This window comes from Cryptomeria japonica, chromosome 4 (genome assembly GCF_030272615.1).
Source record: "Cryptomeria japonica chromosome 4, Sugi_1.0, whole genome shotgun sequence".
In the NCBI taxonomy this organism is placed as follows: Eukaryota; Viridiplantae; Streptophyta; class Pinopsida; order Cupressales; family Cupressaceae; genus Cryptomeria; species Cryptomeria japonica.
The window spans coordinates 218,135,668-218,279,846 of record NC_081408.1 but is presented as its reverse complement, the minus strand read 5'-3'; the positions used below and the strand labels follow the sequence as shown (position 1 = coordinate 218,279,846).

Genomic DNA, 144,179 nt, shown 5'->3' with positions numbered 1-144,179 from the left:
TAGCTCATCCATTTCATAGAAAGAGGTACCTTCGGCATAATGAGATGTCAGTCAAGAAGTTTGAAATGAGTTGGGTGAGAGAGTCTGCGACAACGAGGGCAAGAGCCACGGATGTAGGGAAGGCCAAAGGAGGTGGAGATGATGCAGACAAGGATGATGAACTTGGAGTTGCTCTTCCTTGCCAATGTTGGTGCTATGTATGGTGTGTTTGGCCTAAGGGAGATGGAGTTCAGGGCTTCTTAGGTGGCCTGCAACATATTCAAGGCATTTTCTCACCTGTATTCGTTGCGAGCAGGGTGTTTGGGAGTTGTGAGAGATTTGTCTTGCATGATCTTTTGGTGGGTGTTTCTTTGTGTGCTGCTACTCGGATTCAACTTTGTATCGCAGCCTTTGGCATAGTCTGGCTAGCTATGTTTGTAGAGGTGATGGGGAGCAGTCTATGATCAAATAACCTATGGCTCTCCTCAGTGATATGGGTGGTTTTGGGTTTCTTGTTTTTGTGCCACCCCATCTGTGCCAGGGCGGTTTCATCCTTTTCCTCATCTATGGGTATTCTCATGTTATATCTTTATGGGTTTTGATGAGGGGAAGGACAATTTGTTTTGGGGATCCCAAGTCTTCTTGGGGTTTGCACATGTCCTATCATGCCTATCTTGAGTTGTGCGTGTTGTGTTGTTTCTAAGGTCTTTTTCATCTGTCCCTATCTTTCGTTGCCCTGTTATTGGTTTTCTGCTATTTGCCTCATTGATGTGTGCCCTCTCACTTTTATTTTAGTATCGTAGGTGTAATGGTGGGAAAATGATGAGTGACAGATCAAGAGAAAAACTACTCTTTCCCTCAAAGAGAGATGAGAGTTTCACTATTGATTATCCTTCAAGCACTTTTCATCATTACATTAGGAAGAAGGGGATGAGATAATTCACTACATTCAATCTCTCCACACAAAGATGGTAGATTGAATTCTGAATGAACTGAGAATGTTGGGATGATCCCCCTTTTCCTTGTTTGATTTAGAAAGGAAATTGATTGAATTATGTAGTTCAAAAGTGACCAAGAATCGATTATAATTTGAGATCGGAATATGGGATGAAACTATGCGCCTAGATCTAGTAGTGAAATGTTGAGATGCAGTCGCCCTGCAAATTTGAGGAAAAGTCACCCAGATCATGGTGGGAATGTACACGGTCCTCTGAAAAAACCACAAAATGTAAAGGGCTTTTCCACCTCTACAAATAGAGCCTGAATATGAAAGTACAACTGCTCACCTGCAACCTACACACATAAAAGAGAGGAAAATGGATTGGGATTGGAGGTTTGCCTCTAGGTCAAACCCCAGTTTTGGAATTAACCAAGTAATGAAAGAAAGTACTTGTAAGAATATGTAAATGAAAGACTTAATTGTAAATCACCTCAAGGGAGATTGTAGTAGAAATGTTGATAGAAGTGCTTGTGTGGAATTGAATGTTGAAATCAATCTCCTCCTCAATGGTTGAATCCTTGACTTGAATGAAACACCTAGCCTTGAAGGGAGACTTGAGAATGCTCAATGCTAGAAAAGAATGCTTGAATGCTCTTGAATTCTCCTGAATGCTTGATAGCTTGTGCATAATCCAATATTATCCAACTTCAACTTATGCAAATGAGAGGACGTATGCCCCCTTAAATACATGTTTGGTGGATTTGAATTTTATCACGGGTCGACATCACAGAGGTTTCCCATCCGAGGCACAACCTACAAGGAATGCTCTAGGAAGGGTCCTTCCCTAAAATAGTGTAGGGACAGGGGCGCCATGACCCTGTCCTAGGAGGAAAAGGGTGCCATGCCCCTATCCAAGGGGGAATAGTGGCACCACGCTCCTGTCCTATCCCTTTCTCTAAGGCAGAATGCAAATGGACTAATGTAGAGGCAAAGGAAGAAGATATTTTCCCAAGCTAAGCAATCTTCGATCTTTGATCAGGCTAGAGGATTCGAGTTTGCATGTGTGAGGACCCTAATGTAGTCAAAAATTGCTAGGGTGATAATTTTATGACACAACATTTAGCCCCCACTTTAGTGGGAGTATAATTGTATGCCAATACTTCTGGTAAAGTATAAGAAAACAAGATTGAAAAGAATTTTACCACATCAAGGAGGCAAGATGCACCAAGCTTCCAGTGGACATAGGATGTTACAACTTTGATTGACAAAGTAAAAGGGAAGAATAAGAAGGGGACAACCATGATTGGACACACAAGATGCAGACCGATTACCAAAGCAATGCAAACAGTGTGTGTAGGAGAAATAACTAAAGAATTAATACATCACACACATGAAGATGCAACACATAACACTAGATATACGAGGAAAACCCAATATGGGAAAAACCTCAGTGAGAATAGCTATTCGAGATCTTCTTCTACAATCTAGCCTCGCAATGAAAAGATCTGATTATAAATTTTAGGGCACCAACCCAAAGAGCACCAACCCCTGATTTATGAGCATCAACTCAAAGGAGCACCAACCCTTACACAATTTATAGGCTACAACCCTTGCACTCAACAATATTAAAAGCTCAGATAAATAATTTGGATCCTTGCTGCAAATGAAGTTTTGCAACCTTTCAAAACTTTGCACTGTTGGTTTCTATCTTACTAGTTTATATCAACTCAACACACACTACAACTTAGCCTTCCTGCTGGTTCTAAATCTCCTTAAACTTCTCTCCCTCTAATATGCTGAATTCAAATTGCACTTGGTCACTCTCTATCAGGTGCTTCTTCTTTTAGTTTGTCATCTCTACATTTTATGCTCACTCTGTTGGTTTGCTCGTTACACCGGTTTACCCTGCTTCTCCTTACTGGTACAATCTTCATTCACAAACACTTCAAGTTTTTTTCTCTTCGGCTCTTAGACAACAATTTCACTCTCTTCCTTTTCCCTTTAGGAATAACAACTCTATCTATCTTAGGTCTCCATCTTTAAACTAAAGATTTCCCAGCAAAAACTAATTCAAATAGAGGGTCACTATGGTTTCCTTCTTCTAACCAAATCTACATCCAATTTGATATGATCCACCTTGGATCACACACTTGCATTGGAGGAATAAGCCATCATGCATTATCCATCTTTCCAAAATATGTTTACCAAAAATAACAAACCCGACCATGATTTCTAGCCTTGAAATTTGTCGACTCATTTATGACCCAGCTATTTCCTTCTCGAGGTCCTATTGCAATCCAATTTTCTTGCTTCGATCCAGGTGCCAAGAACTCCTTGATCTTTCTCTTTCATTCATTCTTCCTCGAGCCGCATAAATTTGTTATCAACCCATGATTTGTGGTTGTTTCATTTAATGTCGACTAACAGCTCCAACAACCATGTCGATGGGAACTTCATCGACCTCTGCATGCTCACCACCTTAGCTCCATGTGGCATCACATTGACATACACTCAGCTCACTAAAACATGTTTGGTTTAAACTTGATCATTCATCAAACTCATACTAGCACAAGCCCTTACCAATGAGACCTTCTCCTGCTGCTAATCAGTAGTGTACACAACACTGGTAGCACAACTTCACCTCTGGTGGTTTGTGATCTTTTTGTCACTCTGCCTCTTTATCAAAATAATTATCACAAGCAAACAACCAACCTTTATACCAGTTGACAAGCCTTCATGTTAATCTTCCTTATGCCTAATCAATCTTCTTCATACTGGGTTGATATAACTCTACTGGTATCCTGCAATACCGGTTGACATCAATGACAACTCAATGCCAACAACTTATATGTCTCAATAGCTAATCAAGACACAAAGACCAATGCCATCACATAAACACAAGGGATCACATAAAAAAGCAAATCTGACATCATCCATGAACCATCAATAGTAAAACTATGAGTTCATGAGAGGAAGAAGACAGAGAACATAAATACATACTTTGGTGATCCATGAGAAGAAAGGCAAAGAAGAAAGAAACCACGAACGTCTCACCCCTAAAACTAGGTGATCCATGGAGACAAGGACATGGAAATCTAGCCCCTAGAGCATGTCTGGGTGATCCATGTAAGGGAGGAGATTAAGAACACCTTTAGTTCCCCCCAACCTCAAGCATGTGTATGTGCAAGTGACGTTCAAAGTGCCTCATAGGAGTCTATGCTTGAGTACACTAAAACCTATAGATAATGTATAGTACAAGTGTCATGAAGGGTGTGACATCCCGCTCTAAGAGTCTCTGCTCTGGATTTGAGAATAATCACCCTGCATAAAAGAAAAAGTGGCATCATCTCGCTCTAAGAGTCTATGTTCTGGTTTTGAGAATGAACCATTTTACAAGAAAAGAAGAAGTGAAGACATCTCAGTCTAAGAGTTTGTGCTCTGGTTCCGAGAATGACCCACTGTACAAGAGAAAAGTGACGACATCTTTCTCTAAGAGGCTTCCCTCTAGTTCCAAGAATGTCCCACTGCACAAGAAAAGTGATGATACCTTGCTATAAGAGGCCATCCTCTAGTTCCAAGAATGTCTCATTGTATAATGCATGAGAGAAGTATAGTACAAAAGAGCAGTGTGGGTGCCCCCCCTTAAGATGTCAACATAGGGTAATGTTGATATCTTAAGGAAATAAGAACAAGGATACCTACCTTCATCACAAAGAAGATATCCGTTATGGAAAAATATCATAAATCCAAGCAAGAGAGGGGATACTTTTCAAGAAAGGATAAGATAGTGGAAACGAGATATCTTGTTGTAATTGTAAAGGTGATCCTTGGAGGATAAGAGATCTTTTTTCAAAAGACATCCACCCCCAAGAGGAGTTGTCTTAGACAAATATAACATCTTCTAGAGCAAATTAAAGGAGAGGACAAGAATGCAATCCTTCCTCCTATTCCTAGGTGAAAGGGATTCCTCATGAGGGATGACTCACTTTTAGCCCCCACATGGATGGGTGAATTTATTGAAGATGTACATTACCAAGTGTAAAAGAGGTCATAGTCAAGGACTAACACGTCTTGTATAAGAGAGAATCCTTGAGCCAATAACCAACAACTGTGTACAAGGAATGACATCAAGTAATATAGCTCACCCCATCCACTTAATAGAGAAAAGTGGATCCCTAGAGAAAGAGAGAGAGAGAATGATCATTTCCCCCCAAGCTAAGGGACAATGAGAAGAGCTTACATGATTTACTATAGAGATATCAGACATAAGCAAATGTACAATGAATATGGTTTGTGGTATCCTAAGGATGATAACTTTACTTTATGTGCATATATAGATGTTGATTGGGCTGGAGATGTTGATGATCGGAAAAGAACTTCTGGTGGAGCTTTCTTTCTTGGAAAGAAGTTGGTTTCATGTATCAGCAAGAAACAATCATGTACTTCCTTATCTACTACTGAACCTGACTATGTTGTTGCTGCTACTAATTGTATACAAGTTTTATGGATGAAGCAAATTTTGAAGGATATAAAGGTGGATTGTGATGCACCGGTAGTTATTCATTGTGATAACTCTGCTACTATTGATATATCAAACAATCCGATATTTCATTCTAAGAAAAAGCACATATCTATCAAGTATATCTTTTTGAAGGAGAAGGTGGAGGCACATGAAGTTAGACTAGTTAATGTGAACACTAAAGAGAAAACTATAGATATTTTCACTAAACCTTTATCCAAGGAATCATTTGAGTAACTGAGAGACAGATTGGGAGTTTCTGCCCCTCCAGTAGAGACTTGATTGATGTAGATTGGCATCAATCCAACATGTATTATTTGAGATACTATTCATTTTGGTATTGATGTGGGATGCTACTTCTCAAAGGGAGTAGTCAGCTTTGAGATTCTGAGGCTTATGTTTTTGCTTTGATATTTCTGTTAGATTTCTAGCATTGATGTTATAGGGGGAGAGATATTGATGTGAAAAAAAGGAAAGAAAATGATAAATGTCAAAGGTGGAGAGATATGAAAAGGGAGAAATATTCAAAGCTATATGCGGGTGATTGTTGGCCCTCTTCCACAGGGGGAGACTTGTTTGGCATTTCTTGGTACTTAGATGTTTTTCACACCTAGTGTTGCCATAAATTCCAAAGAGGGGATTGTTGGCCATTTGGTGGAATTGATTATGTGTTGCATTGATGTTTTTACATTGATGTCAACACTAGTTGTTTGGATACTTTATTGACACCCTTCTAGTCCCAATATGTTGAGTGGTTTATGGTTAACTTGGATACAACATGATCCAGTAGGCTCCAGTATAATCTGGTAATGGAATTGGCTTGTTCATGATACTTATACTCATACTTGGCCAATTGGTTTTAGTCTAGAGATTGGATGCTATCTTGCTTGCTTAGAAGATTGGTTTTTGGTTCTAGCGAGGGTTTCCTTGACAAAGCTTTTGATGATCTTTGATGAAATGCATAAGTGGTGTTGGTCTAGCTTCTAGTGGAGTTTCAGGATGCTATTGGTGATCATGTTTGAGACTTGGCATTTGGAGATCATTGTTGAAATGTGTGGACCTATGCTTGGTCCCAGTTGATCTAGGTTATGGATCAGCTTTAATGTAACGTGTCGATAGGACTTATTGATGTATTTTCACAATGTCTTATCTTTTCATATTACTTGTTTGGTCTAAGGCCAACATGGTTTGTAGTTATGTAATGAGTTTATTGTCTGGTGGCTGGCCTGATTGTTTATGGTCTAGGGTTTGTATATATAGATGTAAGATCTCATTGTAGATCATCATGGTTATATGTAAGAGGTCATGGTCAAGGAATTTAATGTGAGAATAATATAATATCATTCAGGCAAAGGATTTGGTAAGATCATTGGAGATCAAATTGGGTTTATGTAAGAGGATTTATTCCTCTGGTATTGAGCTTAATTAGAATTGTACTCTAGCATAGGAGATGCTATCTTTTGCAATTCAATATTTCTCTAGATTGTAGTCTAGATTTATATGTAGTCAGTGAGGCTCCTTTTATGATGAGCAGTGTTCTATAGTGTATTGCCTTTCCTACAAGTGCATGCCTCTTCATTTTAATTCACATACATACTATAGAAGTATTATCTGACTGTGGGTAGGCTTCCCACCGTGGTTTTTCCCTCTATCAGGTTTTCGACATCCAAATATTGGTGTTGTGTGGATGGCTTTTATTCTATCATTATTATTTATGCTTAATTGATTAAATGCTATTCTAATATTATTGTTTTGGGTTTCGGTATTAAAGTTTAATTTGCTAATGCTTCTGGTAATCTGTGACAACTGATTCTCCCCCCCCCTCTCAATTGTCTTCAGGTTATCTGAACTATCTAACATCTGCATCTTCAAGTCTATCAACATCTATCTTTACCAGCAGATAAAATTCTTCATGTTTTCTCAAAATATCTAGTTGCACTCCATCTCGATCCATTAGTTTTTCCTTCAAACTCATATGGTGATCAATGCTAGGGAAGGTGTGCTTATAGGTAGACTAGAATGGGATCGTTTGTGCATCCATAGTGTCAATTATATGATTGATCACCCCTATCACTAATGAGTGTACAAATGTCTCTTTCTAAGCCTCCACCTTTTCAATTTTTTTTCATAATTATCTGCTTCGTACTTCCAATAGATTTCATCCTATGAGGCATGAACAATTTTGTGTTCTTCATCAAGATCAACTTCTCTCTAAGGGGTTGATTCCTTCTATAGCTGCAGGGCTATTTCCTTCCATTTTTCACATTTTTCTCGCTCCTTATCGTACCAATACTTAAAGTGTTCCATTGACCACTTGACATAATCCATTTGGTCAATGTTGAGTCTAGTCACATTCAAGTTTAACATGGTTGTTTCCATGGGATCATTCTTGCCTACTTGTTGCACTGAAAGAGTATCATACATTTCATCTAGGTCCAAAATGAGAGGTATTTTATCCCTAGGATAAATTGCCCACTAGAGTATGTCCTTTCCTCCAGGATCATACCCCTAACCAGTGTTGACTGATTCTATGTTATCTAGTAATCTCATTTGCTCTCTCCCTATCGCTTTTGCAAAGGTGTAAAAAACTAATGCCTCCTTCATTTTCCACCCTTGGCATATGATATCACCTGATTCCTTTAGCATATGTCCCCCTCTTATTGGGGTCATCATCTTCATCTCCTCCTTGATTATACTTTATAATTCATCGAAGAGTGCATTCCTGTCTACATTTTTTCTCTTCTCTCTCAATTCCTTTGCTTTGTGTTCATACAAGAATGATCGAAACTCTTTAGTTTGGATAAAATCATTGTCTGATATTATAGCGTCCTAAAATTGTGACACTTGCAATTTTGACTGCATTTTGGTCTTCATGATGGTGACGCAACACGAAACCTGAATGGAGACCCCGAAACTTGTCCACGACACCAAAAACTTCATTTTCTTGCACCCTGGCTTGAACCTCCTTTGCACCCTACTGTCCCGGGAGGTGGGACCAGAGCGCCCAGCGCGCTGGTCCCCTAGGACCATGGCGCCTAGCGCCCTAGTCCCTGGCCCTATTTTGGGCCCGGTCTCCTATGGGACTTTGGGTCTTTTTGTTTGCAATTTGGAAAATAACATTTCCTAGTCGGCCTAAGGTCGGGAAAATCAGTCTATCAACCCTAATTGGCAAGTATATAAACTACATTTTTCCTCTCCCATTTGGGTAAGAAGGACATATGTGTACAAGTGTGGAAACGATATTCAAACATTCAAGCATTCAAGCATTCAAACATTCCTTCAAGCAATTGATCATTCCAATTCTCCATTCAAGGCTAAGTGTTGCATTCAAGACAAGGATTCAACCATTGAAGAGGAGATCACTTACTACATACTACCACAACATACAACATACAACAACATCTATACCTTCGCACATAAGGATACAAACATCCTTACAACAAGGTAGTAGTACTTGTTTTACATTACAATCATTTACATTTACAGCATTTCTCATTTCTTGGTTAATTCCAAAACCGGAGTTTGACCTAAAGGAAAACCCCTAATCCCTAACCCCCCAATCGTCTTCGCTTTTCTGTGTGTACGTTGCAAGTATGCGGCTGAAATTGAAGATCCTTGAATCCTTGTGCAGAGACGAACAGATCCCCCTTCGTTTCGCGAATTTTTCGGAGGATCATGTGCACGCCGGGCGCCATCGTCCCATCAAATTATGCTCAAATTTGCAGGACAGCACCGTATCGACATTTTACTGCTAATTCTAGGTCCGCAGCTTCATACTATATCCCTATCTTAGTTTATAAGTGAATCTTTCTCACTTTCTATGCATTCCTAGCCTAATCATTCTATCTACATTCTTTACCAAAGAGGGTAGCCTTGCTGTCTTAACCCTTGAACCACATTTAGAATCCAATCTTGCATTGCGTGGGATTGGATCTTGTGGGTTTCAACCCCTCTTTTGAATGTAAAGTCTCTCCTAAGTGAAAACCATCAACCCTAGCCACCTCCCTTCTCTCTCCTTGGAGTTGGAAGAGGGGAGAGCAACTAGGGTTTGATTTTTTCGCTTTACATTTTGGTGAACCCGACGTGAACATCCTTTCTGATTATTCATGGTTAGATTTGAAAATTGGATTCCTTGATTACATTTCCATGTTTGATCTTTTGCAAAATTTTAGAGGTTGATTGCATAAAAACCCTAAAATTTTCTTTTTGGGTAATTGAACTTGTGAAATGTTTAATTGTTAATGCTTATTTCAGATCTGCCCTTCTATTACAAATTATCAATTCATATCTGTGCTTTATTTTTGAAAATTAAGTGGTTAAGTGTCAAAACCCTAATTTTTGAAACCCTCTTGATTCAACCTTTGTCCTACAATTTCACTGATCAAAACATTTCCAAATCAGCTGTAACTTTGGATTCCGCAATAAAATCACAATATCTTTCATCCCTGAAAATTTGGAAAAAAGTTGCAAGGACCATGTGCACTCCGAGCGCCATCGTCCCCGACATTTTTTCCAAAATTTTGGGAGCTAGATCTTACTGTATTTTCCTACTAAAATCCAGAATTTTAGCTGATTTTATCAATTCTAACACTTTCAAAATTACAGTCAAAGTTGGTCTTGTGATTGCTTGGTTTAGGGCTTCTAATCATTCAAAAATTGTTGAAATTGAAATTTTGTGTCAAAATTGTGTTCTTACTGCCCTAAATCTGAAAAGTGTGTTTGCTTTCATTCGAAATTTCAGTGCTTTATTCAAATTCTTGCAATTTGTGACTTTTGAAATTAAGTGCTTAATTACAACAACTTTGATTTCCGCTTTCAAAATTGAATTTTGTGTGAAATTGAGTCAACTTTTAAATTTCAAAACTTGCATTGCTTTTGGTATTCCCTCTAAAATCATAAAATTCAAAATTTCAGTTTCCCTCTCTTTTTCAAAATTCAAATTTTGCATTTTTTGACAATCTGGGTAGGGTTCAATTTTGAGATTGCAACTTTAATTTGGCCTATCTACAGATCGTAAAATCACTCAATTTTTTCAGATTAGCTTTAAAATCATCATAACTTTCATCCCTGCAAATTTTGAAAAAAGTTGCAAGGACCGTGTGCACTCCGAGCACCACGGTCCTGGACATCTTTTCCGAAATTTCAGGAGACTGTCGTGATTGCATTTAACAGCTTAAATCTAGAAGATTGGCTGATTTTACTGAAAATTGCTACCTTTAAATTCAAAATCTTCTCTCTCTAGTGCATGAGTTTTACAACAATAAGCCCTACTTACACTATTCCCATTAGACGAAGCCGTAGAATTAAGTCTTTCCGAGGTTTAATTACTGAGGAGATGGAACCTAATTTGAGTAGTCTTTTTAACGAGGACAGGGGTAATTCCTCTAATCCTCCTAATGATGAAGAAGCTCTCCATGAGGTTTATGTAGAACAACTTTCGAAATTGGATAATCAATTTGACGATTTTCGACAATGGATGTCTCAAGAATACCCCGATAGTCAAGCTCTTCCTTTAATTGAGGGTCTAAAATGCATGCTTCAAAGTGATAAGAATGGAATTGATATTTTGCGTGGTATTGCACACATTGTGGATTCGAATGTGATGCCTATGAAGAGTTGTGCTGAAACTTTAGGTTATACACAACCTCCTACACAAGTCAATCATTCTATTCCTTTGACAACTCCTATTGCTAGCATACCTACCTTTACATCAAACATAATGGCTACTTCTATACAAGACATTCCTCCTATGATTACCAGTCATGGGGGCAATCCTTCTTCTTCAATTAACCCTCTTCCTTCATTTAATCCGACTTCTTCATTCATTCCTTCAATGAGTGTTCCTATTACATCTCCGCAAATGAACACGATGCAAGGGGGCAATTCGTTCAACCATTCCATTCCTCCTTGTAGTGTTCTTCTTGTCCAATCCTCTCCTATGACTAATTATCATGATGTCCCACAACCTTACTCTTTACCTTCTTTCAATAACATAACACCTCCATCTCAATCTAACACATCTAATATGAACTCTTCGACTGAAGCGACCATTAACAATCTTGCACAAACCGTCTCTTCTTTACAGCAACAAATTGCCTCTATGAATCAATCTAAGTTTAGTGTGCCCACATTTGATGTTGCGAGCCCACTTTCTCTTGACATTGTTCGAGCTATCCCTCCTAAACATGTTGAAATCCCGCATTTGGAGCTTTATAATGGTAAAGGTGATCCTCTAACACATGTTAAGACTTTTCAAACAATATGTACCGATTTCGCTTATGACCAAAGGTTGCTTGCAAAATTGTTTACTAGAACATTAAGAGACAAAGCCCTACAATGGTATTGCTCGTTGCCTTCTTATTCTATTACTTCTTTCGAACAACTTGCAAATGCTTTCATTCAACAATTTCAAAACAATATAAGTCCTAAAGTTACTTTGATTGATTTAATGCATTGTAAACAAGGTGTTAAAGAAAAAGTGACTGATTTCATTGGTAGATATAAGCATTTGTATGCTCAAATTTCTTTTCCAGTGCCTGACAATGATATTCAAAGAATCTTTATTTCTAATTTACAAAAAGATATTCGAGACAAACTTCTATTTTCTGAGTTTACTTCTTTCCAACAGTTGTGTGCAACTCTTCACAATTATCAACTGACTGTGAGTCAAATGGAACAATCACATCCTATGGCTCCGAGTGATAAGGGTGATAGTAGTCAACAACCATTTGGAAAGTTTAAACCGAACAGAGATTCCATCAAATTCAATGAAAACATCATCAACAACAATGTGAATGTAGCATCAGGTGTGCCTCCTACTTCTAAGTTTTTTAAGAAAGAAAGAAAGTATACTCCTTTGAATGAATCATTGCATAGTATTATGAATAAGTTATTGGAACAAAATGTGCTTACTCTTCCTCCTGTAAGACAAATTGATCCTACAAATATTACTTCACCTTATTTTGATAACAAAGCTTTTTGTCAATTTCATCGTCAACCTGGGCATGATACTGAAAAATGTTTTTCTTTAAAGGGTAAAATTCAAGATTTGATTGATAATAATACCATTTCTGTCTCTGGAGTGAATGATAAAGGCAATACATCTGTAGCTCCTTCTAACCAAAATCTTTAGATTTTTATTGATCCATTACCCTCTCATACCTCTAATGCGATTGAGACTAATGATTCCTCTCTCTCATCTGATGGTCTTGTGTCTATGACTCCGAATGTGATTAAATTTGTTGAGTAGCAAGAAAACCCTAAATAACCTTCCATCACATTTGATTCTAGTGAAACTATTAGGGCACCCGATGGTCCTTTATACATAGTTGCAAAAGTTAAGGATACACCTTGCTGTGGAGTGCTTATTGATCCTTCGTGCATGGTTAATGTTATTACTGAAGAATTTATTTTTACTTTGCAATTGAATCAAGTGATCTATGACAAAACAGATGTGATTGTGAAATTATTTGATGCATTTTCTTCTCCTGCAATTGGTTCTATTACATTACCTATTGAATTTCATAACAAATCCCTTGATGTGAACTTTGCTATTATTCCTTCATCCGAACAATTTCGTGTGAAGCTTGGCTATCCTTGGCTATCTTCCATGAAAGCTATTGCTTCTCCTATTCATAAGTGTTTGAAATTTCCCCATAATGGTGAAGTTGTTACTGTTAATCATAGTCTCTTTAAACCAGCAGAAAGAACCTCTAGCATTCCTATTGATTAATTTTGGCCTAAACAATTCCAATCTCTTCCTCCGCGAAGTGATCATCTTTTCAAATCTTATCAAAAGTGGAAAACAGATATGATCCTATCTCTAAGTGAACCTAGAACACCTAAACTTGATATTCCTATCATTCTTGAGAAGGAAGTTCTTCCTTTGAAAGATAAAACTAATGTCTTTCCTCAAGAAGATTCCCAACCCATCCCTATGGATGTGACTATGTCTATGTCTAATAAACCTTCTAAAAGTAGACCTATACCTCCTCGTCATGATGGACTTGGTCTTCTTCCTAAACCAAAAATTCCTCCTTTATATGGAGCAGTTCCTCCTCCTTTCTTTTATAGAGAGAAGAGACCTTCTTCTTCTCCTATTTTCCAGCCTAAGAGACCACAACCTAAACACCCAAGTGATAAGGATGAGAACATTCCTCCTCCTCAATCTTCTCAACTTACTACTAAGACTAGACGAAATCGTTCTGCACGTGAACGCCGACGAAAGCGTCATCTTAGAGCTCAAGCAGCTGCTTCTCAAACTTTACAATCTCCAAAAACACCTTCAACAAGCATTATTCCATTTTCTCCAAAATCTCCTAAACATAAGATGCATGATGGTTTTGATCCTGTGCGAGTTAAAGATCCTATTTTTATAAATCTTGATGATGATATAGATGAAAATGTTATTCATGATGAAAATGTTACTCCTCTTGCTTCTGATAGTGAATATGAACTTGTTGATATTGATAACCATTTATCTAACGAATTTTCTAAAGCACTTATCCTAGCTCCTAGACAAGAACAATGTGGCTTGGAACATGAACATAGCCCTTGTTTCGATCTTGTGATAGCTCCATCTGCTGTGTTGGATGTTCCTCCTCTAGCGTGTTCCCTGCCTTCCCGAAACATTGATCAGCAAGATCGGGGGGTAGATGACATGCTAGACTAGTTTTATTAGCATAGCAGATTCTCTCCTCCTCTCTTTTGTTACTTCTTCTATATGTTATTCTCATTCTTCTATTTGTTGTCCTTGGTGTTGTCTACTTGAGGACGATGCAAAGCATTGAGATCTCTTTTTGTCTCTCTCATGTTGACTCAAAAGACACATGTGTTCCCTTCTTCTAGGTGACCTTCCTTGATTGGGGAATGAAGAACAATTATGCATACATACATATGATATATACATGAATTATCATATAGCATACTGACCCCGAGGAAAGCGAAGTCACCTCGTGCTTTGTGTTTTGTGTCTATTATCCTTGGGTTTATCTCACACTTGGGGGATAAATCTTTGTGATAACGTGCTCCTTTCCCTTCTAATTTCTTATGTGTATCACTACGTTAAAACAATCACCCCCATTGAGGCGTGTGCGATCGCTTTAACGTAGGGGGGCATACACCCTGTCTATCCTTTCAAGATACTTGAAAATTTCTTGGCGAACTTAGCTTTGCCTTGAAAATTTTTGGTATTTCTCTTGCATGACTCATAGTGAGGGAACCTTACTACTGATAGTCATGGTTCTCCCTCATGATCTTCCCTTTTAATTTGTCAATCAAAGTCGTAAGATCCTTAGTCCACTGGGGGCTTGGTGTGTCTTGCCTCCTTGACGTGGTGAAAGTCTTTCAATGTTGTTTCCTTGTACTTTACCGGAAGTATGAGTATACATACTCCCGCTAAAGTGGGGGCTAAATGTAGCGTACTAAAATTGCAACACTCGCAATTTCGACTGCATTTCAGTCTTCACGATGGCGATGCAACATGGAACCTGAATGGAGACCCCGAAACTTGTCCATGACACCAAAAACTTCATTTTCTTGCACCCTGGCCTGAACCTCCTTTGCACCCTGCTATCCCGGGAGGTGGAACCAGAGCGCCCAGCGCCCTGGTCCCCCAGGACCATGGCACCCAGCGCCCTGGTCCCTGGCCCTATTTTGGGCCCGGTCTCCTATGGGACTTCGGGTCTTTTTGTTTGCAATTTGGAAAATAACATTTCCTGGTCGGCCTAAGGTCGGGAAAATCAGTCTATCAACCCTAATTGGCAAGTATATAAACTACATTTTTCCTCTCCCATTTGGGTAAGAAGGACATATGTGTACAAGCGTGGAAACGATATTCAAATATTCAAGCATTCAAGCATTCAAACATTCCTTCAAGCAATTGATCATTCCAAGTCTCCATTCAAGGCTAAGTGTTGCATTCAAGACAAGGATTCAACCATTGAAGAGGAGATCACTTACTACATACTACCACAACATACAACATACAACAACATCTATACCTTTGCACATAAGGATACAAACATCCTTACAACAAGGTATTAGTACTTGTTTTACATTACAATCATTTACATTTACAGCATTTCTCATTTCTTGGTTAATTCCAAAACCGAGGTTTGACCTAAAGGCAAACCCCTAATCCCTAACCCCCCAATCGTCTTCACTTTTCTGTGTGTAGGTTGCAGGTACACGACTAAAATTGAAGATCTGGAATCGTTGTGCAGAGACGAACAAATCCCCCTTCGTTTCGCGGATTTTTCGGAGGACCGTGTGCACGCCGAGCGCCATCGTCCCATCAACTTTTGCTCAAATTTGCAGGACAGTGCCATATCGACATTTTATTGTTAATTCCAGGTCCCCAGCTTCATACTATATCCCTATCTCAGTTTATAAGCGAATCTTTCTCACTTTCTATGCATTCCTAGCCTAATAATTCTATCTACATTCTTTACAAAAGAGGGTAGCCTTGTTGTCTTAACCCTTGAAACACATTTAGAATCCAATCTTGCATTGCATGGGATTGGATCTTGTGGGTTTCAACCCCTCTTTTGAATGTAAAGTCTCTCCTAAGTGAAAACCATCAACCCTAGCCACCTCCCTTCTCTCTCCTTGGAGTTGGAAGAGGGGAGAGCAACTAGGGTTCGATTTTTCCGCTTTACAGATATGAAAGTTGCATAGTCATCTATTCTCTCATAGATAATTTCTTTCTCCGCAGAGTCCTCCTCAATAATATTTTCATCACCCCCCTTAGAAGGCTCTATAGGCATATTATCATTCCTCTTTTATTCTCTAGAGTCAAGGGACATGTGTTCAAGTGAGAATTCCTCAATTGGTGCCTCAAGTTCTGCCTCCACTATCTCTCTAGGTACATCACCAAGGATTTCTTCAGCATGTTGAATTAATGCCATTGCCTTATCTATTGGCTTCACTATGCTTTCTATATTAGGCAAGTTTATTTTTTGCTATTCCATCTTCCAAGTGTATGCATTGGCAACCTTATTGTATAACTCCTTTCTTCTAACTGATTCCTCCCTCTCCAAGTTTCTGATGATGTCTGCATTCACCAATGGGATATGCTCTATTTTTGTCTAATCCTTGTGAATTTTGAGCTTTCTAAATATACCCCTCAGGATCAAAATTTTCTCTTGGTGTACCATGGGACAATTGATAATAACCTATCTTTCCCTAAAGGAGTGCATAGCTTATTGTGCTTCTAATAAAAATCTCCAAATGATAAACATCCATGTAAGAAAGACTATTTCCTACTTGCCTTAGATGGACTTGTGATGATCCATTCATTTGTCTGAAGATTTCCAAATAGGCCAACCAATTAGGGACAGTCATAGGAAAGATATTATGGATCCCTTCAAATCTAGAAACTTTGATCAAAGTATGGTTTTCATGTGAAAACCAGTCTCCCCAGTTATGATCAATTCCTAGCTCTTCATTGAATTGCAACAGTCTAAGAAATTTCTTAATTTTAGGGGATAAGGAGAAATCCTTATCATATCCTAGTAGAAACATCATAGGATTTACAAACTTGTCCTCAAAATAGTTGTATTGACAATTTGCATACCTTGAATCCTATATGGATAGCCACAGTTCAACAGGATTCTTCTCACCATGCTTATCAAACACATTTCCTAGCAAATCCTTGCCCCATATTGAATTCATATCCCCAACAAATAACAACATATGCATTAACAGAGAATAATAAGGGAACACTATATGTCTAGAATCCCCTTTCATCTTCTCCAAAGAGTGATTTATCTGATTTGCAATATAGGTTGCATAATAAAAAATCTATGGGATCCTTTGATTGGATATCTACATCCAAAACCATTAGTGCAATGTCCATTAGGGGAGGTGCCTCAACTCCCAAGACTTGTCCCACAACATAATAAGTGTATTTGATGTGTGTTTAACAAGATTCACATCAAACTGAGCTAATTCTTTACTTCCAAATACTACTAGTTTTTTCCCTACTTCCCTCCTTTTGAGATAAGGCAACATCCAGTTTTTGTATTTACTTTATAGGGCAACATACTCTTGTTTTAATTTTGCCACATCAATCTGTGCCTTCATTTCCAAAATCCAAATTGAATACTGTCTCAATGAAGTCCTTCTTGATTGTGACTAATGACTTGTTGTCTTTGTCATAAATAGCTATCTATGAGAGCTTTTATTAGTTTAGGACTAATAAATACATTTGGAAGTTCTACTAGTCTCCCTATATTCAACCTCCATGGATTACTTACAGGCTCACGACTCATTCTCCTCTTCTAGTGAAACATGAATAAATCATATCATTTGATCTCGGTCCATATATCTCCTAGAAATTCTTGATTATCCTTTAGGCCATCCTCTTCAGACTTCACTCTACGGGATTTCATGCTAGACGCTGGGAATTGGTCCAATAAGTCTTGGTTCAATGCTCTCCCTTTCTTTTTCTATCATTTTCTTTTAGCTACCTCACTAGTATTAGTAGGTGAGAGATTCTTGGGCTTCCTACTCTTAGTTGGTTTAGATGAAGAGGACTTTATGAATTCATAGAGAAAAAGAAATATAACAACTTACTCATTTTCGACTGTGTGTTCCTTTTACTGTATCTCCAAGTTGCAATTCACCTCTCCATCAATTGTAAGATTTTTCTCTTCAGCAATGGCTCTATCCTTTCTTTTATGTTTTAATCTAAATACAACATTCCTTGTGTTTAATTTGGAACACCTTTTGAATTTAATTTTGTTAAATCTCACTCGTGCATGTATTCAATTTTCGCTTTGATAAAAGTATTACCATTATTACTAGTCACATCAAGAGTGATCGATGAGTTTAACACATAGATAATCCCCCTTTTTCTCTTATTGAAAAGCAATGTGTCATCAATGTGTATTCTTGACAATCGATAAAACAATGTCCTTGTACCAAACCACTTTTTGGATCATCAAAACCCTTACTTTCATCAATGAGTTATATCGATGAAACCATAGCCTTCAATAACAAGAAAATCCCTTTCTTTGAGTAGCTTTGTTTCTTTGCAATCACTTTGATGATACCTCCTCTTTCGATAATCGTTATTTCCCTTTATCGATCCCTATCATATCATCAAAATTCTTGTCTTCGATAAGATGCGGTGCTTTGATGAGAACATTTTTTTGTTTCTTCGTTGCATTTCTTTTATCGACCTCGATAACATTTACTCCATGATGATACTCCTCCACTTTATTGGTGTTGTCACTTTCATCAAATTTCACCTTTCGATAACTTTCAATCCCTCGATCATATGAATTCTCATATCATCAATAGTATAAGACCCATCGAAGTGTTCTATAGTAGCTAACCCTTATTTCGATGATCTCTTTTATGACTTCATCTATCTTACTTGTCTCATCTAAAGGCTTTCTTTTTCTATAATACACACTATGGTGATAATAGAAAATAAGATTTTATCGAAAGTACATGTTTCATCGATGTTACTATGTGGGTCCTAATCTCGGTGTTCCTTCTTCAATAAAACTTGTTCTGTCAATGATACTATCTTCACATTTCACTAAAACCTTTCTTTGATCAAAGCTCCTTTTTTGATTAATTTATTGGTGTTTCTCACTTTAGTAGGATCTGATAGGATATTTTTTTGCTCGAATCCCCAATTAGAATATAGAGCCTATTGTCCTATAGTATTTTCTTGATGATATCACTCTCACCCATATGACAAAAACTGAAAGACTGCAACTAGACACAATGGTCCTTTATGGTATTTTAATCATAAAGTTTATTCAATACTACAAATATGCAAGGCTTTAAAGAGTTTATTTAAGGTATTAGGACTTCATATCTAGGCTCATTCACATAAATTAAACACATGGTTTTTTAGGCTCCATCACATTAATTAAAAAATAAAATCTCCGCATTCTTTACAAAGATGTTAAAAGTACACAAATTTCTTATAAGATTTTACAAGGATGTAAGAAACTCTATAAGAAATTCAGTAACGAGTTTATAAGAAATTATTCATAATATTAAGTTTCATGATTTATTTCTTGGATGAATGGAACCCATCTTCCATCGAATATATAGCCTGTAATGATTGATCTTTTGTCTTTATACTCCTGTAGTTGTAATAATCTTCAAGATTTGCAATATAATATTTTAAGAACTAAGCCCTTTCTCATTAGTCTCAATGATAGTTTAATAGGACACTACCTCATATTCTTGACTATGAACTATGTTTGCCTTTCTATACCTCCAAATGCCTATTTTGTCTCATTTTATCTTCATGAGGTCCTTTAATACTTTCCACAGACTTGTAGCTCTATCATTATGTCTCTAATATCAGTGACTATACATCTTCATTATTGTGATGGCTACTGTGTTTTTAAAGTTTGGACTGTATTTTGAGTTAAGAATTGTGAGCACTTATATTTTGACAACACTGTTTACTTCTCAAGAGTGTGTTCTTGGTAGGGATGCTTTAGTGAAAGGTTTCTTTGAATCAATTCTCATTTATTGATTGCTTTTTTAATGTAATGATCATCATATTTCCATAAATCCCTACCACCTATGTATTAAGATAGAGGATGAGGGTAGAGGTCTTGAAATCTTTTGTTGTTACTATTTTGAAGCCTTCTTTATATTCGTTCAACATGACCATGCTCATGATATATCATTTATGATTGAGATCTTTGAGTCCTTAACTTTCATGACACTCTCATCATAAAAAAATATCATTGCATCTATCTTTCATCTTGTCATAAACTGACCCCTAAGGACTGCTTTGTGACAATCTCTGCTAGATCCTCTATATGTCTTTTAGTACTAACTCTATTTTAGAGCCTTCTTCCCTATGACTATATTCTCTGCACTAACTGATGCTCATGGGTGTTTGCACTATTTATGGCCACTTTAAATGTGGATTTCCCTATTCCCATGACTTTGACCCTATGATGGTTAGGTCACTGTCACCTTTGGCTGTAACTAATCCCCTTTTTTTAATGAGGGCTCATAAATATGCCTTTCCATGCTCACTATGCCTAATGATTGCTATATAGTCAAAATTTCTTTGCTCCAAACCCTATGCCCTTGGTTGCTGCCCTAGGGTCTTTTCTTTTTTAAATTTATCTCTATCACGAGTCTATGCTTTAAGTGTACTTCTTATTGGACTGTATATTGTAGCCTTCATGAATATTTATAGTTATGAATGACTATTCTTTCATCCTCACTATGCTTTGGTAGCTCTCCAACTGAATATTATCTATTCTAATAGAGATTTGTAACATTATCCCTTGCCGCTCTCTATTATTTTGATAGTTGATGATCCATAGGGTTTTCTTCATGGCATATGAGGGGCTCTTGAATCTCTATTTTAATGAATTCATGTTCTGTCAAAGAAAGTTGCAACTTATCATGGATACCCCACTTAAAGCTCACTGTCTTAAGGAAGAAGGCTATCCTTGACTACAAAAGTCTTTTGATATTGCTATTGTCTTCAAAATTAAGACCTCCATAGACTTTCTACCTCTGTTTGGTACTATTGTTGTGATTGCAATATTTACTATGACAACAATAGTGATACCCTCTTTTAGGTTGTATCCATTGTGTCTAAGTCAACAAACATCTGTAATATCTTCTTCATCTCTTTCACTATCACACTCTTTTGTGCTTGGATAGTCTTAAAAGGTCTATCATCGTATATGCAATAGTCTTATAGATGCCATTTCATCACAGGCTTATTGTTCTTTTAGGATTAACTTATGATCACTCCCCTTTGAAACTTTGTGACTATGAAACCTTGGTGTCCTTTCCTCATTCAAGATATGAAGATTCCTTTTGATAAATAGGTTTCTCAAATATTGTTGCTTGATTGTCCTTAATTGTATCTTCAAGGCCATTTATGATAAGTTTATTTTTTTCTTTGTCTTTGCCTTCTCTCAAGATCATGACTACCTTGCTGAAGCTGTGAACTGCATCTTTGTGTTTGAACTCTGCCCTTTGTATAAAGCTTTGCACATCTATTATGCATACTCTTTCATTTTAGGTGATTTGGTTAGCAAATTGATTCTCACCATTCTTACTGCATATATCTAGATTGGACTTATCACCAGGATCTAAGGCTTAGTTGCAACCTTCATTATTGTGAGTATTGTCATAAATGTAGAGTCCTGGATAGCTCTCCTTCTTGAAGAGAGGACTTCCATTGCACTCCTCTTTTACTGTCTTAACTACTCTTTATGCACTTAAGATAACTACCAATTGTTTTGAGGTTCTTTCTCTACCATTCATAATTGAGATTTTGTGTTTAGAGTGTGAGTTGCCATGACCTTTATGTATTTATTGTATTGTGCTACTAAACTCTAAAAGATGTTACTATTAACTATGAAAGGGCTGCACTTTTGATGTAAAATATTTCTATTGTAGTCTTCCACACCATCATGAGGGTCTTCTATGATATCATCTTTGCAACATTGGGACTATTCTCTATCCCTCTTTTGGGCTATCACAAGTTGATTTTTGTCGCTTTGTGTTCTCCCAGTTGTCATAGGTTTGAACTAAGGCTATGATCTTGTGTAGAAGCTTCCTTCAATGTGACTAGGATTCTTTATTTTTGCTCTTGGTTGTGGCTACTAAAGCTTAAGATCATGGCTATCCCAAGTCATGTCTCTTATTTGCAATTTTTGAGACTCATTACTGACATTGCAATATTTCTTATAATTGTATGACTACTACAGCGAATTCATAACTTTGGTCTGCTAGATGTCTTTTCTTCAGCTCTAGAACCATTGCAATTTTTTTGAAATATTTTTTTTGTAGTTATTTTAACACATGTACTATTAAATTAATGGCTATTTTATTATGCAAATAAGGGTAATCATTACATATGTATTAATATAATGTCTTTTTATTTTTTATTTTTTACTTTTGTAGAAACGTACTGATAAATTCAATGAAGGTGATTAAATTAGGTTGTTGGATCCATTTGATAGTGTTGTTGTTGGCATTGGGAGGATTCACTCCCTATCTATTCTACTTGGAGTAAAATTAAAAGGAACAGACAACACAAATGTGAATATTTTAATGGTCAAAAGTAACATACCTCTTCCTTATGAAGACAAAATAGATGGAGTCATTCATCTGAAAGAGAAAGAGGAAACCGCCACAAGGTGGCAATTAAAATATTTGTAGAAAGTGACATAGTTGAATATGTTTATCATGTTTCTTATTGTTTTATGTAGTATTTTGAATATTTTGAAAGAGTTGGAAACTCTTAGACAACTTTGACATTTTTTATTATATTTACATTTATACCCTTAGACAAATTTGACATCTTATAACTTGATTTATATATACATATTTGCATTACCTTGTTTGTCATGATGTTCAATCAATATTTTAATTATAACATGTAGCTTGGTCATATATGTAATATTTTTATTTACTTTTATGATCCAGTTTGAGTTTAATGTTATATTATTTTTGTATTATAAAATGATTAAATATAATACCAATAAATAAAAATTATTAAATATACTACCAATGGATGTAAATATATGACTAAAATAATGACTATGATGATTAAATCACTAATATGACTAAATAAATGACCAGATAACAACAATCAATGACTAAATTATTGATTAAATATATGACTAAATTAGTGACTATCATGACTAAATAAATGACCAGATAACAACAATCAATGACTAAATTAGTGACTAGATTAGTGACTAAATCAATGACTAAATCAATGACCAAATTGATGACCAAATTGATCAATCAAAACAACCAATAAATGACTAAAATAGTTTAGTCATAAATTTGGTCGCATGATTAATGACTGGCAATAAACTACTAATGGTCACATGATCAAATTTAGTCATTTATATGCAATTTTTGGTAGTGTTTTTAGTCATATATTGTTGTTTTTGTACTAGTGAATGTTGTATTTGTGCTGATGGTCCACATTGGTCATTGTGCGCATTATGGATGAAATTCTTCATTCAGTGGTGTTCTTCATGTTCTTGGCTGACATTTTGATTCTAGTGTATTGCGGATGGTTGAGGCATAATTCTTGGAGGTGTTTAATATTCAAAGTATTTATTTAGGACCATACTATGTCTTAGCTGACATTGCTTCAGTCCACATGTAATATTGTAGCATGTATGGTGATATTTTATAATCAGGTAACATGTGTTGAGTCGATCAATACTTCAAAAGTTTAGGATATGTACATAAATAAATGTAATAATCATTGTGTGAGGTATGCTATGAGAGAATATTGTAATGATCATTTAGTAGAAAAGTTGAAGTGTAAAGAAGTGTGAAAAATTAGATAGTGTGTTTAACTGAAACTATACCCAAGCATGAGAAGATTCTACTTTGTTAGTTCATGATCATTTGGATGTAATCCGAGTGTTTTTTTAAGATAGTGAGTCTTCCTAAGGGTTGTAGCCCTCCTTGTTTTGTGATTTGACCAGTGAGATCTAGGTAGTGTGCTTGAATGCATGTACATTCCCCATTGTATTATTTCATATGCTTCTAACAGGATATCATCTCATTGTGGGTGTGTTACCACTATGGTTTTTCCCTTAACTGGGTTTTCCATGTCAAAAATCTTGGTGTTGTGTGTGTTTTTGATGTGGTGTTGATTTATGTTTTCATTGCTAATTATCAGATTTGAATTTGTAGCTAGGTTTACTTAAGATTTGGAGAAAAAAGATTCACCTCCATCCCCTCTCAGTTTTTTGCATTGTTACCAACAACATGAATAGGCTTACTCAATAGATGTTTATCCTACACCTCCAATATATTCTCATCTACCTCCTACCCCATGGACATGATCCATATTGTCCTAGGCACGACTGCTTCTATTAAGAATTGATGAATTATCTCAACCATAGAGGAAATTGTATCCTGGTATTTCTCCACAATAGATTTAGGAATCCTTTCCCTAGCCTGCATCATGCCCTAAAAGTTCTTGAAGTACCCCCAAAGTGCAGTTCTTTGGGTCTTTCTATCTGCAATTCTATACAAAAGATCTTTGGTTTGTACTAGCACCAACATCTCACTTTCCCATTGCGCATTACTAATACTCAGAATCTCATTCATAAAATAGAAGAATAAGCATAAGATCAAAGTACCAGATTTAAATGTATTCTTCTTGTCCTTCTTGATTGAAGTGAGATTCTCCATGAGCTAGCTTCAAAGTATCTCACATAGATCATACTCCTTGTTCCCCTTCACCATCTGATATGCAACATATATAGCACTATCGGATATTGAGTTCTCCCCACTAGAGTGATAAACCTTGTATCTGATAACCATTGAAGAAAATTTCACATATGACTCAATAATAGCATTGATCATCATATCCCTTTTGTCAAATTTGGAACCCGTTTCATCAGTAACCATTTGATTCTTTATAGACCAGAGCAAAAGAAAACCACCAGATGAGCTTAGACCTCTTACAATTATGGTTACATCCTTAGTGATTTTGAATGGCTTATTCAACCACATGAATTCATCATGAATTCATCTCAGAACATACTAGACTCACTCATTCTCATCGAACACTAGAAACCTAACAACCCGCATGATGTTCTTCTCCTTCAAAGCATTGATTTCGGTCTGGATCTTGAAATCCTCTCCTCATATATGATTGGTGTACTAATTCCATAACTGGGATCCTTGTATCTCCTCAATATTTGATTGAATGTATGCCCTAATGTATTTGACATGAAGAACATCATACAGAATGGATGAAAATGTACCTAGTGGATCACCTTTTTCAGATTTGAAAGGGTGCTTCTTGAATTTTGGGTGGGATCTCTCATTAATATCAACTACCAAAGGTGTATCCATTTGTAGAGATTTCAAATTTACAATCTTTTCAAAAAACTAGCTTACTTTATTGGAGTTGGGTTTCACGTAGAAATCTTCTTCACACTTCAATCACAAAGAAGTCTTCTTGGAGAGGTCACTTATCCTCTTCTCTTTGCATGCAATGTGAAAAATGAAAGGATTAATTTTCCTTTTATCACTTGCATATCTAACCTATTGGTCCAATAAATGTGCTTGTCCTAAACCTTCTGAATACCCTTCTTTCATAGACTACTCCAAAGATTCTTCTGTGGATCTTTAAAATCACTCAATATCTTTCGAAGATCCTTCCCAAACATCTTCTATGCCAATATACAACTACTAACAATCTTCTTATGTTTCGTCATGAACTAAAAATTTGCAAGGGAGAATAAGATTTTCTTGAAAATTCCCCCTAGGCCAAAGGCCTTAAACTAATTCTCAAAGGAATTCCTAGCACCGGATTAAGGTGAGAATCCATTTCCTACAATAGAATCACTCTTATTCATCCATGTCTTCTTCATTTGATTCTTGATATCACCCAATTTCACTTTACCCTTATCATCTGACTATACATTCTTGATGTTGTTTACCCGACCATTCTCGCTTCTATAGAATCTTGCAATGTGATCAGATTTTTTGTAGTTACAGCACACAACATTTGCTTATCTAGGCATGTAATTTCCTTCATCTCCTCTTGATCTACATTTGTTAGCAATGTGTCCAAATCTATTGCATGCATAACATCTAGCATTCCTTATATTTGGAAAGTTACTTGACATACTTATGCATTCTCTTGGTTTATGCCCATACTTGTTGCAATTGAAACACTGGCCAAAGAAGGATGGACCATTATGACTCATTCTATTTCTGCATTGACTAGCCTATGACCAAATTTATCCCAAATAAAGCAATTTTAATTGGACTTTTGAGCAATAGGTTGTCTTACTAGAGACCTATTAGCTTTGATATTTTGATATTTTGACAGGATTACTTTGACCAGATTCAAAGCTTTCACCTTTCTCAAATCAAAGACCTCGCTTGTCATCTGCATCCTTTTGTCATCCAAGCATCCCATCAAGTTTAGCTAAGCTAAACTTGAACTTCTCCTTGAACTCATTTGCAATTACAAGTTCATCCTTAAGAGAGACAATCTGCCTTTCAATCTCTTCCTTGTTTTTGGATTGTTGCAGTTCAAGTTTTAGCTGATCATTCTCATAATTAAGTCTGCAACATTTGTCAGATCTATCTTTCAGGGATTGATTAATATTTTCTTCATTCTTCTTCCTTCCCTTAATCTCCTTCTTCAATCTCGTCACAATGGATTCCATCTCATTCTTTAGGGTTGCATTTTCTCTTGCAAACTTCTCGCATTATTCTATCTTCTCTAAGTGATCATCATCTATGCTTTGGCTTTCTTTTTGCTTTAGCTAATCACGGAGTTCCTTTCTCTTTTCCCTAGACTTGTTTAGTTTCTCTTTTAATGACTAAATGAATTCTCAGCATCCTTAAGATTCAATTTCAATTTTTGAACTTTATCTTGGGACTAATCAAGATCATTAAGTGCAACCAAAAGCTATTGTTGAAGACCAATAGAATCCATTGAGTCACCTTCTAGGATCCTCCTCAAGTTGTTAGACTTCCTCTAAGGAACTATGATCCGATACCAATTGTTGGAATCAAGGAACACTAAGAGGGTGGGTGAATCAGTGTTCTACAAATTTTAGCTTTGTTAATTTTTTCCTTCAACCACTTAATACATTGAGCCAAAAGAAAGATACAAGATCATAAAGCAATCAGCCACAACACCATAACACAAAGATTTTATACATGGAAAAATTAGTAAAGGGAAAAACCATGGTGGCGCTGACACCCACAAGATGAGTATACTCAAATATAAATTTGTACAATGAGAATACAAATGCATTCAAGCACACTGCCTAGAGCTCACTGTTCAAGAAAGAGAGGTTCATTGCATATAACTTTATTACAACAAATGACTGAAGTATATGAACTAAATAATAGCATCTATATAAATGCCTGAATATAGTTCTAGTTAAGACCATCTTACGAACTTTTCACACTCTTCCTTATACTGCTCTGTTCCACTACTCTACAATAATCCAAAGCATAAATCTCTAACCTACGCATGTGAAAATGAACACAATCGATCAGTGACACCTTTCACATACACACTGATATCCAAAATGATCATAACAATTAATCTTATATATCCACAACATGAAATTATAACCATTGCTATTTGGCTCATCAAGACAACACATTTTCCAAATGTGTACACTCCATCGGCAAAACCCGATTTGAAATACTTATGCAGACCAAAAATAATTGTCCACATGATTCCCTAATGCCAGCTAAACATCATCGATCAAAAAGACAAACACCAAAACTATTCCATCAATTCTACACAATGATCAACTACACAAGTCGGCCATGTATTGCATTGTTAAACTCAAAAAATCGATACACTGGATCTTCTAACTTGCACAAAATCATCATCAAATGCTAATATTTTGGAATAAGGTACTCCATACATCCAACTAACTTCCCTTAGCTTCGCAACACAAAATATATAACAAAAATTAAATGCTGACCAAAATATTGAACTTTGTCAGATGCTCTAATCTAACTTCTAGACTTGAACCAATCTCCAATCCAACTTTCAATAGAATCAAATCACATAGTGCAGATCGGATAACTAACTTGGGTTGTCATCAATGAAAATATCGGAAGACCTATGTAGTGTCTCTTGCCAACAAATTGATCAGTATTGCAAGTCACCAGATAGAAGGATAACTCGGTCACCAAAAACTTCTCCTCCAAATATTTGAAGATTTTGAAGACATATCTCAATCCAAAAATAATTTTAAAAAGTCTCTTTAAATCATAGCTCCTTAAATTGATGTCATTCATGTGTAGCGATAATACAATGGAGGGTGATCCCATAATAGTGCATTACAATTTTTGGTACGTCATGTTTTTTGTTGAATTCCAACATTTAAAAAAAAGATATAATGATTTAAGATTTAAGAGGTCCCATTTGAAGTAACTAATTGAGGAGAGTTAGATAGAAGACACTTAGATCAAAATTTCTAGGATAGAACCTCTCTACTTTTAAATCACACGTACAATGGAGTCTCCTTTGCACCTACCAAAATGCTGATAAAAAACTACTTTTACATTAGCTTTTGGGATGTCAAATGAATTCATTAGAAGTTTTGTTTTTTTAAGTATTTAATACTTATGATAAGATTTTCATATAATGTAATTTTTAATATATTTATGTTTTATTTTTTATGAATGTAGGTTTTTCATCGAACATTGAGGATTGTGTTCACACATGTGGAAAATTTAAAAAACAGAGAAAAAAACTATATTAAATATATTTTTCCTAGGTATTGATATCCTCATTTGAACACAAAAAGAATAATTTAATTCAAATTCATACTAAAAGATTTACGCATTACAGAATAGACCTCTATCCAAATTACAATTGCCCTATCTTCAAAAATTAACTAAAAAAAATATATGTAACAAAAAATGATGGAAAGCTATCCATTCACTTGATATTTGTGTGACAATTCTATATTTCTAAAATTAGAATTTCCTTATGGCTATAAAAAATATTATACATTACCAAATAAACATAACTTCTAAAAAATGTTGATTAATGTAAATATTGAGTTATTAAAAGTTACCTAACAATAAAAATAATTAATTTATAATTATTTAAACCTAAATAAATTTAGAATCTACATGAAAAATCTAACAAATTAGTAGTTTACTTCATCTTCAAATTCTTAATGGTTTAATTGCTATAGGTCTTAGAAAAGTAAAGATCTAATGCAAAATGTTGATTCCAGTGTCAAAGTTGGCCAAAAAGTGTAACCCATTATTATGGGAACACCTTCGAGGAATAATAATGCTCCACAACAATGATCACTACAAACAATACTCAAGCTTAATAACATATATCACTAGCCACTAATAAAAACATGTGCTTCCAATTAGTTCCTTGACTAAAAAATATATCAAAAATAATGAATATTTCTAGTAGGAAAAATTGAAATCAATCACTCATCTAGTCACTATAGGCATGAACACCATCAAGAGATGGAAAGAGGAAAATGTGGCCATAGTCAAGAACAATAGAGTGATGCAACTTCTTAAAAGTCTAAGATTTTTTATTGTTGAACGGATATCAACTCTACAAACTGATCTGTAGGAAGATAAATAACAAATCTCTTATCAACTATTCAATTCTCTGATTGAGAAGGTAATTTGGTTGGATGAAGCTTTAATACCATGTTGGAAAAATTATGAGCCCAAGAAGCTACACAACTTCACGGGCTCATAATTTCTTTAACACTATCTTCTCCTTAGTAGAAGAAACTTTCTTAATGACAACACATTATATTTTCTATTTATCTAACTTAGGGACATGATTTCCCAATTATTCTAGCCACTTATCAAATTTACTAGCTAAGGCCAATAGTTTTCAATGAGGATTTTTTTGGATAATTCCTTCATATTCACTTAAAGGGAAGCACACAATATTATAGATCTCTTGTTCAAAGCGATGCTACTTAGAGTTAGTGGGAGACATATTTTTATTATCTTATTTTCAAGGATATCAAAGCTATTAGCAATGCTGTTTTATTTGTTAGTGAGTCCATTGGCCACTTTTGAAGGAGTTGGACATAGACTTATCAATTATCATAACTATTAATAATTTTCATAATTTTTTTTGAGTTTCCCTACACAAAATATTGAGTCTATTTTCGAAAAATAGAGACTAAAGTACTTGAAGTTGGCAAAATTTTTAAAATATCCACATTACTATAGGACCCCACAAATACCAGCCTATATTTTTTCATTAGTCACCTTCATCACTGTTATGAAATGATCAAAGGAGTTTTCAATAGAGTCTAAAACTCTCCTCATCATAAATTAAAGTGGGAGGCCTATAATGTAATCAGTAGATAGGGTTTATTTTGATGAGATCCACTTTAGGGTCAAAATCTAGTTTCAATAGATATAGAGAATGTCAACATAAATCTATGGAAAACTTGTCAAGACCTAAAAGAGAGCTTTTTACAAGGTAAACATGAAGAGGAACCTAACCATGAAATAGTGCTAACAACACTACCCCTAGGTTTTGACCTATTAGAAGCCCATTTCCTAACAATATCAATGTTGGGATGAAAAACAAAGAGCTTAATCACAAGTGCGTTATTCATGGATGTAACAATATAGTTTACTTATGGGTTTGGTAGCTTTTTATCTATTCCTTAGTGATTGATAGCTTAGGAAAAATATCAAAGAAGGTAGTGACATGGTACTCACAATCTCTATCTAAAATAATCTTTGTCTATTTCTTTAAACCATACAACTATGTAGAGTAAAAATATCAAAGGTATACCTAAGGTGCTACCAACAATTACAAGGATTGGAGGTGGGGTGAAATTTCCCCCACACCCCCACAAATCTATCCTGCCCCATTCCAACACAAAACCAAATTTGAAAAAGAAAGTTACAAAAGATGAAGTAGAGAGTGTATAGAATTGAGATAATCTATTGAACATAGCATGGATTTCAAAGGGACAATTTTTTTCAAACATGTACAAATGCTAATGAAGGAATGTAATAGTGTTGATTTATTTTCCCAACATACATACATGTGATGAGTGTTTAGTAAGTTAATGTAATAAAGTCCATATTGAAATTTTTTCCTTGCAAAATACCAATCAAGTGAAGTTTGTGTCTCTTAGGAAAGAAGACAAATCAAAAGATAATAGAGTCTTGGTCTATGATGGATGGATCAAAAGAATATAACAGTGCTAATTTATCTCTTCAACATAGAACCATGTGAGGTCTAACTTCATAGAGAAATTGAAAATTCATTATATATCAAATACCAATTAAATGAAATTTACATATCTTAATACAGAAATCAATCCAAAGACAGAAAAGTCTTGATCGTGACCAAAAAAAATCCAAGAAAATCTTCATCAATCAACAAACAAAAAAAAGTCATGGTCATGCAGGGATCTAATTTCTTCAGTTTGTTGGACATAAACATTTGAGTGACACTCTTGTCCCAATGTGTATGCCGTCTGTTTGATGGAGTTTCAACGTCGTAAAGCAAGGAAAACCACCATTTTACTTGGTCTGCATGAAAAAGAAAAAGGTAGTAAAACACCCAGCAAATTGCAATTGTAATCCATTGTTCATACGTTGTAATTACGGAATCCAGACCACAATATCTCTTCTGTAACTACGGAATCAAGACCAGAATATCTCTTCTGTAGCGGAGGCGACAGATCTGCGCAAAGTCATGTTTTCTTTCCGTTTGATTCAACAATTATTACGTATACAGAATGGATTACAGTTGTAAATTGCTTTGTATTGTGTTGCTTTTCCACGCTAGGTCCCATTTTTTTTGTTTGTTGGAATTTCAAAATCTTAGGAAAAGGACAAAACATTTTCCTCGCTCTGCACGGAAATTACAACTGTAAGCCATTCTTCAAAGTTAGTGATTGTGGAATTTGACCCAGAACATGGTACTCAATCAATTAAAAAGAAGACTTGACATCTTGCAGTGTTTCGGAGATTCGGCCCACCTACTATCTCCGTCCACCTAGCGAAAATTGTGTGGCATCTTTCAAATTGCATGGATGTTCGTTGTTAAACAGTTAATTCAAAATGTAAGATTTTGAGAAAAATCCGATTCTTTAGTCATTTGCAGTTTTCCTTATATTAATTATTATTTTAATAAAATTATTCAATATTTAAATTCAGGTTTGTAACTAAAATTCAAAAGATGTGAAATTATGCATATACATACATACACATATATATATATTCATGCATATACATACACATATACATATATACATATATACATATACATATATATATATATATATTCATGCATATACATACACACATACATATATGTATGTATATATATGTATATGCATACATATATATATACATATATACATATATACATATACATATATACATATATATATATATACATATATACATATATATATATATACATATATACATGTATATATGTATATATATATATGTATATATGTATATGTATATATGTATATATATATGTATATATGTATATATATATGTATGTATATATATATGTATATATGTATATATATATATATGTATATATATATATATATATATATATATAGATTACAATATCTTGACATATTAAAAGAGTTGTTAAAAGTTGGGAAAATTTAATCTAGAAAGCTTGGAGTTGGAGTGTATTCCATTCACAATAATTCTTAATAGAAATTGGTACAATTTATTCAATTTGTTAATAAAATCATCAAATACATAATATTAATAATCGTTAACTAATGAGAGTTTTAATTGGAATTGGAGGATCAACCTTTGCCAAATAATAGCCATTGTTATGATGTATCAAATTTCTTTTTTTTTTTTTGGTTCAATTGACAATTAAGTAGGTATGGATCTTCCATAATTAATTTTAAAATAAAGCTAGATTATGAGAAAAATTTGGGACTAAAAATAATCTCTTAGACTATTAATGATTGGGAAAAAGCTATATGATGTTTTATGGTGATTTAGTTAGGTAAATTGATCTATATTGTATGGGTACTCGTTCATAAAATCTATTTTTATTAAGAATCAATGGTCCATTTAAGACTTATTATATCTAAGTGATGGTTCCCATAGGGGTGATGCGTCATATTTTCCTATGAGATCTCATGAGTAAAATGGGCTCTTGCTTTCTTGATTCATTTTCTTGTCACATGTGTATCTTACAAACTATATCAAAATACACAACTCCATTTAATGTATGCAAATAATCTGATAATTGTTTAAGATCAATTCAAGAATGAAATTAATCATATATTACATATTTATAAATATAAACAATGGTGTGAAAGTGGCATCCAATCATTTGGTATCATGCTACCCCATGCTAAGAGATGGTTACATAGGATAACAAAGATACTTACAACAAACGAGAGAGAATAACTCATACACATGCCAAGAAATATGAATAATCATCATAACATATATTTTTAAAGTTAGAAACTTAAATAATTATATCCTATTATTTCCACTTTCAATTATGACAAGTTTATATATATATATATATGACCAAGTTTCTAAATTAAACTAAGAAAATATATACTATTGAAAATTTATATTAAAATATTATAAAAAATAGAAATAATTATATCCTATGATTTCATAATATATAAACTGGGATTTTTATATCAATATTATGAATTATAATACTATATAATATATGTTATTTAGTATAGTATTTTATGGTTTATTGATAATATGAAGTGTCATATATAAGGTTTTATTAAAAAAAAGAATATCAACACATAAGATCCAATAATTTTTTCAGCTGTCATATACGATCTAAAAATGAAAAAACAGTCATTTTGCCATGCCTGCTTGGGATGCTTTCTGCCATTTGTATTTTTAAGAATAAAAAAAATGAATGCTAACCTTCTTGGAAGAAATTGAAGTAATATTTGGTGCACTTTTCTTTCCTTCTTTTTTGTGCTCGAATAAACACGAAAATGAGCAATTTTATCAGAGCTCTCCTAATTTTCCTCCCATTTTCTCTCATAATTGTTTGATTTCATCGCACAATGCTCACAGTCGGCCACTATAGACTTTTTATAGTTTCTTTTCGTAAGTGGTCGGTAAAAGCAAAGACTTTTGATTCAACACCGATTTTTTTGCAATTACTTTAACTTTTACCATTTTCTTTTAAAAAATCATATTATTTGCTTAAAACTGAAATTCTATTGTAACATGAAAATATGTTCTCTATTCAACATGAGGGATATAAAAAATACTAAATGAGAGAATTCAAAAGTTTAAGAAAAAGAGATGAAATTTTTTTAAATTTTCATCACATTAAAATGTCAAGTTTCTATAACAATTTTATTTTTCAGAAGCAAATTTATGAGTAATCTAAGTGATGCAACTACAAAAGGGCACAAGGCACAAACACAAGTTCAAACGTTAATAGATTAGTTGCAACCATAACCAAACACAAATGAACTCAAAAACCTTAAGATGCATACCAGAGAGATATAAAGCAAAAAATGAGAAGCACACACAAATGAAAGAGAGAAATAAGACTCCCTAATATGCTCCCAAAGATACTCATAGATGTTCCTCCCTTGCTCTTCTCCTCTCCAAGATCCAAATGGGTGATTGTAACTAGCTCTCAACCTTTAGCACAAAACCATGGATGTCATGCAGATTTGAAAGTGGTTGAAAGATGATCTAAAATCTACTGCTTATGCAAATGTCTACAATAAGATTACTATGAGAAAGCTCTATCAACATACAAATATAATAACAATGCAAAAGTTCTTCCTCCTTTGGTTGAGAAATGAAGTCCTTTTATAGGGGAAAATGTTGATTGAATGGCCAAGATTGAGTGAGCTTGTGAAGGACTATGATTTATGGGTTTGTGATCCATGTTATGGCTTTCAACCCAATACCATGATGACAAGTGTCAACATGAGATGGATTCAGAGGAGAGCGAATGAGCATTTAATACCTAAGAAGATATGAGGGTTACCCTAGGAGGGTTTGGTTAGGCTTGAGTTAGTGGATAAAGCTTTTATCCAAGGTTAATGCTTTTATCCAATGGATAAACTCTTGTACAAGAGTTAATGGAGATAACCATGGTCAAAGCAATGAATGCTTGAAGAGACCCATGAGTTAAATGAGGATTGAGTTAGAGGGAAAGTCTCTAACCATATGGGTAAGTTGAGTGAACCATTAATGGTTATGTAAGAGCCATAAAGGCTTTGAAAGACTTTGGGGGTTAACTTGTTGAAGAATAAAAGCCTTTAATGCATTTCAAAGACTTTGAGGCATTTTTGAGAAGTGACCTTTGTTTGGGAATGTACAAATGATTAGAGAGGAGGATTAGGCTAATTAGAGAGGGGTTAGAAGAATTTAGAAGGAAGTTAATGGGCAATTAGGTTTGGTGGGTGAGATAAAATAGAATTTTATTTAGAAATAAAATCTATTTATTTGTGCAACTTGTATTTGTAGGGAAATGCAAGTGGAATAGGATTTTTAAATAAATTTTGATTATTTAAAAAGGGAATTTGATATGTGTTTTTAAATAAATGTTGATTTATTTAAATGAGACAAATGAGGGAAATTAAATAAATTAGAGTTATTTAATCACTGGGTTATAGATAGGGATTTTAATTTAAATAAATTTATGTGATTTATTTAATTAAAATAGGAGCATGGGGGTTGAATGAATTAATTAAATATGAATTTAATTAATAGAGGAATATTAGTGTATCAAGTAAATATTAAATATTTATTTAATCTAGTGGACATATTTATGTGTTTACATTTGCCCCTCTTTGAGATGGTGTGGTTTATCATGTTGTTTCAAATAAAGAAAGATAGGTATGAGAAATATGCCCCAGAAATACTAATTTAGTGGGTGGTATGGCCCCTTGAGAGATGGACCAAAATTTATTGAAAAATCGAGCAATCTCTCGAAAAAGAGGAAGAAGTTGGGGGGAGGTAGAATAGAAGAAATTAGAAATAATGGCAAAAGAATGGGAAAATAAATAGTGAATACAGAGAAATGAGAGGCTTTCTAAGTTCACAGGGACCATGACAGTGAGTGGGGTGAAGTAGGGTTAGGGCTGGGGGTGTTTAATTGGAGGGGAAGGGGTAAAACTGTCTCATTTGCACCTATCTTTGATAGTGACCTTGGGTGAAGGAGTGAGAAACAATCATCATGGTCATGCCAATAGAAAACCACCGAATAGAGCAAATTCATCGATACCTGCGACCAGAGGACTATAAACCATCGGTACGCAAATGTTTAATTTTTCTTTTGATGGATTTTTAGCATGTTTTCCCAAGTGTCAAAGTCCAAAGAAGGCAATAGCGCTGGACATATGGTTTAGTACTTTTGTCCCCGAAAGTAGCGCTATTGTGCTGCAATGACACTTTTGTATAGTTGGTTTAGCGCTTTTGTTAGTGTAGCATAGTTACATCATAGGTATAGCACTTTTGTGTGGTTGTTGTGGTGTGTTTGTTATTAAATATTACAATTGTATAGTTTTGGTAGCGCCATTATTTTTTTAGCACATTTGTGCATCATTTGTAGCGCTATTGTCAGCAAAGTGGCATGATTGTGATAGATGCCCTAGTGTTAAAGAAAATATCACTTGATGCATCTATTGAGTGATTGATTTGTTGTTCTGGTGAATCATAGCAGCCCCCTTGAGACTAGGTCATTGTGATAAATGTATGTTGTAGTCTAGGATTTCCATAATTGATTACCTATTGAGACCTGAAGATAGTTAATATAAAAGTGTCTTTTGATAGTCTAGGTTGAAACTTAAGAAAGTTTGTACCAAAACAACTGATATTTATTTATATATGTGGGAGGATCTACCCATCTCGCAGATGTGAGAGCGGCATCCAGCGACACAGCAGCTGTGTGAGAAGTTGTTTGATTGGAGATTGATTGTGTTAGTGTGACTAGATTATATTGGATGATGTATGTGCCCGTGATTCGAATGAATCATGCATTGCTAATAGCACTAGCTGAGTGGTGGCATAGCGAGACATGCTCATTTCATCTAGTGATGGGAGAGATGTTGGTTACCTTGGAGGATGTGTGGTAGATACTACAGATTCCGATCAGAGGGGAGCTCATGACATATGATTGCCACCTAGGGACAATAGCCTTATCGAGGATATTTGTTGGGGATGTATATATTGAGGATGGCTCCATGGCTTCGGATGACATAGCAGTGTTCTATGAACCACTACCATCAGTGCTAGCTGGTATTATCGGGGGTTTTCTTTTCCCCAATTGATGTTCTCATGGATTGGTCGTTGGGTGGGGCTAGGTGCTAAAGCAGATGGTTACAAAGGGGACCCGTTATGCATGGGGTCCATGTGTGTTGGCCGACCTCTAAAGGGACTTGCACGAGGCAGTATATCAGGAGAGTAGCTCATTGGGTGTACGGATCACATTGTTACACATCTAGGGTTCAGAGCACCTGCCAGTCACACAGCTGTTGTGTAGGAGGTTGAGGGAAATAGATCAACCCTATGTATTTATGTATGGAGGTTTGATGACCCAGCCCCATTTGAGGAAGTTGGAGTTTTGGCATCGTGCATTAGATGACTTCGAAAGGCTCATATGGAGGCCTTATACTAATTGTGAGCCATGTGAGAATGATGGAGAAGCCTTACCGTATGTATATGTGGCTCAATTTTTTATTGGTCGCACATCCCATATTATGGAGAGACATTTGCCAGGGAGAGTGATGAGATAGTTTGGGCAGAGGTAGAATATGCCAAGGGGTTCAGGGGAGTATCCACAGGTAGTGTGGGAGAGATTTCAACGATGGCTAATTTTTCCCTATGATCAGGCCCGTGCAGAGTTTCGAACATTATAGGCGAGACCATGGCAGATGAGGCTAGAGATTGCAGATGTGGGGGTTACAAAGGAGTATACACAGTATCACACCACTCATCCAATTCCATGGATCTTAGATCCCGCAGAGCCCATGCCACCGTTTGAGGATGACAAAGCACCACCACAAGGAAGGAGGAGGAGATTAGGCAGGGGTGGCAAAGGTGCAGGAGGTGGATTTGGAGGTGGAGCAGGTGGGGGAGCTTTTGGAGGAGGAGGAGGTGGTGGGGATGGAGGAGGTGGATTTGGAGGAGGATGGTTACAGAGGAGAGGCAGAGGTGGGTAGCCGTTACGACTGTCACAAGATCCACTAATGTAGGGAGTAGCAAGGGCGAGAGGGAGATGATGAGATGATGGAGATGGGACAGGGAGTCGTAGGTGGTGGAGATGAGTTGATGGAAATGGGACAGGGAGTCATAGGTGGGGGAGAGGGAGACCTACAAGATGTGGTGATATTATAGTTGCAGACTCGCATGATAGTAGCCGATGCGCACATCTAATTTTTAGAGGCATAGATGGAGGACAAAGATTCAAAGATTGCAGCCAAGGATGCCCATCTTTTTGCATGGAGGGTCAAGTTGACTGCAGTTGTGTGAGAGAGAGATGATGTAGTAGATAGAGTGAGAGAGCTGCAGGATAGAGTGTGAGTTTTGGTGGGAGTACAGAGACAAAGTTCGACTAGGGAGATGCTTAGGGAGACACAACGGGCTCAGGAGGAGATAGATTACTAGTGGGGATTATATGGTTAGGTGATATTTAGTAGTCAGCAAGCGATGAGCTTTTCTCGGATGCGGCGAGCGAGATCAAAGCGGTATCAAAGCAGTCAGAGTAGTGTTGTGTTATGGGGCCTCCTCAATGAGATGGTGAGGGTGGTGGGGGAGCGACATCTGGCCAGAGTGCCATTTGAGGTGCTTCTATGCATTTTACATTATGACTAGAGTGATACTTGGATGGATCTTGGTAGCCGATATTTTGGACATTATTGTATTATGATACATGTGTTCTTTTTGATGCGATATATGATGAGATCTCAGTTTTGTGGTCATGATATGATATGTATCCATGTGATGATATTTTTTCTTTATGCAAGATGATGATATGATTTATGTCTAGATACATGATATGGAGATGTTTACTTTCTAGATGTACATGTTGATGATATGGTTTCTTTATATATGACATGAATGATTTTCTAACATGTGGATGCAGGTTAATAGATGTATGATATTTTTTTATAATGATATTAATGTGATGAAATGATGATGATTTGTGCTAAATGATGAGATTAGATAATGAATAATGATATTTGATAGATAATACTATATATGTTGAAATGATGAGATAATGACATGAGTAAACTATGCATTTTTAAGATGTACTTAATGAATCTAAATGAATGAAATGATTATAAAAATGTCATGTATGTTTGTAAATAAATTCACTAAATGGATAAATGAATGCACTTATGATGAATAAACAAATGCACTTAAATGAATAAAATGAATGCACTTAAATGAGTAAATGAATGCACTTATTGATTTTGAAATACAACTAAATGAAGGAATGAATGCACTTGATCAATCTAGATGAATGAAATGATTTGAAATGCATCTAAATGAAGTAATGAATTCACTTAATGAATCTAAATGAATGAAATGATTTGAAATGCATCTAAATGAAGGAATGAATGCACTTAATGAATCTAAATGCAACTAAATGAATGACTAAATGCACTTAACTGAGTAAATAAATGTAACTAAATGATAATGAATGCACTTAATAAATCTAAATGATAATGAATACACTTAATGAATAAATGAAAGCAACTAAATGATAATTCCATTCCTACATGATATATAAAAGTCAAGTCGGTTGGAAAATGCAGATATGGAATGGAGATGTCAGATGATGTCTCAGAGAACTCTGTCGTGATTGTACCCAAGACAAATTTAATATGCTTATCTTTCCCATAGAAACCTAAATTAATTGCATGCGAACAATAGATATGAACAATGAATGAACAAATGAATTGGTGATATGCAATGGAATGCAATATAAACAAACATATGAGATTAAATGGCGATTCATGGCTTATTCACAGTGCTTAATTTTCAGCATTGAGCATGGTAGTATCAATCTTGGTTGAGGTATTAGAAACCAAAGTCGAGTGTTTCACCTATAAACAAACATTACAGACACGAAAAGTTTCCCTCCATTCTGGTTCATGTACAAATAGTTGAGGTATACATTGTAATTAGTAAGCCATAGTGACACCATTATTATATGCCCCATAACTTCATTAGAACAATCCATAGACAACAAACAAAGAAAAAAAGATATCAAGAACCATCCTGGCTACTCTAACCACTTGTGGATATCCTGTAGTAGCATAGGAACCTGATATAAATAAATAAATAAAAAATTCACCAAGTGCTTATCATCCAAACAAAATTTTCTTGTCAAAGAAAGATCTTACCATGTCTTGTTTGTGATGAAGGATGCATCATTGTGAAGAGAGTTGTGTGCAGATGTGTGATTGGTTGGTTGATTTGATAGGTGGTCATCGTTTGAGTAGCTCAAAATGTTGTTTTGTGTCTTTTGCGATGTGTATGTACAAGGAATAATATACTTTGCAATGTTTTTTGATGAATTTTGATGTCTTTGCCATGTTTTTGGATTTTTTAAATGTTGTGGTTGTTTTTGGTATTATCTTTAGGACATTTTACAAATGCTTTTAGGATTTTCTGAGATTTTATGAATGTTTTTGGTATTATTTCAAGACGTTTTTGAATAAGCAACTCAATGAATCAAAAGTGTGGAGAATCCACTCCCATCCATAGGCTTAAGAACATTGCCCCTGGAGTTAGATGTTGGTATGAAAGTGTGACACGGGGCAAAAAAGTAATAACCATGATTCCAAATCAATAACAAGCCATGGTATAAATGATGGATGAGTGGATGCAATGAATGTGATCACAACAAGCCTGAAAGAAAATGGAGCCATAACCTTTACGAATGGTGCCTTTTTACCAAGTTTTCACCACTGTACTTACCCAAGGCACCATCGAAGTGGTTTTTACCATTTGGATGAATGATTTTTCTTTACTATTTTCTTGATTTTTTTATTTTTTGTTCTTTGTTTAGGACTATTTTCTGAAGTTTTTTGGTATTTTCTGATATTGGATGAGCCTGATACTCTACATAGCTTATGTATGAAACTTTTTGAGATGCATGTTGTTGACCAGATCTGCTATTTGTTCTCCTTCTGAAGTTGCTAACTGATATGACCCAGACCCGAAGACGATAATGATGACATATGGACTTAGCTAATTGGATTCAAATTTTCCCTAATGTTCTTTGTTCGGTTGACTGTGAGGATTCTCCCTGAGAACAAGATCTTCTACATCAAATATGTGAGGTTTGACCCTATGATTGTAGCTTTAGCACATGCATTGTTGATAGGGTTTTAGGTGATTGTATGAATCTTGTCACTTTTCATCAAGTAGTTCCAAGTCCTGAAGACATGAGACTTGGTATTCTCCATCATTTATTAGATTGTGCAAGGAGACCCGTAGAGTGGTAATTCAACCTCAATAGGTAGGATGGCTTCTGCTCCATAGACCAGTGCGTAGGGGGTTGCGTCTGTAGGGATTCAAATTCTAGTTCGATATGCCCATAGTGCTAGATTTAAATGACTATGCCAGTCATAGCCAACATTTTTTACTATATTTTTGAGGATCCTCAATATATTCTTATTGGATGCTTATGCTTGACCATTGTCTTGTGGGTAATATGGGGTGGAAAAATGGTGTTGGATATGAAACTTATCACAAAGTTCAAGGACATCTTGATTTTTGAAAGGGAGCCCATTATCTATGATGATGGACATGGATATACCATAGCACCAGATGATGGACATGGGTATACCATATCGACAGATGATGTAATTGAGGATGAATGAGGGGATCTTCTTGCCAGTGACTTGGGTGAGTGAAATGACTTTGACCCACTTGGTGAATTACTCTGTGGCGATAATGATAAATTTATGACCATTGGATGAAGATGGATGGAATTTACCTACAAGGTCAAGTCCCCATTGACAAAAGGGCCATGCTGTTGTGATAGGTTTCAATTCCTATACTAAGGTATGTATCAAATTTTCATGAACTTGGCACTTTTTGCACTTTCTGACAAAGTAGTAGGAGTCCTTCTCCATGGAGGGCCAACAGTACCCGGCTCGCATGATTTTCTTTCCTAGTGAAGGACCGCTTGAGTGAGCCCCAAAAATTCCTTCATGTACCTCTTCCAAGGCTTTTGTTATCTCATTCTTGTTCCAAACATCGAAGGAGAGTACCATCAAGACTTCATCTGTATAAAGTCATTTTCTACCATTTTCCATTGGCTACTCTATTCCTAACTCCTTTCGGCTGGACAAGTTACCTCATTGAACTTTGCATTGGTTAGAAATACCAAGATTTTCATAAATGAATGCAACAAGTATAGAAAAATTTTGAACAAAGATGCAATAATAAAAGGAATAAATAAATCAAATAGCTAAAAATAGGAGTACTGATAATTTTAATTTCATAATATCTTGGAAAAGTTCAAAATTATATCCTTACAATTAAGGATTTTACTCTGCAGTCAATAAACCAAACATGTGCATGTGCACGTCACTGTAGTTGAAATAATCCTACATGCAACAAATTAAGAAATGTAAAACTCTACTTAACGTAAAAGATTAAGAAATGTAAAACTCTCCATCCATTTGAGTGCCCAATGGGTACATTAAGCTACAAAATATTACAATACTTAAAGAGAGTTCGAAAACAATGCATGGATTTTATAATATATCTTTTAAAATTAATGAGATAAGAGTATAAATAATTCATGAACCTTGAGATAAATTGTTTTAATATATGATTTAATAATTTGTTTATTTTGAAAAAATTAAATGTTAATGTATGATTGAAGAATTTGTTAATTTATTATAACCTTTTTTAATTAAACATTCAATATATTTACTATTAATAAATCAATGTCAATTTTTTATAGTTAAATTTATTGAAGTTAAATTTATTAATGTTAAATTGTTACATATATTTATTAAAATTGAATTATTAAAGTTATATTTATTATAATTATGTAAAGAAAAGTTAAATTATTAAAATTATATTTATTATGAGGTACTTTGAACCTTCTCAATAATTACCTCTTAGGATAAAATTTTAATTAGGTGAAGGGTTCAATTAGCTTTAGGATTCAATAAAGATTCAATGGAACACTATACTTGAACACTAACCCTATACCAAATCCAAGAAAAACACTAAACTGAATGAAGTATAAACCTAAACCTAATTGAAAAATAAATCAACTAAACCATGACTTAACACTATACTAAATAGAACCCTAACTCTAGGCCTAACTAAACATTAAACCAGATTGAACCTAACAATAAACTTGAATATAAAACTAAATTTAACCCCAATCCTATATTCACTAAATTAAATTGAACCCAAAATCTGAACCTAATTGAATATAACCATTCTCTTAAATCAAATTGAATCATAACTCTAACATTAAAAAAAATTGAACCATGATTATAAACCTAATTGAACATCAAGGATAACACTAAATCAAGTCTAATTGAACATTAACCATAACACTAAATCAAAATGAATATTTACTCTAAACTAAACATTAAACCAAATTGAAACTTAAGACTAAGACTAATTAAACATTAAACAAAATTGAAGCCCAATACCATGTTTACTAAACCAGATCAAGGACCCAGAATCAAATATCAATTTGAACAATAATGTTAGATGGAAATAAACCCTAAAACTAATGCTAAAAAATATTGAACAACGATAATAAACCTAATTGAACCCTAACCGTAACACTAAACTAAATTGAAACCCAGCCATACACCTTATTGAATAATAAACCAAGTTGAACACTAACTCTAACACTAAGTGAAATTTAACCCTAACACTAACCCTAATTTAATAGTAACCCTACCACTAACCTTAACTCTAAAATTAATTGACAAATAAACTACGTTGAACCCTAACCCTAACACTAAACAAAATTGAACCCGATCCCTAAGACTAAATTATATTTAAAAGCATATTGAACCATGATTGTAAATGTAATTGAGCCTTGACTCTAACACTAAAGAAAATGAACCCTACCACTAAAAAAATTGAAAACAAAAATTAACCCTACCACTAAAACAAGTTGAAAACTAACCCCAAAACTAATTTAAAAATAAACCAAGTTAAACCCTAACACTAAAAAAACTAAACCCGACCCTAAAACTAAACTTAATAAAACCCTACCCCTAGACCTAATTGAACCCTAACCCTAAAAAGAAACAAAATTGAACCCTAATGATAACATTAAATTAAATTGAATTATAACCCTATACCTAACTAAACGCTAAACCAAATTGAACTCTAAATCTAAAACAAATTTAACACTAAAACTAAACTCCAACCCTAAAACTAAGCTTAAGTGAACCCTAGCCCTAGACATAATTGAACCTTAACTGTAACAATAAATTAAATTGAATCCTAATGATAACACTAAATAAAGCTTAACTATAACCCTATGCCTAATTGAACGGGGTGAATTCACAATACTGGTTCCCACTTTTTGACCAACTTTGACACTTAGATGAATATTTTGAAAATAACCTTTACTTTCTGAAACCTATAACTTTTAAACCGTTAAGAATTTGAAGATGATATAAACTAGTAATTTTTAGCATCTTGTTTGCAGATTCTAAATATGTTTTTTTCAAATTTGTTTGAATAAAATTTTATTGATTTTTCCATCTCCTACAAAAAGTTTTTTTTTTATAGCAAACAACATTTTTTAAGAGTGATGTGTATCCCAAAATGCATAATTTTTTTTCTATAAATGATAAAAACTTAATTATTTTGAATTTTGGTTTGTAACATCAATACCCAGGGCATGCAGTTGGTTTGATAGTGATATGTTGAATATTTTTCATTTTATTAAGTTTTGAAGTTTGACTAATTATAATTCAGATATAGGTGTACGTTTGAACACATAACTTGTTCTATATATATCAAAATTCAATTTTATTTTTTTTTAGAAAGAAAACACCAATACCTAGTGCATTGATATTTTTCAAAAATTTTTTGAATTAGTTTACTATTTTTCCCAATGCATTAAACAAAGAAGTTCATGTTTGGTGAAAAACCTACATTCATAAGAAATAAAATAAAAATATATTAATGAAATTAAATATATTAAAAGTTATACTATTTGAAAACCTTATAATAAGGACTAAATACCTAAAAAAATAAAAATTAAATGAATTAATTTGATCCCCCAAAAGCTAATGTAAGATTGGTTTTTTATCAACATTTGATAGATGCAAAGGAGACTCCATTGCAAGTATGATTTAGAAGTAGGGAGGTTCTATCCAAGAAATTTTGATATAAGAGCCTTTGATTTAACTCTCTTCAATTAATTGCTTCAAATGGGACCTCTTAAAGCTTAAATCAATATATTTTCTAAAAAATGTACGATTTCAGCAAAAATCAAGATGTACCAAAAAGTGGGAACCAGCTTTGTGAGTTCACCCAATGGTAAACCAAATAGAACTCTAAATTTAAAAAAAATTGAACACTAACCCTATGTTCACCAAACCAAAATTGAACCCTAACTTTAAACTTTATTGAACTAATAAATAAAATTGAACCATAACCCTTAGTTAACCTACTTAAACACTCAAAAAGATTGAACACCAACTCGAACACTAAATTATATTGAAAAGTAGATTGAACCATGATTGTAATTGTAATTGAACCTTAATTCTAACACTAAACAAAAATTAACCCTACCACTAAAACAAATTGAAAACTAACCCCAAAAGTAATTGAAAACTAACGCCAAAAGTAATTGAAAAATAAACCAAGTTAAACCCTAACACTAAAAAAAATTGAACCCCGACCCTAAAACTATACCTCATTGAACCCTACACCTAGGTCGAATTGAACCCTAACCCTAAAAATAAAAAAAATTGAACCCTAATTATAACACTAAATGAAATTGAATTATAACCCTATACCTAACTGAATGTTAAACTAAATTGAACTCTAAATCTAAAATGAATTTAACTCTAAAACTAAGCTTAATTGAACCCTACCCCTAGACCTAATTGAACCTTAACCCTAACAATAAATGAAATTGAACCCTAGTGATAACACAAAATAAAATTGAACTATAAACCTATATCTAATTCAATGGTAAACCAAATTGAACTCTAAATGTAAAAAAAATTGAACAATGACCCTATGTTCACCATACAAAAATTGAACCCTAACTTTCAACATAATTGAACTAATAAATCAAATTGAACCATAACCCTTAACCTACTTAAACACTCAGAAATATTCAACCCCAACTCAAACACTAAATTATATTGAAAAGTAGATTGAACCAAAACTCTAATACTAAACAAAAACTAACCTTACGCCTAAAACAAATTGAAAACTAACCACAAAACTAATTGAAAAATAAACCAAGTTAAACCCTAACACTAAAAAATTGAAACTTGACCCAAAAACTAAACTTAATTGAACCCTACCCCTAGACCTAATTGAACCCTAATGATAACACTAAATGAAATTGAACTATACCCCTATACCTAACTGAATGTTAAACCAAATTGAACTCTAAATCTAAAACAAATTTAACACTGAGACTAAATGCCAACCCTAAAACTAAGCTTAATTGAATCTTAGCCCTAGAGATAATTGAACCCTAACCCTAACAATAAATGAAATTGAACCCTAATTATAACACTCAATAAAATTGAACTATAACTCCATACTTAATTGAACGTTAAACCAAATTGAACAATGACCCTATCTTCACCAAGCCAAAATTGAAAGATAACTTTAAACCTAATTAAACTAGTAAATCAAATTGAACCATAACCCTTAACCTACTTAAACACTCAGAATTATTGAAGCCCAACTCGAACCCTAAACCAAATTGAAACTTAATCCTAACATTAAACCATATTCAACGCTAATTACTAACCTAATTAAATCCTAAACTTTAACATAATTAAATAATAAACCAAATTTCACCCTAATACTATGCAATATTGAAGTAAACCATTAAGCCAAATTGAATCCTAACCCTTAACCTAATTGAACAATAAATAAAATTTAACCCAAATCTTAACACTAAACCAAATTTATCCCTGACCTTAGGTCTAACTAAACTTTAAACCAAATTAAAACTTAAGATTAAGCTTGATTAGACATTAAACAAAATTGAATCCTAATACCATGTTTACTAAACCAAATCAAGGATCCAAACTCAAAAGCTAATTGAATAGTAAATCAATTTGAACAATAATGTTAGAGAAAATTGAGACCTAACACTAATACTAAAGAAGATTGAACCATGAAAATAAACCTTATTGAACCCTAACCCTAACACTAAACTAAACTTAAACCCAACCATACATCTTATTGAACAATAAACCAAGTTTAACCCTAACTCTAACACTAAATGATATTGAAACCTAACACTAACCCTAATTGAATATTAACCCTAACACTAACCCTAACTCTATAACTATTTGACAAATAAATCAAGTTGGACCCTAACCCTAACATTAGAGAAAATTGAACCCCAACCCTAACACTAAACTATATTGAAAAGAATATTGAATGACGATTGTAAACCTAATTGAACCTTAACTCTAACACTAAATAAAAATTAACATTAACACTAAAAAAATCAAAAACTAACCCCAACACTAATTTAAAAATAAGCCAAATTTAACGCTAACACTAAAAAACTAAACCCCAACCCTAAAAATAAACTTAATTGAACCTTAACCTAACAATAAAAGAAATTGTGGGAAGCATCATCTCCTTAGTGGTGTCTTTGGAGTTTATTGTAGAGGTCATGGGGCTGAAAAATGAAGGTGAAAGAGTAGAGAGGCAAAGAAATGGCGGTTACAAAGCATACATGAAGAAGTTCTTCGAAAAGGGTGAAAAGTTTGTCGCAGTACAAAATAGGTATGGGTGCTCTCCTCTCCCTAAACCCTACCCAATAGTTAGATTTTTTGTTATGAAATACTTCACCCTTTAGGTGCCCCTAATCATATGGATGATGATGAGATGGTCCCCTGGTCACAAGAAAATCTATTAGATAAACTGGAAAAACAATTTTGTGGAGGACATGTTAAAGGTACACAAAAAGTGTTTTCTCAACTTGGAAAAGAAGAATGAAGATTATAAACAGAAGTTCACAAAATTTTGTGAGTATTTTAGTTCTCTCTGTAAAATTACTGATGGTGTTATGAATAAGGTGGTCATGGGAGGGGTCTCTGGAGATGGAAAAATAAAAAAGAAAACTAGAAAATTAGCAAAGCAAGGGAAGAAATTGGAGGGCGCCAAATACATGGAAGACAAGAAGAAGGACACTTGGATAACTCTGATCGACAAGCTTTAGCACAACTAGAACTTGATCAATAGTGATTAGACAATTCTTGCTCCAAGGTGTGCCTTTTGTTTTCTAGTTATATGAATCATTAATTGTAGATGATTTATAGTCCAAGACAAACAATGAGCAAATCAAATTCCATTTAATAAAAAATAAATATAGACAATAGATGTTTCTTTTAAATTTTTTAATTTGTAATATGAATAGTTAAACTAATGAAATAATTAAATGCAATGGATGCAATTATTATCAAATTCATATAACAATTCAATTTTCAATAACCAAACTTATTAATAATCCATGCATGTGTTCCATGCTCTAGTTCTTTCAATCAAATTCATCCAAATTCATAATTAAAAAGATGTTGAGAGGGTGATTAGTAACTACAATGACAACCATTCCTATATTCTAGGATAATATCCAAGAAACTAAAATAATTCAATTTACTGTGAAATATTTAAAAAGAAATGTTTCAAATTTATTAACTATCAACATGACATACACATTCATAATTCAAAAGAGGTTTGAGAGACTCATTAGCTCCTGCCATGGCACTACATTTTTAACTAGCAACTAACTAGTGATTAATAATTTTATTTGAACTAATTTTCAACAATGACAACCATTCTGTATTTTAGGAGAATATCCAAGAAACTAAAGTAATTCATTTCAATTTTTTTTTAAAAAAAAATTTATAAACTATTGACATACATATATATATTAAATTTATTAATGTATAATTATTAAACAAACATTAAACTTAGAAAAATAATAGAACATCAAAAATTAATAAAAAAATTATTTTTATGTTTAATAATCAAATTTAAATGAAACACATAAGAATTAATAAGTAGAGTTTTTTGGTTTGAATATGTAAAATTAATTTGATTAAAGTATGCTATTTGAAATTGCACAATTAATTTTAAATGAGATAAAATGTTAAAAGAAATAATAATAATATTTTTTTCAATAATTAAACTTAAATTTAATTTTAACTATTCCATAAACTTTAAATTCTTATTAAAAAAAAAAAAATTATTAAAATCGTAAACATAATTTATTTTCACCTCCACTTACTTTCAATTATATTTATTAACCATGTTTGATAAAAATCATCAATTTAAGTATGATTATTTAAATTCAGTTAAACCTAAACAATAAAAAGTTAAAATCACTAATAATAATATAATTTTTTTCAATAATCAAATTTAAAATGAATTTTAGGAAAAATATTTCACTGACATCTAGACACTTTGTCAAAATTTATCTTGATTGGGGGGAGCTCTCTAACTAGGGCATGAACCTTAGAGGTGCTGCTAGTTGCAGAACGCCACCATGTGCGAGGGCTCCCTGGATTTGCTGGGCAGCCCTCAAAGCATTCATTATGCGACTTGCATTAAATGGAACCAAATAAAGGAGATCTAGGTAACCTAAAACCACCCATTCCTTCCTCCGCGAATGGATGAGTGTGATGGAAAACCTTCAGCCAGACACGAGAGGGCAAGCAGTTTTCATTCCTTGAAGATGCAAAACATGAAGCCGCTCTCCACCATAAAGATAAATCCAATCTCGCAAGAGCATAAGGTGAGGTCTCTCCACCCAAACACATCACCATTAAACCTAATGATTCAATGCTTTCTACCATTTCTTCTAAGATTTCAACACTTAGGGATTCAACCTTTTTTTTTGCCGCCTTTGATGTAAATAACTTTCCATCTCATCAATACATGAACAAATCGCTGCAAGATATGTTGGTCAATAAACTAGGGTTTCACTTTTTGTTTTGTAGAATGATTTGAAAGGGTTTATTTTTAATTTTTTTGATAGTAAAGAAAGCCAAAGCAAAATTGTAAATAAGCAGTTCTGGTCGGTAGGGAATTCGTCTTTTAGGGCTATTCATTGGGACGTCGCGGCTTGTAATGATGGAATTCTCGCCCTATCCTACTCGAAATGGATAACCATTAAGAATGTCCCGCCCTTCCTCTAGTCCTATATTGAAAAAATTGCGGAACCTTTGGGGAAAATTGTAAAAATTGAGTCTTCCCCCTCGGTGCTCTCTCATCTTGATGCTATACTTCTCATTACCCTTAAACTAGGTATGGTGTACCCTGCTGAAATTGATATTTGCCTTGATAATAAAACTTACTATTGTTCAATTGAGTATATGGGTGGAATTGATGACTGTCACTATTGTAAGGTTAGTGGCCATTTTAGAAGTAAATGCCCTTTATTGTCAAAAAAGTCTTCAAAGACTAAGACTCACTCTTCTGGTCCCCCCCTTGTAACTAGGCCCTCACCCTCTGAAGCTACCTCGTCTTCCCCCCCCATGTCCCTTCCTCACCCCCCCCTTACCTTTTCCCCTTCCCCTCTTACCTCTTCGCTCCCCCACAACCTTTCCCCATCCTCCTTGGCCCCCTCGATGGCTAATTCCATCCTAGACTACAACAATACTATCAAGGAAGCCCTCTCTGCTTCCCATCCTCCTCCATTTAGCCCCTCTGAATCTTTTGATACCCCTACTCTTCTCTCAACCCTGAGAACCCAGAATGCACAATAGTTAGTGATGGAAAATTTGAGAAAAGAAGCTGAAGCTAGAAAAATTCTTGAGAATAACCTTATTAATCAGAAATTGGAAATTGAAGCCTCTAGGTGGCAAGTACCTGACCTTGAGGACATGGATAGGGGTGCTCCAATTATAATAGACACCTTTAGCGGGGCCTCGGTCTAGGACCCTGAACTACCCGCATGTAAGGAACTTACTGGACTCAATATTGATGAAGCGCCTACCCCGCAAGGGGAAATGGGAGGACCTACTATCGAGGAGGTCCCAACAAACCCTCTAAATGCTTCCTGTATCTTAGAGGGCTCGGAGACCTTGCTAGTAGTAGCTCTTGTACTTCTAGCACCCCTATTGTTGCCCCGAAGGCAGAGCTAACTGCCACTCAAGGTGTGGAGATCAGAATAGACCCCTTCACCCCTGTGAACACCAACTTTAAACAAGGGCTGGCAGATACTTAGGATGGATTTACTATGGTCAAAAATAAGAAACCTAGGAGGAAGAGATCTCCTAAGAATAGTAAAGATAGTGCTACCAAGAAGGAATCCCTAGGACTTGAACAAATATCCGAGGCAAGGAAAAAGAGAGGTAGACCCTCCTCTTCTATTGCATTTGATACTACCAATATTATGAATAAATAGGATTGGCCCAAATGTTTTGAGGGATTGAAATCCTAAATTGATCCTTCCTAGCCAAGTGAATCATGTTGAAAATAATTTCTTGCAACATCAGGGGCCTTGAGGCCCCTGATTAGAAATACATCATAAAGAGATTTCTTAATGCACATAAGAATATGGATTGCCTCTTCCAAGAGCTAAAATTTGTGGGCTTTACCCTACAAATCGGTCCCAAATGTATCTGGAGGGAGGCTACCTCATTTTACACTAACCATACCAAAGGAAAAGGAGGTACAGCCATACTCCTTAGTCCTAAATGGGCCAACAAAGTGGCTAACTAGGGGCAATCCCCCTGTGCTAGGACTACATGGGTCTCTATTCAAATGGGGAACCAGAAGTTTGGAATTTGCTCTATTTATGCCCCGAATGACTACAGGGAAAGGGGAGAACTGTGGAACTAGCTAGCAGGGTTAGAAGATACTCCTTGGATTATTGGGGGGACTTCAATATGGTTGAATCAGCCAATGACAAAAAAGGTGGCAACAAATTTGAATGGAAGGGAATGGAAAGGCTAAAATGGGATAGAATGATTAATAAATTACACCTTTTTGACCCTATTGCTAGAAGAAAAGACCATTTGAACACTATATGGTACACCTGGTGTAACAACCAATAGTTGAATAAAAGGATCTACTACAAACTAGATAGACTTTACTTCAATAAATGCCACTTTGAGATTGACAAAGTCCTTAATGGAGATCATTATCTTGTCTCCCCATTTACCCTATTAGACCACCACCTAGTAATAATGGGAATTGACCTCTCTCCAGATGGTCTCCCCATCTCCTCTAGGCCCCCTTCCTTCATCCTCAATACTAGACTCCTAGAGGATGAGGACCTTCACTCTGCTCTAGCCTTTATCAAACTGTTTAACAAGAAGAACCTAAACCAGCTCTCTAAAATAGATGGATGGAATACAAACATTATAACTTGGACCACCCTTTGTCAAACAGTGGGGAAAAAGAAGGCCAAGGATGCCAGGAGGTTAGAAAGACTACTTCAGGAGGATCTATGTATTGCTGAAATGAATCTTTAGAATTCCCCTAATGATGAAAATCTTACTAGCACTCTAATGTCAATCAAAGATCACCTCAGGAAGATTTAGAACCAAAAAATTAGAGTGCTAAAAACCAGGTCCAAACTAAATTGGTTGGACTCGGGAGACAAGGGGTCCAAATTCTTCTTCCATATGCTCAAAGTTAAGGAGGCAAAAGAGAACATCAATGCTATATGGGATAAAAATTCTCATATCACAGACTCCCAAGGGATCCTAGACTACATCTCCCATTACTACCAAAAAATTTTCACTTCAGATGAAGTAAATGATGACTATAGGCCTGCTAGGGAGCTCATTAAGAAATTGACCCTAACCAAACGTAATGTTGAGGACTTTAAGTTTCTAGGGTGCCCTATCTCAAGAGAGGAAATTGCAATGGCCATCTCCTCAATGGGCAATGATAGATCCCCTGGACCAAATGGATTCCCAATGGAATTCTATAAGAAAAACATTGAATGGATTGTAGGTGACCTCCATGACCTATATCTGGAGGCTATTACCAGAGGAACCTTGGGCAAAGAGATCAATCAAGGGCTTATCAAACTCATACCTAAGGAGGGAGACAAGATTTTGATTAAGATCAATCAAGGGCCTATCACATTACTAAATGTATCTTATAAAATATTGGCCAAAGTGGTAGCCAACAGGTTGAATAGAATTATGCCAAAAATAATCAGCCCCACCCAAACAAGCTTTGTCAAAGGTAGGTATATCCTTGAGAACTTGGTGACTTGCTGGGAATCACTTGAGTGGGAAAAGGTCTCTTGTCAGAATGGGGCAATGCTCTTAATAGACTTTGAGAAGGGATATGATAGGATAAAATGGGGATTCATAAGTTAGATTCTAGTTAGTCTAGGCTTCCCAGAGTCCTTCTGTAAGATTGTTCACACACTACTTTGTGATGCCAATGTTGTTGTTGATGTAGATGGATTAAGATTTGGCAACATCATTCTCTCCAGATCAATTAGACAGGGTTGTCCACTTGCCCTTTCCCTATTTGTCTTGGTTGTTGATGCTATGCACTATGTCTTAAAGGATTACAGTTTATCCCCTAGGGTCAAAGGAATTTCCCTCCCTAATAAAGAAGAAATCATCAATGTTCATTTTGCAGATGACATCGCTATTTTGTTCACCCTGGATGAGGAGAACTTATCCTCTCTTCTTCACAACATTGAAATCGTATGTAAAGCCATAGGTAGTAGAATTGCTCTCCATAAATCTACCTTGCTAGGTTGGATAGACTCCCCTCCTATCTGGTTGTCTAAATTTGATCTGAAGTGGGGAGGACCGAATACTATCAGCAGATACCTGGGTATTCCCTTCTCTATTTCCTTGAATTTGAAAGAAATGTGGGAGTGGTTTAGAAATAAGGTGGATAAAAAGCTCACTAAATGGAATCAAAACTTTCTCTCCCTGGGTGAACTCACAATATTGGTTCCCACTTTTTGACCAACTTTGACACTTATGTGAATATTTTGAAAAAAATCTTCACTTTTTGACACCTATAACTTTTAAACTGTTAAGAATTTGAAGATGATACAAACTAGTGATTTTTAACATCTTGTTTGTAGATTCTAAATATATTTTTTTCAAATTTGTTTGAATAAAATTTTATTGATTTTTCCATCTCCCTCAAAAAGAAGTTTTTTACAGCAAACAACATTTTTTAAGAGTGATGTGTATCCCGAAACACATAATTTTTTTTCTATAAATCATAAAAACTTAATTCTTTTGAATTTTGGTTTGTAACATCAATACCCAGGGCATGCAGTAGGTTTGATAGTGATATGTTGAATATTTTTCATTTTATTAAGTTTTGAAGTTCAACTAATTATAATTTAGATATAGGTGTACGTTTGAACACATAAATTGTTCTATATATATCAAAATTCAATTTTCTTTTTTTTGTTAGATAGAAAACATCAATACCTAGTGCATAGATATTTTTCGGAATTTTTTTGAATTAGTTCACTATTATTCCCAATGCATTGAACAAATAAGTTCATGTTCGGCGAAAAACCTACATTCATAAGAAATAAAATAAAAATATATTAATGAAATTAAATATATTAAAATTTATACTATTTGGAAATCTTATAATAAGGACTAAATACTTTAAAAAAAAAACTTTTAAATGAATTAATTTGACCCCCCAAAAGCTAATGTAAAATTGGCTTTTTATTAGCATTTGATAGATGCAAAGGAGACTCCATTGCAAGTATGATTTAGAAGTAGAGAGGTTCTATCCAAGAAATTTTGATCTAAGAGCCTTTGATTTAACTCTCTTCAATTAATTGCTTAAAATAGGAGCTCTTAAAGCTTAAATCATTATATTTTTCTAAAAATGTATGATTTCAGCAAAAATCAGGATGTACCAAAAAGTGGGAACCAGCTTTGTGAGTTCACCCCCCTAGTAGGCCATTTCCAGGTCTGTCAGAAAATATTATCCTCATAGAACATATACTACTCTTCAGCTTGGCTATTTAGCAACTACCAGTTCAACTATATACAAAAATAAATCAGGAACTTCCTTTGGTCAGATGGGAAGGGCAACAAGAAACAACATGTTTTCAAATGGGATTGGTGTGTCAGATCTAAGATGTAGGGAGGTATGGGCCTAAAAGATCTCAAATTCCAAGGAATTGCATTGGCTTCCAAATAGATTTGTAAAGCCCTTGATGGACATGAACCTTGGAAAGTACTTGTTAGATACAATATTCAATGCTCCACCCCAAAAATGGGAAAAAATGGAAGAACCTACCCATGGGAGACTTGATTGCTGGAAACTTTGAGGTCTCCCCTACGAGATCAGAAGTCTTCAAGTCTATATGGAAGCCTTGGAACCATGTTAGACAATTCATCAACAATAGGAGCATTATAGATAAGAAGGGTTCTCTCAATTTGGGAAGGTCTATATGGTGGAATGCTCTGCACAATGGGAAACAGTTGGCCTATCTTCAAGGATGCTCTGCCCTGAAATGCCACAATCAAGGACTGGTCACATTTGAACATTTTCTAAAAGATGATATCTTGATCTCCTGGGAGGCTCTGAGCTCCAAATTTAACCTCCCCCTCTCCCAAGCCAGAACCTACAATGTCCTTAAATCTCTACTTGCTCCCATCCTCTACTCTCCTACCCCCTCCTCACCCTCCCCAATAGCCTCCCTCTACTGGATAGATGGCTCCCCCCTCCTACTAACTAAGGCCAAAATGATCTACTCTACCCTTACTAACTCTATGGATATTCTTACCCACCTTAACAACACCTGGAACCTCTCCTAGGATCCAAAAAAATGGTATGCTAGCCCCTCGAGATTCTGGTATGCTAGCCGAAAAAGAATTTTTTTTCTTGGAGATTCCTGCTTCATAAACTGCAACTTAAAGATAACAATAGTGACCCCCTACTGTGTAAACTATGTTGTGTCCCTGAATCTATACATCATATTTTCTTTGAATGTCATTTTGCTAAAGAAGTTTGGAATCCATTTGGTATCTCAATTAATAACAATTGTTTTTCTATTGAAGAGATGGTACTTGGTTACGTTAGAGGTGGCAAGAAATATGCTAATCTTTTTTGGTCTACTCTCTCCTTGGAAATTTCTTGGATCATTGGGAAATCTAGGAATGATGATGTGTTTAATGGAAAGGGTAGAAACCTCACTGAGTCTCTTAGGAGACTCATCCACTACCTTGTTACTATGCAGGTCATAGTGGTTCTACGATTGGAGGAAGACAAATTTGACAGGTGGCTGAAGAATGGAAGAACTTTGGTATTCATTCGAGAGCTCTCACATGGCTTCACTTGGGATCGTATGGGAAGAAACAAGACACACTTTGAGTAGGGGTTGATGAGATTTATGCAGGAGATGGAAGCAAGGCAATAGAGAGAGGACTTTATTGAGCAAGAGGTAGAAGGACTACCTTCTAACCCCTTCAGAGATCAGTTTGCCGAAGGAAATGTGTTGGTCTAGTGTGAGGGAGAGCTAGGTTGGACTGCATGCCTCCCCCTCGTGGGCAACAACAAGGATCCTGACTCCTCCTTTGTGTTTAGCTAGTTGTATAACCTATGTTTCATTTTCCTATGGCTCTCATTTTGTGTAATTTTGTAATTCAGTTCCATCCAATGTATATGGTCTTATATCATGGCTCGTGATCCTGCCTGACAGGTTCTATTTGCACTCTATGTTTTTACTCTTTAGCTAGCTGTGAGTTCTCCAGCCAAGTCCCTTTAATTTTTGTAACTGATGATTTTATGATGCTTAATACAAAAATCTAATCAAATTTAAAATTTATTTTAATTTTTTTTAGAAATAAAATACTAAAATTAATATGCATGTACAATAATACTCTTATTTCTTTGTAATAAAATGGATTCACATGGTTGAACTATTTCACCTCTAGCTTTAATTAATATTTTATATTAGTGACATTTATTCAAACTAAATAACTAAATACATTTGCGTTCTTTAATATTAAAATATAAATGATATTATTAATTTTTTTATAATATCATTTATATGTTTCATTTATTTATTTTCAAATTGCTTGAAGCTATTATTTAGAAATCATCAATTTATTTATGATTATTTAAATTTAGTTAAACCTAAAAAATAAAAATAAAAATCACTAATAATAATATCATTTTTTCGGCTATTCTATTGCTAAGGAAATCTAGCTTATGTTTGGTATCCACGTTCCTTTTCATATTAATATATTTGATATTATCACTGGCTATATTCAAGGTTTAAAGAAATACACTAATATTTTATGGTCTATTATTTTTGCTTCTATTTTATGCGTTATCTGGAAGGTTAGGAATGAAGACAAGTATCATGGCCAAGCTAGGGCCCTTACTGAGTCTTTTCACACTCATCTTCTACAAAATCATTTTTTTGCGCAACTCTCTATTAATTTGGAGGTAGAGCAAAGTAAATTGATTAGGTTTCTCAATGATAGGGCTTCTACTATGTTTGTCTATGAGATGAAAGGTGGCTACGAGTGGCTTAGAACTATGGACAACCTCTCGGCCTTTGAAAAAGCTCTCGACAAGCTAATCATGGAGATTTAAAATAATAGGGATCCCTCTTTCAACCAACTGGAGATGCTCACTCAGATTTAGGATAATAAACAAGTCGTGTGGATGGAAGGCCCTCATGGCTGGATGAATTGGGTTAATATCCTCGATGAAATTCTCCTCTGACTGGTGCACTTATCTTCCTTCTAATCTCTTTTGTATTTTTTCTCGAATGTAAGACAACTTTTGGTATGTCTCTGTTGTTGTTGTTATTTTAGTTGAATCTTTGTATCGGGCTCCTTTTGAGAGTTGTCCTCTTGATCTGTAAAGTTTCTCTTGATACTTAATATAAAAAAAAATAGTAAAATTTTATTTTATTTTTTAATTATTGAACCGATTTTACATAATTATTATAATAGGAACTATAATTGAAAAGAAATAAATTAGTAAAATTAATATGCATGTATAATAATTGTCTTATTTTTTTATAAGAAAATGGATGCACATGGTTGAACTCTTTTACCTCTAGTTTTAATTAATATTTTACATTAGTGACATTTATTCATACTAAAATATAAATGATATTATTAATTTATATTATCATTTATTATTAATTTATTTTTTTATAATATCATTTATATGTTTGATTTATTTATTTTCAAATTGCTTGAAGCTATTATTTATTTATAAGAAAATGGATTCATATGGTTGAACTATTTTACCTCTAGCTTTAATTATTATTTTATATTAGTGACGTTTACTCAAACTAAATAACTAAATACATTTTCTCATTAATATTAAAATATAAAGGATATTATTAATTTTTTTTATAATATCATTTCTATGTTTCATTTATTTATTCTCAAATTTTATTTCACTTTTTCCTTCCTATATTCTATTTTCCCTTTCACCATAACATTTTACAAATGACCTAACTTAATTTTTCCCTCTAACGGTTAACCTTTTAACACATAATCTAGAATTTTCAAGGATAGATAATGAGTGATTTCATTTAATTTTATTTCAAACAAAAGAATTATTTTCCATTTCCAAGTTAATTAACAGTTTGCATTTTTCTCTTTCAATTTTCACCACTACTAAACATTTTAATCTTTTATTATTTCTTTTCTATCACACATATCTATCGTATTTATTTATTGATTGATTGCTTGCCACTCAACTTTTTTCCCATCTTCTTCTCCGCACCAAGCTAATACAAAACACTTTTCACTTTACATGCCATGCAATGTTTATCTTTCATTCTAAAAGCTATGACACAATCTTTAGATTCACTATCTAGAAGCTTTTTCTTTCTTTGCAAAGAGATATTGGGTTAAATTGCTCTAATCTGGAAGATTTTCTTTTCTTTTCCTATTGGAAAACCATCAGGACCAAGGGCCTTATAAGAGGGAAGTTGACTTAGTGCTATACTCACTTTTTCCAAGGAAAAACTTTGGTTGAGTTTTTGTTTTGATCCCCCGAGATTACCTTAAGGATGAACGATAACATCTTCCTTTGTTCTAAAAGATCTGAACCTTCTTCATTATTTAGCAAGTTGAAGAAAAATCTGACAATCTCATTTCTTAGGGCAACTGGGTCATGAATGGAGCCTTTACCTTGAGTATCCAACCTTGAAATTCTATTTTTGCCTCTACGAATATAAGTGACATTGTGGAAAAAATATGTGTTCCTGTCACCAACTTGAAGCAAATTTTCCTTGGATTTTTTATTCCAAAAAATCTCCTCTTTAGATAGTGTGTCCTCATATTCATCTAACAAGAACTTTTCTTGAAGAAAAAGGTCTTGAGACATACACTCCTTGATTACTCTCTCATTCAAATCCTCTAATTGGTCCTCAAGCTTCCTTTTAATAGCAAAGGTATTCTTGAAATGCAATGCATTCCATTCTAACACCTGTCTTTTTACATATTTTAGCTTGGACACAAAACCAAAAATTTTGGAGCCTTCAAAACTTACTTCATTCCACCATTTTCTAATGAGAGGTAGGAAAACAACATCCTTCATCCACATATTTTCAAATCTGAAAGGCAGTTTTGAGAGACTTGGCCCCCCCTGCAAAGAGAGAAGAAGTGGAAAGTGATCCAAACTTGAGCAAGGTAGGGGCGAGAAGTCAAGGGAAAAAGGGAAGGAGGAAAGATCCCCTAACCAAAAGAATCTATCAGTTTTTTCTAGTATGTTACTAAAGCCTTTCCTCCTATTGTTCAAAGTCAAGACATTATCGCTAGATTTTATCTCAAAAAGACCATTTCTATCAATCCAATTATTAAAATCCTATTGAGAACTGCCAATTCTAGTGATACCACCTCTTTTATCCTTGGAGCTGCTAATAGCATTTAAGTCACCTCCAATGATAAGGAAAATATCTTGGATACGAGACAACACTTCATCCAGATTTGACCACAGAGAACATCTAAGAGCAGGAGATGCAAGTCCATATACATTTAGCAATAGGAAGGATGCATTAGAGGGCAGATGGAGGAGTCTCACCAACAACCAATTTCTATTAGAAGTAACTCCTTCAATGTGAACTACTGACGGTTTCCAAATTATGAACAACCCCTCGACACACCCATATACTGCCACATGCTAACTGGGACTGAAAAGATGACCAATCCCTACTCCAAAGGATTCTACTTGAAGACAGTCTAATTTTGTTTCTTGTAGGATTAAAATTTTAGTATTGGTCAAAAGGGCTCTTCTTGTGACCAACTGCCTCTTGTTAGGGGCATTTAGGCCCCTAATATTCCACGTAGTTATTTTCATTGTTGTTCAGGAAGGGATGATCCCTTCCCTACTTTCCATAGATCAATGATTTCTTCCCTACTTTCCATATATCAATGATTTTTGCTTGACCCTCTGAGTCACCTTCCCTCAGAAGGTTCTCTATAAGGAACTTCCTACCCCTTTTAGGAGAGAGAAAAACATATTCAGGCATTGCTTTGCCATCAATCAGTTGTTTGATACCCAATTTTATCTTTTCTTTAATTTTTAAGTATAAAGCTTCTAGAGGGGTCTCCATCACTTGATCTGGATCTTCATCTTCAATCAGATAATCTTCAAGAAGATTCTGAGTATTTGTAGCTAGATTTACTCCAAGACTAGGGACTTGCATATGAGGAGAGTCCAGTAGAGGAATTGGAGATTTCGAAGAGAGGTTGATAACCTTTTTCTTCAGAGGGGATACGCATAAGGAATATACAACGGAAGCATTTTATAGGTTGTTTGGTGAAGGGATAGTCATTTCCTTGGGATCCACATAAGTGAATGGGTCATTGACTATTTCCATCTCCTGCAAAATATCTTCCTAGATTTGATAAAGTTACTTCCTTATCATTGGAAGAAATTGTCAGTGAAGAATTCTCCACCGCCAATAGCCATCTAACTCGGTTTCTTTTAATTGTAGGTTAAAACATATTTACTACTATTGTCGGGAGATTGTTTAAATTTCTAAAATTGCACAAATTGAATCTTTCATGAAAGGAAACTTTGATTTTATCCGAAAAATCTATAGATTTTTTACTGTATTAAGAAGCGCGATGCGAACAATCCATTTACTAATTTCTCTCTTCACCAAATATAGTCCAATTCATGTGTTTATGCTATTTTAAATGAGGAATTTTTTTGCCTTCTTTTTACCGGATTTGTTGTTTAGTGATCTATGCATGTTACTGTAGTCAAAATGGCTATTTTTTTTCTTAGACGTTTATATTAGAGTACTTAAAAAGCTACAAAATAATGCATCAACCTTATAATATTTTGTTGCATGAACCCTATAATATATTCTTTCAAAAAAATCAGATAAGAAGTATAAATAATTCATGAACCTTGTTATAAAATGTTTGAATGTATAAACTAAGCTTAATTGAACCCTAGCCCTAGACCTAATTGAACCTTAACCCTAACAATAAATGAAATTGAACCCTAATGATAACACTAAATAAAATTGAACTATAATCCTATATCTAATTGAATCATAAACCAAATTGAACTCTAAATATAAAAAAAATTGAACACCGCCCCTATGTTCACCAAAAAAAAATTGAACCCTAACTTTAAACATAATTGAACTAATAAATCAAATTGACCCATAACCCTTAACCTACTTAAACACTAAATTATATTGAAAAGTAGATTGAACCATGATTGTAATCCTAATTGAACCTTAACTCTAACACTAAACAAAAATTAACCTCACACCTAAAACAAATTGAAAACTAACCCCAAAACTAATTGAAAAATAAACCAAGTTAAACCCTAACACTAAAAAAATTTGAACCCCGACCCTAAAACTAAACTTAATTGAACCCTACCCCTAGACCTAATTGAACCCTAATGATAACACTAAACGAAATTGAACTATAACCCTATACCCAACTAAACGTTAAACCAAATTGAACTCTAAATCTAAAATAAATTTAACAATAAAACTAAATGCCAACCCTAAAACTAAGCTTAATTGAACCCTAGCCCTAGAGCTAATTGAACCTTATCCCTAACAATAAATTAAATTGAACCCTAATGATAACACTAAATAAAATTGAACTATAACCCTATACTTAATTGAACATTAAACCAAATTGAACATTGGCCCCATGTTCACCAAACCAAAATTGAACACTAACTTTAAACCTAATTGAACTAGTAAATAAAATTGAACCATAACCCTTAACCTACTTAAACACTCAGAATTATTGAAGCCCAACTCGAACCCTAAACCAAATTGAGACTTAATCCTAACATTAAACCATATTCAACACTAATTATTAACCTAATTAAATCCTAACATTTAATATAATTAAATAATAAACCAAATTACACTGTAATACTATGCAATATTGAAGTAAAACATTAAGCCAAATTGAATCCTAACCCTTAACCTAATTGAACAATAAAGAAAATTGAACCCTAACCTTAACACTAAACCAAATTGAACCCTAACCCTAGGTCTAACTAAACTTTAAACCAAATTAAAACTTAAGATTAAGCCTGATTAGACATTAAACAAAATTGAATCCTAATACCATGTTTACTAAACCAAATCAAGGACCCAAACTCAAAAGCTAATTGAATAGTAAATCAATTTGAACAATAATGTTAGAGAAAATTGAGACCTAACACTAATACTAAAGAATATTGAACCATGAAAATAAACCTAATTGAACCCTAACCCTAACACTAAACTAAACTGATACCCACCCATACACCTTATTGAACAATAAACCAATTTTAACCCTAACTCTAACACTAAATGATATTGAAATCTAACACTAACCTTGACTGAATATTAAGCCTAACAATAACTCTAACTCTAAAAATAATTGACAAATAAACCAAGTTGGATCCTAACCCTAACACTAAAGAAAATTGAACCCCAACCCTAACACTAAATTATATTGGAAAGTGATCAAACAAATTTTTCATGGGATTATGGAGCTAATGGATGGCGTCGTGCGCGAAGTGCGGTTGCAAGTTTTGAGCTAGGGCATCGACGCCCTAGTTTGTGGGTGGTCTCTTCTTGCTGGTGCATCGGGGGGAGGGCGTTGGGTTTTCTTGCAGGGAGGGGAGGATCTGTCTACAGGGTGGCTGGTGTTGGTGGAGGTTTGGTGGCCTGCGAGTGGTGAGTATGTGCTACGCACGACAGGGGCTCAGGTCTGCCTACTGATTCATGGATAGCTTGTGGGTTTAGGGGGGCTGTGGTCCACTCTGCCCTTTGGTGGTGCTCAGGAGGGGTGGGTGTTCAGTGACTTGCAGGAGTGTGTGGATTCCTTATTCATCTCCCTTTGGGGTGTGAGGTTACCATGAGGTGCAATGTCTAGTACTGGAGGAGAGGCCTCGAAGGCATCTCCCCACATGGGTTTCCATGCTATGGTGGGTTCAAAATCCCCATCCCAAAGTATCAAGACTTTTGATAGTAATATTTTTATCTCAGATTAGGGGATTTGTAGTGCTGGTGGCTCTCGGATTATGAAGATTAACGGCTATCTAGAGAGATGTAGTGAAAGGCCAAAATTGGTTATTCCTCTAGAGATGATAGCTGAAGATGTTGAATACTTTTCAAAACACTTGTTATATTGCAAGTTTTTGGGTATAAGGGTTTCTCTATAGTTTTTAGAGAACTGGGCTCAGAGGACCTGTGCACCGGAAGGGGAAATGGAGATTATGCTACTGGCAAACAACTACTTCATGGTCACATACAACTACATGGAGGATCGCAATATGATTTTTGAAAAAGGCCCATATTTTTATAACCAGGTCAGGTTGTTCATCAAACCTTGGCATGTGGGGTTTAACCCTTCAAAGGAGCTCCCGAATAGGGTCCCAATGTGGGTGTGTTTACCATGTTTTCTGATGGAATGTTGTTGGGAGGATGTTTTGTGGATGCTCGCTTCATTGCTTTGGAAGCCCATTGGATCTTCAATGCAAACCTTGGGAAGAATGGTAATGACTTTCACTCATATCTGTGTTGAAATTGATCTTTGTAAGCCTTTGCTAGATCCTATAGATATGTGTGCAGGCTTCTCTTCAAGAGGTCCTTGCAGGAGAGAGAGGAGGAGGATACCTTTAATAGATTTGAAGCCTTGGATGACCTTATCCGATAGGAGGTGAGCCTGGGGTTAATTCCTTTGGATCAAGGCACATAAGGGTTGGTCCCTAATAGCAAGAATTGGGACTCTACCCAGGTTCTATAGGTAGTTGGGAAGTTAGCAAATGAAGATGGATCAGCTGGTAGTGGCTCAGTTGGGACCCATTTCTGGTGCTAAAGTGAAGTTGGCTGGGGGGGATGGTTCTCCTGCAGCTCAGAAATTGGAACTTGTTGGGGTCAAAAGTAACAAGATCTCCTTACATTTGGGTCTTCATCAGAAAGACATTAAAAAAGGAGCAACAGAGAAGATTTCGATGGTTGGCAAAAAGAAGAATTTGGATAAGATCAAATTGATGGGGGAGAATTTGGTTGAGTGAAGGTTAGTAAAGAGTTTGGATTCTCATTTTTCCAATCCCTCGAAATGATTGTGCTACGATGGAATGTGAGGGGCTTGAACAATGGCCCTAGACAAAAAGTTGTTCGGGAGTTGATAAGGAGTCATTCTCTTGATGTCCTTTTTTTGCAGGAAACTAAACTTTTTGTGGAAAGTATCTTGGGTTTGGTGTCGAAGCTTTGGGGGAGAGGCGAGTGTCAGTGTATTGGGGCAGTTGGCTCCTCTGGAGGGGTGGCCTATCTTTGGAACTCCTTGAGGATTCATCCTGTTTGGTGGGTTGCTTCTAGATCATCTTTATCTGAGCTTGTCTCTAGTCTTGACACTAGGGAATACATCTTGTTTACTAACATTTATGCCCCCACTGATCTTCATGGTAAGAAAAATTTATGGTCTCATATTTCTTTTATGCGAGGGTTTTGCGTTTTTCATTCGTGGATTATGGCAGGCGATCAACGCCATCTTAGAGTTGAGTGAGAAGAAGGGTTGTGTTATGTGATTGGAACCTTCTTCTTTCCTTCTTTGTGATAGTATATCAACATTGCATCTTGTTGACATTAAGCCTTGTAATGGTCTGTTCACTTGGAACAATAGGAGGGTAGGGGAGTATTAGATTGCAGAGAGGTTGGATCACTTTTTGGTTTCTAGTTTTTGGGTTGGTGGGCATGGTCCACATGTTCTGAGATTTTATATTGGAGAGGGTCGGACCACTGGCCCATAAAGTTGGTGTCCTCTTCTACTTGGCTCGCTCGCACTCCTTCATTCAAATTCTAGCTTAGGTGGTTACGGGATCCTTCTTTGCAAGATCATGTTGCGGAGTGGTGGAGGAAAGGGACGCCAGCCTTTGGCACTACTATGTACACTTTTTCCAAACAACTGTAGTTTGTTATGTTTTAGCTTAAACGATGGAATTGCTAGTGTTTTGGGAATATTTTTCATGGTAAGATAAGTGCTCAACTAGAGTTCAATGGCATTACTAGAAAAATAAGAGAGCATGGTTTGTTTGAAGCCTTGCTTAGGGAGGAAGACAGGGCAACCAAGGCTTTAGAGAAATGGGAGCTTAGAGAGGAAATCTACTGGAAACAAAGAGCTTGTATTGATTGGCTTCAAGCGGGGGACAGGAATACTGCATTCTTTTCCAATTCAGTGAAAGTAAAAAGACATGGCAATTCCATTCCTGTTCTAGTCAATGATAGAGGTGAGCAGTGTTTATCTTTGCAGGATACTTCTAGGGAGTCTTTATAGTTCTTTTGGTCCCTCTTTAGTGAGGATACTCAGGGGGAATCGGAAGAGGAGAATCAAGTTCTTTCTTGTATTTATTATCAAGCTACTAGGGAGATGAATGAGCAGCTTATGGGTCCTATTTTGTTGGAATAACTTGAGAGGATTGTTTTTCACATGAGGAAAGGAAAAGCTCTTGGACCGGATGGGTTTCTGGTTGAGTTCTATTAAGATTTTTGGTATATTATCAAATTGGACTTATTGGAGGTGGTCCAAGAGTCCTAGAGGAATAAGAAGATGCTTCGGGTTTTGAATGCAGCTTTCATTGCACTAATCCCCAAGTCTGATGGGGCTAACTGGTTAGTCCAGTTCTACCCTATATCTCTCTGTAATGTGATTTATAAGATCATTTCTAAGTTGATAGCGGAAAGGTTGAAGAATTGGCTCGGGGATGTCATTTCTGAGGAGTAGAGTGGGTTCATGGAGGGTCTCAAATCCTAGATGGTGTGGTCATTTCTATTGAGACCATTCATTCTATGGCTGCCTCCAAGGAAAAAGCTATATTTATTAAGCTGGATATGGCTAAGGCTTATGATAGAGTTTGTTGGTCCTTTCCCCAGAAGATTCTTAGGGCTTTTGGCTTTGTTGATCAATTGATTCAATGGGTAATGAGTTGTGTTTCATCTACCTCTTTCTCTGTTCTAATTAATGGAGATCATACTACATTATTTGGTTCATCTAGGGGTCTTTGCCAGGGGGACCCTCTCTCCCCGTACTTATTCATTCTCTTGGCTGAGGATCTGGGGAGGTTGATTAAGCATAATGTGGGTCTGGGTATTATTCAAGGTTGAAGTTGGGGTAATGACCTGCATCGTCAGTCCCATTTGCAGTTTGTTGATGACACGTCCCTGATGGGATTAGCTTGGATCAGAGAAGCTACAGATCTGCTTAAAGTTTTGGATGTTTATCTTGTTGCTTCAGGAAAGTTGATCAATGAGGATAAATCTTTCATTCCCCTCTTCAACACACCTAGAACTATTCAGAGGAGGATTGCTCATATCTTGAGATTCAAGGTCAGCTCTCTTCCCTTGACTTACCTGGGTATTCCTATCTCTATTAGTAATCCTCCCAGGGGTTCGTGGTAGGGTGTCTTGGATAAATTTCATATGAAGGTTGAAAATTGGGCACACAAATGGTTATCCTTTGCTGGGTGGGTTCAATTGATCCAGTCTATGGTTCAGGCTCTTTTGATTTATTAGTTTATGCTCCAAGTGACCCCTAAGTGGTTTGTGAAGGGATTGGATTCTTAGGTAAGGCAATATTTATGGACAGGCAACCTTTCCTCCTACAAATAGTGTATTGTCAATTGAGACTTGGTGTGTAGCCCAAAATAGTCGGGTGGGCTTGGCTTAAGGAATTCTACTTTATTTGGCGAGGATTTGGTGGGCAAATTGTATTGGAGGTGGTGTGTTGAACAGGATCAAGGTTGGGATAGGGTGAGCGACTTTAAGGTTGTTTATAGATGTGGGTGATTGGAGTTGGAGTAGTGGAAGGCTCCTAATGAATGGTCGGTTGTTGGTATGGATGAAGAGTGTGTTGAGTTACATGGCATTTTGGCAAGTAGACATTGTAGTTCCCTTAAGGATAGGGATAGACTTGCTTGGTCTCTGAATCCGAAGGGCATCTTTATTGTGGCCAGTGGGTTGTCCCATAGATTGGAGGGGAGGAAGGTGTAGTGGTGGAAACATGTGTGGAATAGTTTTTCTTGGCCGAAGTGTAACTATTTCTTTGGACTTTGGCTTTTAATAAATGTCTAATATGGGACAATATTCACAAGCGGGGATTCCTTGGGCCTTCCATCTGTGTATTGTGTGGTAATGGGGAGGAATATTCCTCACACCTATTCTTTAGATGCCCTTTCTTGCTTCTAATCTAGCATTACTAGTGGGGGGTGTGGCAGAATCCTTGTGTTCACACAGATTCTTTGGTGTAGTTTTGGAGCAGTTGGAGCAAGCCTCCTATTTTGTCCTCTTTTCTCCAGACTATCTAGCACATTGGGCCCATTTTCATACTTTGACAGATCTGGCTAGAGAGAAATAGGATGATCTTTAGGGAGGTTAGACTGTTAGTTCAACAAGTGTGGAATAGAATCATTGGTATGATATGGGAGACGGTGGAAGATAAATGTGAGGTGAATTTTCCTCTAGATAAAGGAGAGGCTGATATTGTGAATAGGTTGGGTTTGCAAGAGATGTCTCCCATCTCAGCTTGTGTCAGGAGAGGTAGAGGTGCTATGAAGAAGGTTCAAAGGGTGGGAAGGTGGATGCCCTCTCAGGATGAGTCCATCAAGATTAACATCAATGACTCCTCTAGGGGTAATCTCAGCCCTGCTAGGATTGGTGGTGTTGGGTAGGGATAGTATGGGGGAGGTGGTTTTCTTTTTCTTGGTGCATAAAGGGTGGTAATCTAATAAATTTATGGAGGGATTAGCAATTTTCTATGCCCTGGGGCATGCCTTGGAGTTAGGGTGGTGGAAGGTTATCTATGAATCAGATTCACAAATTATTATTAACCTATTGATTGGCAGTTGGCAAGGATTGTTCACTAGATTCTACAAATTAGTACTATGATGGAGAAGGTGTCTTTCATCCACATTCCTCATGAATGGAATAGAGAAGTTGATTGTTTGGCTAAGTGGGCCTCAGAACATGGTGATGATTGGAAAGTTGAAGGTTGGGAGTATCTCTCCTTGGATTACTATCAGGACTTGCATAAAATCTTTGCTGAGGATATGGATAGTTATGAAGTTGGTAGATCTTTTGTTGGGCTTATGGTTCCTTTCTAGGACTTTGAGGCTCTGGTTCTCTTTTGTAATTCTTGATTTTGATTATCAATAAAGTTTTTACCCCTTTATTGAAAAAAAATTATATTGAAAAGCAGATTGAATGATGATTGTAAACCTAATTGAACCTTAACTCTAACACTAAACAAAAAATAAATTTAACACTAAAAAAATTGGAAACTAACCCCAACACTAATTTAAAAATAAGCCAAATTTAACCCTAACACTAAAAAACTAAACCCCAACCCTAAAAATAAACTTAATTGAACCTTAACCCTAACAATAAAAAAAATTGTTGTAAGCATCATCTCCTTTGTGGTGTCTTTGGAGTTTATTGCAGAGGTCACGGGGCTAAAATATGAAGGTCAAAGAGTGGAGAGGCAAAGTAATAGTGGCTACAAAGCATACATGAAGAAGTTCTTCGAAAAGGGTGAAAAGTCAGTCGCAGTCCAAAATGGGTATGGACGCTCTGCTCTCCCTAAACCCTACCGAATAGTTAGTTTTTTTTGTTATGAAATACTTCACCCTTGAGGGGCCCCTAATCATATGGATGATGACGAGATGGTCCTCTACTCACAAGAAAATCTGTTAGATAAACAAAACAACAATTATATGGAGGACCAATTAAAGATACTCAAAAAGCGTGTTCTCAACCTGGAAGAGAAGAATGAAGATTATAAATAGAATTTCAACAACTTGTGTGAGTATTTCAGTTCTCTTTGTGAAATTATTGATGGTGTTATGAATAAGGTGGTCATGGGAGTGGTGTCTGGAGAGGGAAAAATAAAAAACAAAACTAGGAAATTAGCAAAGCAAGGGAAGAAAGTGGAGGGCACCAAACATGGAAGACAAGAAGAAGGACTCTTGGACAACTCTGATTGATAGGCTTTAGCACAACTAGAATGTGATCATTAATGATTAGGCAATTCTTGTTGCAAGGTGTGCCTTTTGTTTTCTAGTTATATGAATCATTCATTTTAGATGATTTATAGTCCAAGACAAACAATGAGAAAATCAAATTCCATTTAATAAAAAATAAATATAGACAATAGAAGTTTATTTTAAATTTTTTAATTTGTAATATGAATAGTTAAGCTAATGAAATAAGTGAATGCGATGGACGCAATTATTATAAACCATCCATGCATGTGTTCCATGCTCTAATTCTCAATCCAAGCCAGGTCCAAAGTTCTTTCAATCAAATTCAACCAAATTCATAATTCAAAAGATATTGAGTGATTAGTTCCTACAATGACAACCATTCTTATATTTTAGGAGAATATCCAAGAAACAAAAATAACTCAATTCAATTTGAAAAATTTAAAATTGCTTTGTTTTAAATTTATAAACTATCAATGACATACATATATATATTAAATTTATTAAAGTATAATTATTAAAAAGAAAATATTGAACTTAGAAAAATAATAAAACATCAAAAATCAATAAAAAAATCATTTTTATGTTTAATAATCAAATTTAAATGAAATACATAAGAATTAAAAAATAGAGTATTTTGGTTTTCATAAGTAAAATTAATTTGATTAAAGTATGCTATTTGAAATTCAACAATTAATCTTAAATAAAACAATAACAATAACAATAATAATAATAATAATAATAATAATAATAATAATAATAAATTAAATTTATTTTAACTATTCAATAAATTTTAAATTATTATTATAATAAAAATAAATAAATTATTAAAATCATAAACGTAATTTATTTTCACCTCCACTTACTTTCAATTATATTTATTAACCATGTTTCAAAAATCATCAATTTAATAATGATTATTTAAATTCAATTAAACCTAGAAAATAAAAATAAAAAATCACTTATAATAATATAATTTTTTTCAATAATCAAATTTAAAATTTATTTTAATTTATTTTAGAAATAAATTACTAAAATTAATATGCATGTACAATAATACTCTTATTTCTTTATAAGAAAATAGATTCACATGGTTGAGCTAGTTTACCTCTAGGTTTAATTAATATTTTATATTAATGACATTTATTCAAACTAAATACATTTGGGTTAATTAATATTAAAATATAAATGATTTTATTAATTTATTTTCAAATTGCTTGAAGCTATTATTTCAAAATTATCAATTTAAGTATGGTTATTTAAATTCAGTTAAACCTAAAAAATAAAAAATAAAAATTACTAATAATAAAATATTTTTTTTCAATAATGATATTTAAAATTTATTTTAATTATTGAAAGATTTTAAAATAATTATTATAATAGTAACTATAATTGAAAAGAAATATTTATAGCCACGACTAGAAAACAATGTCCCACACCACACGATATTTTAATATTTATCGTTTCTTTACAGATTCATTCACAGATTTCACCAAAAATTAAATTGCCGAGTCAAGGTAAAGATGACCAGCGTAGACTTTGTTAGGCTTCCCTGCTACATAATAAGTTTCTGGAGAGCCTGCGAACAACACAGAGGCCTGGAAAGCTTTGTATTTCCCCGTGAAAATGAAGATGAAGATGGCTTTAAGTTTAGTATGTCCCCTCCTACTTTTGTTTCTCTCTGCACTGCCTTGTTATATTTCTTTGCTGCATTCTCCTTCTTATTACTCTGATCAACAAGCTCTTCTCTCTTTTAAGCATTCACTTTCTCTCGACCCTGACAATTCTTTGTCCGATTGGTCTCCCCATCATTACCTCTGCAACTGGACTGCTGTGGCCTGCTCTTCTCGTCACCAACGTGTGGTTTCCTTGAATCTCACAGGTATGTCTTTAGCAGGCCCCATCTCTCCTTTCCTTGGCAATCTCTCTTTTCTTAGAGTACTTGTTCTCCGTAATAATAGCTTTCATGGCCAAATTCCTTCTCAATTGGGGAATCTTTTTCGCCTTAGAGTACTTAGATTGTCCAAAAATAAATTGGAAGGCTCCATTCCCTCCACTCTGGCTAACTGTTATTCTTTGCAACATCTCAATCTATCCTATAACCTTTTGAGTGGAATTATACCTTCCCAGCTTGGCCTTCTCTCACATTTAGAGACGCTTAGTTTAGGAAAAAACCTTTTGAGTGGAATTATACCTTCCCAGCTTGGCCGCCTCTCACATTTAGAGAGGCTTTTTTTAGAAAAAAACCAACTAACAGGCATAATCCCGCCTTCTCTAGGAAACCTGTCATCTTTAGTTTTCTTGGTGTTGGATAACAATAGAATTCATGGCCATATTCCTGTTGAACTTGGTATGCTTACTCAACTCAGGGCGCTTTATCTTAACAGTAACAACTTGAAAGGAGTAATTCCCATTGCTCTTTCCAACTGCACTCTTCTCCAAAATCTGTCATTATCTTTTAACCAATTAACTGGACATATTCCTAATTAACTAGGTCTGCTTAATCAACTTACAGTGCTTTAACTTACAGTTCTTTACCTTGTTTTTAGAGCATTGGTTCTTCCATTCATGTCAAATGGAAGTTTAGAGAGATGGCTATGATGGTTATATCTTCATGGAGGAGATGAATGCAAATTAAATTTGGCTGACCGATTAAGAATAGCAAAGGAGATAGCACAAGGAATGAAATATCTACATCATTATTGCTTTGTTCAAGTTATTCATTGTGACCAGAAACCCAATAATATGTTATTAGGGAATGATATGACTCCACATATAGCAGACTTCGGCATTACAAAATTCTTATTTGAGAATTGAATGAATTCATTGACTTCTACAACTTCACTAAAGGGATCTATTGGCTACTTTGCATCAGGTATAAAATTTTGCATTTTTGCAATATAGATTGTCATTGATTTTATTTTATTTTATATGATTATTTCATATGGATTGAGAATCATAGTTAGTAATATTATATTGCAGAGTATGGAATTGGTGAAAATATTTCAACAAAAGGAGATGTCTACAGCTATGGAATTCTACTTTTAGAATTGTTGTCAAAGAGGAGACCAACAGATACCATGTTTGTAGAATGTATTAATCTACCAAAATGGGCAAGTATAGATTTTCCAAATAAAATTGATGAAGTGGTGGGCAACCAACTACTTAGAGATGTTAATGAGTCAAATAAAGCAATGGTGTTAACATGCCTTTATTCAATTTGTGCATTTCTGGGTATTCCAAGAGATTTTCATTTGCCAATAAATATCTTACCTTTGCTTGAGAGTACAAATGAACCAAGAAATTGTAATTCAAGGAGCCCTAAAAATTGGTCTACATCTACATCTTAGCTCTTCACTCAAGTAATAGTAAGCGTTAAGTATTCCTGCCTCATTTTGTCATTAATTATTTCTTATAAAAAACCTTCTTTAATAATTTACTATATGAGTTTAGTCTATTGTATATTATGTAAGTTTAGGGATAAAATTAGTACTATATTTTTTGACCAAAAATATTAATTTGACATGTTATATATTAGCTGAATATTTCAATTTTTTACCAAAAAAAGAGGTAAAAGGTAAATTTTCTTGTTAAATAGAAATAGTAGTGATCAATGTAGAAATAGTTAATCTCAAATCTCTAGACTGTGCATATTTAGCACAAAGAAGCCACTGATAGCTTGCTGTAGAATACTAATTAGTTAGAAATTAACTAATATTCTTGAATAATAAAAGAAATTCGTCCTTCACTTTACTTACGAGTTGCCAGTGAAGATTTCAAATATACATGTCATGCAACTAATTATAGCACAATCAGTTTTATAGAAATTAATTTAATCTACAAATATAACATTGCTGATTGCAAAGGGGAGTGGAAGGCTGAAATTATACACAAGTATAACAGTATACAAGCTGATATCTTAAATGGTTGCACACACTCAGGTTCTTGACAATCCTTATGCTCTTCTTCCAAATCATGCAGTGCAGTTTTTATGTCAAGCATATTACTTATTTCAGCATTTTTGTGTTTGTGGATGTCATTCTAACTTTATTGACATCATTTTATTTGTGGTCAGCCTTAAATCACACATATTAACCAACATATTAAGCTTAGAGAATATTAGTCAATTCTGAGTGCTTAACACTTTTAAGCTTAGAACTCAAAGCTTAATTTATGTGATTTAAGACATCACTGTATAGATATTAGACAAAAGCACATAATGCTGATAATTCCCATGCTTAAACCAGATACCCTAAACAGCCAAGGGGATGAACCATGCACCACTAATGCTTCATAACAGCAACAATGTGAAATTTCCTCATTCATCTATAAAAGTATTGCCATCCATCCTCCACTAGCCCTGTATAGCAAGAATGCAGATAAACACAAACAAGGGTAACACCATCCTACCTTGTGTTTCATCAACGAGTTGAATAACTTCTATTACATAGCCATGTATAGCATATATTACAATAATTACACTCCATGCAACTACATCCTTGGTGGGCGTCTTGTCAAACACTTACTGGTGAGCAGAACAGGGTACAGGGTTTTGCTTTAGGGCCTTATCAAACCACTCATTTTATTTCATTATGCCATCTCCTCAAAGGGCTTCAGTGCCTCTTCCACAGGACCATTCCGTGCATATCCTGCCATCAGTGTAGTCCATGTACGCATATTACTTTGAGAACTTTTCTTAAATAGTTCTAGAATTTCATTCAAATACCCATTATTCAAAAACCCAACCATCATTGCATTTCATGAAGCTGTTTCTTATTTACATGTAAATAAGATCATTACTGACATAAACACATCTAGTCATATTTATTGAGCAAGTTTACATACAACACAACATGATAAAATACAATCAACTCATTTGGCTTAAATCCTGCTTGCTGCATTTCATAAAACCGGCTCAGGGGTTCTAACTGTTTCTCAGTATTCTTCGATCATCTCCAAACCGGCTCAGGGGTTATAATGAGATAAGCTTGGTACCTTTATTAATTTCACGGGCAAATCCAGTTAGAATGATTTGGGTTTGGACTAGTTTATGTTCTGGAACAGCTTTGAACTTGAGGCAACTCTGCAAGAGATAATTTCACAATCAAAGGTGAACTCATTTGGCTTAAACCCTGCTTGCTGCATTTCATAAAACCGGCTCAAGGGTTCTAACTGTTTCTCTGCTTATAGTAAGTTACAATCAATGTAGTCCAGGAGACCACGTCATTGTATAGTCATTACCTTCAGTATTCTTCGACTATCTTCAAACTTCAACACTTAGCTACTAACGAGATAAGCTTGGTACCTATATTAATTTCAGGGGTAAATCTAGTTAGAATGATTTGGGTGTGGACTAGTTTAAATCTAGTTAGAATGATTTGGGTGTGGACTAGTTTATCTTCTGGAAGAGCTTTGAACTTGAGGCAACTCTGCAAGAGATAATTTCACAAGAAGAAATCCAAATGGTAAAAATACATAGTGTGAAGGGCTTCTTTCAATCAACCCTTCTTACAGAGTGTTTTGGCATTCTCAGTAGTGATGAATAGATAAAACTTCTAACACTAAATCATAGTTTCTTTCCACAAACTCATTACTAAGAATTTAGCAAGAGAATGTTGAGAATTTTGAATGACCCAGACATAGTATTTAGCAAGAGAATGCTGAGAATTTTTTCGTTACCAAAAACCATTGATAAAACTATTATGAACATGGTGTTTTCCACAAACTCATAATTTATAAAACTTCTAAAACTAAATCATAATTTTTTTCCACAAACTCATTACTTGTTATCAGTATGACCATCATTTTGAATCAACCAGACCTTTCCGTTACCAAAAGCCATTGATAAAAGACCTCAGGAGCAAAGTGAGCTTGTGTATGAGATCTTGGCAACCAAAAGAATGTTTTGTTATCATATTTAGGTGCTAATATTCTGTCAGACAACAAACTGAACTCTCTTTTGCTTTGGGGACTGCATAAAATTCTTGCACAAGTTTTTCTTCATGACAGTAATTTTCAGTGCACTCTTATAAAATGCACACTAAATTTATACTTATTTCATTATTGTCCTGCTACCTATAGCTGCTTCTCAATTGCTTCCATCCTCTGTTTCCTCAAATATCTTTTGGTTAACTTAAAAATTGTGCAAATTTCTACTGTGTTCAATCTAACTTTAGATTTCAGATTATGAAATCTAAACATAAATTGCAAGTAATCTATCTACAAAACTCTTTTTGCGTGTATTACATATGGAAATTCTTCCTTTCCGTTTACATTTGAAGGGCTAACACGTATTCCATGCTGAAAATGGAATTCTGTTAAAAAATGCATTCCATCCTAATCATGGAATTCTATCGAAAGACGTATTATTGAATACTGCATTCTCTGCATTCTGTTAAACTAAAATACTAATTGCTTGAATATTTGCATAGTTTTTCATATATTAATAATTGTTATTATTTTATTAAAGTTGTCAAATACTAATTGTTGATTTAATTCTAGTTATTATTATAGAGCTTTTGAATTTGATTGTGTTAGCAAGTATTTTACCATCAACATTTTGGATCACATTTTATGATCCATCATCAGTATGAAAGAGAGATAAAGGATGTGAAATTTCAAATGTAATTGTACAAATTTCAAACACAATCTGTCTAGATTAAATCTAGATAGCTTAGAGTTTGGAGGAATTGTATAGTATTTGTGCAATAATCGGAACTTCTATTTGAAATGTAAAATCAACCATTCTCAAAATACTATTTCTATTTTCCATATACTAAATCTAGTTTTTTAATTTGGTAGATCTTCAAAAAGTAAATCTAAACTAAAATTACTAAGGGATAAATTCAGATTGACTAAAATAAAGTTAAAGTTATTCATATTTAGGAAAAAGAAAATTTATATCATCTTTTATTGAGATTTCACTATGTAATTTTAAGTAAATCTTTGTTGATCTAAATTTTATGAGTAGTTTCTCCTGAAAATCTATTTTTTGTGATGTTTTTGATGGAGGTGAAGCATTAGAGTTTCTTAGGGGGTTTCATGAGAAAAATTAGCTCTTGTTTTATTAATTCATTTCTCTGTCATGTGTGTCTATGAAAGATGATATCTAAAACATCACTCCCAGTAATGCACACAAATAATCTATCAATGGTTGAAGCTCCACTTAAGGTGAATTAATCATACTATTAAATTTTTATGTTAAAAAGTGACATGAAGGTGAAAGACGTTGTAGTAAGGTATCTTGCTAGGATATATATCCTACCTACAACATAACATCAACATAAACACTTCAAATTATTTGTGTAGGAGCCACCCCCAAAACATTATATTTAAAGTGGGCAAGAGAATGAGGGACACTATAATAGTATTAATGAAATTTCATTTAGATATCAAGTCTTAAAAGATTAGATGCAAAAAGAATTAGATAGTAAACCTTCACACAAAGAAAGTACAAATTGTAGGAATATGAACAATGCATATCCAAACAATAGCTAACCTTTGAAGTTGGACAAGATCTTTATTTCCTTTTTGGTTACAATGAATGGTAATGTTTCTTAATAGGAAGTAGATGCCATTGAAAATTATTTTCAATTGCTCTTGAAGCTATCCTCTAAGAACATTTTTTTGTTGTTCAACATTACTTTCAAATCTCCTATTGATCGACTCACATATCCCTCCCTAGAAATAAGAAGAATGAAATTTGTTGTTATTGATTATTCCAATGAACCAATGGAGACATATTTCCTACATCTATTGGCTCCTTTCTATATTCAATTCCTTGATGAAGTTTTAGTTGACAATTTGAATGTAAATATCATTGACCTATGTCTATACTAAAACCATTTCCACCTCCTCCTCCCTAAGGAAATAAATTAGATTGGCTACTAAAATAGAGGCAAGATTACTAATGGGTCAATGCTAAGAAAAAACTATTATAAAAGGCTATTGAAGCTAAATTTATAAAACCATTGGAATATAAAAGTGAGACATTGTGGTAAGTAGGTATAGGAGATGGTTAGAAAATACATGGAACACTCATGGAAGGAGGTATGATGGGAGGTGCTTCTTCTGGTAAATATATTGTTTACTCAGGGTACCTTATGCTTACTAGACAACTATTTGGTGATATGGAGGTTCCTTGGTGGAAGAAAGTTTGGAATCCCTCCTCATGACCTAAGTGTAATTTCTTCCTCTGGTTGGTGGCTCACAATACGTGTCTTACTTGGGATAATCTCTTGAAGAGAGGACTCCATGGCCCTTCCATCTATGTTTTATACAGTAATGATGACAAGTTTGTTTCTCACCTCTTCTTTCAGTGCTCCTTTGTTAGACAGATCTGGTACTCTTGGTGGTCTGCATGGGGCTGCCCTTGCTGGCATGTTTCCTCTTTGTCTGAGTTATGGAATCGCTTGGGACCTTCCCTATCTAGGTCCTCTTTTCTCCAAGTTGCTTGGACTACTGGCCCTTCCTTTATTTTATGGCATGTTTAGCTTGAAAGAAATATGAGGATCTTTAAGAGTGTCAGGCTTGGGATTGTACACCTCTGAGGGAAAATTGTTCATTCTCTTCATGAAATAGTTATGGAAAATTTTGATTTGTCTGGAGGTCTGGACCCTAGAGATGTTGGTATTTGCACTTGCCTTTCTTTTCCTTTGCAAGATGGTGTTCCTTTGTTGGTCTCATGCCAACCTAGGAGGAGAGTTGGATATTGCTCGTAGCATGTTAATCATGAGGGACACTAGACACCTCCTTCACCTAGAATTCTTAAGATTAACACTAATGGATCTTCTCGGGGAAATTCTGGTCCTACAGGCATAGGGGGAGTGGGGCGCAACAACTCTCAAGAAGTTCAATTTCTATTCTCTATCTACAAAGGTTCTCATACCAATAATCTCATGGAGGCCTTGGCGATCCAGGTTGCAGTGGAGCAATGTTGCAAGTAGGAGTGGCGTAGGATCATTTGCAAGACAAACTCGCAAGTGGTTGTCAACTTATTGAATAGAAAAGAGTTTTCAGATGTTGACTGACATTTGGCTCTGGTTATCAAGCAGATCACTGAGTTATGTTAGACCCTTGACTCTGTCATTTTTTCCCATATCCCTTGGGAGTGGAATGGTGTGGCCAACTGTTTGGCTAAGTGGGCATCCGAGTATATGCAGGATTGGAATATTACGGATCAGAGGCATCTTCCCGTTGAATTATCTCACGAATTGGATCAACTTGTTGCTTAGGATAAAGCTCATTAGTGCTCTTTGTATTTTTTGTTGTCCCTTTTTATTGTATTGTTCTCTTTGTATTTCAATAAATTTTTACTCCTCTTTTAGTAAAAAAGGGGCACATGACTTTTTGCCTTCATTTTTGGTAATGAAAGATAGAAATAGAAGATTAAAACAATGAAAAATGATACCATTGCATGGTCCACTTTGGAAATTTTTTGTGGCAGATTTTAAAAATTAAATGATATGCTAGGTTAGTCAGGTTCTAGATGGTACCCAAACATGCAAGGAATTACGTAATAAATATATATAAAGTAATGCCTATTTGCTAGGTAGAAAAGTTACATTCCAATGCCTAGCCTTGTGTAGTTAATTGGCATATTTTATAAAATAAATTATCAACTGTTTGCAGGTGGAAAAAGGATGCCTATTGAGGGAAATTTAGTTTGAGTGCACTCTATTTACACTCGTAAAGTCCGTAGATTTAAAACAATATTTACTATCATTTATGAAATTAGAGAGAGGAAACACCAAGGGTAGGAAGACAAGTGTGAATGTGGTGCCTTATTTGTAAGAAGAGATTTATTTGAAGAAAATGTAAAGTTTTTGCACTCAATTAAAGAGAACAAAGATAAGCAAAGCCTAGATAAATAAAAGATAAGGTGAGTGGTACCATGTTCCTTTGTTGAAGTTTACAGATTTCCAACTAAATTTTAATCATCATTTGTAGTAAACAAGTAGAAAAAAATATTGCAAATAAAATAAAAAGAAGTAGAGGGGAATTGTGGTAGATGGAGGAGAGACTGGAGGCACATGGTTTGACCTATAGAGATGAGAGCAAAGGGATAGATACAAAGATTTGGTTGCAGATTCAAAAAGGAGAGATTGTCAGAGCAAGGCATAACAGATTGTAATAGTGAGTCCTTTTTGTAAATAAAAAACAAGAGTATGTTTTGCGTTTTCCCTGATCTTGAATATATACTAGAAACGATCTTTATAATAAAGTATGTCTAGAGTTTTGTTCGCTACAAATGAAGACAGACTCATAAGGCTCTTTGAGTTTGTGTATATCACTTTTGGATAGGCACCCAATGTTGTATTGTCTTTCCAGATGTAATAGTTATTGCAGGAATATATTTGGTTAATATTTGCATTTAACTATTTGTGCATTGAAATACTTTTATGAACACATTTCTTATTTAGTACACCTAAACTTTTTGGTGCTTGTCATGTAGTGTTGTAATTCTTTCTATTAAATTTAATATTGTCTTGTGACCATCTTTCAATTATTTTTAACAGATCATTAACACTTTCATAAATAAATATATAAGCACCATTCTATAATTCTCTATTCGAAATAAAAGAGGGGTAAAAAATTATTTAGACAAGAAGAAACAACAAGAAAAATAAAGCAGGGACATCAAACAACCAGATCAAGACCCACTAAGAGATCTAATTGTTACCACAGCCCCAGGGCTAAGTGACAAAAAAATTAACATAGAAGGAAATTAGTGACAAATATTTAGATTATTTTATGCAATTTAATATATAGTCCTTATTTTCTATATACTACAGTAATTTCAATCAATTGCCTTAAAAGATTTAAAGGGAACAACCCTCAAACCTTCTAAAGCTTGAGTATAAAGGAAATTGTATCTACTCTTAAAATTTAGCCATACTTTTATTAGAAGATTCATTTCATCATTTACCATGACATATTCCTCAAAAATAAGCTTTTATTGTAGCTACTTTAGAATCAAAATGAACAACTTGGAGCACCTATAAGACTATTCAACAAGTCACTCGAGATCAAAACGAAATTGTATCTACTCTTAAAAGTTAGCCATAATTTTATTAGAAGATTCATTTGATCATTTACCATGACATATTCCTCAAAGATAAGCTTTTATTGTAGCTACTTTAGAATCAAAATGAACAACTTGGAGCACCTATAAGACTATTCAACAAGTCACTTGAGATCAAAAGGAAATTGTATCTACTCTTAAAAGTTAGCCATAATTTTATTAGAAGATTCATTTGATCATTTACCATGACATATTCCTCAAAGATAAGCTTTTATTGTAGCTACTTTAGAATCAAAATGAACAACTTGGAGCACCTATAAGGCTATTCAACAAGTCACTGAAGATCAATAGGAAATTGTATCTACTCTTAAAAGTTAGCCATAATTTTATTAGAAGATTCATTTGATCATTTATCATGACATATTCCTTAAAGATAAGCTTTTATTGTAGCTACTTTAGAATCAAAATGAACAACTTGGAGCACCTATAAGACTATTCAACAAGTCACTCGAGATCAATAAAACCTCAAAGTTCTCACCTCTACTATTCAAAAAATTATAGAGTTTTATAAGCTTTACAATGGAATCTCTACAAGGCACACACCAATGAGTTGAAAAAAAGACAAACAATCGTGTCTATTGGATTAGATAGAGACACCTATAAATACATTAACAAAGAATCATTTCTGAATAATTTGCATAGATCTATAAGAAATATCATTCAAAAATTTTCTGTTACTTATACTACAAAGATATAACATGCTTATATTAAACAAGGCCATGTTCTACTCACTCAATAGATAATGATTGAATAGTAAGAAATCTAATAGGTTTGGTAGAATGTAGGAGATTTGAAAAGAATATGTGAAACAAATTAATAATTTAATTGTTTAACATTTTACATGGGGATTTCTTGGTCCTAGATTGAATGAAAGTGTTCTTTATTTAAAATTATTTCTTTAAAATATTATCTATGTAGTGTAAGTTACATTAGGTTTCATTTTTAATAATTTATTATATTATATTTTAGTTTTATGAAAATAGATTAATCAATCATAGATTTATTTTTTTTCAAAACCTCATTGAATGGAGACTTAAAATTGATGGTTCTCATGAGTCATAGGTTAATAAATATAATTTGAGACAAGTGGAGGTGAAAGTAAAATAAATAAATAAATTAAAATATCATTTATTGATTCATATGTATTTCATTTATTAATATTTTATCATTCATGTTAAATTTTTTTATTAATGTATATTTTAATTTTGTGAAAATAGATTATGATTGAGCAAGTCTAGTTTATTCAAAAAAAATATTCAATTTTTTTTTTTTTTTGTAATCTTCAAATTAGTTATATTCAAGAAAGCAATTGAAAAGAAAAAATAGTTAAGTTTTCGTCATTAATTCTGAACCTATCACCAAATGATAAAATCACACCTTCTCCATTGTTTCTGAACAAGAAGATATCCTTTTCGGCAGTGGAGGGTAGAGACATTTTATACAACTCCACCTCCACACAAAACAATTTCTAAGGCTTCAAAACTTATCGATATGTTATGAACGCTCTTATCCTTCCTTATGCAATGCAGAGCCGAAGAGAGAATATAGATTAAAAAAACATTTAATTGTTTGAGGACCAAGTTATCATCGCCTTCCTCTGCCACCTTTCTATGTTATCTCTTGGATTTTTCAAATTTATGTTCGTAAAGTTTGGCTTTAATCTAAAATACCACCTTTCTAAGTCAAATGCAAATGCTGGATATTCGTTTGGATCATCCTTTTCCTTAAGTGGACAAATGGATGGTAACTAATCCACCATTCCCAATCAAAGAAATGTTAATTTAAATGAATTCACATACTGATTTAAGAGGGGCAATATTTGGTTTTTTAATGATGATCTATATCTTATGCAACTTGATAATAAATTACTTTTCTCTTTTTTATTAGCTATCTCCTTTCTAAACAAATCTTGTAGAAAAATCTTTGCTAGCAAATATGTATGTCTAGTGTGGATTTCATTTTTCACATTACAATCGAACATAAAGAGCTTCTTTGACTTAACTGTAAGCAATACATATATTCTCTTCTTCCATTTCTCTTTAGGTCTTTTCCATCAACATATTTCAAATTGAATATTATTTGATTTCTAGTCCTCAATTAGGTTATTAGCATTTTCATTCTCTAAATGATATTTGGCCCTTAATTAGGCTATAAGAATCTTCATTCTCTAAATGATATTTAGTTCTTAATTAGGCAATGAGCATCTTCATTCTCTAATTGATACTTGCCCCTATATAGGTAATTCAATGGCAATTGCATATAAGACTAAATTCATCAAAAACAATGTCACCCCCCCTCCCCCCTTTTTTTTTTCTCCCAACATCTTTTGAAAAATAGCCATGCAAAATTTATCTATAAGAAAAGCCTTTATGTCTTTGTTATTAATTTGGCATATATTCAAGTTGATATTTCATTTTCTCAGCCACATATTATTTTTTTACATCTAAGAGGACTCTTTATTTCATTCAAGTTATATTCTTTTTACATCTAAGAGGTCTCTTTATTTCATTTGGGCCTTATGCTATCATGTTGTTGTCATATGTATAGATTGAGACTAGATCCTATGTCCTAGGTCATGGTACCTTGTCACAAAACTTTTTGATTCATTTCTAAGTGGACTGTGACATCTAGCACAATAATCCCTCCAAAAGGGGCCAAAATATGAAGGTGTGTGAGTGTCAATTCCTTCCATTTGTGATTTTATCCTAATATTTTCATTTGACCATTAGAAGTTGACCTAAATTGAGAAATACTTTGAGTACCCTATATAAGGAAATCATTTATCATTCACAACTTGTAATTCACATTTCATTCTATTATTTTAATTTAAGACTTCTAATCATTCAAGAGAAAAAATGAGTACAAGGAGCATCAATCTACAACAACTTATCTAAGTATATTTTCATGATGGATTTTGTTATGATTTGTGATTTTATTAACACTTGGAGGACATAAATAAAGAGCACTGCATCACCACCATTATAATTCCTAAGATATGATCTTGTCAATTTAACATATCATTTATGCTTTAGCCTCTACCCTAGTGGGGGTAAACTTGTTGGAAACTTGAGTTGTTATGTTTTGTTTTGATTTATGTCAACCTATCTTATGTTGTCATTGTTGTTACTATGTGTTGTTGATGATCTAAAAGTGAGTGTCCTGGTATTGCTGTGTGGTTTGGTGAAGATGTTGAGGTGCTTCTGGAATGTTGGGGTAGTGAAATTTTTTTGTATGTAGGAAACAATATTTATGTAGGAAAGAGTTTTTAATATCCTAATAGAAGAATGCTTTGCATTCCTCTAGTATGTGAAGATTAAGGGGTGTAGTTCTTGAAATAATTTTTATGATCTACATGTTGTACTATCAAGTTTACAAGCTCTCTATTTCTCAAATGGTAGAGTTGGTTATTGTTGTTTCTGATAGTGAGGCTATTTTTTAGAACTGGTTTGGAGAATTCTTGGTGGCTTTTAGATATCTGGATTCAAGTGTTGTGATTTAGAGATGCTCATTTAGTTTGTATAGTGAACATCTAGTTTAGTTTTCTTGTGATGGTTTGATTGTCATATGAATTTATGGTGTTGTGAGTTTAGTGTTGTCAATTGGTGTGGTTTCTAATTGACTATAGTGGTCTATCCTACTTGGACATATTCTATTTGTGTGAGTTTTCTTTCAAGAATGATTTTGGTTAGTGTTTTGGGTCTCACCATGACATTTGCAGATCTGTGATGTGTAATTTATATTGGAAGATAGTTTTGGGTTGATTGGTTAACATGCTTTAATGTTTATCTACATGTTTCATTTGATGTCAATCTTGAAGGATGTGTTAGAATGTGTGCTTCATTGGAATCATTTGGAAATAATGTGTTGTGATGTATTTGGGTCCTCTCTATCTCCTTGAGTGGAGTGGAATGAATATTTTAGGTTCAGTTGGATGGTTTTATGTAACATTTTTTATTTTATTTATGGTTGGCCTAGTCAAGGGTTTTAATGGATAGTCTTGTTTATAAAGGAGTGCGGATGTGTGAGTGAAGGCATGGGATGCATGTGAATTGACAATAAATGGATGTGAATTATTTGCAAGCAAATTTGATGTTATAGATGTGTCAAATCAGGTTGTGAAGATCTTTGATTATGATATCTTCAGTGTGACAGTGTTTTAAGATAGTGTTTGAACTCAGATGTGTTTTCCATGATATTGGTCGCTTGACATAGTGGTTCAAGGACAATTTCATGATTAGAAGATATTGTTCATTTTAATTCAACTATTCCTTTCTTTATTAAAAGATAGTGAGTCTCTTAGCAGATTTTTGTATCTTTCCTTGAGTTAGTGTGTCTCAGTTTTGCAAGTCATTTGTATCTTGACCTAAGGTTGTGCATATTAGTTTTACAAGTCATATTAGGGGAAATGTGTTCTTGAGGAAACATTGTGATAAATTATATTCATATTTTTAGTGTGATTCTCACAATGTTTTTTCCTTTCTTAGTGTTTTAAAGGTAAATTTTGTGTCCATGTGTTTGTTATGCTTCCATGATTTATTACTATTGTGATCATCTAGGTGTGGTTTGAACTTTAAAGTTGAAAAATTAAGTATTTTAATGTTTGCATTGATTCAACCCCGATGTAGTGTTGTGGTGTGTTCAAAAATTGGTATCAAAGTGAGGTTTCTCTTAAGAAGCTTAATTACTTGAGGAAGATCCAAAATGACACAAGATTTTACCTACAAATATCCAAAGTTCAATGACACAAATTATTCTTATTGGAAAGAAAGGATGGAATATCACTTAGCAACTGTGCCAATTGAAATACGTGAAAACTTTAAGAATAGCTATACTTCTCCTTAGAATGGTCCTAAAACTCCAAATGAAATCAAAACATATGAGAAAAATTCAAAGACTATAGTTGCAATTATCACTTATTTGAATGATTTAGTGTTTAGAAAAACTAGAGGTGTGAAATTAGTTGAAGAAATTCAAGAAAAGTTGAAGAGTGTATTTAAAGGTGATGAAAAAACAAAGCAAGCTAGGATTACAAATCTAAAGCACAAGTTTGGGAATGTGAGGATGTTTGATGATAAATATATTGAAGGCTATATTCATCAAGTGAATTATATTGTAAATGCACTAAGGGGTATTGGTGGAACACTAGAAGAAAGTGAAGTTGTGAAGAAGATAATGGCAACATTTACCAAAATCTATAAATATAAGAAGTGTACTATTGAGGAAAGTCATGGTATGATTAATTACACCATGGATCAACTTCTGGATTCACTATTCATCTTTGAGATTGTTGAATTGAATAACATCAAAAAGGAAAGGAAAGAAGCCACATTCAAAGTTACAAAGAAGCCTGAAGAAGAACTAGAAGAAAATGAAGAGATGGATGAGATTGCGGTAAATTTTTTGAGAAGATTGAAGAGAGGAACTATACAAAGGTAAATTAGATCTAAATTTTTTTAATTGTGTTAGAATTGGTCATTATGCTTCTATATGTATGTACAAATTAAATTATGGTAGAATACCTAATGATGATATGGAAGGAAAGGAGAACTACATAGGGAATTATAGAAATAAGAAAAGAGATGGTAGAGATAAGCAAAAGAAGAGTTTTTGTTCAACACAGATCTACTCATCTAAAGAAGAAGACAGTGATGACTCAAATGAATAATAATTTTTCTTGGCTATAGAAGAAAAGAATAATGAGTGGTTTGGAAGTCTGGAAGATGTGAAGAATATTGATAAAGTAGAGAGTGTGAAGATTTCACTACATTCAAAAGTGGAATAGAAAGCACATAGATCATTGTCTCTAGATGTCCAAATCATATGACTAGTGTTAGAGGTAAGTTTATTGACCTTGAGAAGTATGATGGTGGATCATTTAAGTTTGAAGGAGAGGAAGTTTCACCTATTTGTGGAAAAGGAAGCGTCTTTATTAAATATAAGCATAAAAATGATAATGTTTATTATGTTAAAAGTTTGACACATAATCTATTGAGTGTGAGTGAGATAAGTAGTAAAGGTTAAATTTAGAAAGGAGGGTCTGAAAGACTATTTATAGAAGGTATTAGGAATAATGGAAATGTCTACTATGTGAAGGATAATAGAGGAAGTAGTTGTTTGTTGGCATAGAGTAGTGAACGTTGGTTGTTGCACAAAAGAATGGGGCCATATCAAATTTGATAAAATGGTGAATATTAGTTCTAACCATATTGTGAGAGATTTACCAAGAATTATTAAACCTACTGATACTCTAAGTAGGGAATGTCAATTGGAAAAGAAAACAAAGAGGAGGTTCAAAAAAAAGGAGTTGCTACTTCACAATCTTTCGATTTGGTTCATACAGATCAGTGTGGACCTATAAGGACAAGAGGACTAAGAGGAGAAAAGTATTTTATGTTACTTATGGATGATTACTCTAGAATGACATGGGTTACTTTTGTGTGAGGAAGGTCTAAATCTTTAGATAGATTTAAAGTATTCAAGTCAATTATTGAGAATCAAATGGATGGTAGAATCAAATGTCTGAGGTCTGATAGAGGAGGAGATTTTGCATCAAATGAATTCAATAAATTTTGTGAAGAACATGGTATTAGGAGGTACTTTTCTACTTTGAGGACTCCTCAATAGAATGGTTTAGTTGAAAGGAATTTTTTTTTTTTTTTTTGAGATGGCTAGAACTATGTTGAAAGATGACAAGCCACTTAATGTGTATTGAAAAGAAGTTGTGCATACTACTATTTATCTTCTTAACATAGTACAAATCAGAGTAAACCTTAGAAATATGCCTTGTGAACTTTAGAATGAAATACCTCATATAGTTTTAAGTACTTCATAATATTTGGAAGCAAGTGCTACATAAGGATAGATGAAGAAGATCTAGGCAAGTTTGATGAAAGAGAAGATGAAGGAATCTTTTTGGGATATATTACAAATAACAAGGATTATCGGTGTTATAATAAGAGCCTACAGAAGATTGTGGAATGTATAAATGTGAAATTTTCTCAAGAATAGTTCTGAAACTGAGAGATCATCTGAACCTAAGACTGATATTGAAATTATACCAGTTGCTACAAAAGAGAATTTTGATGTACAGACTTGAGGAAGAGACTAATATAGAAGAAGAAGAACTTGAAAAAGATCTTAAAATATAAGCAAAGTATGTGTGAAAGAATCATTTAGAAGATCAGATCATTGGAGACAAGAGTAAAGGTGTTCAAACAATAAGAAGACTTATAGAATCTAGTGAACAACAAAAAATTATTGTTTCCTATCTTAGGATGAGCCAAAAACCTAAGTGAAAGGTAGTAAATATGAGAGTTGGATAAAATCCATGGAAGAAGAGTTAAATCAGATAGAAAAGAATAACACATGGGAATTTATACCTAGATTGGCGGACAAAAATGTGATAGGAACCAAGTGGGTATTTTTGAACAAGTTGAACAAAGATGGAAGAAGATAGAAACAAGGCAAGGCTGGTATAAAAAGGTTATTCACAAGTTAAACACATATATTATGAGGAGACATTTTCTCTAATAGCAAGGATGGAAGCTATAAGGATGTTACTTGCATTTGTAGCTCATAACGACTTTAAGGTATATTAGATGGATGCCAAGTCAGTATTCTTGAATAGAGAACTTGAAGAAGAAGTATACATTGAACAACTGGATGGGTTCAAGCTATCAAAATATCTGAATATGGTTTTGAAATTGAGGATAAGAAATAATTGTATGGTGTTAAGAAAGCTCCTAGAGCTTTGTATGCAAGGATGGATAGGTATTTGTTGATAAATATATGTAGCAATCTTTATTTCAAAATTGAAGGTGATATATTATTGATTGGTGTTGTGTATGTTGATGATATCATATTTGTAGGAAATGATAGTTTATGTAGGAAGTTTGTAGAGGAGATGCAAAAGAAATTTGAGATGTTTATGATAGGTGAGTTGTCATCTTTTCTTGGTCTTCAAGTTCCCGAATTAGAAAAAGTCATTTTTACTTCTCAAACGAAGTGTATCAAAGAAATTTTAAAGAAGTTTGAGATGGATGATTGCCACCCCTATGGATGTATTGGTTGTAATTTAAGCAAGGATGATGGATCTCCATATATTTATCAAAGAAGGTATAAATCTATGATTGGTGGATTATTGTATCTGACTGCTTCAAGGCCAGATATTATGCAAGCTATTTATTTGGTGGCTAGATATTAGGCTAGTCCTAAGAAATCATATAATCAAGAAGTGAAGAGGATATTCATATTTTTGAAAGGGAATTTACATTATGGGTCATAGTATAAGAATGATGGTGATTTCATAATAAAATTATATACAAATATTGATTGGGATGGATGTGTTGATGAGAGAAGAAGTACAAGTGATGATGTATTTTTCTTGGGAGACAGATTGGTCTCTTGGTTGAGTAAGAGACAAGATTTAGTATCATTATCTACTGTAGAGGTAAATACATTGCAACAACATCTTGTTGCACTTAGGTCATGTGGATGAAACAAACTCTAAAACATATCACTTGGTAGTGTATGGGGAAGTAATTCTTATTTTGTGTGATAATACAAGTGTTATTAACATTTGAAGGAATCTGGTAATGAATTCAAAGACTAAAGATATTGCAATTCAGTATCATTTCTTAATAGAGATGGTTGTAGAGAAGAAGTCATATTGGAATATGTACCTACTAAAGAACAAATTGTAGATATATTTACTAAGGAGTTGGAAAAGGATGCCTTTGAGTATCTCTGGCAGAAATTGGGTGTCATTTCTCCTCCATTTTTAACCTGGATGGATTAAGATGGTGAAATTGTGTAGGGGGGTTCTAAATTTAATCTTTTTCTCTTGGACTGATGTGGTGGGTTCTCTTATGGGGAGTAGTGAATGTCACAACTATCAAAGTCTTATCAGTAAGGGGGAGAGAGAGTTTAGAAGAGTTTCGCTTTCCTTGATGTCAAAGAGGGAGAGATATACATATTGGGAGATGACAAGGGGGAAATTATTGGAAACTTTAGTTTAGTGGCCTTTGTTGTTTGTGATGTTGTCATCAATGACAAAGGATCAAATTATTTGAAACTTGAGTTATTGTGTTGTGTTGCCATTGATGTCAACTTGTCTTATGTTGTCATTGATGTTACTATGTGTTGTAGATGGTCTGGAAGTGAGATTCCTAGTAATGTTGTGTGATCTGGTAAAGATGTTGAGGTAGTTTTGAAAGGTTAGTATAGTGGAAATTTTAGTATGTAGGAAACAATATTTTTATGGGAAAGAGTTTTTAATTTCTTAGTGAAAAAGTTCTTTGTATTCCTTCAATATGTGAATAGTATCGAGTGCTGTTATAGATATAAGTTTTATTATTTGTGTATGTTGCACTATCAAGTTTATAGGTCCTCTATTGCTCAAATGGTAGAGTTGGTTATTATTGTTTCTAATAGTGAGGTTGTTTATTAGAATTGGTCTGAAGAATTCTTGGTGGTTTTTGGATATGTGGATTCAAGTGACAGGTTTTGGAGGACATGTTCAATTGGTTTGTGTAGTGTTCCATCTCATTTTTCTTGTGATGGTTTGAATGGCATGTGAAGTTATGGAGTTCTAAGTTTAGTGTTATTAGCTGGTATAGTTTTTGGTTGACTATCATGGTGTATCCTACTTGGACCATATTCTTTTAGTATGGGTTTTCTTTATAGAATGAGTTTGGTTAGCATTTTGGATCACACCATGATGTTTGGAGATCCATGTTGTGTAATTTGCATTGGAGGATAGTTTTGGGATAACTAGTAACTAACATGCTTTAATATTTATCTACATGTTTCATTTGATGCCAAATTTGGAGGACATGTTAGCGCATTTAGTTTTTTGGAATGATTTGAAAAGGATTTGTGGTGATGTATTTGGGTCCTCTCTATCTCCTAAAGTGGACCAAAATAGATATTGTAGGTTTACATGGCCGATTTTATGTGTTACATTAGTTTTTTTGTTTGTGGCCAACCTAGTCAAAGGTTTTAATGGATAATCTTATATATAAAGGAGTGTGGATGTGTGAGTAAAGATATGGGATGGGTGTAAATTGAAAATTAGTGGATTTGAGTGATTTTTAAGTAGATTTGATGTTTTAGATGTGTGAAATCTAGTTGTGAAGATCTTTGATGACAACATGTTCAGTGTGATAGTATTATGAGATAGTGTTTGAAGTTAGAGGTGTTTTCCATGATATTGGTCACTTGACATAGTGGTTTAGGGATAATTTTATGATTAAAGATATCTTGTCCATTTCAATTCATCTATTCATTTCTCTGTCAGAGGATAGGGAGTCTCTTGGAAGATTTCTATATCTTTCCTTGAGATAGTGTATCTCAGTTTTGCAAATTATTTGTATCTTTCCCTAAGGTTGTGTACCTTAGTTTTACAAGTCCTCTTAGGAGTAGTGTGGTCTGGAGGTAGCATTGTCATATATTATATTCATATTGTGAGTGTGATTTTCACAACAAATTTTTCTTGCTTAGGGTTTTCCATGTAAATATGATGTTAATGTGTTTGTTGTGCTTTATTCTTTCCTAATTTATTACTACTATTATTATATAGTTGTGGATTAAATTTTGAAGATCAGAAATTAAGTATGTTAAGGTCCAGGTTAATTCACCCCCCTATCAGTCCTATGGTGTGTTTAATGCTAAGAGATCAATTTCACGTCATGAATCTTGTTGTGGAGGTGAAAATTCCAACACAGGTATTGAATTAGGCAATCCCTTGTATAAATGACATTTTCCCCTCTTCTATGAGTGTAGGTGATAGATTTGCATAAAGTAGAGTGAGAAAAATAATCCCAGACTTTGAACTGGCAAAAACCCCTAAACTATGCCATTTAGCTCAACTATCCAAATATTTTAAGTTGAGTTTTGAGGAAATTATCTTTAGAGAATCCTGATCTCAAATTTGAAGCCACAGATGATGAAGATATTTCTCCACGACTAGGGTGCCTAGTTACATAGTCCATGATTTTTAGTACTAGATTCCAAATACAGTATCCTCTCTATAGCCCATTTCTATATTTGTACTTCTATGTTGGTTTTAAGTTTTGTTTATGTATGTTTATGGTGAAAATTACTAATTTCCCATTTTTTTTTCTAGATCTTGCATCTTCATATCAAACTCATATTAGTTCAAAAAGGAAACAATTAGTTATAGTGTTAAATTCTCCTTTTGGAGTAAAGTTGATCCTTGTTGGTTTATCCCTAATGAAGGATGCATAAATAGTGAATAAGACCTTACTTTCCATTCCTAAATTAAGGATCCTCTTTCCAAGATAACATTTTTAGTGAGCCCAAGATGTTGTATGCTTGCTCTACATCTAATTTTCACTTTCAAATTTTATTTTGCATTAAATTTTTAATATATATGCATTCATTTATGAAATATATGCATTAGTTAATTAATAACATTTCTTTATCAAAATTATTTAATAATATAGTTAATCGTATAATTGTTAATTTCATAAGTTTCTTTGAAAATGTCATTGTGTGCTTAACTAGTTGGCTAAGTTATTTTCGCAATGAATACATTTCATGGATTTGATAGTTTCTTAGCTATTTTGATGACTCTCCATCTCTCTCCTAAACATCCTCCTATCCATAAGGATATTTTGAGGCAAGAGGATGATAACACTAGCATCTTTCTCAATGCTTTCACTTTAAAGGAAGAAGCATTGATGAAATGTTCTTGTTCCTCTCTCAAAATTTCTCCTACCCATGGGAATATATTTTAGTCCAATAGGATGATACCAGTAAGACTTCTTGTCAATAAAATTTACCTCCTATTTACTTTAATGATATCCCTTGTAGAGATGAAGTTTTGATGAATCTTTGCTTGTCTCTCTCCTAAAATTAATCTTATTCATGATAATATTTTGGTGCTAGAGGAGGATATTAATAGGAATGTTTCTAATGATATTTCTTCTAAAGATGAAGCTTTAGTGAATAGAGAGCCCAATCAAAGTCACTTCATTGCAATTCACATTTCTAGTCATACAAATGAATATGAGAAGCCTAAAATTATTCTTTATCTTCATCAAGATGCCCCTTAACCTCAAAAAAGACTTACTAATGTTTTAAAGGTTTTAAGAATCCAACTAGACCTCCTCATTAATATCTAAACTTGACAAAAGAACTCACTCAAAGTAATAGGCTTGATAAAAAATATCATGATTATCATGAAGCTACTCACACATGTATCACTCAAAACAAAAAATAAGATTCAAATGTTCTTCCTACTTCTCAACCTTTTCTCCCTAGACCTCTTCATCTATCAAAGCATGTTGGTATGGAGTACGATCTTCTTGAGTAGCTCCATGCTACTCTAGGTAAGATCTCCTTTTGGGATTTTACTCAAACTTTACCTACATACAATGGATTGCTAAAAAAAACCTTAGAGAAGGTAGTTATCTCACCTTATATTGGACCAAATGATGTAATATCCTTACTTTATTGAATGGAAACAACAAATATGGATATTATGTTCTCACAACATTAGCTACCACCTTATAAAATTCAAAAAATCAATATGATCCCCTTATGGTTATTGTGATCATTAATAAAAATAGTATAACACATGCCTTTATATGTATGTATATATATATATATATATGTGTGTGTGTGTCTAGAGAATTCCCGGTGCCTTTTGAAAATGAGGATTCATGTGTTACAATTTGGGGAATTTATTCATATGTTCTGTGTAGTGCTCTAATTCGATTTTTAAGTGATAGTTTGATTGATTAGTGGAGCTATGGTGTTTTGAGTTCGATGTTGTCAAATAGTTTGGATTCCAACTGACTATGATATTGTATTATGCTTGGATCATATTCCTTTGATCTAGGTTTTCTATAGAGGATGAGTATGGTTAATGTTTTGGGTTTCACCATGGTGTATGTAGATCCACATTGTGAAATTTGCATTGGAGACTTGGTTTTTGGCCAACTAGATAACGTGCTTTAATGCTTATTTACAAGTTTCATTTGATGCTAACTTTCAAAGATGTATTAATGTGTGTTGTTCATTGGAATCATCTCAAAGGGATAGGTTATAATGGTTTTTGGTCCTCTTTATCTCCTGGAGTCGACCGCAATGATTATTATTGGTTTAGGTGGCCAAATTTATGTAATATTATGTTAGGATTCCCAAAGATACTGAGAGGGGGGGGGGGTGAATTAGTATCTGACCAGTTATGGAATTTTCTTAACTTGTTATATGAAAAGCATTTCAAAACTATGTACCAGTAAACAAAAATTAAAGCAGTAAATAAGAGCAACAACAACAACATGAAAAACACACCATAACATAGTATTTTTAATGAGGAAACCTAGTGTGGGAAAAACCTCAATGGGATTTGTGACCCACAATATTTGCTTACTAGCTAATAAGAGAATATTACTGTTACAATAGGGTCTTGCACATGCAGTAAGGCCAAGTGCCTAGAGCTCACTGCTCAGTTACAAAAGAAGTCTCACTGACTTACAAAAAAGGATTATACAAATACAATTTCATATACTGCTTTAGATTAGCATCTACATTGCCAGGTTTAGTTCCATTTTAAGCTCTGCAATAATCATAAACCCTTATCCAAAATCTACCTTACAATTCACACATTAGGTCTGCAATAATCCTTCCATATATTTCGTTCTACTAAAAGATCTACAAGATCTCATACTTATATGAGTCATATTACAATCCACCATGTCGGCTTACAAAAGTATTTTACAATTAAATACAAAATACAATTAAACAAAATTCTTGTCGGCAAGGGTGTCTGTAATCAATCTTTTTCAGTGTCGGTGAACTGTATGCTAGTGTAGAGTCTGTCGGTGTTGGTTCCTACCAGTATCATATGATTGTAAGGTTTCCATCAATGACAATACATTCAATAACCTACAATTTCTCATTGGAGTGTGCATTTTGCAACAATCTCCCCCTTTGGCATTGATGGTAACACTCATGAGAAAAATCCAAAAGGTTTCCAAAAATGTTGTCCAAAAAAAATTTGCCAAAATTGTCTTACCAAAACTGTGTTATCACCCTGAGCTGATGATCTCTTCTATAAGTTATTTTTATCATTCTACTACTCCCCCTTTGACATCAATGACAAAAGTTGTAAAAATGTCAACTTAGTGCAGTTTCAACTTGAACCTTGTAACCGGTTGGTTACAATCTAGAATAGGTCTGCTAGTACCAAATTTAGGCTTTGAGTAAACTTGTTACTGTCCTTCAATGCTAGCTCTATTCTCTGAATTGTACTGGTGAGGTGATTCATTTTTTCTTCCAGTGTCTTCTGTCCTTGAATAAGTGCCTCTGAGATCTCTTTCCTTAAAGAGAGGAGGTTATCCAATTTAGGACTGAGTCTACATTTAAGTTCTTTTGCTTTGCCTTTTATTCTTTCCTTCTCTTTCTCCAATTTTTCAAGTTTCTCCTCAAATCTTGCTATCTCCTATTTTATAACTGATATTGGTTCAAATGAACCAATGATATTGTCAACTATATCATCAATTTCTTTTTGCACTTTGTTGATTTCCTTGTCAATATCTGTTGTTGGAAGATTAGTCTTGCAGGTGTCTCTGTATAGTTCCTTAAATTCCATTATTTTTGTGCTCAGTGTCGGTAAGAGGGTGTCAATATGTTCCATGCACTTCTTTATTGTCTCATCAAAGAATTTCTATTTTTCCTTATCCATCTTCTCTTTAAATGTCTCTTCATTTATTTGGTCCACAGTCAGTATATTGTTGGTTATGTATTTAGACAATGTGTCTAACTGACTCAAAGAATCTTTATTATCTACATTGCACTTGGGTGCAATCAATTTAAGAATAGGTATGGTGTCATCTATAGCCTTATATACTAATACATTACAATCTATGATTTTCTTTATGAAATCCAAGAGTACCTCTATTACACTTGTTGGCCTGAATTCAGTCATTGATGTGCCAGATGTTTGCCCAACTAACTTCACAATCTCCATGTTGTTGGTGGTAGTAACAACTTTGCTTGTTTTGACCTCTGGTAGGTCAGCTTGCGTTTGCATTTCCACTAGCAAAGGTTTAGGCTTTTCAACAGTTGACGGTGGCAATGTCTCTGTATAAACCTGTGACTCTACCTATTTCTCTACTTTTGTCTCCGTCGGTTTCACTGTACTCTCTTCAGCAGGTTTTTCTGATTGTTTCTTAATGTTATCTACCAGTGTTTCTGATGGTTTTCTAGTGGTATCCACAGTCGTTCCTTTGTCTGTGTTGTTTTTTCAGTGCTTGCATTGATAGTATCACTAACCCCAATCTCAACATTTGCACTCAGTGGCTCAGTAGCCACATCTTTCTTCTTATCTTCGGTGGTCTCTTTATCAACCACAATATTGACCTCTTGAGTGTCTATGTTCATGGTATACAAAATTTCAGACTCAGGATTTGTATTCTCATGAGAAGTCTCCACTTTCTCAGTAGTTGGTGAATTATTAGTTAGTATCGGTGGAGTAACTGAAGGTGGTGGCAAATTGTCTATTACTTTTATATTTGATTGTCCACCTATTTTTCCTTTTCCTTTGTCCTTATCCTTTTGGTATACCTTAAAGGGTTTTGGTCTTTTAGATCTTCTTTTTTTCCTTTCTCCACAAAGAAGATGTCCCATTTATCAGCTGTTTCTTCAGAGATTTCATTCACTCTGTCGACCATTAGACTTACATGCCAGTGACCACTAGAAAAGATTGTCTTGTTTGCTTCACTGACCAGTTCATCAATTTCCTCAACTGATTTCACTGGATGAACAACTAGCAATTTCTCAATCTTTATTTTCTTGTCTAGTTCCATAATGGCTAATCTTTTAGCATCAAGCCACCTATATAGATCACTAGACAAATCATCTACAACCTCTATCAAAACTTTCTTATAAATATCTAGGTGTAAGATGATACTATTTTCTATGCTTTATTTCTCCTCATTTGTAAAAGTATCATACAATTTACTTACATTTGATAAGTTTCCATCATCTATTATTTCATTCAATAGGTTGTCAAGAGGAGGAATAACCTATTTTTTCTTTTTCTTTCTAGGTGTCATCTTTTTAGCTGGGGGTCTCATTGCCTGTTGTTTCTTTCTTGCCTTCTTTGGTGTAGGTGAGGGTGCCAGTGAGGGTTTTCTTTTTGTTTCTACCCTTTTGAACTCATCCGGTATCTCACTGTCAGAAGAAGTTGCAAGCGGTGAAAGATGTGCTTCCGGTTGAAGTCCTTCTAGTTCACTTTCCTCAATACCAGTTTTCTTTAATACATCTTATTTTATTGATTTTGCCTGTCTTGTACCTTTCCTCACTATCTGTTCAGTTTTCTTTACTCTTTTTGCAGATTGGATTTTACTTTCTATGGTCTTTGCATTGCCAAAAATTTTCTAAGATAGTTCCTTAGGTGCTTCAAGGAGGGTTTTTGCATAAGTCTCAACTATGTTATCATCTATCTCATATCCCATCTCAGTGACCCAAATAATCATAGGGATAACTACCTCCATCTAGATTTCATTTTTCTTGATCACAAAACATATCTCTTTTTGATATTTATCAACAATTGCTTGAGATAGCCTTATTCTTGTCTTCATTCTAGCCTTCAATGCTTGAAAATGTTCATTTATATTTTTCTCCCCGTCTTCTCCCATGTTGTTCAATATATCTAATAGTTGCTTCCCTACCGATATGTCAAAACCAAAGTCTTTCCTACCAATACTGTGTACTTCCTTGGTAATATATAGCATTAAGCACACAAGCAAGTTACCAAATCTGAAATTTCCCTTCTTATCACCTTTGATTTTCTTCAAGTTGTCTATCAATTCATCTTTAAGCCATTCACAAACATGAATTCTCACATTGTCATTCACCATGTCATATGCACTTTTAATACATAAATTGGATACTGAGTTTAGTCTATTTGCATGTGTAGCCTTATAACCAAGAATCATACTGACAAATCTAACATTGATGACTTTCACATCACTGACTCTTAGGGATCTTTTTTCAAATGTTGCACCAATTAAGGTCATCACAGTGTCATTTGAAACCTTTTTAGTTCTGTCAGGCCTACTACCGGTGGAAGGTAAGCCTATCACTACCCTAACTACTTCTTTAGTGATCTTGTGGATGAAATATAACCAAAATAATTCACCATGGACTCTGCTTAGGACTATCCTTATCACATCTTTAGGAAAATCAGGGATACTAAGGATGTCCACAAAAGCTAGGGTTTCCATTACCTTGTGTTCTAGTTTAATATTACCATTTACATCACAAATTATAGTCCTATACATGTTCTTTATTTCATCATCTCCTAGTTCCTCAATATGACAATGTATGTATATTCTAGGATCTTTTGCATAAACTACTCCCTTAGGTATTTTAAAAAATGCTCCTAGGGTATCATCTTTCTTCACAATTTTGGAAATAAGTTTGAACACGGGTCTAGGGCACTTGATAACTTCAATCACAGTAGGGTTTGCAATAAATTCAGGTGTAGATGAGGAAGCCATAGTTATAAATACCTTAATCTTCCTTTAGGATGAGTGCTTGGATGAACTGCTTCACTTTTCACTAAGGATGCCTTCACTCAGGATTTTCACGCTCTTTGGAGATTTGAATGCTTGGTGAATGGAAAAAGGAACCAAAACGCTTTCTTTATAATGTTATTTCCTTCAACTACCACACTTAATGCTTGTCGGTTAAGTCAAAACTTAACTCATCTACCGGTAAGGAAGTAATTCAACTTCTTACCATAAACCAAGGGTAAATTAGCATGTTTTTCAATTTGTTGCCAAACCCCCAAAGGATTTTCTTTCAGTTAGATGAAGAGTCTCCTGCCGGTGGAGTGATACTCTGTTCTACCAGTGAAGGAGTATTCCTATCAACATTCTGATCTGACTTTCTAATCCATTGCTTTGAGAATCCTTGCTTTACCTCTTCAACTTTTTCTTTACCTTTCAAGTTGGGTCCTTTGTTATTTGCCGGTGATGTCTTACTTCTACAAAATTTTGCAATATGTCCAATCTTGTTGCAAGCATAACAATTCACATTGTTTTTCTGAATAGCTTTCCCATATCTTATGTCGGTATGTGTTCTACATTGATTAGATAAGTGTCCAAATCTCCCACAAACATAACATCTTACACTCATTCTACAATTTTCTGAATTATGACCAACTTTGTTGCATTTAGAACATTGACCGGTGGGTGTATTAGTGTTCTGATAATTTCTAGATCTACACTGATTTTCTCTATGACCATACTTGTTATAGTTAAAGAATTTCACATTAAATTTGTAAGCATTAGGTTGTCTTACTAGTTTACTATGATCATGATTGTTTGTAGTACCGGAGCTTTCACCAACTTCAAAGCCAAGGCCATTTGTATCACCATTAGGTTTCTGATTCTTCAGCATGTTATCAAGTTCTTCTGAACTTTTCTTGAATTTCTCCTTGTGTTGATTTACAGTAGCCAATTCATTTTCCAAGATTCCTTTCTGTCTCATGAGTTCAATTCTGTCATTTTGTATATGCATCAAATCTATCTTTAACACATCATTTTCATGACCAAGTCTTGTGTTTTCATTTCTAGCATCACTTAGTCTTCTAACCAAGTCATCTTCATTTTTCTTTCTATCTTAAATATCTTTACAAAATCTCATAGTCATATCTTGCATCTCATTCTTCATTGTATTGTTTTCTTGTCTCAGTTTGTTCACCAGATCATTAAGAGTTTCCTTTTCATCATCATCATTCTGCATTTTTTCACAAAGTTCTATTCTCTTATTCTTTGCAATAGTGAGATTTTCTTGAAGACCTTGAATGATATCCTATGCAGCCTTCAGATCATCTTCAAGTTTGATATTCTTCACCCTTTCTACATCATAGTCTGAAAGAGTTGTTTCCAATTGCTTTCTCAAGTTTTCCATCTCTACTAGTGTTAGAATCTTCCTCAAGCTATTAGGCTTTTGAAAATAGAGGACCAGGCTCTGATACCAATTATTAGGATTCCCAAAGATACTGAGAGGGGGGTGAATCAGTATCTGACCGGTTATGGAATTTTCTTAACTTGTTATATGAAAAGCATTTCAAAACTGTGTACCAGTAAACAAAAATTAATGCAGTAAATAAGAGCAACAACCACAACATGAAAGACACACCATAACACAATATTTTTAATGAGGAAAATCGATGTGGAAAAAGCTCAGTGGGATTTGTGACTGACAATATTCGCTTACTGACCAATAAGATAATATTACTATTACAATAGGGGCCTGCACATGCAGGAAGGCCAAGTGCCTAGAGCTCACTGCTCAGTTACAAAAGAAGTCTCACTGACTTACAAAAATGGATTATACAAATCCAATGCCATGTACTGCTTTAGATAAGCATCTACCATGCTAGGTTCAGTACCATTTTAAGCTCTGCAATAATCATAAACCTTTATCCAAAATATGCCTTACAATTTGCACATTAGGTCTGAAATACTCCTTCCATATATTTCCTTCTACTAAAAGATCTACAAGATCTCATACTTATATGAGTCATATTACAATCCACCATGTTGGCTTACAAAAGGATTTTACAATTAAATACAAAATACAATTAAATTAAATTCCTATCGGCCAGGGTGCCAGTAATCAATCTTTTCGGTGCTAGTGTAGAGTCTGTTAGTGTGGGTTCCTGCCGGTATCATATGACTATAAGGTTGCCATCAATGACAATACCTTCAATCACCTACAATTTCTCATTGGAGTGTGCATTTGCCAACATATTATTTATTATATCTATGATCAACTTATGTAATATTATCTATGTTTTATGATTTTTATTTTTTTTAATCATATTTATTTCTAACAATTCATCTGCTATTATAAAGAGTGCCTATGAGTCAACTTTTGCTCCTACTGCCCCTCACGATGTTTCAAATCCCACAGAGCAAGCACATCTAGAGATAGGAATCCATGTTCCTACTAAAACAATCTGTACTCTTGCTACCCACTTTGTGGAGGCTAGTGTTTCCCACATTGGGCTACACATGGCTAAAAGAGAAGGTTTTAAAAAGGTCTGGTTGGAGTCTAACTCACTAAACACTGTCAATTGTCTGAATGGGCACATAGATCCTAGCTGGACAATTGCTAATCTAATCAAGGATTGCTAGGATATAATAAATGAGTTGGATGAAATCAAAATTTTGCACATCTTTCAAGAAGGCAAAAAAGCGGTGGATCTATTGGCCAATATGGTAGTGGGCTACATGGTGGCTAAATGGTGGAGTAGTAGGGATCCTTTCCCAAAAAAATTGTGCGATCTGGCTTGTGATGATTCCACTCACTTAGGGTAATCAATGAATTTTAATCATGATTTGATTGAGTTATTGGGGAAAAAGTTGCTTTTTGTTTTCCCTATCCGAAGATCTAGAAACTTCCCTTGTACTTTGATTTTCTATCTAATTGTGTGGCCCATTTCCTGCTACTGGTCGAAGACTTTTCTGGTGTGGCCCATTCCTGCTACTGTTCGAAGACTTCTTTGGTGTGGCCCATTTCCTGCTATTTGGCAACCCAGATCATTATGGGTGGGGACAAGAACAGGCAAGAACCACCTACTTTTGAGAAATGGAAGAAAAATAAGGAGGTGTGGTAGGAAATCATTGATGGGGAAATTGTCCCCTTCTCAGAATGACCCCATGGCCCTTCTCCTCTGCTCATGGAAACCTTTGTCAATGGGTGGAACAAAGGGGTTCTAAGGGCTTATAGTACTGATTACCATCTAGATGAAACCCTAGTGGTGACAGTTACTGGTCTCGTGATGAATGGTAGAAAGTTCTATAGAGACAGGAAAATAGGGGAGGAAGACTTGGGGATTTTTTTTGACAAAGACAAGGAGCGCTCAAGAGTTAACAAAATGCCTAATGGTTGCTACAATAGGAATGATATTATGGCTCCCTAGGTGGACATTACAGAGTTCATCATGAGGTATGTTACGATTGATGGCAGATATGCCAGTATATTTTCCTACCATTTTACCATTTTGAACCATTTTAGGCATGGTAAAATCATTTCTATTCCTTTCTATCTAGCCTCCTCTTTAGAGAATAGTTTTGAAAAACATATAGAGAACCCAAATAATCCTATTCTCCATTAAGGGATTATTGTGCTCATCATGGAATACGCTAAGACCCTTGAAGTTGTTCCCTCTCTATCTGAGAAATGCCAACATACTAATATTCAGGAAGTCTCTAACTCAGAAATGGATTTGGAGGATAGTGGGGATGCCATTCCTTTTGATGACCCTGATTATAAGCCAATGGAAGAAGGTGAGATGACGGTCACCCCTGGTATGTTTAGCAATAAGAATCCCCCCCGATGGGAAGCCAACAAATATAAATCTACCAGAAAGTCGATTCCTAAGGCTGAGCCTCTTTCAAAAAAGAAGAGGCTTGCGGCTAAGGACTATGGTCCGAAGACTTCAAACTAGGAAATTAAACTGGACATTCCTATTAATGTCATGAAGGAAAATCAGGGGACCATACCTAAATAAGTGGATAGTGGGTTACAAAGGAATGGTACTCTGATGAACTTGGTGATGGAAGTGATCAGAAGCCAAGAGAGCTGCTGGAAGTGGGTGGAGAGAGAAATTGATACCCTCAAAGTTGGGGTTAAGGAGATAATTGATATCTTCATAGCTTTGCTAGAGCCTAGAAAATCTAAGAAGCTCATGATTATGACCGAGAAGCTATCCCAAGATGTCAAGGTTATGAAATGCAACCATGAACAAAGAATTGAAAAGGTGGAATAGTTTATGGCGAAGATAAAGAAAAACCTCAAGAACCTAGTCGACAAGCAAGGAGGCCATGAATAATAGCATGGAGGGGCTCAAAAAGATCAATGTCATGGTTGCAAAATATAGATCCATTCACAATGAACCTACGAAAGATCTTGGAGGTGAAGACATTGCTACTGGAGGCAACAAAATCACAGGCCCTAGTTCCCGGACCAGAAGCAAGAGCAATAATAAGGGCACCTCTAGATTCATTATACAAGAGCTAGAGTAAATCAATAAGATTACCATCCACAAGAACAAGAAGCTTGTGCACTCTCTAATTCGAGTGCTTTTGTTTTGTTGTCTGTGTCTTTTTTCCTTTCATGCCTATTCTCGGGTGCTCCCCTATTTTACTGTTGGTTTTCGTTTGTTTGGTTGATGGCTGGATTTTTTTAAAATTTTGGTTTTGGGTCCATGTAAAACCCGTTTATCTTTATCAAAAACTTAGTTAAGGGTTTTGATGGTTATCTTGTATACAGAGGAGTGTGGATGAATATGTGAAGGTGTGGAATGTGTTTGAATTGATGTGAAGTGTATGTGGGTGATTTCCAAGTAGATTGAATATTGGAGATGTGTGAAAGATTATTGTAAAAGAGCTTTAATGATGATATCTTTACTGTGACAATATTTACAGATTGTGTTTGAATTCAGATGAGTTAACCATTCTATTGATCACTTGTCATAATTGTTCAAGGATGATTTAACTATCAAGAGATCATGTAAATTTTAATTTAGTTAAATCCCCTTCTCTACCAAAAGATAGTGAGTCTCTTGGAAACATTCTATATCTTGCCTTGAAATAGTGTGTTTTAGCTTTGCAAATCATTTGTATCTTGTCTTAAGGTTGTGTGCCTTAGTTCTACAAGTACTCTTAGGATTAATGGGTTCCAAAGGCCTTATTGTAATATATTATATTTATATTGTGAGTTTGATTCTCATTGGGGTTTTTCCTTGCTTGGATTTTCCATATAAATATAGTGCTCCTATATTTGTTATTCTTTATGATTTTATTATTTATTTCTATTGTGATTATGTGCTAGTGGTTTAAGGTTCGAAGATAAAAAATTAAATATTTTGAGGTCCAAATCGGTCCACCCCCTATTAGCCATGTGGTGTGTTCAACACAACAAACTATAGGCTTCAATTAATCAGATGCATAATCCTAAGGCAAGATAAAATGAACTTGGATTGTTGAAGCTCATTGCTTCAGGGTAAGATACAAAATATGCACAAGATACCAAAAGGACACACTATCTTCTAAAGGAACAAGATATTCTTGTCATGAAACTTCTCTTGAACCACTATGTCAAGCAAACAATATCATGGAAAACACATGTTCACACAAATTCATTATCTCAAAAACTGTCATACTAAAATATATAATCATCAAGGCTCATCACAAACTAAAATTAATAGTTTTTCTTCTCTACATATTCTTGCACATCATTCACAATCAATCCATATATCAATTCACACATATGCACATCTATATATACTAGGTTATTCATTGAAACCCTCAACTAGGTTAGCCACAAACAAAATATACACATAAATTATGAAAAGTTGGATATCATGACCAACTGCACTAAATGTGATCCACTCCAAGAGATAATGGGAACCCAAATAGATCACAATTGTTCTTCCAAATTTGATTCCAAGGAGCCACACACACTAACACATCCTCCAAAGTTGGTATCAAACATAATGTGTACACAAATAATAAAGCATCTTAACCAGCTAGCCCAAAAACACCATCCAATGCAAATTACTCATCGCAAATCTTCACACACCATGGTAACCACACTACACCCTTTCAATGAAACTTATTATAGGACAAGCTATAATAGCCATCTCCTTTGATCATTTTAGTTCTTCAATAACTTGTAGATTTTACAACTTCAGACATCTAGTAATAATAATCCTCTCTAGGAACATTAAAAATTTGATTCCTTCTATTTTATGTAGCCTCATACAAGCTACTATGAAGATTATTTTCAACTCCTTCAATTCATTAAACCAAATTACTCCCTCCGGTTGTCAACATTCCTTGATCCATATTCTTGTCAACCCCTTCAATTGTTCAATAGATATTATACTTTTCTATTGTGGACAATACATAACCCAGATTCTCCTCAATCCCTTCAATCTTTCAATAGTTGAATATCCTAGAAATTTTTACAATGACTAACAAAAATCCTCTTGAGACAACTACACAACCTATTTTGACAACTCTGTCATAGTTCGACATAATTTTATGTAGAACATTTCAAGTTCTAGCATATGATTTCTCAACACTTTTATCAACTTTCCATGTATTTGAGCAACACTAGAGATTCCTATGTGGTTATCCCTGTTAAACCAAAATAACCCTTAAACAACAACAAATGTGCAAAATATTAATAATAAAAAAAATTTCTATTAAATTTAAACTAGTATTGAGTAATGGTTCATAGCTTCCATAAAGTTAGAAAAGATCTTACCAACTTTGTATGTTCCAAAACCCATCAATTTTATTGTGTCAATAGACACATTTGTAGAGACTTTATTGGACACAATCGAAAAGTTCATTTGTGGAACTTTCATAATATTTACAAAGAAATTGGGAAGAGGAGTCACAACCTACAAAACTTAAAATATTGTGAGAACAATGAAGGAAAAGCAATACAATGAAATAATTAAATACATATGCCTTATCCGACCTTGCCATGTCTCCTTCCATGCTAGCAGATTTCATGTCTCTTCTACTAGGGGACATGGCACCCTCAAATTAGCATTGTAGGAGAATAGAGGATGGACCAATGGTAGAACATAAAAAGTATGGTATAGAAAAAGTATTAGTTGAATATTCTTGTGTCAGCAATAGACAAATTAGGTTTAGGTTTATAACTTTTTAGTCATGTGTAATTTTAAAATAATTTCTTAATTTTAAATTATCTAACAATACATATTACATATTATGTTTTAGGATATTTACAAAATAGAAGCAATAAATGTTTAATTAATTATTGATAATATATTATATAATTCATTAATGTTAAGTGTCCAAATATTAGTGCAAGTATAACCAAACACAAGGGTGGTAATTGACTATAATGGGTAGGGGGTAGAAAAGTGTCATTTTAGACACTTTTATGACTATGCATAATAAAGATATCAAATATGATCATAAGAATTTGAAACCTGAAGTTGTCAACTAGAAGAAAAGACTAATTTTTTTATAGCCATTAGATAATCATATATTGAATTTTAACAAATGTACAATTAAAATGCATGGCTACGACTAGAAAACAATTTCCAACACCACAGGACATTGCAAGGTACAACACTTGATATTTTAATCTTTATCATTTCTTTTGTATTGAATTTTCACCAAAAATTAAATTGCTGAGTCAAGATGAAGATGAACTGCACATCTCTCATTTACTTATTTACTTTGTTATACCAAAATCAAATTATCATTTCACCCTTGCACATGGCTTCACGACTATTTCTGAGTTCAATACAAAATGAAGATGAAGGTGGGTTTAAGTTTAGTGTGTCCCCTCCTGAAAGATTGAAAATAATTTTCAAAATTACACTCACTAACTGAAAGAGAATTAACAAACAAATTCCAAATGAAAATGAATATGCAAACTATATTATAAAATTGATATTGGAAAAACTCTAACTCTAAATTACAATAACAGTAATTGCCTTATAGACAATCATTTTGCTAAGAATAGGAAAAAAAAACTTAAAATGATAAAACTACAAAAAATCTTTTTTATAACTAAAACTATAAAACTTATTCTATCTAGCAGTTATATGAACTACTGATTCACAAAAAACAAAATCAGTTTTAAAACTATTTTATCAAAAGAAATTAAAAAGAAATCTCCAGCACAACATACTCCAGCTCATCGTTCATCCTTATCTTCAAACTCCTCCTGAATGATGAATGCAGGTAAGTCCCACCTGATTTCTAAAAGTAACAAAAGCTGCTACTAGAAGCGCTTTGGTGAAGATTTCAGCAACTTGCTCAAATGAAGGACAAAAATACAACTCCACTTGTCCATCTTGAGCCAAGTCATGAATGTAGTGATGTCGGATCTCGATGTGTCTCGTTCTAGCATGAAACATAAGATTCTTTGTCATGGGAATAGTGCTACTATTATCACAATATATGGTGGTTGGATGCTTAGGAACAAAATATAGATTTGTCAATATCCTTCTTATCCATACTACTTAAGAACTTGCCGATGAAGCTGCCATGTATTCCGCTTTTGCTGAAGAAAGAGCCATTGTTGCTTGTTTGTTACTACTCTAGGATACAACTCTAGAGCCAAATGAAAAAACATAACCACATGTATATTTCCTATCATCCACTGAACCAGCCCAATTTGAATTTGTATAACCAACTAGTTCAAACTTGTCGATGGGAGAATATTGAATGCCAAAATTTTGTGTATCACTTACATACCTCAAGATTCTTTTAGCAGCCCACCAATGTGACTCATGTGGATCCTGCATGAACCGAGAGACGAGGCTCACAACATACATAATATCAACACTACTGGTTGTAAGGGACACGAGGCTACCAAACCAACTCCTGTACCGAGTTGCATCAACCTTGGGATTAGCATCTTCCTTGGTTAGTTTTTCACCAAGGGCTATAGGGGTTGCAAATGCTTTGCATGCCACCATGTTAAACTTCTTCAATAAATCAGCTATATACTTGGATTGGGAAATAAATATACCTTCTGATGTTTGTTGTACTTCTACACCAAGAAAATAGTGCATATGTCCTAGATCTAACATTTCAAACTCTTGTTTCATTTTTGCTTGAAACTTCTCCATGAGAGCTTTGCTATTACCTATATAAATCAAATCATCAACATAGAGGCAAACTATGAGAATATAATTACCAATACATTGGACATACAAGGTAGGTTATGAGTGGCTTCTGTTGAATCCTTTCTTCATGAAATAACTATCAATCCTAGAATACCAGGCACAAAAAGCTTGCTCCAACCCATAAAGGTCTTTCTTCAACTTGTAGATCAAGTGTTCTTTTTTTGGAACTTCATAACCAATAGGTTGTTCTACATAAACTTCCTCATCTATTTAACTATTAAGGAATGTTGATTTTACATCCATCTGAAATATTGGCCACTTGGATTGTGCTGCAATAGCCAATATAATCTTGACTATGTCAAGTCAAGCCACAGGAGCAAAAGTTTCTACATAATCCACTCCAGGAGTTTGTGTAAACCCTTTGGCAACTAGTCTTGCCTTATGGTGTTCTACTGAACCATTTACATGATATTTGACTATGTAAATCCATTTCACACCAATCACCTACTTGCCTTTGGGAAGTGGAACTAAGTCCCATGTATTATTCTTATAAATGAAATTCTTTTCATCATTCATAGCATTAACCCATACAGGTTCTTTCACTTCTTCATGCATAGAGGGTTCAACTTTAATTGTACTAAACAAAGAAAAATTAGCAACTAGATTTATATTGGTACTCCTTTGATAAAAATCAACCAAACTTCATACCTTTCATGGAATGGATGTCAAAGGTGATAGTGGAGGTGAATCTTCACTTGAGTTTGTGCTACTTTAAGAAATAGGTGAGCTTGGAGGACTAAAACTAGAGCTAGAACTTCCACTTGAGCTTGTGGAGAGAGGAGGAGGAACACTGTTATCTTCCATGTTTATGATTATTGATGGATTTTTTTGCACATCATCTTTCCTTTGACATTCTCCCCCTTCATCAAAAATCACATCCTGGCTAACTATCCATTGCTTTGTCTCAGGATTATACAATTTTTAGCCTTTAGTTGCAGTAGAGCAGCCCACAAAGATACAAAGTTGGGATTTGGCATCCAAATTCTTCCAATTTTGATCTAGAATATGCACATATGCCAGGCATCCAAAGATGCGAAGATGAGCCACTGAAGGCTTGTGACCACTCTAGGCTTCCTTTGGAGTCAAATTTTGAACTGCTTTTTTCGGACTACGATTGAGAATATACACTATAGTGACAACTGCTTCTCCCCAAAAACTATTTGGAATATTTTTTGTCTACAACATACTTTGTACCATTTCCATAATGGTACAGTTCTTTATTTTAGCAATGCCATTTTGTTGAGGTGCATATGCAATAGTAAGCTATCTTTGGATGCCATTCTTAGCACAAAAATCAGAAAAATAATTAGAAGTAAACTCTCCCTCTCTATCTGTTCTGAGTATCTTGACAGGATACCCACATTGTTTTTCAGCCAGTGCTTTAAAATTCTTGAAGCATGCAAAGGCTTCAAATTTTTTCTTCAAAAAATAAACCCAAGTGTGGCAAGAGTAATCATCAATGAATGTCAAAAAATAAAGGTTCTTACCCAATTATGGCTCTTGCCTATCACCACAGATGTTAGCATGCACAAGCTCTAGAGGAGATTTGGATTTCCAAGATTTTCCCACCAGAAAATTGTCTCGGTGATGCTTCCCAAGTGCACACCCAAAACAAACTTCTTCTTTTTCCTTGATTGGAGGAAGACCTCACACCATATTTTTCTTATTCAACAATGTTAGCCCTTGAAAATTTACATGACCATATCATTGATGCCATAACCATGAATCATCTATGGTTGATTTTAGTGCATGTAACTTACTACAAACCAATTTGAGAGGAAACAATCTATTCTCTATCATATAATTCTTTGCTACAAGATGATGATTATGAGATTTATCAAAAATTTTGCAGCATCTCTCTTAAAATACAACTTTATAGTTCTTTTCTAGAAGGTGTCTTATACTCAAAAGACTATGTTGTAATTCTTGCACAAAGAAAGTATTATGGATATTTGTAGTGTCTCTTTGCTTAGTCTTGACTGCAAGGGTACCTTTCCCATTGCGGCAACCTCCTTATCATCTCCAAATTTAACTTTACTCCTCATTGAATCATCTAATTTGACAAAGAAATCAGATTTACCTATCATGTGATTTGAACAACCACTGTCCAAGAACTAGACATCCTCTTGGGGTTCTTTTTCCAAATTGCATGCAAATAATGTAGAATTCTTTGCATCAAAAGAATCTTCTGTATAACTAGCTCTTAACTTATTCAAGTCAGATTTCTTCTTCTTGCACTCAGATTCATAGTGCCCATATCTTTCATAGTATCTGCACTGAATACTCCTTCTATCAACAGAACTTCATCCTCTTTCTCTACCTCTTCCTCTATTATTTCTAGAAGATTCACCTTAAAATTTAGCAGTATGAGAGGGAGGAGATTTGGAGTTTTCCTCAATATTCATAGAGACTAGAAAGCTTGAACAAAAATTTCCATAGAACGCTGCATGCACTCTTCATGAGATAGCAAAGAACCAATTAATTCTACAACTTTGAAAGTAGTTAGATCTTTACTTTCTTCAATAGCAATTACTACTGGATCAAATTTAGGAGGAAGAGACCTCAAAAAAATTCTATAATTTTCTGATCTGATATAGTTTCACCTTGAGTCCTAAGATGATTCATAAATAGACTTGGATTCTTTCATCCTCAAAGTTTCAAATTGTCTTCGAAAAGTTTGAAGTCTTACCAATTTGATTTTATCTATACCTTGGTATGCAGTTTGTAGAGCCTCCCATGCATCCTTAGATTTTGTTAGACTGGCAATTTGAGGAAAAATTGAGACATCCAAGGCAGATTGAATGGTGAAATGAGCTTTCTTATCCTTCTTTCTATCTTCTTTCAGCTGATTTTTCTATTGTGGTGTCCATGTATTGAATGTATTCTGATCAACAAGTTTTGTGTATCCACCTTCCACAAATTCCCAGAGATCTTGGGATAAAAGTAGGCTCTTCATCTTGATACTCCAATATTCATAGTTTTCTCCAATAAATAATGGAAGCTGAAATGCTAAATCTTTTCCATTAGCCATCTAGAAATAACTATTATTCTAACCTGCAACCTGCACAATCAAAACTCTTGCAACCTGCTCTGATACCAAATGAAAGATTGAAAATAATTTTCAAAAATACACTCACAAACTGAAAGAGAATTAATACACAAATTCGGAATTAAAATGAATATGCAAATTGTATTATAAAACTAATATTGGAAAAACTCTAACTCTAAATTACAATAATAGTAATTTCCTTATAGACAATCATTTTCCTAAGAATAGGAAAAACAAAAACTTAAAACAATAAAACTAAAAAAAATTGTTTTATAACTAAAACAATAAAACTTATTCTATCTAGCATTTATATGAACTACTAATTCACAAAAAACAAAATCCGTTTTAAAACTATTTTATCAAAACAAATTAAAAAGAAATCTCAGTGCAGCATACTGAAACTCATCGTTTATCCTTATATTCACCTCCTACTCCTACTCTTCTTTCTCTCTCCAGTGCCTTGTTATATTTCTTTGCATTCTTCATCTTATTACTCTGATCAACAAGCTCTTCTCTCTTTTAAGAATTCACTTTCTCTCCACCCCAACAATTATTTGTTGGATTGGTCTCCTCGTGGTTTCCTTTCCTCGGCAATCTCTCTTTTCTTAGAGTACTTGCTCTCAAGAGTAATAGCTTTCATGGCCAAATTCCTTGCTCCATCCCCTCCACTCTAGCTAATAGTCATTCTTTAGAATGTCTCATACTATCCTTTAACCTTTTGAGTGGAATTATACCTTCCCAACTTGGCCTTCTTTCACATTTAGAGATGCTTGGTCTTGGAGCAAACAAACTAACAGGCATAATCTCACCTTCTCTAGGAAAGTTGTCATCTTTAGTTGGCTTGGAGTTGGTAGAAAATAAACTCCATGGTGAAATACATGTTGAACTTGCCATGCTTACTCAACTCAAAGTTCTTAATCTTCACACCAACAACTTGACAGGAGTAATTCCCACTGCCCTTTCCAACTGCACTTTTCTCCAAAATCTGTCATTAGCTTCTAACCAATTAAATGGCCATATTCCTGTTGAACTTGGTACCCTTACTCAACTTAGGCTGCTTTATCTTGACAAAAACAACTTGACAGGAGTGATTCCCATTGCTCTTTACAATTGCACTCTTCTCCAAAATCTGTTATTAGCTTCTAACCAATTAACTAGCCATATTCCTAATGAACTGGGTATACTTAATCAACTTAGAGTGATTCTACTTGACATCAACAGCTTTATAGGAGCACTCCCTAATTCTATTTCCAATTGCGGTCTTATCCAAATGTTGCAGTTATCTGACAACCAATTAATTGGTCACATTCCCTCAGAGTTTGGCCAATTGTTCCAACTTGAAGATCTTATTTTATCGGATAATCATCTTGTGAGTCAAAGTAGTGGCTTGTCTTTTCTAACAGCCTTATCCAATTGTTCCTATATAAAATATTTAGACTTGATTATGAACTATCTTACTGGAAATATACCCTCTTCTATTAGGCATATATCAAGTCAACTCTTTTTTTGTTCATTGACCTTTAATAAAATTGAGGGAAATATACCAAGTGACATTGGACACCTCACAAACTTGGTAATATTAGCTTTAGATGGTAATCATTTCAATGGTTCCATTCCACCAGCACCCAGTCGCCTTCCAAATCTTCAAATGTTGTTTTTGGATAAAAATAATTTAGATGGAATAATTCCATAAATTTTTGGTCATGCAAAACATCTTCGACTATTGTCATTGAGTGAGAATATGATTTCAAGCCAGATTCCAAAAAGTCTTGGTTATTTTCCACAACTAAGAGATCTTGTTCTTCATCACAACCAATTGTCTGGGAAACTACCTGCTAGTTTAGGGAGATGCATCACTTTGGAAAAGGTGGACTTGGCTCACAACAAACTAGAAGGAAATATACCTCTTGAATGGGAAGGTCTTGAAAATCTCCAATTTTATTTCAATATTTCTAGTAATTTATTACAAGGTTCTATTTTAATAATGAGTAAAATGTTAATGGTCCAAGATATAGATGTGTCTTGCAACAACTTCTATGGGAAAATTCCAAATGTGCTATCAAGTTACACAAACTTGTAGTATTTGAATCTTTTGTGGAATTCATTTGATGGCCTAATACCAACATCACTCACAAGTCTAAAAAATCTCCAGGTGTTTGATCTCTGAAGAAACAATTTGTTAGGTGAAATCCCAGTGGCTTTCCAAGAAATGAAAATGCTTCAATATATCAATCTCTCTTCAAACAACTTAAAAGGGGAAGTTCCAAAGGGAGTAATTTTTGCAAGAATTGATGAGTCAACAATTTCTAGAAATGATGGCCTTTGTGGTGATTGGGTTAAATTACAACCATGCTCTAATTCCAAACACAAATAATTATTGGCCTCCAAAATGGTTATACTACCAATTGTGGTTGGTATTGTGACCTTCCTCATGTCTTTTGTAGTTTTTCTAGTTTTCTTTAGAAGGCAGAAATCAAAACACCCCCAACCTCCACATTGGACCTGAAAGGATTTCATATGAAGAACTTGTGAATGCAACTAGTGAGTTTAATGAAACCAATTTGTTAGGGGTTGGTAATTTTGGATCTATTTATATAGGAATTCTCAAGAATGGTAGAAATATTATTGTTAAAGTATTCAATTTATTGGATGAAAACTCTCTCCAAAGTTTTGAAAGAGAATATAATATGCTAAAAAGAGTTAGGCACCACAATGTGATAAAAAATAATTTCAGCATGTTCTAACCTTGATTTTAAAGCATTGGCTCTTCCATTCATGGCAAATGGCAATTTAGAGAGGTGGCTATATCCCGAGGGAGGAGATGAATGTAGGTTATATCTAAGTTATTGATTAAGAATAGCAAAGGAGATAGCACAAGGAATGAAATATTTGCATCATCAATGCTTTGTGCAAGTCATTCATTGTGACCTAAAACCCAATAATGTGTTGTTAGGGAATGATCTGACTCCACATATAGTAGACTTTGGCATTACAAAATTCTTATTTGAGAATTCAATGAATTAATTGACTTCTACAAGTGCACTTAAGGGATCTATTGGCTACTTTGCACCAGGTATTAAATTTTGCATTAGTGCAATAAAATTGTCATTGATTTTTTAATTTATTAGATTCTTTCATATGGATTGAGAATCACTAATTATTATATTGTATTTTAGAGTATGGAGTGGGTGGAAATATTTCAACAAAAGGAGATGTATAAATCTATGGAATTCTACTTTTGGAATTATTGACAAGGTGGAAACCAACATATACCATGTTTGTAGAAGACATTAATCTACCAAAATGGGCAGGCATGAATTTCCCAAACAAAATTGAAGAAGTGGTGGACAAGAAAATACTTATAGATGTTAATGACTTAGATAAAGCAATGGTATTAGCATGCCTTACTCAATTTATGCAAGTAGGGTTAGTTTGCACAAGGGAACTACCACAACAATGCCCAAATATGATGGAGATAGTTGAGAGATTAGAAAAAATAACAAGTGCATTTATCGACACTCCAAGAGATTTTCATTTGCCCATAAATATTTTACCTCTACTTGAGACTACGAGTGGTCCAAGAAATACTAGTTCAAGGAGCACTTAAAATTGGTCTGCATCTACTTCTTAGCTCTACACTCAATATAAAAGAAAGTGTTAAATATAGTTGCCTTATTTTAAACATATTATTATTACATATAAAAAATATTGTTGTTATAAATATACTATATCATGCACTATTTATGTACAACATGTTTAATGTTGTGACAAATTAGAGAGTTTTAAAAGTGGTTTAAAGATTTTAGTAAGTTATCACATAGACTTGTTTATTGATTGGATACATGTAGAAAAATTGAAAATGTTTAGACAAAAATCGTCTCTTTCATTATTTACATGGGCAGTCGTTCCTCTTGACAAAGATCATAAATTTTTCATGTAAAAGTTTTATTATTAAACAATTTTTAGTAATTATTTTAAAATAGGACAAAAATTTAAAAGTTATTTTAAATTGAGTAAACAATATATGATTAATAATGATGAACAACAAATACCCTAATTGGTACTGAGAGGGGAGTGAATCAGTACATACAAAAACTTCTCAACAACTTATCAAGTTAAAACAAAGCTATCTGGTTGTCTTCATCATTGAACTTAACCATGGCAATCCCAGTTAAACATAGTAAAACTTCAGACATCTAAACTAGTAAAACTAAATACTTCAAATAACATTCAACACTTGATAACTACTTCACCAATATACTCATGCATGTGTTGTATGAGTAATGCCATAACCATTAGCTCTGCATGCATATTCACCTAAACAATGTCTACTCAATCATCACATGAAAAATGTACAACTCATGACACACAGATTTTTTACATGGAAACCCAAATGGGAAAAACCATGGTGGATATAAATACCCACAAGCTTGCTTTTGAACTCTTTTGAAGCTCACTTTGTTAAGAGCCTAGTCCAGTTAAAGACTTTACAATAAGGTTATGTTAGGAACTGATCCTGTTAAAGATCACTTGGTTAAGGGATGGCTATATACCTTGTTAAAGGTTACCTTGATAGAGGATTTGAAGAACTCAATGATCTTGAGTCACTTGGTTAGAAGATTTGCAATAAGCCTATTAAAGATACCGAGTAAAGGGATTTTCCTACTATTGAAATGGTTAGAGGATAACAGGTAAAGCTCTGATTTGATAACAACACTACATGCTAAGGCAGATCCTTCTCAGCTCCTATACTCTGCAATCACACTCTACAGTTTTCCACTCACTGGTATGGCAAGTATCTCATCACTTAGATACAAACACAACATTTTCCAAAACAAAAAATAACAACCATCATTGATCTTATAGACAATAATTAGGTTGGTAGCATAAACCCTAAACCCTAAACATTTTAGGTTTACAATTACAAGAAGTCCAATCTTGACCATTCAAACACTTTGCATAGAATAAAACAATCTCAAACAAATCACAAGTCATTCTGCATCATCCATTCTTCACCACATATAGGAATCAGTAACCCATCACGCTCTCTTCACATACCGCTAAGAAGAATGTTCATTCTTGAGGTAGACATTTAATGCAATCGATCTTCACACACAAGATCCTCAAGGAAATCCTTCACGTGCACAAAATTGATGTGGCATCTCGATCTCATCCTTATCTCTTAGCTAACTCATCATAGAATGTCACCGGTTGCATCGCACAAGCTAGATTACCAAACCGGAAACCCTAGAGCTAAGACTACCAACCGCTAATCACACTTAGTGAAACCCTGACACCAGTCCACTTCATCCCTTCATACCAGTTCTCCTACTTGATCATCAATAAAAACTTCTTCCAATCTTCGTACCCGTTCACTTGCACTTATTGACATCAATGACAACATACATTAACATCATACCAGTTCATGGTATGCTAACAACATAAAATATTAAAAATATTTTATTTCATTATAAAAATGTATTTGAAAAATACTTTGTTTGATCTCAAAAGAAATGAATATTATTAATATTTTACTGTCATTAATTTACTAACAACTGTTTACCTAAACATTTTTTAAGAAATTGGTTGTAAATGAATCTTTCTATTTAAAATGATGGAACTAATATGAGTCTCTCAAAAAAAATCTTGTGAAGCAATCACCAAACACTCAAAGATTCTTGAGGAAGTGTTAGAAGTTCAGACAAAATGGTTGCTTCCATTACTGTCATTGATGTCAAGAGGTTGTAGAGAACTAGGTAGTAGTCGTGTATAACATGCATGTTGTCATTGATGTCTAGGTAATAGTCGTGCATAACATATGGGTTATGTTGTGCAATTTCACATAGCACAACATGTTATGCTATAGGGGTCTTGACCAAATTCATCATTTCCACATGTTGACAATAGTCACTGAGTTGTGAGTTGTGGTTTATGAGACATGATTTATTTCCATGTGTCAGCAGTTGTTTGGTTCGAATGCAGGGACAAGGTCCTACAGGATAAAAGTTTCATAGAGGTCGAAGAACCCCCCGCTATCCCATGACATATATTTTGAGTCTTGGTTGACCACGTGGGACAAGAAAATTCAAGGAGAAATGTGTTACCCACTATCTCACACCATTCAAAGTATGTGCATGTTGTCTATGTGGTATAACTTCAAGTAGGGTATAGTGAACCCCTTGCTAGCCCACAACTTTGTTGCGTTGAGATTGGAGGTCTTGTGGGGTACCACAAGAGGAAGCATGGGATTCTTCTTGCCATCCCGTAGCATGATGGATGAGTGAAAGGTGACCATGTAGGGTTAAAAGGGAAAAGGCAATAATTGGGCTTCCCGCTATCCTGCAATACTAAGTAAGACAAGATGATGGTCACACGGGGAAACATGATGATAGTGGTGAATGTTTCTCGCTATCTCGCACCATTAAAGGTGGGTGTGCAATGGTTGTGCAGGTTAATATAGTGTACCAAGTGTTAGTGAACAGATTTGTCCTTCAACAAATACATACACATACTAACTCCAAATGCCCGGGATAAAGGACAAAGAGCACCAATAGTTGGATAGATTATCATTGAATTGATAATCTTCCTCTGAATTGAGAGGTACAACTCCCTCTTTACAAGATTTACAATGAATTTTGACCAAATTTTATCATATAATTCACTTTTAACTAGAAAGCAAAGAAAGGCTTTAACATTCACTTGTCAACACAAAATGAACGCCTCACAATGATTATCAAAGCATATAACAAAACATTAAACTTCAAATAATGATTAACCTATATAAAGTGATCAAAATATTTGAACTCTGATTGATACTCACTCATGCCTCACAGGACAAGGGGAATCAGAATATTCAAATGCTTTTAGCTAATTTCATTCATTAGATTGATTCACAGACTTGATATTAGATAAAAATCAGAGAAAGGAATCCAATACATGAACATATAAATATCCCAACATAAATCTTTTATATATTCAAACGCACAAGTTTCAAAAGCTGTATCAGACATTCCATTCCATTCAAAGATGGAGTATTTCACTGAAATTAACAAGTAAAACAGTCTGCTATCGTTTACACTTCCCACAATTCCTAAAAAAAAACTCTTCTATTGTTTCCAAAATCACAGTTTCAGAACCCCTTCTCTTTTCTTTCATTACATATATATAGCTAAGAATATCAGTTATCAATAACTGATTCTTGAAAAGATTATTAATTAATCTTTTCCTTTATCCTCTTCTTCCGACAACTTTTTTTTATTTTGCTTCAAATGTTTTATCTCAAAATTTTTGATAGACCCGTACTCAGAGATAAATATCTTTTTAACTCGACCATATTTTCAAATCGCTCTGATGACAATTTAGAAAACTAGGTTTTCTAAAACATATTAAAATTTCAACGCGATCTAATGGTTCAATTGAAAATTATGCCCCCCACACCGAGCCTCCATTTTTCCATCTCAGAAAATCTGTGGTTCCAAATTACTTTAAAAATTACAAACATTAGCCATGCCAATGTTATTGGATTTTTGAACTTTTTTTAAAATCTAGAACTCACACACTTTGAACCTGCATCTGATGAATCTTTGAATTCTGAATTTGAACTTTTGAAAACGAACCTTGAACCTTGAACTTGCACGCTTGAACCTGCGAGCTTGAACCAAAGAGGTTCAAATTTCAAGTTCAAAGACCAAAAATTACAATGAACCTGAAATTTGAACTTTGAAGTTTTAAAACTTTTTAAACCGCTTGAACCTTGAACCTGCGGGGTTCAATCAGAAGGTTCAAAAACACAAACTGCACTCATATTATATTTGCTCTATCACTTTGTTTTCATATTTGGCTGTGCATTGAACCTTGAACCTTGAACCTGCGAGGTTCAATAGTTCAAGTTCAATAACTGAAAATCACAAAGCCCAAAATTTGAACTTTGAAGTTTTTGAACCTGCGGGTTTGAACCAAAATGGTTCAAGTTCAATGACCAAAAATTACAAAGCCTACTCGAGTTAAATTTGAACTTTGAACTTGAACCCAAACTTTGAACTTTGAAAAGGTTCAAGGTTCAAGTTCAATGATAGTTGTTCTTTTGGGCTGCCATAGAAAAACTTGGATAACTTTTTACTAAGAGCTTCGTTCTTTTTGAGATTTTAACTGTAGAATAAATGGGCCTAGTAGAGCCTAACCCATAAATCATTTTTGCATAGGAGACAGAAAACTTGAGTTTTAATTGTTTGGGTATATGGGTAAGCTAAAAATAAAACAATTAAAATCTCTCAGCTGACATGAACTTTAGCCACAAAAACTTCAGCATTAAAATATTAACAATATTCGATTTTTAGCTGATTATGAGACTTTAGGCACGAGCAAAAATATAGGGGTAACACCAAGAAAAGGATCCCGCTATCTCGTAACGTCCTCAAAGATGGAAAGAGGATCTCATTTAGTGTATAGAGGCAAAACCATGATGCATCCTACCAACCCACGTGAGAAAAATGGGCAAGTTAAAAGGAAAAATGGCACCCATCCCATCACCCCGTAAGGAAATAGGTTAAGGTCATCATAACCATTTTAGGTGTTTCAATCAACATGTTGGCAACCTGATAAGGATGATAGTCCATGTGGAGGTTGACTATGGTTGACCAGGTGACTCGGATGTCGATTGCAAAGACTTTTGATGGCACCTGTGTATGTCGATTGGCACAAGGGTTTTATGTGGAGGCTGACCAAGCTTTACCATGTCATCTAGAGGAAGAATAAGAAGATATGGGGCTCCATGGAGGACAAAGAATGAATCAGATATGTAGAAGTTGTTCATAATGTGCTGCATGGGCACCTTGGAAGATTTGAAGACTATTTGAGCAATGAAGGATATTAGAAGTGTTTTTAGGTTCTTTGAATTTATTTGAGTTGTAATAATGTATTTAAAGACCATTTGAGTTGTTTTGATTATCCATGTAAGGCTTTGATGCCATTTTTGTAGTGTGAACTCCATAGGACCTATTTGGTCAACCATGGTCAAATGACATCCAGTATGCCTAAATGAGGTAAGAAATGTATTATGTATTCTATTTGGCCTACTTTTAAGGTTTATGATGTGTCCTAATAAGTTAACTTAGGCCAAATTCATAAGTTGTCAAGTTTGTGCAAGGTTGTCAAATTTGATGACAACTTTTGTTGTCAATTTGTTGTCAAATGTAACTAATCTCCCCCCAATGGCTACCTAATTAAAATTGTGGTTGGAGTAAGTTGAGTAGGTTGGATAAACCTTGTTTAAGTCCTTGGAGGTTGATAATAATTATGATGATGAAGTTTGGATGTAAGATTGTGATCAGTTTCAATAAACACAGAAATTTCCAAAAATTTGTTGTAACAATACCTTGTATGGCCATTGTATGGATTAAATGTGCAACCTAATTCATTGATTTGAATATGCATATATTTTATGTTAATTTTTATTTTATTCAATAGGAAAATACTATGTAACAAGGAAGATATCTACATTTTATTGCCGGGCGGTCTGAAAACCCTCCAAAACCAGGGTTTCTAAACAAATGTTTTCTTAACCCCACATTCCTCTGGCCAAATTGGCTCAAAATATGAGGAATGGTAAGGGAGAAAATCTAATTTAAGATTCTTGAATTTTATAAGTGGGCCATTGAACTGGTGGAGTTTGGGATCATGCCCTAGGCTAGGTATCCTCATGTGACTAGCTTGTTCGACTGTTAAAAATTGTGCAGGGGTAAAACTAAGTGTGTTAGACCCTATGTAATTGTGGATTTTATGTTTGGGGATGTGTAGAGACCTATTCCAACCATTGGTGTCTTTGGATCAGACCTTTGGATTATGGTTGCATTGTAAAAGTGTCCTAAAGGCCCTTTTAACCCAACTATAACAACAATGTTTGACCCAGTAAATGCAAGAGTTGGGTTCTGAGTTTTGGAAGTATTTTTGTGTCACAAAAAGGGTGTTTTAAAGTGTCAAGATTCTATGGTATCATTAGAAGGATTTTAGAATTTTACCTTAAAATTTCATAACAAGGCTACTAGGAGTAGACATCTTGTTGAGGATAGCCATCTTGATTGCATTCGTAAAAACAAAAGGTTGCTTTTTTGGTTGTAATCAATGTTCCTATGGTTAGAAAAAAGATTATATAGGGTCCATGTCTATTCTACAAAGGTGGATGTGTTATAAACCAAGTTAGGCATTGGTGGCGACAAGAGAGTTGGTGTCAAGAATAGTCCTTATGTGAGAAGTTGTATCTCCATGAGTTATTCATGGATATAGTGGGGTCCCATGGAGAAAATTGGAGTGTTGAGGTATTCTTTCATGTTTCTGTTAGTATTGTCCAAGAATCCATGTGAATTTTGAGACCTTAGTTGAGGGTCTAGTGGATTGAGTTTTTGTAAGAAGCCTTTGTTCCATGGCCCTCTGCATCATATTGGTATTAGAGAAAGTTTGATCATTGGGAGGACATATCTTGGTGTATGTTAGAAAAAGAGAGCCAAGAAGAGGCTAGCATAATGCCTCCAAAGGGATTGTCCACAGAGGTGGCTAAGAAATTCCAAGAGATGGAAGAGATGATCAAGTCTGAGGTCAAAGAGGCACTCACGGATGAACCAAAGGCAATGAAGAAAGGAAAATGGCCAAGTGAGGAGACTGATCAAGAAAGCGAACAAGAGGATGAAGAAGAAGAAGAACCCCAAAGGCAAGATCCAAAGATACCCGTTGATTAGAGATCGTTCCTTAAAGCCCTCAAAACAATATGCAAAGACTCTTTTGAGGCCAAGATGGAGATTCCTACCTTTAGTGGGAAGATTAATGCTGAAGAACTTGTAGATTGGATAGATGACCTGAAAAATTGTTTTGAGTACAAGGAAGTGGTTGAGGAGAAGAAAGTAAAGTTTGAAAAGACCAAACTAAAGGGTGATGCCTTAACATGGTGGAACTAAACTTAAGGTGAAAGGGTGAAGATGGGAAAGAGTATGATTCATTCTTGGGATAAGATGGTGTCCAAAATCAAGGCCCAAATCAATCTTGTTGATTATGAAGTTCATCTATATAGGAGAATGTAAAACTTGAAGTAGAAGGACTTGGATGTGGCTTCCTACACAGAGGAATTCCACAAATTGAGTTTGAGATTAGGGAACCATGTAGATAAAAAGGAGAAGGTTTATAGATACTTGAATGGGCTCAAATTCAACATTCAAGATGGGATTAGTCTCATGACTCCTAAAATAGTAGATGAATGCTTTCAATTGGCATTGAGGGAGGAAGATAAGTTGAGAAGAAAAAGTGAGCAACATGGTAGGGGAAGAGGAGGAAAAAATTATAGAAGAAAAGGAAATTTTTGGGGAAGACGACAATCTCAAAAACCCCAAGGTGAGTCTTGCTACCAAGAACAAAGTGGAGACTTAGGTTCAAGAGGAGGCTTTAGAGAAAGAAGACCCAATGGAAGGGGTAGATTTGGTGGACCAAGGAGAGGTCTTAGTGTCTTCATAGGGAGATGATTCAATTGCAATCAAGTAGGGCACACTGCAAGCAAGTGTCCTGAGAAATCCTCAAAATCTCATGGAGGAGAGAGAAGAAACCACTTGATTCAAGAAGAAGATTTCCAAAGTGTTAATTCCCCTATTGGAAGTGCAGCCCAAGCCCATGATGGAGAAAGCTTGGTGATAAGGAGAACCATGTTGAAGTTACGTCAAGTGAAAGAACCCCCTCAGAGAAAGACATTATTTAGAACCATGTGCAAGGCCTACGTTAAGATATGTAAGTTAATTGTGGATTCAGGTTCTACTGAAAAATTGGTTTCCATAGAGATGGTAGAAAAATTGAAGTTGAAAAGATTACCTCATGCTAACCCTTTTAAGGTGTCATGGCTGAATAAAGGGCAATAGGTCTTAGTAGATGAACAATCTTGGGTACAATTTAGGATAGGAGAGATACATAAGGATAAAATATTGTATGATCTAATCCCCATGGATGCATTTCATCTGTTGTTAGGACATCCATGGCAGTATGATTTACAATCCCAACATGATACGAAAATAAACTCCTTTCTCACAACCAAAAATGGGAGAAAATTCAAGATGGATCCTTTACCAGATGAGGGTGTAGATAAGAACATTGGGTCAAGTGCTATGTTAGTAAGTGGAAAATAGTTTCTAGACATCCTAAAGGAAGAAGGAACCCTTGGGTATGCTCTGATTTTGAAACCCAAAAACAGTCCTAGTCATGGTAAGGAACAAGTTCCCAAGGAGGTGTAGCAATTGTTGGACAGGTATAAGATCATAATGGTGGAGTAAATGCCTAACACTTTACCACCCATTAGGTACATAAGCCATCAGATTGAATTCATACTAGGTTCTACTTTGCCAAACAAACTAGCCTATAAGATGACTCTATCCCAGAATGAGGAGATTGCCAAGCAAGTGCAAAAATTGTTGGATAAGGGGTTGGTGAGAAAGAGTCTCAATCCATGTGTTGTCCCAATAGTCCTAGAACCTAAAAAATAATGATAAATGGAGACTTTTTACTAATTTCAAAGCCATCAATAGGATTACCATAAGATATAGGTTTCCTATGCCTAGAATTGAAGACTTAATGGACTATTTGGGAGGGGCTTGCTACTACTCCAAATTGATCTCAAGAATGGGTATCATAAAATAAGAATAAGGAAAGGGGGTAAATGGAAGACATCCTTCAAGGGAAATGAAGGTCTCTATGTGTGGATGGTGATTCCTTTTGGGCTATCCAATGCCCCAAGCACCTTTATGTGCCTCATGAATGAGGTATTAAAGGACTTAATTGGTATATTTGTTGTTGTTTATCTTTATGATATTCTTGTATTTAGTAGGACAAAAGAGGAGCATTTGGATAAATTGAACTTGGTTTTGAATAAGTTGCATGATAAAAAGTTGATGATCAACATGGAGAAGAGTGTCTTCATGAAGGAGGAGCTTGTCGACCTTGGTTTTGTAATTTCTAAGGGGGATTTGAAGATGGATCTAGAAAAGATGGAGGCTATATTGTCATGGAAAACAACCAAGACAATAGGTGATGTGAGGAGTTTCTATGGATTGGAAATATTTTACAGAAAGTTCATAAAAAATTTTAGTCATATATGTGCACCTATCCTAGACACAATCAATGGAGGTAAAAGATGTAATTTTTCCTAGACAAATGAATCTTTTGAATATCTGAAAAAGAGAGTAGCACAACAACCCATTCGTGTTTTTCTTTATTTTAACAAGTTGTTCACAATAGAGTGTGATGCTAGTAACCTTGCCATAGGGGTTCTCTTGAGTGAAGAGGGCAGTCTGGTGGCTTTCTTCAACAATAAACTCAATGATGCTAAAATGAAGTACTCTACCTATGATTTGGAATTGTATGCAATGGTACAAGCCTTGAAGAAATGGCGATAATATCTTTTACTTAAATAATTCATTGTTTATACTAACAATCATGCTCTCAGTTTTCTGAATGAACATAACAAAATTAGTCATAAGCATATGAAGTGGGTTGAACATCTTCAAGCCTACACATTTACCATCAAACACAAGAAGGGGCAGGTCAATAAAGTGGTAGATGCATTGAGTAGAAGGGTGTGCATGGTGCAATAAATCTAGTTGCAAAGTGTGGGGATTGATTCCCTCAAGCAAATGTACAAGGATGATAAAGGTTTCAGTGAGAGATATAAAGTTTTCACTCAATTTTAAGATTCTTACCATTCTGATTTTTATGATTTTTTGTTGCAGCAGGGGTTGTTGTTCAAAGGGAGTTGTCTATCCCTAGATGCTCCATGAGGGAGAACATTATCGAGAAACATTGTGGAAGTTTGGGAGGTCACTTTGGGCTTGATAAAACCTTGGAATAAGTGAAGAGGTATTATTTTTGGCCAATGTTGCAATCAGATGTGAGGAAGTTTGTTGAAAGTTGCAACATATTCCAAAGGGCTAAGGGAACATCATCAAATGCAGGTTTATATCAATCACTCCCTATTCCTAGTAGGCCATAGGAGAGTATCAACATGGATTTTGTTTTGGGTCTTCCTAGGACTCAAAGAGGTTTTGATAACATTTTGGTTGTAGTAGAAAGGTTTAGTAAAATGGCTAACCTTTTCCCATGTAAATATACTAATGATGCTTCCCATATTGTTGGTTTATTCTTCAAAGAAATTGTTAGAATCCATTGGATGCCTCTAAACATTGTGACCGATAGGGACTCCAAGTTTGTGGGACACTTTTGGCATATATTATGGAAGAAGTTGGGGACTCAGTTCTCCTTCACATCATCCTATCACCCTCAGAATGATGGTCAAACTGAGGTAGTGAATAGATCATTAGGAAATTTTCTTAGATGTCTTACAAAGAAGCATGGAGAAGCTTGGGATATGATTATCCCTCAAGTTGAATTTAGCATAAAGATGTTTTGTTGAAAGATAATTCCATCTATGAGACTTTAATTAAAGAGTATGAGTGTTCACTTTTGATTTAATTTTTTAAAATTATCATTAATCATTATACAACTATTTATTTAATTAAAAATGAAAACTAATTAAAAAATAAATATTGCATGTCAAATGTCATCTTAAATTATGGAAATGCACCTCAATTTATTTATTTATTTTTTATTATGAGATTATGTTCTAGTTGAATTTGAAATTTTAATATTGAATTTTCTTTTTTCAATAATTTTTTAAATAAAATGAGGATGATAATATTTTCTCCACTCTTCTCTGCTAGGGTTTGATCGCTTGTTGCTTCCCTTTCTTGGACTATGTTGGATGGGTACTTCTAGGAGGGATTGTGGGAGTCCCCACTTCATGGGATTCGTAACCATGTGAATCCTAAAGATTCCTTTGTGCACATTCAGAAAGTTATCTCTTCAGTCAAGGAGAATATCCTACTTCCATCCTGGCCTCAATACCATCTTGACAGCCTTTTTAGACTGAGGAACCTACTAGATTCATTGATAAATTGTTGGGGGGGGGTGGGGGAGCCCCCCTAAAATAGGTAAATATAAAGTGCACTCGACTCTCAAGGTGGAATGCATTGTGAAATACTAACAAGTTGAGATCCTCGATGTGACGCTCAATATGGCTATTGCTAAGCACAACCTCTCTCTTGTTGGTAATTTTCTAGATTTTCACCTTTCTATTGACAAGGTAATAGAATAGGTTACTACTAGGTGGAAACTTAAAGGTAGTGTGTCTATCAATGCAATGGTAAATGGTCTTTTCCTTTTCAATTTTGTTAATCAAGAAGATTTGGTAAATATTTTCATGGAAGGCTCATGGTCTTATGGTAGTAATAACCGCTTATCCTTGTCCAAATGCAAACCTAGGCTTGACCCTTGGAAATATTTGGGAGCAGTTACACCTACTTGGATCCATCTTCCTGAGCTACCCCTTGAGTTTTGGAATGTAGGTGTATATAAAGAGATTGCTAGTTCCTTTGGTAAATTCTTAGTGGTGGATGGTATCTATCAATCCAAATCTAGACTCATGTTTGCTAGAATTTGTGTTAATGTGGCCACTAACACAAATTTACCAACCTAAGTTACGGTCCTTTCTAGGATTGACTCTTGGGTTCAATCCATAGAATATGAAAATTATCAATCCCTCTATCAATCTTGTAGAATATATAGTCATCTCAATTTAGAATGCAGGAAACAACCTAGTAGAAAATAATAGATTTTTAATGTGTCTTTTGCTCAACCTAACATTGGTATGGAGAACAATGGGACCTGTTGATGACTATTTTGGCACACTCGCCAATAGTCAGGTAGCCAATGTGAACACTCACCACCTCTCCTCAAAAGCAATAAGTTTTGTGGAACTAATCACTGCAAGCTCTCTGTAGTCAGGTCTCGACGGTGATGGGCAACCCAATGGTTGATGTGGTTGTACCTGTTAAGGGGCCTGCTAGTTAAAACTAAATCCCACTGATCATTAATAACTTAACTTCCTCTTTTTTTTGTATTTTTTATGGTTTTAAGATTCTTCTTGAAATAAACTGCAAGAGATAAGGAAACAAGAAACTAACAATGAAACTAATTCAATGACAACTTAATGAACTACTTAATCAATACCCCGCAACCCAAAAGATCATCAAATATTATCCAAATCACATTCAACAATGGACCTCCAATAAACCTACAAAGTCAGCAACCTCACAGACCTATGGAAATAATATCAGCATAATAATTGCCTATCATAGTAGTTCTCATACACCATTTATGTGTGCAACATGAGTCATAAAGAAATAAACAAAAAATCACAAAACGATGCTAATTTCAGACAATAGAAATTAATGGATTACAAAGAACAATCTCGTAGAACATATGCATAGATTAGGCAATATATAAGCTACTTCTTGTATTAATTTTAAAGAATATATAACAAAACTAACTCAAGTTCATAACAATCTACAAAATAATCTAAAATTTCTAAGTGGGCCTCAAACCATCAATTTGTGGACCCTTAAAAATGAATCAAACTTCTCAATTTATAGAGTTTTCTACCCTACTTTATAGGAAATAAACCTAATCTAAATTAAGAACTCAAAACTAGGAGTCACAGTTAACTTGCAAGTTTCTGCCTCTAGACTCCAGTTAAATACTATGAAATAGGGTTTTAGTGAGCACTATGAAGAGCATGCTATACGAGCTAGTATTTCCTAGTCATGTAGGATTTTGTTCAAAACTAGAACATGAGTTGGAGCTTCCGTCGGAGTGCCAGTGGAGACATCATGCAAAATCTCTCCTCATAAATCCTTCTATCTTTAGTAACTGTAGGTTCATTTTCTACTTCTTTTTATAAGATTTATAATTATTAATTATACAAGCAACTTCTTAAGCAGGAGGATCGACAACATGCTTGATTCTAAATTTATATGTTATCAAAATTTCCTCTGCCTTCTCTCTTTTCTTCTCCAATTACCCTATTATTTTTTATGCCTCTTGATATTGTGTAATTAAGTAAGTATATTTGTCCATCAGTGTGATATGGAACTAAGCTGGAGGTCCCAACTGTTGGGCCTCATATGCATCCCATTGACCTAGTAATTTCTCTTCCTCCTTGACCCCTGTATCAGTTATCCCTAATCCAAAAACTCCAAGTAGATGCTTTACAAAACCCTCATGTTTCAAAACTACCTTAACGACATGAACTTAGATGTTTGCCATATCTTTCACATACTCCTGAAGCATCTTTATCTTCAGTTCCAAAATGTATGCATAAGACAACAAGTTCTTACAACTATCACCACCCAAGAGGTCTTCCTCTATTATTACCTCTTCTCCTAGGTTCAAAACTTTACTTAATATCTAGAACTATTTACTAAACATTTTGATCTTTTCCTCCCATTTATGAGAAGAAGAAGGTAATGCTCCTCCCAACTGTAATTCCTCCTTATACTCCTTTATAGTATTTTGCAAAAACAATGTGATCTTTGCAAAATTTATTTCGGCCCATGACTTCACTGCAGCGCCACCTATCTTACCTCTATTAATGCTTTTACCTCTTCTTCTGGAAGTGATGAGGTTGAAGGTAGATTTTCATTTCTATAGGAACCTAGAGGATTGCCCATATCTAGAAGAAACTACTTGTACTGATCCAGCTATGCTTTAAGCTCTATATGGGAGGTATGTTCTTTCTCTATTCGCCCCCTAACGACACTGGTGGCTAGTTCCAAAGTATCCAACTATCCCCACTTTTTTTTCTTTCCCAAATTTACTTGAGATACTTGGTATTTTGGGGAGGTTTGACCCTCTATGTTAAGTGGAACTGCCACATCCACAACCACTTCACCTAAACCTATTCTTGATAAATGATGTAGAACCTTAGGTTTCTTGACCTTTCTTGGTTCCTCCATGATTGCTCATTGTAGTGTAACTTTAGGTAGCTCTACTTTTCTTTTCTTCCTCTTAAAGGTTAATTTGATCCATTATGGGACATATTGTCCTTTTCACCTTCATGTGGTACCACGTCAGTGGTTACAATATGGATGTCAGCCTGTTCTTCTACTTCAACCTCATCCTATGCTCCCGTACTTTTGTATCCTTGGAGTGAAGTCATTCAATGAGAAGGACCTACCTGGAGAGCTACATCTTCATTCAATTGTTGTTTCTTCTAAAACTTTCCCAACTTACCACTAACTTCTTCTCTGAATGTCCTTCACTCTTTATCTATTTCTATCATACCCTGTTCGACAACTATATCCTTAAGGAAGTCTTCTTGATCTTGAGGGGTCAAGACTAATCTTTCATACAACAAATATTCAGCCTCACTTTGTTCTTTCTTGCCTCCAAGTGATTATTATTTCCTATGTTTTTCTTCTTCCTTGTGGTAGGCCTAAATGACTGTGTCCTAGGTGGCACTATGGTTGTATCAACCAATGGTGGTATAGGGGCACTGGTAACTGGGACTTGTTATGCAGGTGTTGGATGAGGCCAAGTGGGTGCATCCTCATCTATTTATGTTTCTTCTTCTTTCTCCTGAGAACCTTCTCCTGCAATTTGTCCTATAGCTATCCTTGGTGGAAGAACTACAGCGAGTGGGATAGCTCCTAGTCCATCTATTACTCCAAGTTCTGCAAATTTCTTCAACAATTCTGATTTTCTTATCTGCACATGAAGCTTTGCCATTAAGTCATCAATGCTATCTTCAGGGCCAACTGCATCATCTGGGTCAGTGGATGTATTTTTCCTTCAGCTTGATCTTGTCTTGTGAGCATATTCCTTATAACCCCTTGATTGGGGCATATCTAAGGTGGACTCTTTTTGCTTCCCCTTTGAAGCACTCAGCCTAAACCTTAAACTAAACCACTCTTTGGTCATGTTGATGACTTCTTGAGAGACTTTGTCTATATTTAGATCTTAATGCATGGACCACCTTATAGGAGAGAGGGCCCTTTTATCAATTTTCTTCTCTTTGTATGCATAGTCCAATAAATCTCCATCATCCCTCAAGTCTTTGGGCAGATTAGTTTCTATTTCAAAATCCCTGATTTGAGGTACAGACAGTCTATTATAATTCTTTTCCCTTACTTCAAAATTATTAGGGAGGTTCACCCAAAAATCCTTCAATCTATGCTTGTGCCCCTCATATGCTTTAGGCATAGTTTTCTTGAGTTTCCTGTAGGTATCATCGTACTCCCTAGCATAATCAAATTCTTTTAAGTTCGAATCTTGGAGTTCCTGCTCTGCCAACTTCGCCACCTAGATTTCTGAATAAGAAAAATACCCAATAGAAATTGAAAAATTTATTCCTACATTATGTTTTGATGATAGGAGGGATTGGAGGCCGAGTGGCTATTTGACATATTGTAGAAAAATGATGTGATCATTACAATACCTTAGCAACAACATAGGGTTCCTGTAAACCCATTGACCCTTATGTAAGTGGAACGTTGGTTTTGAATGAACCAACATGTCCATTCCTAAATGATGGCCATGGCTTCAGGGCTTATTATATACCCTATATCTCATGTTAGTTTAATAGTTACAGGGAAGAGGAAGGCATCATTGATTCTTTTAAAGTGTGCATTTGTGTTAGTGAGGGGAAGTTAGGAATAATATTCCCAAACCTTCTTCTAGTGTTCTTCATCCCCAAGTTGACCTTCCACCTGTAATCTTGGAAACTCACTAGCTCAAGAAGCCACCCAAATGACATAGGAGGTGAAAAAGAACTTCTTTCTTTGGTGGACCTCCTTCTTCTGTTTGCATATATTATCTAAAAAGATCTGAGCCCAATCAAAATATAGTTACCCTGTGAGGATGGTAGTGATGAATTGGAACATCCAGGGATGAAAGTGCTCACAGTCAGGCTTGCTAAAGGCCTTTCTCAACACGATGATTAAATCCCTTTGTGCCTCTTTGAAATTTGCCCTCAATATATTAGTGGCCTTTAAGCTTGTTTTTCTCTCTTCTTCCAACCAATTTTCATCCATATGCCTCTTGTTTGAGGTCACATTACTATTCCATACTCCTAGGGCTTCTTCTTCTGTAGAAAGAAATATTTCATCTCTTATGGGGATCCCAAACATAAATTCTAGCATGTTCGGAGAGAAATCAATCACTATCTTGCCCTGTGCATCTATCCATTTCCTAGTGTCAGGATCATAAAACTGAGCAATTGTCATGATAAATTTAGGGGCCTGTACCAACTGTGGGAAGATAGTAGCCTCCACTAGGCTTGATCTTTTAATTCTTCTCAATGGGGCCTCTAGCCTTGGATTCTCCAACTATGCTCTAATATCCTCAATTTCAATGTGGCTTATCTCAATGTTCGTGACCCATTTTATCTGATCATCGAGTTCTGATACATAGACTTGCCCTTGGTAATGGTACTTCATTGTTATGCAAAATTTGTCTATCTCTTTTCCTCTCTTGTTGGGATTTGATTCCATCTAAGTGCTTCAATCTGCAAGAAATAACCAAACATTAATCCATTGTATAAAAAAATTAAAAACTTCATCCACCTCGGTTCTTTGGGGTTCTGGGGACTCGAGGTAGATAAATCCTTTAAAAAAAAACCTTAGAACTCTTGGGTTTTGGGGTGGCTAAGATTTAAAATAAAAGATTCGAAACTCCAGGGTTTTAGGGTTTCGAGTTGGGTGTACTGAACAAAGTCCAGAAGTTTGGGGTTTCGAGCTTGATGGATTGCAAATGGGTTCAGAACTTTGGGGTTCTGGGGTTCTAGGTTTGAGATATGAGGCTCACTTTGAGACTCTATGGTTCCAAAATCCTAGGTTAGACACAAAGGATACCAAAAAAGACTTAAAACATAATGAGCTCTAAAGGGATGGACCTTGGAACTCTGGGGTTCCGACGTTTCGAGGTCTATGGTATTACTTCTTTAAAAAGGGAAATTTAGAACTCTAAGATTATGGGGTTCTGATGTCATTGTCTATTAGGGACAAGACTAACCTCGGAACTCTGAGGTTCTGGGGTCTTGGAAAATCAACTTAACCTATAACTCTGGGGATCTAAGGTGAAAAACTAGGGCACATGGGGAACTAAGAAAAACAAGACAAAAATGAAAAAAATAAAGAAAAAGAAGAAAAAAAATGAAAGACAAGAAGATCTAAACTAGAAAACAACAAGGAGGGCAAGAAAAATTGCCCAAGAATGTGAAAGGAGCTCAGAAGGATAGAGGCACAAAGTGTGGAGGCCAAAGGAAAGAGCTCTAAAAACTTGAATGCACAAATGAGATTTGAAAAGTTCATTCTTCCTATTTATACCCCCCTGAACCTCATCTATACAAATGTCTTAAACAAGACCTCAGGACTCTGGGGTTCTAAGCTCAACACAAAAATAAAGAACGAAAACCTCACCTCATAACTTTGAGGTGAGCAAGAAAAAGAAAATAAACAATCAACCTCGAGAGTCCAGGGTTTCAGAGTTTCGGGGATGATGGACAATACATACCTCGGGACTCCGGAACTCCGGAGTTCTGAGGTAGACAAAAAGAAAAAATACCTCGAGACTCTGGAGTTCCAAGGTAGACAAAAAGAAAAGAGAAAAGACAAGGCGCTACCTCAGGACTTTGGGGTTCCGAGGTTGTGTACGAACAAGCCAAAAGAGACCAACCTCAGGACTCTGGTGTTCCAGGGTTCTGGGGTGGACAAAGCAAAAAACAAAAGAAAGAGACCTTGAAACTCTGGGGTTCTAGGGTTTTGAGATAAAAGGAACAAAAAACAAAGCAACAGAAAGAAAAAAAGGGGGACCCATATTTTCAACACAAGGAAACTAATTGCGGTTAGGTATGCAAGGCATAACAAATGGCCACTATCCTGGAAAAATGACTCTAGGTAATTTAGAACTTCAAAATATCTAGTTAATCCAACACCTAAGGCTACTATCATTCAAAAGGATGTACAAGAGAAAAAAATGAGTGAACCAATGAATAAACAACCAAGTCTAGAACTGAATAGGATTAACTCTTAAGTGTGTGCACATGATTTATTACTCCATCATTTTCAATAATGAAGATAAACAAAGCAAACTAGGCCCAAGCTACGTGGTGAAGTCAACCAATGTGTTTTGTGCAAGGTTATCTTGGGCATATCTCTACTACCAGCTAACCATTCATATCCCCGACAAAGATACCTTTGGTTCCTATGAAGTAGTGCTCCACTACCAGCCAAGCATCTATAGCCCTGGTGGAGGTTACTTGAAACACTTTTAGTTTCTTTAAGAGGATCGTTTCTTTTCTTTTCCTTTTTCTTTTTTGAAAACATCATGAAATATAGAAGGACTAGTTCTTTAATAACCTTTTAAGAAACTTTTCAAACATTGAAGTCTAATTACTAGGTTGGGAACCATGATGGACAATGTGAAACATCTTGTCTTCTAATTTTTCACTTGGAAACAAGTTCATTTGATAGCTTACAAATTTTTTTGATGTATCTTAATGTGATGGTAGTGTTGATTTATCAAGCTAGCTTTTTTCAATTGAAGGTCAAAAACTCAAATCATATTTAAACCATTATATACCCCCTTGAATGAGTGTAGACAAAGGTTTCATTTTTTAACCAAATGAAAATGAAGTTGTAAATAGAAAAGAGTCCAAGTATCTCAAAATTTGGCAACTTGTTATGCATAGGACACCTTCCTTTTATAATATTTGATAATAAATATATATATCCTGACATGACAAAATGAAAATGAATGAACTGAAACAAACAAACAAAACAAAAAGGGAAACAAGCATGCAACAAAGCGAAAACACAACAAACATGCAAAAACCCAAACAAGAAACAAAGCAAAAAAAATAAAAACAACTAATCTATTAAAAACAACTAATCTGCTATATACAACAGGTCAAGCTTCACTAGGCATTAATCAAAGTAATGTTTGAGGAACTGGCCATTGACAGGCAATGGTACAAGTTCTCCAGTCAAAGAGCTTAACCTAAAGGTGTTTTATCCTAAAATTTTGGCTATTTGATAAGGACCTAACCACAGCCTTTCAAGCTTTTGGTGATCACCTTTCTTCTCCTTGGCCTTATCCCATAACAGAACTAGATCAAAGATCCAAAAGGTTTTCACCTTGGCTCTTTTGTCAAACCATTTCTTAAAAATGACTTGGTGCTTGACGAAGTGTTGTAAGGAATTAATCCTTTTTTAATCAAGTTTCAATAGATTTAGGAGGTGAACCTGTACCTGATCCTCAATTTCAAGGTCTTTCATTAACTGGAGGATCAATATTTGTAAGTTGATTGAGAAGACAAGAGTTTGGCCATAAACAAGGTAATATGGAGAAGTTCCTAGGGTGGCTTTTATTCTAGTTCGATCAGGTCATAAGGTGCATCTCAACTCATTATGCTAGTCCCTAGGATTCTTCTCTAGTATCTATTTAATGACATCTAGGATGTTCTTGTTCCAAGATTTGGCTACTCCATTACCTTGCAGATAGTAGTTGGACAAAAATTTCAGTATCATCTTATATTCATATAACCATTGCATCAACTATGCGGAAGTAAAAGCAGGGCCATTGTCACTTACCAGAGTGAATGGTATACCAAACCTAGTGATGATGTGTTCTTCAATGAATTTCAAGACTACCTCCATAGTATTTCGATATGCAATAGCTTCCGTCGATCAGGTGCAGTAATCTATTGTGGTAAGAATGAACTTATGTCCTGCAGATGAGTTAAGATTAATAACACCTACTAAATCCAGTGCCCATTGGGTGAAATCTCTTACCTCAAACACTGGTTGGAGTGGCATGGCAGGATTCCTCTCTCTAGAAGCTATGGTTTGGCACGTATGATAGTGACGAACATGCTCATGACTATCCTAAAAAATACTAGGCCAGTAATATCTAGCCTTCAAAACTTGATGTGTAGTGGCATCCACCGACCCATGACTTGTACTGTACTTCCTATGGAACTCCTCAATCATGTTACGAGCTTCTTGATGATCAAGACATTGAAGGTAGATACCTTCGTAATTATTTCTATAAAGGGTCTAATCCTTGATCATATAATTTGCACTTTTGAGCCTTAAAGCTCGTCTTTGTGTGGTTTTCAACTCCTCAGTATGCTTATTATTCAACAATATAAAAACTAAATCTGTGTACCACAGGTCCTGAGTGAATGACTCTAATTTATATTGTTGGCACTAGATTTGAGGGATGTTAGTCTCCATAGCTTGAGACAATCCTTCACCTCTGACTAACTTCATTTGATGCATCTCCATGTTAAACTCTTACAAAATTTCCATCAATTTCCCTTGATATTCTCCCAACTCAGATTGCATAAGTAGTGACTTCACCACTTGATTAGGCACAATCGCGTAGATTTTACTCCTTGGGATATAATGTCTGAATTTCTTGACTTCTCTTACTAACGTGAAATCATATTTCTCAACAGTAGAATATCTCACCTCAGTACTCTTGAAAGGGAACTCATAAATGCAATGGGTTTCTCATCCCCTTCTTGCCTCTGCGTCAAAATAGCTATTCCTGAGTATAATGAAGCAAAAGAATATATGTAAAATGATAGAGTATAGTCAAGACTAGTTAATATGGGAGCTTCAACGATGGATTTCTTGATCTAGGTGAAAGCCTCTTGCTTCAGTAGTCCATTTGATTTTATCATCCTTCTTCATCATTTCATTTAATGGCTTGACTATCTCTACAAACCCAATGATAAATTTTGTGACAAAATTGATCTTCCCAAAGAAAGATCTCATCTCCTTTTTACTTGCAGGTAGTTGTAATTTTAGAAACACTTCTACTTGATATGGGTCTATAGATATCCCCCTTTTAGAAATTACATGACTGAGAATTTTTCCTTGAGCCACTCCAAATATGCACTTCCTAGGGTCGAGGGAAATCCCATATCTTTGACATCTCTCTAGAACTTTTCGGAGGTGGTTCGGGTGATCTTCTCTGAACTTGGAAAATATAGTCAAGTCATCCATATATATAATAATACATTTGCCAATCAGATCTTTGAAGTTCATATCCATTTCTCTTTGGAATGTCACCCCAACATTAATTAACCCAAATGGCATACTTAGGGTATGCATATGTTCCCCAGTTCATTGTAAACATTGTTTTCATATGATCCTCCTAGTTCACCAAAACTTGGTTATATCTAGAATAACCATCTAAGAATGACATCATTTGTGAACCATTGACAATTTGTAGTACTTCATCCAAGGAAGGAAGTGGGTAATTATCTTTTTCAGACAGCTTATTGAGGTTGTGAAAATCCACACAAGCAGAATTTGCCCATCCTTTTTCCTTACTGGTACCAAATTGGCGACCCATGTAGAATGACGTATTGGGAAAATAATCTTAGCAGAGAGAAATTGTTGTACTTCCTTGAAAATCAAGGGTTCTATTAGTGAATTAATTGGTCGTTGCTTCTTCCTAGATGACTTTTTATTGGGTTTTAGGGGTACAATAGTTGGACACAATGGATCACTAAGAGGGGGTATGGTGAATCAATGATTTAAAGTCTTTTTTTTTAAACAAGGAGATACTGGTAATGTACAAGATAGACTGAGTGCTAACCGGTAACTTAAAAAAAGAAAGTAGGATGAGCAAAGGGACTTGCTAAAACACTAGTATATCACATGCAAAAAAGATGTGACACACAACACTAGATATATAAGAGGAAATCCGAATGTGGGAAAAACCGCGGTGAGAATAACTACTAAAGATCATCTACTCCAATCTAGCCTCACAATAACTCTTCAATTACAATATTTAGGACACCAACCCAAGGAGCACCAACCCCTACACTAAGCTCCAACTTAGTGTTCACAATATAAAGATTCAGATATATATATGAAATCACTATTGCAAATGAAATTTTGCAACCTTACAAAAATTCTCCTTTGTCAGTTTCAGTCTTACCAGTTTTTATACTCACCACTCACTCTACAACTTGACTTTGCTCATCACTTTTCTTAATCTCATATCACAATGATTTCCCTCTCTCAACTCACACTCGATCACTCTCTCTTAGGAACAACTTCTATCATTTTCTCACCTCTGTGTTCAATGCACTCTTCACCGATTTATCCCTTATACTGGTCTTACTCTTCTTTTCTTTATCAATTAGTACCTTGATCCTCAACACTTCAAATTTTTATCTCTTTGGATCTCAAAAATTTCACACTTCTCTTCTCTTCTTCAGCAACAACAACAATAATCTCAGGTCAACATATTTAACCTTGAGTTTTCCTGCCAAGAAACAATTCAAACTGAGATGGCTAGGGTTTCCTTCACTCTACAATATCTACATGAGATGTGATCCAGGATGTCTTAGATCAATCACTTGTATTCGAGAAATGCATCTGTACATACTTTCCATTATCCAATGCGTGCTTGCAAAAGATAGAAATCTTGTACATCATTTTCCTCTGTCGTTCTTTCTTCCTCAAGCCGCCCCAGTCAGTCACGATCCCGTGAGTTTTGGTTGTTTCATTAATGTCAACTAGCTGTTCAACAACCTTGTCGATGGAGGATTCATCGACCTTGGTGTGTTTTCCACCTCAGCTCCATATGGCAACATAGTGCTCATACACTCAACTCCTCAACATCAAGTTGGTTTGCACTTGATCTTTCAGCAAGATTATATCGGTAATGACCTTTACCAGTGTGACCTTCTTCTCTTTCTAACCGGTAGTGCACACTACACTGGTGACACATCATCACCTCCGATGGTTCTCATCTGCATAGTGGTTCTCATCTTCTACTACATTTGTCAGTAAACTCTACCAGTTCACCTCTCCCGTGTTTTGCTCAATCGGATCTCCTCCTCACTACGTGGCTCTTTACCAATTCTATACTCTAGACCAGGTTATGTTATACCAGTTATCACTCAACATGCTCACACACTCATGCATCTCACCTCATACTAATGAAGCCACTGATAATCTCAACCACTACTAGTCAGTCACCATACCGGTACACACTTCTTCATGTCGGATCTACATGTACACTCTTCTTGATGCTAGTTGACATACTCCTACTGGTAGCCTACCTACTATACTGGTTGAAATCAATGACAACTCAATGCCAATAATCTCCCCCTTTGGAATTGATGTCAACATCTTCTTTTCTAGTTCTCTCCCCCTTTCACAACAATGGCAAAGGGAACCTTTAGTCTGACACCCAATAGGTATAATTCTCTCCCTTGACTGCATCCAGTTAAGACACACTCTCCCCCTGTGTCCATGCTTCATGATTCAAGAGTCAGAAGATAGTGGCAATGGTTGAATCCCTCTTAATCATGCAATTTCCTATGCGTTCATGTGTTGCCAGATGGTGGTACAACTCCCATCTTTTATCTCAAATACTCAAATGGTCCCAAAGAAAGTGGCTTGGTAAATATGTCAGTAATTTGCTCATCAGTTGGAACATATTCAACAATGACTTTCTTCTCTGCTACGTTCTCTCTCAAGAAATGATACTTGATTGCAATGTGTTTTGTTCTTGAGTGCATTATTGGACTCTTGGAGATGTTGATTGCACTCAAGTTATCATACTGAATGGGAATAGGTTTTGATATCTTCAGCTGTATATCCTTCAATGTCTGCTTCATCCATAAAACTTGTGAGCAACAAGTAGTAGCTGCTATGTACTCTACCTTAGTAGTGGATAGTGACATTGAATCTTGCTTCTCACTGTGCCATGACACTAACCAGCTTCCTAAGTAGAAATCACCTCCACTTGTACTTTTTCGGTCATCAATACTTCCTGCCCAATCTGCATCAGTATAAGCTTGCAAAGAGAAGTCTCCTTTCTTTGGATACCACAGACCATAGCTGATAGTTCCTTGTAGATACCTGAGGATTCTCTTGACTGTATTCAAGTGAGACTATTTAGGAGCAACTTGGAACCTTTCTACCATGCAAACAACTTGTACAATATCTGGTCTAGATGTTGTTAAATACATAGACTACAAATCATAGACCTATACAATGTTTTCTCAGCTTACAACCGGTAACCATGGGAGTACTTACCGGTTTGTTGTCCTCCATTTGAAACTTCTTTAGAATGTCTCTGGCATACTTGGTTTGGGAGATGAAAATTCCATTCTCCTTTTTGTGAGATCTACAAACCAAGGAAAAAAGACAACTCACCCAACATGGACATATACAACAACTATGATCATGTGATCTCCATTTACCTTGACATACAAGTTTCTATCTACATTCCCTTTTCAAAATCCTTGCTTCTTCAAATAATTGTCTAACTGGGAATACAAGCTCTAGGAGCTTGATTCAAACCATACAAGGCTTTCTTCAGCATCCATACAAAACTCTCATCTTCATGCAATAAGTACCCTTCCGGTTGTTCCATATAGACTTCTTCCTCAATATTTCCATTGAGAAAAACAAAATTTTTAAATCCATCTAATACACTTTATATCCTTTATAGGTTGAGAAGGCTTAAACCATTCTTATTGCCTCTAATCTAGCAACTAGTACAAAGGTTTCCTCAAAATCAATACCTTCCAATTGTGCATATCCCTTACAAATTAATCTTTCTTTATGCTGGACTATCTTACCTTCTTCATTCATCTTGTTTTGGTAAACCCATTTTTTACCTATTACATTCTTATTAGTTGGCCTAGGAACAAGTTCCCAAGTCTAATTTTTCTCAATTTGTCCCAATTCCTCATCCATGGCATCTACCCACTTTTCACTTTTCCTAGCATCATTAAAATTTTTGGGCTCTACTTCATTCATAAGACAAATATTTACTTGCTCACTTTCTTGAGCTAATCTCCTCCTGGTTTGCACACTTTCATTCTTATCTCCTATGATCTTCTCTTCTGGATCATTCTTCTGCACATACCGGTTGGGAATCTTGTTTGGTGTACCATCTACCGGTCTATTATCAGATTGTTCTTCAATTTCAACATCTAAAGCATGAATGTAGGGTGTTGGTGCAAATCTTCCTCTATGTGAGTCTTCACCTATTCTAACATTTACACTTTCAACTATCCTTCTCAATCTCTTGTTGTAACATTTGTAGGATTTACTATTGGCTGAGTATCCTGAAATGATTCCTTCATCACTCTAGGAATCAAAACTTCCTAAACCATCAACATCTCTCTTGAAGAAGCACTTACTTCCAAACACTTTGAAGTGCTTAAGTGATGGTTTCCTTTCATTCCATAACTCATAAGGAGTCATTCTACTATTCACTCTTAAATGTGCCCAGTTTAAAGTGTAGACAATAGTATGAACTACTTCCTTCCAATATATATATCTATTATGTTGGCCTCATTTAACATAGTCTTAGCCATCTCTTTCACTGTTTTATTTTTCCTTTCTCCCACCCCATTTTGCTGAGGTGTCCTTGCAACTGAGTATTGTCTTTGGATTCCATGTTTCTCACACTAGTCAACAAATTAATTTGAAGAGAATTCTCCACCCCGGTCTAATCTTAAGCATTTTAACCAATGTCCACCCACCATCTTCCTAAAGATTTTGAATCTCTCAAATGCTTGTGACTTATCTTCCAGGAAGGTTACCCAAGTCATTCTTGAGTAATCATCTATGAACAAAATGAAATATCATTCTCCAGCTAATGCTCATGTTCTAGTTAGCCCACACAATTTAGTATGTATCAACTCCAAAGGTGTTGAGGTGTTATATTCTTTTTTTTTTAAACTGACCTTTGCTTTCTTACCTCTGACACATTCATCACAGAATGTGCTTGCTGGTTTTATGATATGAGGTATGTCTCTCACATACTAGTTCTTGCTGATCTTAACCAGATTATTGATATTTACATGGCCTAATCTCCAATTCCACAACCATCTTTCATATACCTATTGCATCATGCATTGGGACTCATAGCATTCCTTTAGATTGTAAACATTTCCCTATGTTCTCGTCGCTTCTGCTACCACTTGACTAGTACTCTATTTTCTTGTCTGACAACTGGTAGAGTCAAATGAGAACTTGTACCCTTTGTCACACATCTAACTTACACTCAATAGGTTATGATTAAATCCTTCTACATAGTACACATCATGAGCCTTGAGCTTTCCATCAATATTGAGTGTACCCCGACCTATGATCTTGATGGAAGAGCTATCACCAAACCGGACCGAACCACCATTCCAATCATCAAGCTTGATGAACTTTTTCTTATCTCCGGTCATCTGATTTGAGAAACCACTATCAACTACCCACAAATTCCTTCTTTCAACATGTAGAGCAGTCTGTACAATTAGGTTGGACTCTATCTTGTTTTTCTCCTTCTCTACCCAAACTAGTTTCTCTTCTTTCCCTTTCTTTTCTGTTACTTTGTGTTCTAGTTTTGTTTTCAACTTTTCATCTGGTACTAATCTCTTTTATTTTTCAGTTTGAAGTTGACAATACCTTGCTATGTGGCCAAAATTTTGACACTTATAACATTTCACGTTAGCACTATAAGATGTACTCAATGCATTTCTGTAGGACATTTGCATATTACTCCTACATTCATAATTCTTGTGACCAAGCTCATTACAATTATAGCATAAGTCATTACTACTTTGTAATACTGCAAATGAGTTTCTACTCTCAAAATTGGGGTTCACATTCTTTTTCCTGCAATCTACCACTCTATAACCAAACTTATTACACTGGTGACAATAGCCATGGAAAGTTATAACATACCGGTTAGGTTGTTTTGGACCTACAAATGGCTGCCTTACTAGGGATCTTCCTTTCATGCTGCTAATCCTTGTGAATCCTTCATGATCAATACTTGCATTTCTCCTAGTATATGTATGTCTGTGTATTCGGTATGATTTTTGGTTCATTGATTAAGTATACTAGTTTGTGTGATGGTTCCTAGCAACATCTGCATCTGTCTTCTTCTCGGTATCCTTGCCTACCGTGAATGTGTTCTTCTCCTCACCTTTATTAGAAGAAGTGAATTGTATTTCCTTATCAGATATATTTTTACTATTTGAACTTTGAGCTTCTTGAAAACTTAAGCCACCCATATCTTTGGATTGCTTATGTTTTCTTAGCATCCTGTCTAGGGCTTCAGTGCTTCCTTCAGACTTGCTTCTCACTTTTATTTCTTCTTTACTTTTCTCTATGTCCTTCTAGAGTTTCACTATTTCTGCTTCCAAACTTTGATGTTCCTTTTCCTTTTCACTTAGACCGATACTGGTGACTTTACACATCCTCTTGGCCTCTTCCAACTGGAGTTTTAGATATGTGATTGTTCTCTTGGACTCTTCAAGAGATTGCTCCAGCAACTCTTGTTCTTCAACTGCAACCCTTTTTACCTTCTTCAAGTCTATTCTTGTTTTCTTTAGCTCATCTAGAGCACTAATGAGTTCTGCTTCAAGGTCTGCTTCTCTTTCTTGTTCTTCCTCTTTTGCTTCTTCAGGTATCAATACCTCTTGAGCCATAAATTTTTTTTCTCTAACCTCATCTCCACTATAGCAGTCATTTGAGGCACTTTCCTCATCAGTGGTATCATATTCATGTGTGTAAAGGTCGCTTTGCTTCCAGTGGATTTTTCTACCATGCCGGTAGACATCTTTCTTCCTATCCTTACCATATGATCAGTTTCCACTTAAATGATCATCTTCATTCTTATCACCATAGGGACATTTAGTGGCAAAATGTCCAATCTTTCCACTATTGAAATATTTCAAAGGCATCTCACCTCTATAATTTCTCGAACTTGTCTTGAGTCTTCTAACAAAGTTTCCCATAATCTCATCAAAGTCTTCTTTGGTTGAATCATGAGTATATTCTTTTCCTTTTCTTGAAGTCTTGAAGGCAGCTTCTTTTTTCACAGCATCAGTACTAGCGGTCCTCATCTCATAGGCAGTTAGAGAGCCATACAACTTATCCATAGTGAAGACCTTTAGATATTTTTCTTCTTCTATTGCTGAGACCTTTGTATCATACTTATATGTGAGAGATATAAGTACTTTCTTCACTACCACCTCATCTTTTATTTCTTCTCCAAGCCCTCTAATGGTGTTTGTTGTTTCATCAACCCTTTGAAGATAGTCAGAAATCTTCTCTTCATCTCTCATCTTCAAACCTTCAAGTTGTGCTCTCAATGTCTGTAACTTGGCTTCCTTGACTTTAGCATTGCCTTCAAATATCTTCTACAATTTTTCCCAAGTCTCCTTGGCAGAGGAACAGTTCATTACTTTAACAAACTCACTATCAGACAACCCACTAAGAATGACATTTTTACCTTTACCATTGTTCTCATATTCTTTCTTAGCATCTAGATTAGTAGGGTGATTATTAGGGACTGTATACCCATTCACAATCGACATCCATACATCGCAACCTAGAGAGGACAAATAGGTTTCCAATATCCTACTCCAAAAAGAACAATTGACACCATCAAACATGGGAGCTTTTGAGGAGGTGGATTCATTTCTTGCCATTGTGAAAACTTAACAGGATCTACCTGAGCTTGAGAAAGATTTTGACAAAATAGGGTACCTATGCTTTGATACCAATTGTTGGACATAATGGATCACTGAGAGGGGGGGGAGGGGGGTGAATCAATGATTTAAACTCTTTTTTATTCAACAAGGAGATACCGGTAATGTATAAGACAATCTGAGTGCTAACCGGTAACATAAACAAAGTAAGAAGGATGAACAAAGGGACTTGCTGAAACACTAGTATATCACATGCACAAAAGATGCAACACACAACACCAGATATATATGAAGAAAACCCAATGTGGGAAAAACCTTGGTGAGAATAGCTATTGGAGATATTCTACTCCAATCCAGCCTCACAATAACTCTTTGATTACAATATTTAGGGCACCAACCAAAGGAGAACCAACCCCTACACTAAGCTCCAACTTAGTGTTCACAATATAAAGATTTAGATATACAAATGAAATCACTGTTGCAAATTAAGTTTTACAACCTTACAAAAATTATCCTTTGCTGGTTTCAGTCTTACTGGTTTTTATACTCACGACTCACTCTGTAACTTGACTTTGCTAATCATTTTTCTCAATCTCATATCACAATGATTTCCCTCTTTCAACTCACACTCGGTCACTCTCTCTTAGACACAACTTTTTCTAGTTTGTCACCTCTGTGTTCAATGCACTCTTCAATAGTTATCCCTTATACCAATCTTACTCTACTTTTCTTTATCAATCAATACCTCAATCCTAAACACTTAAAATTTTGATCTCTTTGGCTCTCAGCAATTTCAAACTTCTCTTCTCCTCTTCAACAGCAACAACAATAGTCTCAGGTCAACATATTTAACCTTGAGTTTTCCCACCAAGAAATAATTCAAACTGAGACGGTTAGGGTTTCCTTCACTTGACAAGATCTGCATGAGATCTGATCCAAGCTGTCTTAGATCAATCACTTATATTTGAGAGATGCATTTGTACATACTTTCCATTATCCAGTGCATGCTTGCAAAAGATATCAATCTTGTACATGATTTTCCTGTCATTCTTTCTTCCTCAAGCTGCCCCAGCTAGTCAGGATCCCATGATTTTTGGCTATTTCAACAACCTTGTCGATGGAGGCTTCATCGACCTCTGCATGTTTTCCACCTTGGCTCCACATGGAAACATAATGGTCATACACTTAGCTCCTCGACACCAGGTCAGTTTACACTTGATATTTCAGCAAGCTTATGCCGATAATGACCTTTACCAGTGTGACCTTCTTCTCTTCCTAACCGGTAATGCACACTACACCGATAGCATATCATCACCTCTAGTGTTTCTCATCTGTATAGTGGTTCTCAT

General features: G+C 34.8%; 1 protein-coding gene across 1 annotated transcript; it reads left to right on the top strand.

Moving 5' to 3' along the window:
• Window positions 1-71,062: 71,062 nt before the first annotated feature.
• Window positions 71,063-72,905, top strand: LOC131029113 (LRR receptor-like serine/threonine-protein kinase RGI5). Its single transcript, XM_057959513.2, has 2 exons — window positions 71,063-72,444; window positions 72,552-72,905. Exon 1 carries the CDS (start codon window positions 71,196-71,198, stop codon window positions 72,057-72,059), a length of 864 nt encoding a protein of 287 aa, XP_057815496.2. The 5' UTR covers window positions 71,063-71,195; the 3' UTR covers window positions 72,060-72,444; window positions 72,552-72,905.
• Window positions 72,906-144,179: the final 71,274 nt, after the last annotated feature.

Bases quoted from the DNA above. Each gene is read 5' to 3' on its own strand.
- LOC131029113 (XM_057959513.2), top strand. From the start codon at position 71,196: ATGAAGATGAAGATGGCTTTAAGTTTAGTATGTCCCCTCCTACTTTTG.